General features: G+C 53.3%; 4 protein-coding genes across 5 annotated transcripts; all 4 read right to left on the bottom strand.

Annotated features, from left to right (window-relative positions):
• Nucleotides 1–40217: 40217 nt before the first annotated feature.
• On the bottom strand, nucleotides 40218–62275 carry LOC139829546 (dynein axonemal heavy chain 9-like). 2 transcript variants are annotated; one of them, XM_071817661.1, is made up of 11 exons: nucleotides 62039–62159; nucleotides 61161–61284; nucleotides 59641–59768; nucleotides 59058–59166; nucleotides 58229–58376; nucleotides 56786–56960; nucleotides 53655–53828; nucleotides 52064–52271; nucleotides 47274–47439; nucleotides 43163–43265; nucleotides 40218–41919 (listed from the first exon to the last, which is right to left on the bottom strand). In XM_071817661.1, exons 3-11 carry the CDS (start codon nucleotides 59707–59709, stop codon nucleotides 41464–41466), a joined length of 1608 nt encoding a protein of 535 aa, XP_071673762.1. In that variant the 5' UTR covers nucleotides 59710–59768; nucleotides 61161–61284; nucleotides 62039–62159; the 3' UTR covers nucleotides 40218–41463. The 2 variants fall into 2 exon arrangements, with proteins under 2 accessions (XP_071673762.1, XP_071673761.1); XM_071817660.1 differs by lacking the exon at nucleotides 61161–61284 and having other exon boundaries at nucleotides 62039–62275.
• A 155-nt stretch (nucleotides 62276–62430) lies between these two features.
• LOC139829547 (dynein axonemal heavy chain 9-like) lies at nucleotides 62431–64925 on the bottom strand. The gene is made up of 3 exons (XM_071817662.1): nucleotides 64660–64925; nucleotides 64217–64355; nucleotides 62431–63012 (listed from the first exon to the last, which is right to left on the bottom strand). Exons 1-3 carry the CDS (start codon nucleotides 64716–64718, stop codon nucleotides 62497–62499), a joined length of 714 nt encoding a protein of 237 aa, XP_071673763.1. The 5' UTR covers nucleotides 64719–64925; the 3' UTR covers nucleotides 62431–62496.
• Nucleotides 64926–67360: 2435 nt separating this feature from the next.
• LOC136110808 (dynein axonemal heavy chain 9-like) lies at nucleotides 67361–92298 on the bottom strand. Its single transcript, XM_071817746.1, has 13 exons — nucleotides 92077–92298; nucleotides 89189–89324; nucleotides 87966–88162; nucleotides 87447–87871; nucleotides 85230–85452; nucleotides 82796–82962; nucleotides 81559–82429; nucleotides 73621–73773; nucleotides 72284–72409; nucleotides 71413–71652; nucleotides 70162–70322; nucleotides 68973–69129; nucleotides 67361–67571 (listed from the first exon to the last, which is right to left on the bottom strand). Exons 1-13 carry the CDS (start codon nucleotides 92296–92298, stop codon nucleotides 67395–67397), a joined length of 3255 nt encoding a protein of 1084 aa, XP_071673847.1. The 3' UTR covers nucleotides 67361–67394.
• Nucleotides 92299–96281: 3983 nt separating this feature from the next.
• Nucleotides 96282–108258, bottom strand: LOC136110806 (dynein axonemal heavy chain 9-like). The gene is made up of 9 exons (XM_065854461.2): nucleotides 108183–108258; nucleotides 106339–106550; nucleotides 105912–106145; nucleotides 103236–103403; nucleotides 101239–101355; nucleotides 100364–100514; nucleotides 99271–99384; nucleotides 97375–97443; nucleotides 96282–96427 (listed from the first exon to the last, which is right to left on the bottom strand). The coding sequence occupies exons 1-8, from the start codon at nucleotides 108256–108258 to the stop codon at nucleotides 97412–97414; spliced, it is 1104 nt and encodes a 367-aa protein (XP_065710533.2). The 3' UTR covers nucleotides 96282–96427; nucleotides 97375–97411.
• Between the last annotated feature and the right edge of the window lie 33860 nt (nucleotides 108259–142118).

A 142118-nucleotide genomic window follows, 5' to 3' on the forward strand; every position in this document is an offset into this window, starting at 1 on the left:
GGGTCCATTGTGTCATCCTGGGCACCCCCCATTTTCCCCAGGACCCATTGTGACATCCTGGCCACCCCCTTGCTCCCAGGACCCGTTGTGGCACCATGGGGATACCCCCTTTGTCCCCAGGGCCCATTGTGACATCCCAGGACCCCCCTTTGTCCCCTGGGCCATTGTGAAATCCTGGGGACCCCTTTTGTCCCCAGGGCCCATTGTGGCACCATGGGGAACCCCTTTGTCACTGGGGGCCATTGTGACATTCCAGGATTCCACTTTGTCCCCAGGGCTCGTTCTGACACCTTGGGGACTCCCATTGTCCCCAGGGCCCATTGTGACATCCCAGGACCCCACTTTGTCCCCAGGGCTTATTGTGACATCTGGGGGACGCCCTTGTCCCCAGGACCCATCGTGGCACCGTGGGGACCCTCCTTGTCACTTGGGCCCATTGTGACGTCCCAGAACCCGCCATTGTCCCCAGGGCCCATTGTAACATCCTGCGGACCCCCCGTTGTCCCCAGGGCCCATTGTGACATTCAGGGGACCCACCATTGTCCTCAGGGCCCATTGTGACGTCCCAGGACCCATCATTGTCCCCAGGGCCCATTGTGACATCCTCAGCACCCCCTTGTCCCCAGGGCCCATTGTGACATCCTGGGGACCCCCCTTGTCCCCAGGGCCCATTGTGACGTCCCAGAACCCGCCATTGTCCCCAGGGCCCATTGTGACATCCTGGGGATCCCTGCTTGTCCCCAGGGCCCATTGGGACGTCCCAGGACCCGCTATTGTCCCCAGGGCCCATTGTGACATCCTGGGGATCCCTCCTAGTCCCCAGGGCCCATTGGGACGTCCCAGGACCCCCATTGTCCCCAGGGCCCATTGTGACATTCAGGGGCCCCCGTTTGTCACTGGGGCCCATTGTGACATCCCAGGACCCCACTTGTCCCCAGGACCCATTGTGACACTATAGGGACCCCCCTTTGTGCCCAGTGACCATTGTGACACCGTGGGTACCACCCTTGTCCGCACGGCCCATTGTGACATCCTAGGGACACCCCCTTGTCTCCAGGGCCCATTGTGACATCCTGGGAATCCCTCCTTGTCCCCAGGGCCCATTGTGACATTCAGGGGACCCCTCTTTGTCCCCAGGGCCCATTGTGACATCCTGGGGATCCCTCGTTGTCCCCAGGGCCCATTGTGACGTCCCAGGACCCCCCATTGTCCCCAGGACCTATTGTGACATTCAGGGGAGCCCCTTTGTCACTGGGGCCCATTGTGACACCATGGAGACCCCCGCTTGTCCTCAGGGTCCATTGTGACATCCTGGGCACCCCCCATTTTCCGCAGGACCCATTGTGACATCCTGGCCACCCCCTTGCTCCCAGGGCCCGTTGTGGCACCATGGGGACACCCCCTTTGTCCCCAGGACCCATTGTGACATCCCAGGACCCCCCTTTGTCCCCAGGGCCATTGTAGCACCATGGGGACCCCCTTTGACCCCAGGGCCCATTGTGGCACCATGGCAACCCCTTTTGTCCCCAGGGCCCATTGTGACATTCTTGGACCCCACTTTGTCCCCAGGGCCTATTGTGACACCATGGGGACCCCTCCTTGTCACTGGGGACCCATTGTGACACCATGGGGACCCCCCCTTGTCCTCAGGACTCATTTTCACATCCTGGACACCCCCCATTGTCCCCAGGGCCCATTGTGACATCCACTGCACCCCCTCGTCCCCAGGGCCCATTGTGACATTCAGGGGACCCCTCTTTGTCCCCAGGGCCCATTGTGACATCCTGGGGACCCCCCGTTGTCCCCAGGGCCCATTGAGACGTCCCAGGACCCCCCACTGTCCCCAGGGCCCATTGTGACATTCAGGGGACCCCCTTTGTCCCCAGGGCCCATTCTGATACCGTGGGGACCCCCTTTGTCCCCTGGGCCCATTGTGACATTCAGGGGACGCTCTTTGTCCACAGGGCCCATTGTGACATCCTGGGGACCCTCCTTGTCCCCAGAGCCCATTGTAACATCCAGGGGACCCCCTTTGTCCCCAGGGCCCATTGTGGCACCATGAGGACCCTCTTTGTCACTGGGGCCCATTGTGACATCCCAGGACCCCCCTTTGTCCCCAGGGCCCATTGTGACATCCTGGGGACCCTCCTTGTCCCCAGAGCCCATTGTGACATCCCAGGACCCCACTTTGTCCCCAGGGCTTATTGTGACACCATGGGGATCTCCCTTGTCCCCAGGGCCCATTGTGACATCCCATGACCCCCCTTTGTCCCCAGTGCTATTGTGAAATCCTGGGGACCCCTTTTGTCCCCAGGGCCCATTGTGACACCGTGGGGAACCCCTTTGTCACTGGGGGCCATTGTGACATTCCAGGATTTCACTTTGTCCCCAGGGCTCGTTCTGACACCTTGGGGACTCCCATTGTCCCCAGGGCCCATTGTGACATCCTGGGCAACCCCATTGTCCCCAGGGCCCATTGTGACATCCTGGGGACCCCCATTGTCCCCAAGGCCCATTGTGACATTCCAGGACCCCCCATTGTCCCCAGGGCCCATTGTGACATCCACTGCACCCCCTTGTCCCCAGGGCCCATTGTGACATTCAGGGGACCCCTCTTTGTCCCCAGGGCCCATTGTGACATCCTGGGGACCCCCGTTGTCACTGGGGCCCATTGTGACGTCCCAGGACCCCCCATTGTCCCCAGGGCCCATTGTGACATCCTGGGGATCCCTCCTTGTCCCCAGGGCCCATTGTGACGTCTTAGGACCCCCCATTGTCCCCAGGGCCCATTGCGACATTCAGGGGACGCCTCTTTGTACCCAGGACACATTGTGACATCCTGGGGACCCCCCCTTGTCCCCAGGGCCCATTGTGACATCCTGGGGATCCCTCCTTGTCCCCAGGGCCTATTGTGATGTCCCAGGACCCCCCATTGTCCTCCGGACCCATTGTAACATTCAGGGAACCCCTTTGTCACTGGGGCCCATTGTGACATGCCAGGACCGCCCATTGTCCCCAGGGCCCATTGTGACATCCTGGGGACCCCATTTTCCCCAGGACCCATTGTGACCCTATGGGGACCCCCCCTTGTTCCCAGGGCCCATTGTGACACCGTGGGTACCACCCTTGACCGCAGGGCTCATTGTGACATCGCAGGACCCCCCTTTGTCCCCAGAGCCCATTGTGACATACAGGGGACCCCCTTTGTCCCCAGGGCCCATTGTGACATCGCAGGACCCACCCTGGTCCCCAGGGCCCATTGTGACATCCTGGGCACCCCTTTTGTCCCCACGGCCCATTGTGGCACCATGGGGACCCCCTTTGTCACTGGGGCCCATTGTGACATCCCAGGACCCCACTTTGTCCCCAGGGCTGATTGTGACGTCCCAGGGCCCCTCTGTGTCCCCAGGGCCCATTGTGACACTTTAGGGACCCCTCTTTGTCCCCAGGGCCCATTGTGACATCCTGGAGACCCCCCCTTGTCCCCAGGGCCCATTGTGACGTCCCAGGACCCCCCTCTGTTCCCAGGGCTCATTGTGACTTCCAGGGGATCCCCCCTTGTCCCCAGGGCTGATTGTGACGTCCTAGGGCCCCTCTGTGTCCCCAAGGCCCATTGTGACGTCCCAGGACCCCCATTGTCCCCAGGGCCCATTGTGACATCCTCGGCACCCCCTTGTCCCCAGGGCCCATTGTGACATTCAGGGGACCCCTCTTTGTCCCCAGGGCCCATTGTGACATCCTGGGGACCCCCTCTTGTCCCCAGGGCCCATTGTGACGTCCCAGGAACCCCCATTGTCCCCAGGGCCCATTGTGACATCCTGGGGATCCCCCCTTGTCACCAGGGCCCATTGTGACATTCAGGGGACCCCCCTTTGTCTCCAGGACATATTGTGAGACCGTGGGGACCTCATTAGTCCCCAGGGCCCATTGTGACATCCTAGGGATCCCCTCTTGTCCCCAGGGCCCATTGTGACTTCCCAGGACCCCCCATTGTCCCCAGGGCCCATTGTGACCTCCTCGGCACCCCCTTGTCCCTAGGGCCCATTGTGACATTCACGGGACCCCCCATTGTCCCCAGGGCCCATTCTGATATGGTGGGGACCGCCTTTGTCTCCAGGGCCCATTGTGACATCCTGGGGACCCTCCTTGTCCCCAGAGCCCATTGTGACATCCAGGGGAACCCCCTTGTCCCCAGGGCCCATTGTGGCACCATGGGGACCCCCTTTGTCACTGGGGCCCATTGTGACATCCCAGGACCCCCCTTTGTCCCCAGGGCCCATTGTGACATCCTGGGGACCCCCATTGTCCCTAGGGCCCATTGTGACATTCCAGGACCCCCCATTGTCCCCAGGACCCATTGTGACACTATGGGGACATCCACTTGTGCCCAGGGCCCATTGTGGCACTGTGGGTACCACCCTTGTCCGCAGGGCTCATTGTGACATCCCAGGACCCCCCATTGTCCCCAGGGCCCATTGTGACATTCAGGGGACCCCCCTTTGTCGCCAGGGCCCATTCTGATACCGTGGGGACCCCGTTTGTCCCCAGGGCCCATTGTGACATCCTGGGGATCCTCCGTGTCTCCAGAGCCCATTGTGACATCCAGGGGACCCCCTTTGTCCCCAGGGCCCATTGTGGCACCATAGGGACCCACTTTGTCACTGGGGCCCATTGTGACATCCCAGGACCCCCCCTGGTCCCCAGGGCCCATTGTGACATCCGGCGGACCCCCCTTTGTCCCTAGGGCCCATTGTGACATCCTGGGGACCCGTTTCTCCCCACGGCGTATTGTGGCACCATGGGGACTCCCCCTTGTCACTGGGGGCCCATTGTGACACCATGGAGACCCCTGCTTGTCCTCAGGGTCCATTGTGACATCCTGGGCACCCCCTTGCTCCCAGGGCCCATTGTGGCACCATGGGGATACCCCCTTGTCCCCAGGGCCCATTGTGACATTCTAGGACCCCACTTTGTCCCCAGGGCCTATTGTGACACCATGGGGACCCCTCCTTGTCCTCAGGACTCATTCTCACATCCTGGGTACCCCCCATTGTCCCCAGGGCCCATTGTGACATCGTGGGGACCCCACTTGTCCCCAGGGTCCATTGTGACACTATGGGGACCCCCCCTTGTGCCCAGGGCCCATAGTGACACCGTGGGTACCACCCTTGTCTGCAGGGCTCATTGTGACATCCCAGGACCCCCCATTGTCCCCAGGGCCCATTGTGACATTCAGGGGACCCCCTTTGTCCCCAGAGCCCATTGTGACATGCTGGGGACGCTCTTTGTCCCCAGGGCCCATTGTGACATCCTGGGGACCCCCTTTGTCCCCAGGGCCCATTGTGGCACCATAGGGACCCCCTTTGTCACTGGGGCCCATTGTGACATCCCAGGACCCCCCCTGGTCCCCAGGCCCCATTGTGACATCCTGGGGACCCCCTTTGTCCCAGGACTTCATTGTGACATCCTGGGGACCCCCCTTGTCCTCAGGGTCCATTGTGACAGCCCAGGACCTTACATTGTCCCCAGGGCCCATTGTGTTATCTGGGGGAACCCCTTGTTCCCAAGGCCCATTGTGACATCCTGGGGACCCACCCTTGTCCCCAGGGCCCATTGTGACATCCTCGGCACCCCCTTGTCCCCAGGGCCCATTGTGACATTCAGGGGACCCCTCTTTGTCCCCAGGGCCCATTGTGACATCCTGGGGATCCCTCCTTGACCCCAGGGCCCATTGTTACGTCCCAGGACCCCCCATTGTCCCCAGGACCTATTGTGACATCCTGGCCACCCCCTTGCTCCCAGGGCCCATTGTGGCACCATGGGGACACCCCCTTGTCCCCGGTGCCCATTGTGACATCCCAGGACCCCCCTTTGTCCCCAGGAGCCATTGTAGCACCATGGGGACCACTTTTGTCCCCAGGGCCCATTGTGACATTCTAGGACCCCACTTTGTCCCCAGGGCCTATTGTGACACCATGGGGACCCCTCCTTGTCCTCAGGACTCATTCTCACATCCTGGGCACCCGCCATTGTCCCCAGGGCCCATTGTGACATCCTGGGGACCCTCATTGTCCTCAGGGTCCATTGTGACATCCTGGGCACCCCCCATTTTCCCCAGGACCCATTGTGACATCCTGGCCACCCCCTTGCTCCCAGGGCCCGTTGTGGCACCATGGGGACACCCCCTTTGACCCCAGGGCCCATTGTGGCACCATGGCAAGCCCTTTTGTCCCCAGGGCCCATTGTGACATTCTTGGACCCCACTTTGTCCCCAGGGCCTATTGTGACACCATGGGGACCGCCTTGTCCCTCTGGCCCGTTGTGGCACCGTGGGGACCTCCTTTGTCCCCAGGGCCCATTGTGACACCATGGGGACCCCCCTTGTCACTGGGGACCCATTGTATACACCATGGGGACCCCCATTGTCCCCAGGGCCCATTGTGACATCCTGGGGACCCCCCTTGTCACTGGTGACCCATTGTGACACCATGGGGACCCCCGTTTGTCCCCAGGGCTCATTGTGACATCCCAGGACCTCCCATTGTCCCCAGGGCCCATTGTGACATCATGGGGACCGCCTTGTCCCTCTGGCCCGTTGTGGCACCGTGGGGACCTCCTTTGTCCCCAGGGCCCATTGTGACACCATGGGGACCCCTTTTGTCACTGTGGTCCAATGTGACATCCCAGGACCCCACTTTGTACCCAAGGCCCATTGTGACACCGTGGGGACACCCCTTGTCTCCAGGACCCACCGTGGCACCGTGGGGACCACCCTTGTCACTGGGACCCATTGTAACACTATGGGGATGCCCCCTTGTCCCCAGAGCCCATTGTGACATCCTGGGGACGCCCTTTTTCCCCAGGACCCATTGTGGCACCATTGGGACCCCCTTTGTCACTGGGGCCCATTGTGACTTCCCAGGACCTCACTTTGTCCCCAGGGCCCATTGTGACTTCCGGGGGACCCCCTTTGTCACCAGGGCCCATTGTGACGTCCCAGGACCCCCCTTTGTCCCCAGGGCCCATTGTGACGTCCCCGGACCCCCCATTGTCCCCAGACCCATTGTGACATCTTGGGGACCCCCTTTGTCCCCAGGGCCCATTGTGACATTCAGGGGACAGCCTTTGTCCCAAGGGCCCATTGTGACACCGTTGGAATCCCCGTTGTCCTCAGAGCCCATTGTGACATCCTGGGAACCCCCTTTGTGCCCAGGGCCCATTGTGACATTTCAGGACCCCACTTTGTCCCCAGGGCCCATTGTGACATCCTGGAGACGCCCTTTGTCCCCAGAGCCCGTTGTGACATCTAAGGACCCCCCAATTGTGCCCAGGGCTCATTGTGACATCCCAGGACCCCCCATTGTCCCCACGGCCCATTGTGATGTCCCAGGCCCCCCCTTTGTCCCCAGGGCCTATTTTGACATCCTGGGGACCCCCCTTTGTCCCTAGGGCCCGTTGTGACATCCTGGGGACCTCGTTTGTCACTAGGGTCCATTGTGGCACCATGGGGATGCCCTTTGTCCCCAGGACCCATTGTGACATCCTGGGCACCCCCTTTGTCCCCAGGGCCTATTGTGACAGGGTGGGGACTCCCTTTGTCCCTAGGGCCCATTGTGACATCCTGGGGACCTCGTTTGTCCCCAGGGTCCATTGTGGCACCATGGGGACCCCCTTTGTCCCCAAGGCCCATTGTGAAATCCTGGGGACCCCCTTTGTCCCCAGGACCCATTGTGACATCCTGGGCACACCCTTTGTCCCCAGGGCCTATTGTGACAGTGTGGGGACTCCCTTTGTCCCCAGGGTCCATTGTGAAATTCTGGGGACCCCCTTTGTCCCCAGGGCCCATTGTGACATCCTGGGGACCCCACTTTGTTCCCAGGACCCATTGTGATGTCCACAATGGCCCCGTTGTCCCAAGGGGTCATTGTGACATACTGGGGACCTCCTTTGTCCCCAGGACCCATTGTGACGTCCCAGGACCCCATTTGTCCCCAGGGCCCATTGTGACATCCCAGGGCCCCACTTTGTCCCCAGGGCCCATTGTTACAGGGTGGGACCCCCCTTGTCCCCAGGGCCCATTGTGACATCCTGGTGACTCCCTTTGTCCCCAGGGCCCATTGTGGCACCATGGGGACCCTCTTTGTCACTGGGGCCCATTGTGACATCCCAGGACCCCACTTTGTCTTAGAAGGTCACTGATCGGACTACTGGTACATCCTGACTCTGCTTTCTCAATAAACATTGAAGAACACCTGGGGTTTGTTTGCTCCAAGGGAAAACTTCCCTCCCACGGTTCCTGGTTCCCGGTCCTGTTTCCCGGTCCGGTTTGGCTTCGCTATCAGAACAGCTGCTGCCTCCACAGCCGCGCTCAAAGTCCCCGTTGTGACACCGGGATGGCGGGAGAAGGGGGGTGGCGGGGGCGGCAGCGGCGGCGATTGGGGGGGGGCAGTCGGGGCTGGGCGGACAAGCGGCGGCTGCTGCGGCTCCTCAGGCAGCGACAGCAGCAGCGATCGGGGGGACGTGGGGGGCGGACAAGCGGCGGCTGCTGCGGCTCCTCAGGCAGCGACAGCAGCAGCGATCGGGGGGACGTGGGGGGCGGACAAGCGGCGGCTCCTGCGGCTCCTCAGGCAGCGACAGCAGCAGCGATCGGGGGGACGTGGGGGGGCGGACAAGCGGCGGCTCCTGCGGCTCCTCAGGCAGCGACAGCAGCAGCGATCGGGGGGACGTGGGGGGGCGGACAAGCGGCGGCTGCTGCGGCTCCTCAGGCAGCGACAGCAGCAGCGATCGGGGGGACGTGGGGGGCGGACAAGCGGCGGCTGCTGCGGCTCCTCGGGCAGCGACAGCAGCAGCGATCGGGGGGACGTGGAGGGGCGGACAAGCGGCGGCTGCTGCGGCTCCTCGGGCAGCGACAGCAGCAGCGATCGGGGGGACGTGGGGGGCGGAAAAGCGGCGGCTGCTGCGGCTTCTCAGGCAGCGACAGCAGCAGCGATCGGGGGGACGTGGGGGGCGGACAAGCGGCGGCTGCTGCGGCTCCTCAGGCAGCGACAGCAGCAGCGATCGGGGGGACGTGGGGGGCGGACAAGCGGCGGCTGCTGCGGCTCCTCAGGCAGCGACAGCAGCAGCGATCGGGGGGACGTGGGGGGCGGACAAGCGGCGGCTCCTCCGGCCGCGGCCAGGACATGGCTTCGCCGGCACCGGGGCCCGAGACCGCGCGCTGTGGGGCTGCGGGGCGGGTGTGGGGCCGGGGGTCTCCGGGGGTCCCGCAGCGGCCGCTGTGGGGCGGGATGGGGCGGCTGTGGAATTACCTGTGGGGCACTCATGGGGCTGCTGTAGGGGTCTTAAGAGGCATGTCTGGAGCACTTATGGGGCGACTATGGGGCAGGTGCTGGGCTGCTACAGCGGGACCTGTGGGGCACCCAGGTATGTGCACCCAGCACCGCGTGCACGCACACGCAGCTACACACTGATGTGTAAGCAAACACGTGGCCACACACACGCACACTTCCACAAGCGTGCCCAGTCCCATCTATTGACAGAAAGACGTACGTGAAATGTACTGACATGCTTGAGGGTAAACACGTGCGTGGATGTTTGGCACACTGCACACACGCACACGTCTGAACGATAATGCTCCAGCTTTAGCATAAATGGAGCTGACATCAAGGCTCTCACATGTGGACAGACCAACGTTTATAGGCACTAAGGCTTTCGCGCACAGGTTCGTCCAAGAACAGGCACATACCTGCAGGCACCCTCCGAATGTGTGTTCTGTGCATTCTCTTAAGGGACGCTAGATGGCAGCAAAGACCATGAAATTATTAACCTCAGTCTAACCCTAGGTTTATGACATTTTTTCTTACTATAGATGCGTTTGATGCTAAAAATTCCCCCAAATTGTAATGAATATGCGATAATTGTGTGAATACAAGCATCGCAAGAGCATCCAGTTTTTGGAGCACTTATGGAACATGATAAAGCCAGGCAGAGCCTGACAAAGCGCGACAGAGCCCAACAGGGCTTGACAGAGCCTGATAGAACTCAACAGGGGCCGACAAATCCCGACAGCGCCTGACAGCGAACAGTGGAGTCTGGCAGGGCCTGACAGAGGCTGTCACAGCACGACAGAGCCAGAGGAGCCTGACAGAGCCCAGCAAACCCGACAGGAATAGACAAGGCCTGGGTGCACAGACCTGGGTGCGTGTGGAAAGGTTTCTGCCTGTTTTCCAGTGAGGAATGGTGTGTGTGCACGTGGACAAACAGAAGGCGAAGCAACTCGGTTCCAACACTGAAGAAGGCTGTACAGTCACGTAGACACGGGGGCTGCTCCACTCCTGCTCTCCTGCTCTCTTGCAGGACACAGAGGCCTCAGAGCCCTGTTCAGTTCAGTTCAGTTCCATACAATGTTCACTGACTGCAAGAAAATCCCTCAAATCCCCCACAATGTGGGGCTCAAAAGGGAGTCCCCCTGAAAAGAGGGGGTCACAGTCCAAAAATGCCTGAAAATTCCTGGGGGAGGATAAAACTTATTAAACCCTGTAAATATGAGCGTGAGAATTTCAAACAGAGAGAAGTCTGTCGTTTGTATTTATATATTGCAGAATGGTATTCATGTAGATATAAAATGATTTTAAAATAAAACCCCTTTTCTACTCTGTTATATAAAGGATTTTAGAATGTAAAAAATTTCTGTTGATGGTTTTAAGAATACAAACATCTTATCTATTTGTAGATTAAAAAGTGAAGGACTTGAAAAAGAAAAAAATATCTAGATAGGAACTTAAAATAGAAAAAAGTGTGAGTAGGCAGAGCTCTGTATAATTACTACGTGTTACATAGTCTAAATAGGTAATAAATATCATCTATATATATCCACTCACACCCGTATACATACCTCTAATTTATTAATAAATGTAAATCGATATCCCAGTCTAAATATATGTAATTGTAAATATGTCAAAATCTGTAAATTTGAAAAGATACCTGAGTGTTAAAATGGAAGTTTAAATGTATTTAAGTGTAAATAGACACTGGATCAGAGCGCAGCGCGGGACAAACGGGGACGGGTGATGATAGGCGGAGAGAATGGAAATTGACGTGCTTAGCTGGCCAATCAGATTGCGGAGAGGGAAGAGAAGGGGCGGGCCGCGGGGGAAGGGTTGTCTCGAGGCCTTCCCAATGCGCATGCGCAGAAATGGGCGCTGCGAGGTGCACGGGGCGCTCTCGGCGGCCACGTGCGCGCACCGTTGGAGCCCGGAGCGGACTCGCTGCGCCGCTGTTTCTGCGAGGCCCCGGGGAGTGCCCGGCCCGGCCCCGCCCGGCCCGCTCCGCTCCGTCTCAGAGCCGCCTGGAGAGCCGGGTCGGGCAGCCCCTTCTCGGCTCCACCTCTTCCCGAGCTAAGCCACGCCCCTTGGGGCCGTGCCATGTTGACCGCACCCTCTCCCTACCCCAAGAGGCTCCTCCCATGGGGGCGTGCCCCAGAGAATGCCCACCCCCAGACCACCTCCCATGGGGCGTGACACAGAGGCTCCGCCCCCCCGAGGGGCTCCCCGTGGGCGTGCCCTCTCAGTACGCGCCCCTCGGCACTGACCCCACCCCATGTAGGCGGGGCCACACCCAGCTGCCCCCTCCCATCTGTGACCCATAACCAACCCCATAGCAGCCCTATGGCTGCCCCACAGGTCCCGCTGTAGCAGCCCAGCACCTGCCCCATAGTCGCCCCATAAGTGCTCCAGACATGCCTCTTAAGACCCCTACAGCAGCCCCATGAGTGCCCCACAGGTAATTCCACAGCCGCCCCATCCCGCCCCACAGCGGCCGCTGCGGGACCCCCGGAGCCCCCCGGCCCCACACCCGCCCCGCAGCCCCACAGCGCGCGGTCTCGGGCCCCGGTGCCGGCGAAGCCACGTCCTGGCCGCGGCCGGAGGAGCCGCCGCTTGTCCGCCCCCCACGTCCCCCCGATCGCTGCTGCTGTCGCTGCCTGAGGAGCCGCAGCAGCCGCCGCTTGTCCGCCCCCCACGTCCCCCCGATCGCTGCTGCTGTCGCTGCCTGAGGAGCCGCAGCAGCCGCCGCTTGTCCGCCCCCCACGTCCCCCCGATCGCTGCTGCTGTCGCTGCCTGAGGAGCCGCAGCAGCCGCCGCTTGTCCGCCCCCCCACGTCCCCGCGATCGCTGCTGCTGTCGCTGCCTGAGGAGCCGCAGCAGCCGCCGCTTGTCCGCCCCCCACGTTCCCCCGATCGCTGCTGCTGTCGCTGCCTGAGGAGCCACAGCAGCCGCCGCTTGTCCGCCCCCCACGTCCCCCCGATCGCTGCTGCTGTCGCTGCCTGAGGAGCCGCAGCAGCCGCCGCTTGTCCGCCCCCCACGTCCCCCCGATCGCTGCTGCTGTCGCTGCCTGAGGAGCCGCAGCAGCCGCCGCTTGTCCGCCCCCCACGTTCCCCCGATCGCTGCTGCTGTCGCTGCCTGAGGAGCCGCAGCAGCCGCCGCTTGTCCGCCCCCCACGTCCCCCCGATCGCTGCTGCTGTCGCTGCCTGAGGAGCCGCAGCAGCCGCCGCTTGTCCACCCCCCCACGTCCCCCCGATCGCTGCTGCTGTCGCTGCCTGAGGAGCCGCAGCAGCCGCCGCTTGTCCGCCCAGCCCCGACTGCCCCCCCCCAATCGCCGCCGCTGCCGCCCCCGCCACCCCCCTTCTCCCGCCATCCCGGTGTCACAACGGGGACTTTGAGCGCGGCTGTGGAGGCAGCAGCTGTTCTGATAGCGAAGCCAAACCGGACCGGGAAACAGGACCGGGAACCAGGAACCGTGGCAGGGAAGTTTTCCCTTGGAGCAAACAAACCCCAGGTGTTCTTCAATGTTTATTGAGAAAGCAGAGTCAGGATGTACCAGTAGTCCGATCAGTGACCTTCTAAGACAAAGTGGGGTCCTGGGATGTCACAATGGGCCCCAGTGACAAAGAGGGACCCCATGGTGCCACAATGGGCCCTGGGGACAAAGGGAGTCACCAGGATGTCACAATGGGCCCTGGGGACAAGGGGGGTCCCACCCTGTAACAATGGGCCCTGGGGACAAATGGGGTCCTGGGACGTCACAATGGGCCCTGGGGATAAAGGGGGTCCCCAGGATGTCACAATGGGCACCTGAGACAAAGGTGGGGTCCCCATTGTGTCACAATGCATCCGCAGTGACAAGAGGGTTCCCCATGGTGTCACAATGGGCCCTGGGGACAATTGGGGGTCCTGGGATGTCACAATGGGCCCTGAGGACAACAGGGGGTCCCCACGGTGTCAAAATGGGCCCTGGTGACATACGGAGCTCCCCAGGATGTCACAATGGGCCCTGGGGACAAAGAGGGGTCCCCAGGATGTTCACAATGGGCCCTGGAGACAGTGGGGGGTCCAGAAGTGTCACAATGGGCCCTGGGGACAAAGGGGGCTCCCCAGGATGTCACAATGGGCTCTGGGGACAGAGGGGGTCCCCACGGTGTCACAATGCACCCTGGGGACAATGGGGGGTCCTGGGACGTCACAATGGACCCTGGGGACACAGGGGTCCCCAGGATGTGATAATGGGCTCTGGGGACAAGTGGGGTCCCCAGGATGTCACAATGGACACTGGGGAGAAAGGGGTGGTCCCCATGGTGTCACAATGGGCCCTAGTGACAAGGAGGGTCCCCACGGTTCCACGATGGGCCCTGGGGACAAGGGGGTCCACCAGATGTCACAATGGGTCCTGGGGAAAACAGGGGGTCCCCACGGTGTCACAATGGGCCCTGGGGACAAAGGGATGTCCTAGGACGTCACAGTGGGCCCTGGAGACAAAGTGGGGTCCCCTGAATGTCACAATGGGACCTGCAGACAAAGGGGGGTCCTGGGATGTCACAATGGGCCCCAGTGACAAAGGGGGTCCCCAGGATGTCACAACAGGCCCTGGGGACAAAGAGGGCTCTCCTGAATGTCAAAATGGGCCCTGGGGACAAGGGGGGACCCCAGGATGCAACAACGGGCCCTGGGGACAAAGAGGGGTCCCCTGAATGTCACAAAGGGCCCTGGGGACAAGGGGGTGTCCTGGGATGTCACAATGGACCCTGGGGACAAATAGCAGTTCCCTGAATATCACAATGGGCCCTGGAGACAAGGGGTGTCCTGGGATGTCACAATGGGCCCCAGTGACAAAGGGCGTCCCTATGGTGCCAAAATGGGCCTGGGGACAAAGGGGGTCCCCAGGAAGTCACAATGGGCCCTGGGGACAAAGGGGGGTCCTGGGATGTCACAATGGGACCTGGGACAACGGGGGGTCCCCAGGATGCCACAATGAGCCCTGGGGACAAGCAGGGTACCCACGGTGTCACAATGGGCCCTGGGGACAAAGGGGGGTCCCGAGGATGTCTCAATGGGCCCTGGGGACAATTGGGGGATCCTGGGATGTCACAATGGGCCCTGGGGACAAAGAGGAGTCCCCTAAATGTCACAATGGGCCCTGGAGACAGAGGGGCTCCCCATGGTGCCACAATGGGCCCTGAGGAAAAAGCGGGGTCGCCAGGATGTCACAATGGGCTCTTGGAAAAATGGAGGGTCCTGGGACGTCACAATGGGCCCTGGGGACAAAGGAGGTCCCCAGGATGTCACAATGACCCCTTGGGACAACGGGGCCATTGTGGACATCACAATGGGTCCTGGGAACAAAGTGGGGTCCCCAGGATGGCACAATGGGCCCTGGAGACAAAGGGGTTCCCCACCCTATCACAATGGGCCTTGGGGACAAAGGGGGGTCCCCAGGATGTCACAATAGGCCCTGTGGACAAAGAGGGGTCCCCTGAATGTCACAATGGGCCCTGGGGACAAAGGGGGGTCCCCAGGATGTCACAATAAGCCCTGGAAACAATTGGGGGGTCCTGAGATGTCACAATGGGCCCTGGGGACAAAGGGGGTCCCCAGGATTTCACAATGGGCCCTGGGGACAAAGGGGTGCAGTGGATGTCACAATGGGTCCTGGGGACAAAGGGGGTCCTGTGATGTCACAATGGGCCCTGGGGACAAAGGGGGTCCCCATGGTGCCACAATGGACCCTGGGGACAAACGAGGTCCCCAGGATGTCACAATGGCCCCTAGGGACAAAGGGAGTCCCCACCCTGTCACAATAGGCCCTGGGGACAAAGGGGGTGCCCAGGATGTCACAATGGGTCCTGGGGACAAAGGGCATCCCCATGGTGCCACAATGGACCCTAGTGACAAACGGGGTCCCCAGGATGTCACAATGGGCCCTGGGGACAAAGTGGGGGCCTGGGACGTCACAATTGGCCCTGGGGACAATGGGGGGTCCTGGGATGTCACAATGAGCCCTGGGCACAATTGGGTGGTACTTAGATGTCACAACGGGCTCTGGGGACAAAGGGCGTCTCCAGGATGTCACAATGGGCCCTGGGGACAAAGTGGGGTCCTGAAATGTCACAATGGGCCCTGGGCACAAAGGGGGTTCCCAGGATGTCACAATGGGCTCTGGGGACAACGGGGATTCCAACGGTGTCACAATGGGCCCTTGGGACAAAGCCTGTCCCCTGAATGTCACAATGGGCCCTGGGGACAATGGGAGGTCCGGGGACGTCACAATGGGCCCTGGGGACAAAGGGGGGTCCTGGGACGTCACAATGGGCCCTGGTGACAAAGGGGGTCCCCCGGAAGTCACAATGGGCCCTGGGGACAAAGTGAGGTCCTGGGAAGTCACAATGGGCCCCAGTGACAAAGGGGGTCCCCATGGTGCCACAATGGTTCCTGGGGAAAAAGGGCGTCCCCAGGATGTCACAATGGGCTCTGGGGACAAGGGGGGGTCCTGGGACATCACAGTGGGCCCTGGGGAACAAGGGGATCCCCAGGATGTCACAATGGGCTCTGGGGACAAGGGGGGGTCCCCATAGTGTTACAATAGGGCCCAGTGACAAGGGTGGTCCCCACGGTGCCACGGTGGGCCCTGCAGACAAGGGGGGTCCCCAGGATGTCACAATGGGCTCTGGGGACAAGGGGGGTCCCCACGGTGTCACAATGGGCCTTGGGTACAAAGTGGGGTCCTGGGATGTCACATTGGGCCACAGTGACAAAAGGGGTCCCCATGGTGTCACAACGGGCCCTGGGGACAAAGGAGGTCCCCACGGTGCCACAACGGGCCAGAGGGACAAGGCGGTCCCCATGATGTCACAATGGGCCCTGGGGACAATGGGAGGTCCTGGGATGTCACAATGAGCCCTGGGGACAAACGGGGGTCCCTATGGTGTCACAATGGGTCCCCAGTGACAAGTGGGGTCCTGAGATGTCACAATGGGTGTTTGGGACAATGGGAGGTCCTGGGATGTCACAATGAGCCCTGGGGACAAACGGGGGTCCCCATGGTGTCACAATGGGTCACCAGTGACAAGGGGGGTCCCCAGGATGTCACAATGGGCCCTGGGGACAAAATCTGCACCCCCAATTCTGCCTCCAGAAGACCTTCACCCCCAGTCCCTGCTCCACTAAATCCTACACCCCAAACCCTGCACCCCCAACCTCCTGTACCCCAAATCCTGCCCCCACAAGTTGCACCCTAAAATCCTGCACCCCAAATCCTGTCCTACCCACCCTTCACCCCAAACCCCTTCACCCCAAGATCCTGCTGCCCTAAACCCTGCACCCCCAAATCATCCCTCCCTATCCTGCCCCCCAAACCCTGTCCCCCTAAAGCCTGACCCCGAAACCCTGCTCCCCAAAACCCTGCTACCCCAAACCTTGTACCCCCAGATCCTTCCCCCAACACCCTGCAATCCCACACCCTGCACCCCCAATTCTGGCACTAAACCCTGCACCCCCAGAACCCTGCACCACTGAACCTTGCACCCCAAAACCGTGCTCCCCCAATCCTCCCCCCCCAAAACTCTGCACCCCAAAACCCTATACCCAAAACCCTGCACCCCACAAGTTGCACCCCATATCCCTGCACCCCCAAATCCTCCAGCCATCAGGTCCTGCAACCCCAGGTGCTGAACACCTGAACCCCTCACCCCAGACCCCTCACCCCAAAGCCCTGCACCCCCAAATCCTGCCTCTAAACGCTGAACTACAAGGTTCTGTACCCCAACAGCCTGCTCACCCAGATCTGCACCCCAGAACCCTGCACCCCCATATTCTGATCCCTACAGCCTGCACCCCCAGCTCCTGCACCCCCAAAACCTGTACCCCTAAATCCTGCACCCTTCAACCCTGCAGCCCACAACGCTGCACCCCCAACCTCTGCAGCCCCAGTTCCTTAACGCGTGAAACCTGCGCCCCCAAGTCCTGCACCTCAAAACCTTACACCCGGAATCCTGCCCCCCAAACCGTGCACCCCAAAATCAAGGCCCCTCAAACTTGCACTCAAAAGTCCGCACCAAGAAACCCTCCCCCCCCAGTTCCTAAAGACAGGGAACCTGCACCCCCAAATCCCGCACCCCAAAACCCTGCAGCCCAGTACCCCAGACCACCAAATCTTGCACCTCCAAATCCTGCCCCCTTTAGCCCTGCACTTCAAACCCTGCACCCCAAATCCTGCAACCAAACCCTGTACCCCAAATCCTGCAACCAGCCCTTGTTCCCCTAAATCCTTGACCTCCACATCCCGAATCTCCAAACGCAGCAACCCCAAAACCCTACACCCCCAGTCCCTGCACCCCCAAATCATTGTCCTTCAAATCCCACACACAAAGCTCGTACACCCCAAGATCTTGCACCCCCACACACTGCACCCCAAATCCTGCACCCCCAAATCCTCCAGCCCCATGCCCCAAACCCCCAAACCCTGCACCCTCAAGTCTTGCACCCCAATTCTGCCTCCCCAAGACCTGCACCCCCAAACCCTGCACCACTAAACCCTGCACCCCCAAACCCTGTACCCCAAATCCTGACCCCCACAAGTTGCACCCTAAAAACCTGCACCCCAAATCCTGTCCTACCCAACCCTTCACCCCAAACCCCTTCACCCCAAGATCCTGCTGCCCTAAACCCTGCACCCCAAAATCATCCCTCCCAACCCTGCCCCCAAACCCTGTCCCCCTAAAGCCTGACCCCTAAACCCTGCTCCCCAAAACCCTGCTACCCCCAATCTTGCACACCCAGATCCTGCTGCTCCAAACCCTGCACCCCCAAATCCTCCAGCCCCACGTACCGATCTCCCAAACCCTGCACCCCAGAACCCTGCACCCCACAACCCCTTCACCCCCAAATCCTGCACCCCCAGCCCTACCCAATAAACTTTCCACCCCCAAATCCTGCCCTACCAAGCCCTCCACCCCAAACCCCTGCACCCCAAGATCCTGCACCCTAAACCCTGCACCCCCATATCCTCCTTCCCCAAACCCTGCACCCAAAAACACTTCACTCCAAACCACTGCACCCCTAAATCCTGCAACCCCAAATCCTGGCCCCCAAACCCGGCACCCCAAACTGCTGCACCCAAAGATCCTACTGCCCTAACCCTGAACCCCCAAATCCTGCACCCCTGGAACCTGCAACCCCAGACCCTGTAGCCCCAAATCAGGCCCCGCAAAATCCTGCTCCCCCAGCCTTGCACCCCCAAATCCTGCACCACCTAATCCTCCAACCCCCTAACACAACCCCCTAACCCCTTGTCCCCAGGGCCCATTGTGACATCCCAGGACCCCCCTTTGTTCCCAGGGCCAATTGTGAAGTTCCAGGACCCCCTTTGTCCCCAGGGCCCATTGTTGCATCCTGGGGTCCCCCGTCATCCCCAGGGCCCATTGTGACATCCTGGGGACGCCCTTGTCCCCAGTGTCTATTGTGACATCCTGGGGACCCCCTTTGTCCCCAGTGCCCATTGTGACGTCCCAGGAACCCCCTTTGTCCCCAGGGCCCATCGTGACACCATGTGGACCCCCCTTGTCACTGGTAAGCCATTTTGACTGCATGAGGACCCCCCCTTGTCCTCAGGGCCCATTGTGACATCCTGGGCACACCTCATTGTCCCCAGGGCCCATTGTGACATCTTGGGGACCGCCTTGGACCTCTGGCCCATTGTGGCACTGTGGGGACCCCCCTTATCACTCGGGACCCATTGTGACACCATGGGGACCCCCTTTTTCTCCCCAGGGCCCATTGTGACATCCTGGGGACCCCCTTTGTCCCCAGGGCCCATTGTGGCACCATGGGGACCCCCTTTGTCACTGTGGCCCAATGTGACATCCCAGCACCCCACTTTGTACCCAAGACCCATTGTGACACCATGGGGACCCCCTATGTCACTGGGGCGCATTGTGACTTCCCAGGACCTCACTTTGTCCCCAGGGCCCATTGTGACATCCTGGGCACCCCCCATAGTCCCCAGGGCCCATTGTGACTTCCGGGGGACCCCCTTTGTCACCAGGGCCCATTGTGACGTCCCAGGACCCCCCACTGTTCCCAGGGCCCATTGTGACATTCAGGGGACAGCCTTTGTCCCAAGGGCCCATTGTGACACCATCGGGACCCCCGTTGTCCCCAGGGCCCACTGTGACATCCTGGGAACCCCCTTTGTCCCCAGTGCCCATTGTGACATCCTGGGGACCCTCTTTGTCCCCAGGGTCCATTGTGACATCCCAGGACCTCCCCTTGTCCCCAGGGCCCATTGTGACATTCAGGGGACCCCTCTTTGTCCCCAGGGCCTGTTGTGACATCCTGGGGACCCCCTTTGTCCCCAGCGCCCATTGTGACACCATGGGGACCCCCTTTGTCCCCAGGGCCCATTGTGACATCCCAGGACCCCCCCTTGTCTCCAGGGCGCATTGTGACATTCAGGGGACCCCTCTTTGTCCCCAGAGTCCATTGTGACATCCTGGGGAGCTCCCTTTGTCTCCAGGGCCCATTGTGACATCCCAGGACCCCCATTTTTCCCCAGGGCCCATTGTGACATCCTGGCGACCTCCCTTTGTCCCCAGGGCCCATTGTGACATCCCAGGACCCCCAATTGTCCCCAGGGCCCATTGTGACACCATGGGGAACGCCCTTGTTACTGGGGACGCATTGTGACACAATGGGGACCCCCCCTTTGTCTCAGGTGCCCATTGTGACATCCTGGGGACCCCCCTTGTCCCCAGGGCCCATTGTGACATCCTGGTGACTCCCTTTGTCCCCAGGGCCCATTGTGGCACCATGGGGACCCTCTTTGTCACTGGGGCCCATTGTGACATCCCAGGACCCCACTTTGTCTTAGAAGGTCACTGATCGGACTACTGGTACATCCTGACTCTGCTTTCTCAATAAACATTGAAGAACACCTGGGGTTTGTTTGCTCCAAGGGAAAACTTCCCTCCCACGGTTCCTGGTTCCCGGTCCTGTTTCCCGGTCCGGTTTGGCTTCGCTATCAGAACAGCTGCTGCCTCCACAGCCGCGCTCAAAGTCCCCGTTGTGACACCGGGATGGCGGGAGAAGGGGGGTGGTGGGGGCGGCAGCGGCGGCGATTGGGGGGGGGCAGTCGGGGCTGGGCGGACAAGCGGCGGCTGCTGCGGCTCCTCAGGCAGCGACAGCAGCAGCGATCGGGGGGACGTGGGGGGCGGACAAGCGGCGGCTGCTGCGGCTCCTCAGGCAGCGACAGCAGCAGCGATCGGGGGGACGTGGGGGGCGGACAAGCGGCGGCTGCTGCGGCTCCTCAGGCAGCGACAGCAGCAGCGATCGGGGGGACGTGGGGGGGCGGACAAGCGGCGGCTGCTGCGGCTCCTCAGGCAGCGACAGCAGCAGCGGTCGGGGGGACGTGGGGGGCGGACAAGCGGCGGCTGCTGCGGCTCCTCAGGCAGCGACAGCAGCAGCGATCGGGGGGACGTGGGGGGCGGACAAGCGGCGGCTCCTCCGGCCGTGGCCAGGACGTGGCTTCGCCGGCACCGGGGCCCGAGACCGCGCGCTGTGGGGCTGCGGGGCGGGTGTGGGGCCGGGGGTCTCCGGGGGTCCCGCAGCGGCCGCTGTGGGGCGGGATGGGGCGGCTGTGGAATTACCTGTGGGGCACTCATGGGGCTGCTGTAGGGGTCTTAAGAGGCATGTCTGGAGCACTTATGGGGCGACTATGGGGCAGGTGCTGGGCTGCTACAGCGGGACCTGTGGGGCACCCAGGTATGTGCACCCAGCACCGCGTGCACGCACACGCAGCTACACACTGATGTGTAAGCAAACACGTGGCCACACACACGCACACTTCCACAAGCGTGCCCAGTCCCATCTATTGACAGAAAGACGTACGTGAAATGTACTGACATGCTTGAGGGTAAACACGTGCGTGGATGTTTGGCACACTGCACACACGCACACGTCTGAACGATGATGCTCCAGCTTTAGCATAAATGGAGCTGACATCAAGGCACTCACATGTGGACAGACCAACGTTTATAGGCACTAAGGCTTTCGCGCACAGGTTCGTCCAAGAACAGGCACATACCTGCAGGCACCTCCGAATGTGTGTTCTGTGCATTCTCTTAAGGGACGCTAGATGGCAGCAAAGACCATGAAATTATTAACCTCAGTCTAACCCTAGGTTTATGACATTTTTTCTTACTATAGATGCGTTTGATGCTAAAAATTCCCCCAAATTGTAATGAATATGCGATAATTGTGTGAATACAAGCATCGCAAGAGCATCCAGTTTTTGGAGCACTTATGGAACATGATAAAGCCAGGCAGAGCCTGACAAAGCGCGACAGAGCCCAACAGGGCTTGACAGAGCCTGATAGAACTCAACAGGGGCCGACAAATCCCGACAGCGCCTGACAGCGAACAGTGGAGTCTGGCAGGGCCTGACAGAGGCTGTCACAGCACGACAGAGCCAGAGGAGCCTGACAGAGCCCAGCAAACCCGACAGGAATAGACAAGGCCTGGGTGCACAGACCTGGGTGCGTGTGGAAAGGTTTCTGCCTGTTTTCCAGTGAGGAATGGTGTGTGTGCACGTGGACAAACAGAAGGCGAAGCAACTCGGTTCCGACACTGAAGAAGGCTGTACAGTCACGTAGACACGGGGGCTGCTCCGCTCCTGCTCTCTTGCTCTCTTGCAGGACACAGAGGCCTCAGAGCCCTGTTCAGTTCAGTTCAGTTCCATACAATGTTCACTGACTGCAAGAAAATCCCTCAAATCCCCCACAATGTGGGGCTCAAAAGGGAGTCCCCCTGAAAAGAGGGGGTCACAGTCCAAAAATGCCTGAAAATTCCTGGGGGAGGATAAAACTTATTAAACCCTGTAAATATGAGCGTGAGAATTTCAAACAGAGAGAAGTCTGTCGTTTGTATTTATATATTGCAGAATGGTATTCATGTAGATATAAAATGATTTTAAAATAAAACCCCTTTTCTACTCTGTTATATAAAGGATTTTAGAATGTAAAAAATTTCTGTTGATGGTTTTAAGAATACAAACATCTTATCTATTTGTAGATTAAAAAGTGAAGGACTTGAAAAAGAAAAAAATATCTAGATAGGAACTTAAAATAGAAAAAAGTGTGAGTAGGCAGAGCTATGTATAATTACTACGTGTTACATAGTCTAAATAGGTAATAAATATCATCTATATATATCCACTCACACCCGTATACATACCTTTAATTTATTAATAAATGTAAATCGATATCCCAGTCTAAATATATATAATTGTAAATATGTCAAAATCTGTAAATTTGAAAAGATACCTGAGTGTTAAAATGGAAGTTTAAATGTATTTAAGTGTAAATAGACACTGGATCAGAGCGCAGCGCGGGAGAAACGGGGACGGGTGATGATAGGCGGAGAGAATGGAAATTGACGTGCTTAGCTGGCCAATCAGATTGCGGAGAGGGAAGAGAAGGGGCGGGCCGCGGGGGAAGGGTTGTCTCGAGGGCTTCCCAATGCGCATGCGCAGAAATGGGCGCTGCGAGGTGCACGGGGCGCTCTCGGCGGCCACGTGCGCGCACCGTTGGAGCCCAGAGCGGACTCGCTGCGCCGCTGTTTCTGCGAGGCCCCGGGGAGTGCCCGGCCCGGCCCCGCCCGGCCCGCTCCGCTCCGTCTCAGAGCCGCCTGGAGAGCCGGGTCGGGCAGCCCCTTCTCGGCTCCACCTCTTCCCGAGCTAAGCCACGCCCCCTTGGGGCCGTGCCATGTTGACCGCACCCTCTCCCTACCCCAAGAGGCTCCTCCCATGGGGGCGTGCCCCAGAGAATGCCCGCCCCCAGACCACCTCCCATGGGGCGTGACACAGAGGCTCCGCCCCCCCGAGGGGCTCCCCGTGGGCGTGCCCTCTCAGTACCCGCCCCTCGGCACTGACCCCACCCCATGTAGGCGGGGCCACACCCAGGTGCCCCCTTCCATCTGTGACCCATAACCAACCCCATAGCAGCCCTATGGCTGCCCCACAGGTCCCGCTGTAGCAGCCCAGCACCTGCCCCATAGTCGCCCCATAAGTGCTCCAGACATGCCTCTTAAGAGCCCCTACAGCAGCCCCATGAGTGCCCCACAGGTAATTCCACAGCCGCCCCATCCCGCCCCACAGCGGCCGCTGCGGGACCCCCGGAGACCCCCGGCCCCACAGCCGCCCCGCAGCCCCACAGCGCGCGGTCTCGGGCCCCGGTGCCGGCGAAGCCACGTCCTGGCCGCGGCCGGAGGAGCCGCCGCTTGTCCGCCCCCCACGTCCCCCCGATCGCTGCTGCTGTCGCTGCCTGAGGAGCCGCAGGAGCCGCCGCTTGTCCGCCCCCCCACGTCCCCCCGATCGCTGCTGCTGTCGCTGCCTGAGGAGCCGCAGCAGCCGCCGCTTGTCCGCCCCCCCACGTCCCCCCGATCGCTGCTGCTGTCGCTGCCTGAGGAGCCGCAGCAGCCGCCGCTTGTCCGCCCCCCCACGTCCCCCCGATCGCTGCTGCTGTCGCTGCCTGAGGAGCCGCAGCAGCCGCCGCTTGTCCGCCCCCCACGTCCCCCCGATCGCTGCTGCTGTCGCTGCCTGAGGAGCCGCAGCAGCCGCCGCTTGTCCGCCCCCCACGTCCCCCCGATCGCTGCTGCTGTCGCTGCCTGAGGAGCCGCAGCAGCCGCCGCTTGTCCGCCCAGCCCCGACTGCCCCCCCCCAATCGCCGCCGCTGCCGCCCCCGCCACCCCCCTTCTCCCGCCATCCCGGTGTCACAACGGGGACTTTGAGCGCGGCTGTGGAGGCAGCAGCTGTTCTGATAGCGAAGCCAAACCGGACCGGGAAACAGGACCGGGAACCAGGAACCGTGGCAGGGAAGTTTTCCCTTGGAGCAAACAAACCCCAGGTGTTCTTCAATGTTTATTGAGAAAGCAGAGTCAGGATGTACCAGTAGTCCGATCAGTGACCTTCTAAGACAAAGTGGGGTCCTGGGATGTCACAATGGGCCCCAGTGACAAAGAGGGTCCCCATGGTGCCACAATGGGCCCTGGGGACAAAGGGAGTCACCAGGATGTCACAATGGGCCCTGGGGACAAGGGGGGTCCCACCCTGTAACAATGGGCCCTGGGGACAAAGTGGGGCCCTGGGATGTCACAATGGGCCCTGGGGACAAATGGGGTCCTGGGACGTCACAATGGGTCCTGGGGATAAAGGGGGTCCCCAGGATGTCACAATGGGCACTTGAGACAAAGGTGGGGTCCCCATTGTGTCACAATGCGTCCCCAGTGACAAGAGGGTTCCCCATGGTGTCACAATGGGCCCTGGGGACAATTGGGGGTCCTGGGATGTCACAATGGGCCCTGAGGACAACAGGGGGTCCCCACGGTGTCAAAATGGGCCCTGGTGACATACGGGGCAGCCCAGGATGTCACAATGGGCCCTGGGGACAAAGAGGGGTCCCCAGGATGTTCACAATGGGCCCTGGAGACAGTGGGGGGTCCAGAAATGTCACAATGGGCCCTGGGGACAAAGGGGGCTCCCCAGGATGTCACAATGGGCTCTGGGGACACAGGGGGTCCCCACGGTGTCACAATGCACCCTGGGGACAATGGGGGGTCCTGGGACGTCACAATGGGCCCTGGGGACAAAGTGAGGTCCTGGGAAGTCACAATGGGCTCTGGTGACAAAGGGGGTCCCAATGGTGCCACAATGGGTCCTGGGGAAAAAGGGCGTCCCCAGGATGTCACAATGGGCCCTGGGGACAAGGGGGGGTCCTGGGACATCACAGTGGGCCCTGGGGAACAAGGGGGTCCCCAGGATGTCACAATGGGCTCTGGGGACAAGGGGGGATCCCCATAGTGTTACAATGGGTCCCAGTGACAACGGTGGTCCCCACGGTGCCACGGTGGGCCCTGGAGACAAGGGGGGTCCCCACGGTGTCACAATGGGCCTTGGGTACAAAGTGGGGTCCTGGGATGTCACATTGGACCACAGTGACAAAAGGGGTCCCCATGGTGTCACAATGGGCCCTGGGGACAAAGGAGGTCCCCACGGTGCCACAACGGGCCAGAGGGACAAGGCGGTCCCCATGATGTCACAATGGGCCCTGGGGACAATGGGAGGTCCTGGGATGTCACAATGAGCACTGGGGACAAACGGGGGTCCCTATGGTGTCACAATGAGTCCCCAGTGACAAGTGGGGTCCTGAGATGTCACAATGGGTCCTTGGGACAATGGGGGGTCCTGGGATGTCACAATGAGCCCTGGGGACAAACGGGGGTCCCCATGGTGTCACAATGGGTCACCAGTGACAAGGAGGGGTCCCGAGGATGTCACAATGGGCCCTGGGGACAATGGGGGTCCCCATGGTGTATACAATGGGTACCCAGTGACAAGGGGGATCCCCAGGATGTCACAATGGGCCCTGGGGACAAAGGGGGTCCTGGGACTTCACAATGGGCCCTGCGGACAAGGGCGGGTCCCCAGGATGTCACAATGGGCCCTGGGGACAATTGGGAGGTCCTGGGATGTGACAATGGGCCCTGGAGTCAAAGGGGTGTCCCCATGGTGTCACAATGGGCCCTGGGGACATAGGGGGGTCCTGGGATGTCACAATGGGCACTGGGAATAAAGAGGGGGTCCCCAGGGTGCAACTATGGGCCCTGGGGACAAGAGGGTCCCCAGGATGTCACAATGGGCCCTGGGGACAAGGGCAGGTCCCCAGGATGTCACAATTGGCCCTGAGGACAAGGGCAGGTCCCCATGGTGTCACAATGGGTCCGCAGTGACGAGGAGGGTCCCCATGGTGTCACAATTGGCCCTGGGGACAACGGGGGTCCCGATGGTGTCACAATGGGCCCTTGGGAAAAAGGCTGTCCCCTGAATGTCACAATGGGCCCTGGGGACAATGGGGGTCCCAAGGATGTCACAATGGGCTCTGGGGACAATGGGGGGTCCTGGGACGTCACAATGGGCCCTGGTGACAAAGGGGGGTCCTGGGATGTCACAATGGGCCCTGGGGACAAAGGGGGCTCACCAGGATGTCACAATGGGCTCTGGGGACAAAGGGGTCCCCAGGATGTCACAATGGGCACTGGGGAGAAAGGGGTGGTCCCCATGGTGTCACAATGGGTCCCCAGTGACAAGGGGAGTCCCCAGGATGTCACAATGGGCCCCGAGGATAAAAGGGGTACCCAGGATGCCACAATGGGCCCTGGGGACAACTGGGCGGTCCCCAGGATGTCACAATGGGCCCTGGAAACAATTGGGGTGTCCTGAGATGTCGCAATGGGCCCTGGGGACAAAGGGGGATCCTGGGACATCACAATGGCCCCTGGGGACAAAGGGAGTCCCCACCCTGTCACAATGGGCCCTGGGGACAAAGAGGGTCCCCACCCTGTCACAATGGGCCCTGGGGACAAAGGGGGGTCCTGGGACGTCACAATGGGCCCTGGGGACAAAGGAGGTCCCCAGGATTTCACAATGGGCCATGGGGACAAGGGGTGTCCTGGAATGTCACAATGGGCACTGGGGACAAGGGGGTCCCCAGGATGTCACAATGGGCCCTGGGGATGACGGGGGGTCCTGGGACATCACAATGGGCCCTGGGGACAATGGGGGGTCTTGGGATGTCACAATGAGCCCTGGGCACAACTGGGAGGTCCCTAAATGTCACAATGGGCCCTGGGGACAAAGGGGGTCCCCACGGTGTCACAATGGGCCCAGGGGACAGAGGGGAGTCCCCAGGATGTCACAACGGGCTCTGGGGACCAGGGGCGTCCCGAGGATGTCACAATGGGCCCTGGGGACAAAGTGGGGTCCTGGGAGGTCACAATGTGCCCTGGGCACAAAGGGGGTTTCCAGGATGTCACAATGGGCTCTGGGGACAACAGGGGTCCCGACGGTGTCACAATGGGCCCTTGGGACAAAGGCTGTCCCCTGAATGTCACAATGGGCCCTGGGGACAATGGGGGTCCCCAGGATGTCACAATGGACCCTGGGGACAATGGGGGGTCCGGGGACGTCACAATGGGCCCTGGGGACAAAGGGGGTCCCCAGGATGTCACAATGGGCCTTCAGTATAAAGTGGGGTCCTGGGATGTCACAATGGGCCCTGGGGACAAAGGGGGGTCCTGGGACGTCACAATGGGCCCTGCGGATCAAGGATGGTGCCCTGGATATCACAATGGGCTCTGGGGACAATTGGGGGTCCTGGAATGTCACAATGGTCCCTAGGGACAAAGGGGGGTCCCTTGGATGTCACAATGGGGCTGGGGACAAAGGGGGTCCTCAGGATGTCACAATGGGCCCTGGGGACAAAGGGGGTCCCCAGGTTGTCACAATGGGCCCTGGGGACAAAGGGGGTCCCCACGGTGTCACAATGGGCCCTGAGGACAAAGGGGGTCCCCAGGTTGTCACAATGGGCCCTGGGGACAAGGGGGTCCTCAGGATGTCACATTGGGCCGTGGGGACAAAGAGGGGTCCCCAGGATTTCACAATGGACCCTGGGGACAAAGGGGGGTCCTGGGACGTCACAATGGGCCCTGGGGACAAAGGGTTCCCCAGGATGTCACAATGGGCTCTGGGGACAAAGGAGGTCCCCAGGATGACACAATGGGCCCTGGGGATGACGGGGGGTCCTGGGACGTCACAATGGGCCCTGGGGACAATGGGACGTCCTGATATGTTACAATGAACCCTGGGCACAATTGGGGGGTCCTTAGATACCACAATGGGCCCTGTGGACAAAGGGGGTCCCCACGGTGTCACAATGGGCTCTGGGGACAAAGGGGAGTCCCCAGTATGTCACAATGGGCCCTGGAGACAATGAGGGGTCCTGGGATGTCACAATGGGCCCTGGGGACAACGGGGGTCCCGACGGTGTCACAATGGGCCCTAGGGACAAAGGCTGTCCCCTGAATGTCACAATGGGCCCTGTGGACAATGGGGGTCCCCAGGATGTCACAATGGGCTCTGGGGACAATGGGGGATCCGGGGACGTCACAATGGGCCCTGGGGACAAAGGGGGTCCCCAGGACGTCACAATGGGCCCCAGTGACAAAGGGGGTCCCAATGGTGCCACAATGGGTCCTGGGGAAAAAGGGGGTCCCCAGGATGTCACAATGGGCTCTGGGGACAAGGGGGGGTCCCCAGGATGTCACAATGGGCTCTGGGGACAAGGGGGGGTCCCCATAGTGTTACAATGGGTCCCCAGTGACAAGGGTGGTCCCCAGGATGTCACAATGGGCCCTGGGGACAAAGGGGGTCCTGGGACTTCACTATGGGCCCTGGGGACAAGGGGGTCCCCAGGATGTCACAATGGGCCCTTAGGACAAGGGGGGTCCCCAAGGTGTCACAATGGGCCCTGGGGACAATGGGGAGTCCTGGGACATCACAACAGGCCTGGGGACAAGGGGGATCTCCACCCTGTCACAATGGGCCCTGGGGACAAAGGGGGGTCCTGGGATGTCACAATTGGCCCTGGGGACAAAGGGGGTCCCCATGGTGCCACAATGGGCCCTGGGGACAAAGGGGAGTCCCCAGGATGTCACAATGGGCCCTGAGGACAAGGGGGATCTCCACCCTGTCACAATGGGCCCTGGGGACAAAGGGGGGTCCTGGGATGTCACAATGGGCCCTGCGGACAAGGGCGGGTCCCCAGGATGTCACAATGGGCCCTGGGGACAATTGGGAGGTCCTGGGATGTGACAATGGGCCCTGGAGTCAAAGGGGTGTCCCCATGGTGTCACAATGGGCCCTGGGGACATAGGGGGGTCCTGGGATGTCACAATGGGCACTGGGAATAAAGAGGGGGTCCCCAGGGTGCAACTATGGGCCCTGGGGACAAGAGGGTCCCCAGGATGTCACAATGGGCCCTGGGGACAAGGGCAGGTCCCCAGGATGTCACAATTGGCCCTGAGGACAAGGGCAGGTCCCCATGGTGTCACAATGGGTCCGCAGTGACGAGGAGGGTCCCCATGGTGTCACAATTGGCCCTGGGGACAACGGGGGTCCCGATGGTGTCACAATGGGCCCTTGGGAAAAAGGCTGTCCCCTGAATGTCACAATGGGCCCTGGGGACAATGGGGGTCCCAAGGATGTCACAATGGGCTCTGGGGACAATGGGGGGTCCTGGGACGTCACAATGGGCCCTGGTGACAAAGGGGGGTCCTGGGATGTCACAATGGGCCCTGGGGACAAAGGGGGCTCACCAGGATGTCACAATGGGCTCTGGGGACAAAGGGGTCCCCAGGATGTCACAATGGGCACTGGGGAGAAAGGGGTGGTCCCCATGGTGTCACAATGGGTCCCCAGTGACAAGGGGAGTCCCCAGGATGTCACAATGGGCCCCGAGGATAAAAGGGGTACCCAGGATGCCACAATGGGCCCTGGGGACAACTGGGCGGTCCCCAGGATGTCACAATGGGCCCTGGAAACAATTGGGGTGTCCTGAGATGTCGCAATGGGCCCTGGGGACAAAGGGGGATCCTGGGACATCACAATGGCCCCTGGGGACAAAGGGAGTCCCCACCCTGTCACAATGGGCCCTGGGGACAAAGAGGGTCCCCACCCTGTCACAATGGGCCCTGGGGACAAAGGGGGGTCCTGGGACGTCACAATGGGCCCTGGGGACAAAGGAGGTCCCCAGGATTTCACAATGGGCCATGGGGACAAGGGGTGTCCTGGAATGTCACAATGGGCACTGGGGACAAGGGGGTCCCCAGGATGTCACAATGGGCCCTGGGGATGACGGGGGGTCCTGGGACATCACAATGGGCCCTGGGGACAATGGGGGGTCTTGGGATGTCACAATGAGCCCTGGGCACAACTGGGAGGTCCCTAAATGTCACAATGGGCCCTGGGGACAAAGGGGGTCCCCACGGTGTCACAATGGGCCCAGGGGACAGAGGGGAGTCCCCAGGATGTCACAACGGGCTCTGGGGACCAGGGGCGTCCCGAGGATGTCACAATGGGCCCTGGGGACAAAGTGGGGTCCTGGGAGGTCACAATGTGCCCTGGGCACAAAGGGGGTTTCCAGGATGTCACAATGGGCTCTGGGGACAACAGGGGTCCCGACGGTGTCACAATGGGCCCTTGGGACAAAGGCTGTCCCCTGAATGTCACAATGGGCCCTGGGGACAATGGGGGTCCCCAGGATGTCACAATGGACCCTGGGGACAATGGGGGGTCCGGGGACGTCACAATGGGCCCTGGGGACAAAGGGGGTCCCCAGGATGTCACAATGGGCCTTCAGTATAAAGTGGGGTCCTGGGATGTCACAATGGGCCCTGGGGACAAAGGGGGGTCCTGGGACGTCACAATGGGCCCTGCGGATCAAGGATGGTGCCCTGGATATCACAATGGGCTCTGGGGACAATTGGGGGTCCTGGAATGTCACAATGGTCCCTAGGGACAAAGGGGGGTCCCTTGGATGTCACAATGGGGCTGGGGACAAAGGGGGTCCTCAGGATGTCACAATGGGCCCTGGGGACAAAGGGGGTCCCCAGGTTGTCACAATGGGCCCTGGGGACAAAGGGGGTCCCCACGGTGTCACAATGGGCCCTGAGGACAAAGGGGGTCCCCAGGTTGTCACAATGGGCCCTGGGGACAAGGGGGTCCTCAGGATGTCACATTGGGCCGTGGGGACAAAGAGGGGTCCCCAGGATTTCACAATGGACCCTGGGGACAAAGGGGGGTCCTGGGACGTCACAATGGGCCCTGGGGACAAAGGGTTCCCCAGGATGTCACAATGGGCTCTGGGGACAAAGGAGGTCCCCAGGATGACACAATGGGCCCTGGGGATGACGGGGGGTCCTGGGACGTCACAATGGGCCCTGGGGACAATGGGACGTCCTGATATGTTACAATGAACCCTGGGCACAATTGGGGGGTCCTTAGATACCACAATGGGCCCTGTGGACAAAGGGGGTCCCCACGGTGTCACAATGGGCTCTGGGGACAAAGGGGAGTCCCCAGTATGTCACAATGGGCCCTGGAGACAATGAGGGGTCCTGGGATGTCACAATGGGCCCTGGGGACAACGGGGGTCCCGACGGTGTCACAATGGGCCCTAGGGACAAAGGCTGTCCCCTGAATGTCACAATGGGCCCTGTGGACAATGGGGGTCCCCAGGATGTCACAATGGGCTCTGGGGACAATGGGGGATCCGGGGACGTCACAATGGGCCCTGGGGACAAAGGGGGTCCCCAGGACGTCACAATGGGCCCCAGTGACAAAGGGGGTCCCAATGGTGCCACAATGGGTCCTGGGGAAAAAGGGGGTCCCCAGGATGTCACAATGGGCTCTGGGGACAAGGGGGGGTCCCCAGGATGTCACAATGGGCTCTGGGGACAAGGGGGGGTCCCCATAGTGTTACAATGGGTCCCCAGTGACAAGGGTGGTCCCCAGGATGTCACAATGGGCCCTGGGGACAAAGGGGGTCCTGGGACTTCACTATGGGCCCTGGGGACAAGGGGGTCCCCAGGATGTCACAATGGGCCCTTAGGACAAGGGGGGTCCCCAAGGTGTCACAATGGGCCCTGGGGACAATGGGGAGTCCTGGGACATCACAACAGGCCTGGGGACAAGGGGGATCTCCACCCTGTCACAATGGGCCCTGGGGACAAAGGGGGGTCCTGGGATGTCACAATTGGCCCTGGGGACAAAGGGGGTCCCCATGGTGCCACAATGGGCCCTGGGGACAAAGGGGAGTCCCCAGGATGTCACAATGGGCCCTGAGGACAAGGGGAGGTCCCCATGGTGTCACAATGGGTCCTCAGTGAGAAGGGGGTCCGCCATGGTGTCACAATGGACCCTGGGGAGAAGGGTTTAGGGGGTTGTGTTAGGGGGTTGGAGGATTAGGTGGTGCAGGATTTGGGGGTGCAAGGATTTTGCGGGGCCTGATTTGTGGCTGCAGAGTCTGGGGTTGCAGGTTCCAGGGGTGCAGGATTTGGGGGTTCAGGGTTTAGGGCAGTAGGATCTTTGGGTGCAGGAGTTTGGGGTGCCGGGTTTGGGGGCCAGGATTTGGGGTTGCAGGATTTAGGGGTGCAGTGGTTTGGAGTGCAGTGTTTTGGGGTGCAGGGTTTGGGGAAGGAGGATATGGGGGTGCAGGGTATAGGAGAGCAGGATCTTGGGGTGCAGGGGTTTGGGGTGGGGGGCTTGGTAGGGCAGGGTTTGGGGGTGGAAATTTTATTGGGTAGGGCTGGGGGTGCAGGATTTGGGGGTGAAGGGGTTGTGGGGTGCAGGGTTTGGGAGATCGGTACGTGGGGCTGGAGGATTTGGGGGTGCAGGGTTTGGAGCAGCAGAATCTGGGGGTGCAGAGTTGGGGGGTGCAAGATTGGGGGTAGCAGGGTTTTGGGGAGCAGGGTTTCGGGGTCAGGCTTTAGGGGGACAGGGTTTGGGGGGCAGGGTTGGGAGGGATGATTTTGGGGTGCAGGGTTTAGGGCAGCAGGATCTTGGGGTGAAGGGGTTTGGGGTGAAGGGTTTGGTAGGACAGGATTTGGGGTGCAGGTTTTTAGGGTGCAACTTGTGGGGGTCAGGATTTGGGGTACAGGGTTTGGGGGTGCAGGGTTTAGTGGTGCAGGGTTTGGGGGTGCAGGGTTTAGTGGTGCAGGGTTTGGGGGTGCAGGTCTTGGGGAGGCAGAATTAGGGTGCAAGACTTGAGGGTGCAGGGTTTGGGGGTTTGGGACATGGGGCTGGAGGATTTGGGGGTGCAGGATTTGGGGTGCAGTGTGTGGGGGTGTGTCCTGGTTTTGTTAAAAACAAGTTTCTCTTTTAGTGAATTTGCCTGTCAGCCAAAGCCCTCATGTCAGCTGCATTTTCCTGGAGAACCCAACACATGTTTTGGTTAAACCCAGCAAGGGAATGCAAACTTATTGATAAGCACGGATGGACATCTCGCGAGAGGGGCAACGAGAAAACTGATGACTGAGAGACTGACCAACGGTGAATAACATTCCATTCACGTGAATACTTCATATAAAAGCGGGAGATCACGAGGATCTCGTCCCTTTTCCTTCCCTTTTGCCTTTTTCCTTCCCTTCTGCTCATGGCCGACATCAGGAGAGGACCTTGCTGGTCGTCCCTGCGAACTGAGGCCAGTGACAGACTGAATCCAGCTCCGGTTGGCTGCAGAGTCTGATCCAGGACTTTGGGTGCTGGCTCTGCAGTTGCTCAGACTTACAAGATGGGTTTTGTATATTTGTATTATTTTCTCTGTTCTTATCAGTAGCATCAGTAAAACATCTTTAACTTTTCCAACTCTCTCCCCTCTGTGCTTCTTCCCCTCCCGATCGCCTGTGCTGAGTGGGAAGGGGGGAGAGGGAGGGGCAAAAGGGGGAAGTGGGGGGGAGAGGAGGTTGACAACACATCTGCCAGGGTTTGATTGTCACCCCGCAATCCTAACCCTCGACAGATAATTGGCGCCCAACGTGGGGCCAGAGAACGGGGTAAATTTGGAGATTTTTGGCTTTTCTACTGCTCTGACGTACCTTTCAATTTTCTTGGCACGGTGCTAGCTCATAGAGTTGTGATACTCGCGCGTCTGTTTGATTCGGATATTATTTAGTCGTGATGATGATCCTGTGTGGTTTGGCACTGGTTTATTTCATTATACTGCAGCCGCTAATGTATTTTTACTCGTTTTTGCTTTACCTTGAAAAACCTCCAGGAGAGATTAAAGAGCAGAATGGCTCTATATTTGCTAATTGGTCAAGCGAATCTTTAGAAAGGCTGACTAACAATACTTTTGTGATTTCGCTGGGACAGTTTGCAAATGTGTTAGAGAACTTTGAATACCCTTGGAGGTTTGATAGAACTGTGATGGTGTTATCTGGTTTGCTGAATGTGTGTCAGTTTGTGTTACTGTTAAGAGAAATGAGGTTCAATAGGAGGTTTGCGTCTCTTCTTAGTCCTGAGATTTGCGGTGCGCCTTCGGAAGCTTTAGCAAAAAGCACTCCTGGCCGCTCGAGAAAAGGCAAAACAGCCAAAGCTGCTGCTGCAGCCACTGCCCCCCAACCGCGGCTTCGCAGGCTGAAGCTCCAGCTCCTCCGCATTGCTCCTCTGCCAAGGGCGCTGCAGATAACGTTACTTCTCCAGCCTCAAAGGCTGACAAGGCAGCCCCCCCGCCTTCACACACTGGGCACTGTTGCTGCTGTAACCACAGCAATCACTGTGACAGTCATTCAGACTCTGGAAATGAATCAGATGATGGTGAACCCATATCAGCATCAGTTGCTGGTTGTAAGAAAGTCACTAGAAAGACCACCCGTGCAGCAGGTGATGGCACAGGGCCAACATCAACCCAAGGGGCATCATCATCAGGACAGGGAGGAGATGAAGTGACCACCACTCGGTCCTTTTCTCCAGGTGAGCTGAGAGACCTGCGAAAAGACTTCAGTCGTCGTGAAGGCGAGAATATTTTAACCTGGCTGCTGCGATGCTGGGACAACGGGGCAGAAACAATTGAATTAGAAGGTGGTGAAGCCAGGCAGCTGGGATCTCTGTCAAAAGATTCCACCATTGATAGGGCAATTTCAAGAGAGTCTAATGCCGCTACTCTCTGGACCCGACTCCTGCAGCTATGAAAGTCAGATTTCCCTACAAGGAAGATTGTATATCCAAGTTGGGGAAATGGAATACTATGGAGAGAGGTATCCAGTTCCTGAGAGAATGAGCTGTGCGAGAGATCATCTATCTAGGACCAAACAGCCAAGAGGGGACAGACCCAGATAGAATCAATTGTACACGATCTATGTGGCGCAGATTTGTACAAAGTGCACCACCTGCATATGCTAAGTCATTGGCAGGAATGGTCTGGTCGGCTAGAGGTGCACAAGAAATTAATGAAGTGATTGAGCAGCTCCGGAACTTTGAGGACAGCCTTGCTGGTTCTCTACGGGCTTGTGTCTCCGCTGTGGAGAAACTGTGTGAAAAATCTGATGACCGGTTTGAAAAGCTGTTGCAAGAAATCCAAGAGCTCAGAGCAGACTCGTACCGTTCACGACCTGCACAAACCTATGTTTCAGCTGTTAGGAGAAGGCGTTTCCAATCTCGAGAGAGAGGGCAGAGGCAGCCCACAAAAAGAGGTTCACTGTGGTTCTTCCTACATGAGCAGGGAGAAAACATGAATAAGTGGCATGGAAGGCCGACCTCAGAACTTCAGGAACGAGTACGTGAGATAAAAGGAAAAACTCCTAGGAAGGTGGCTGCTCCAGTTTACAAAAGGAGCAGAAGAGATTGTGATGCTCTTGAAGGAACCTCTAATTCACACCCAGAGACTGTGCAAAACAGGAATTAGAGGTGCCCTGCCTCCAACCAGGTGGAGGAAAGGGATAACAGAGTTTATTGGACTGTACAAATACAATGGCCTGGTACAACACACCCCCAGGAGTACAAAGCTTTAGTGGACACTGGTGCTCAGTGCACAATAATTCCTTCTGATTATAAAGGAACGCAATCCATCAATATTGTTGGAGTGACTGGGGGATCCCAGGAGCTGACTGTTGTAGAGGCTGAAATGAGCCTAACTGGAAAGAACTGGCAAAAGCATCCCATTGTGACTGGTCCAGATGCTCCGTGCATCCTTGGCATAGACCACCTCAGGAGAGGGTATTTTAAGGACCCAAAAGGGTATAGGTGGGCATTTGGTATAGCAGCTGTGGACACTGAGAAAATTGAACAGCTGTCTGATTTGCCTGGTCTTTCAGATGACCCTTCTGTTGTAGGACTGCTGAGGGTTGACGATCAGCAGGTGCCAATTGCTACCACGACGGTGCATCGCCGGCAATATCGCACCAATCGAGACTCTATGATTCCTATCCAGAAGCTGATCCGTCAATTGGAAAGCCAGGGTGTGATCAGTAAGACTCGCTCACCTTTTAACAGCCCAATCTGGCCAGTGCGTAAGTCTGGTGATGAGTGGAGACCAACTGTAGGCTATCGTGGCCTGAATGAAGTTACAGCACACTGAATGCTGCTGTGCCTGACATGCTAGAACTGCAATTTGAACTGGAGTCAAAGGCAGTGAAGTGCGATGCTACAATTGACATTGCTCATGCATTTTCTCTATTCCTGCAGCAGCAGAGTGCAGGCCGCAGTTTGCTTTCACCTGGAGGGGCATCCAGTATACATGGAATCGCTTGCCCCAGGGGTGGAAACACAGTGCTACCATCTGCCATGGGCTGATCCAGACCACGCTGGAGCAAGGTGAAGCTCCAGAACACTTGCAATATATTGATGACATCATCGTATGGGGCGACACAGCGAAAGAAGTCTTCGAGAAAGGTGAGAGAATAATTCATATTCTTTTGGATGCTGGTTTTGCCATAAAACGAAGCAAGGTCAAGGGACCTGCACGAGAGATCCAGTTTTTAGGAGTAAAATGGCAAGATGGCCGTCGTCAGATCCCGATGGATGTGATCAACAAAATTGCAGCAATGTCTCCACCTACTAATAAAAAGGAGACACAGACTTTCTTGGTCATTGTAGGTTTTTGGAGAATGCACATTCCTGACTACAGGCACATTGTGAGCCTCTCTATCGAGTGACTCGTAAAAAAGAACCAATTTGAGTGGGGCCCTGAACAACGCCAAGCCTTTGAACAAATGAAGCGTGAGATAACTCATGCGGTGGCCCTTGGACCAGTCCGAACTGGACCAGATGTTAAAAATGTGCTCTACACCGCAGCCGGAGATAATGGACTTACCTGGAGCCTCTGGCACAAAGCACCAGGAGAAACCCGAGGTCGACCCTTAGGTTTTTGGAGTCGAGGATACAAAGGATATGAGGCCAACTGTACTCCAACTGAAAAGGAGATACTAGCAGCATATGAAGGAGTTGGAGCTGCTTCAGAAGTGATCGGCACTGAAGCACAGCTCCTCCTGCACCTCGACTGCCGGTGCTGAGCTGGGTGTTCAAAGGGACGGTTCCCTCTCCACATCATGCAGCCGAAGTTACATGGAGTAAATGGATTGCACTGATCACGCAATGAGCTCGGATTGGAAGTCCCAACCGTCCAGGGATCTTGGAAGTGATTACAGACTGGCCAGAAAGCAAAGACTTTGGGATGTCTGCAGATGAGGAGGAAGTAAAACGTGCTGAAGAAGCACCACCATATAATCCGCTTTCAGAGACTGATAAGCAGTGTGCACTGTTCACAGATGGATCCTGTCGTCTGTAGGAAAACATCGAAGGTGAAAGCTGCTGTGTGGAGTCCCACACAACAAGTTACAGAAGCCACTGAAGGACAAGGTGAATCCAGTCAGTTTGCAGCAGTGAAAGCCATCCAGCTGGCTTTGGACATTGCTGAACGAGAGAAGTGGCCAATGCTTTGTCTCTATACTGACTCATGGATGGGAGCAAATGCCTTGTGGGGGTGGCTACGGCAATGGAAGAAAAGCAACTGGCAGCGCAGAGGTGAAACCATTGGGAACCACGCTGTGGGAAGACATTGCTGCTCGGCTGGAGAGCCTGCCTGGGGAAGTTGGTCATGTAGATGCTCATGTGCCTAAAAGTCGAGCCACCGAGGAACATCGAAACAACCAACAAGCAGATCAAGCTGCTAAGATTAAAGTAGCTGAGGTGGACTTGGACTGGCAACATAAAGGTGAACTTTTCCTAGCTCGGTGGGCCCATGGTGCTTCAGGGCATCAAGGTAGAGATGCAACATACAAATGGGCTCGTGATCGAGGGGTGCATTTAACTATGGACACTGTTTCACAGGTTATTCATGAATGTGAAACTTGCGCCGAAATCAAACAAGCAAAACGGTTAAAACCTGTATGGTATGGGGGTCGATGGTTAAAGTATAAGTATGGAGAAGCTTGGCAGATTGATTATATTACACTTCCACAAACACGCCAAGGTAAGCGTTATGTACTTACAATGGTGGAAGCAACCACTGGATGGTTGGAAACATCTGCCGTACCTCATGCTACAGCCCGAAATACTGTCTTGGGCCTTGAGAAGCAAGTCCTCTGGCGGCACGGTACGCCAGAAAGAATTGAATCAGACAATGGTACTCATTTCAAAAACAGTATTACAGACAATTGGGCCAAAGAACATGGTATTGAGTGGGTGTATCATATTCCATATCATGCACCAGCCTCTGGGAAAACTGAAAGGTACAATGGTTTGTTAAAAACTACACTAAAGGCACTTGGTGGTGGAACCTTTAAAAACTGGGATTCACATTTAGCAAAAGCCACTTGGTTGGTCAACACCAGGGGATCAACCAATCGAGCCGGGCCTGCCCAATCAGAAATTCTACGGACTGTAGAAGGAGATAAAGTCCCTGTAGTACACATGGAAAATATGTTAGGAAAGGCAGTCTGGGTTCCTCCTGCCTCAGGCACAGGCAAACCTATTCGTGGGATTGTTTTTGCCCAGGGACCTGGCAGCACCTGGTGGGTGATGCTTAAGGATGGAGAAGTTCGGTGTGCACCTCAAGGGGATTTGATTTTAGGTGAAAATATGCAATGCTGAACTGTACGATGTGAATTGCCGCACTAACAATGTTTAATAAGTGTCTTTCAGATCAAGACAATGGTGATGAAACCAGCGCTGGCTTCTTCGAGTGGCGCCCGACACCTTCTTGGAAGTTGGTGTCCTTAACCCACCAACAGGGGTCATGAGATGCACTTGGACCATTTTCCCTGCCCTGGGAGACTGTGGTGACAAAATGAACTTAATGAACTTTTCAAAGGATGGTCCACTGATTAATTACTCCTGTGTATATATGTACATATATATAGTAGTAGTGATTAATTAGATTGTATTGATAGATTGTATTGATAAGGTTTAAGTATTCAGTGAATGTCATATGATAAGGGGTGGAATGTCCTGGTTTTGTTAAAAACAAGTTTCTCTTTTAGTGAATTTGCCTGTCAGCTAAAGCCTTCATGTCAGCTGCATTTTCCTGGAGAACCCAACACATGTTTTGGTTAAACCCAGCAAGGGAATGCAAACTTATTGATAAGCACGGATGGACATCTCGCGAGAGGGGCAACGAGAAACTGGTGATCGAGAGACTGACCAACGGTGAATAACATTCCATTCACGTGAATACTTCATATAAAAGTGGGAGATCACGAGGATCTCGCCCCTTTTCCCCTTTTTTCCTCATGGCCGACATTAGGAGAGGACCTTGCTGGTTGTCCCTGCGAACTGAGGCCTAGTGAGAGACTGAATCCAGCTCCGGTTGGCTACAGAGTCTAATCCAGGACTTTGGGTGCTGGCTCTGCAGTTGCTGAGACTTAGAAGATTGGTTTTGTATATTTTGTATTATTTTCTCTGTTCTCATCAGTAGCATCAGTAAAACATCTTTAACTTTTCCAACTCCCTTCTCTCTGTCCTTCTTTCCCTCCTGATCGCCTGTGCTGAGTGGGAAGGGGGGAGAGGGAGGGGCAAAAGGGGGAAGTGGGGTGGAGAGGAGGTTAACAATACATCTGCCAGGGTTTGATTGTCACCCCGCAATCCTAACCCTCGACACTCTGTCTACAACTACCTAATAGGGAGTTATAGAGAAGACTGAGCCAATTTTTTTTGGAGGTGTATAGCAAAAGGACAAGAGGTAACAAACTGCAGGAAGGGAAATTCCAACTGAAATAAAAATATATCAGCTTCACCGTGGAGTGGGTTTAGTGGTGTGACAAGGGTCGGAGAGGTTATGGGAACTCCAGTCATGGAAACATTCAAAACTTGGCTGATCAGCCTGACCTGACTTTGAAGCCAGCACTGCACAAGAAGGGTTTGGACAAGAGAGTGTGAGCTAAATTATGAGTTTATGAAGATTGAATGAAAGTAACACATGGAAATGCATTCCCGGAGTCCAGAGCTTCTTTCACACTCAATTTCAGGAAGAAAATTGTGTTCCCGTAGGGACAAACAGGATATCAGGAGATCTCAAAAACTCAAGAATATTTAATGTGAAGGAATAATCAAGAATGAATCCAAAAGGTAAGGAAGGATTTCAAGAAAAATTGGACCACTATTTCAATAAACATTATGAAGCCCAGGAGCCAGACTCCCCCACTCCTGAAGCCACGTGATAAACAAAACAACACCTGAGCTCAGTCGCTGCTCCTGCCCCAGCATCCAGACCTGGCAGGACATTTCCTAATATCCCACAACCTGAGCACCTTTCAAGCAGGTTACAGTTAAAATTAAAGCTTCCCATGGAAATGCTGCTTTTCTCTCTCTGCCTTTCAAAGCACAGATTAACTAGAAGTCAGGAGTTAACACGACCCACATCTAACATCAAAAGCTGCTGATGTTTAGCTGAGCATAAGTGACAGGTCTGATTCTTTCTTGGCACAAAAGAGTTATTAACTTTTTCAAGGCCCTGTTTTTGCATTTCCCACTACGTCATTACTTCAGTTCTTGTGTGATGGACCAGACCACAAGGCACCAAACTTTCAGTACGTACTTAGGAGAACAGGTGTTAAGAAGGACAGCAACAAGTTACAAACCGGGGTTCTACAAGAGTTTATGGTGTTCCAAACCTCTCGATTCGGCTGCTGAGAACCTTCTCAAATTTTACTAATCAGCCTTAAACTCTGAAAGGCTCTTTGAGCAGTAATATCTACTGCTTCAAAGTATGAGATTTCAGGGGAAAAAAAAGTCTCTCCGTTGTTGGAAGAAAATATTTCTAAATCTGAACAACTTCCCCTTGGTACAGAACTGGCTCTGGTGGAAATTCAGGTTTAGCAATTAAGTCAAAGCTGGGTTTGATTCAATTATCACCTTTTTAAATGCCACCCTTCATGCACATACTGAGCATCTGACCATCAGAAGCTAAGAGGACATGCCAGTACAGGCCAACAAGCTAAGCTGGATCTAACTTCAGGGCCAGTAACCCACTAACTATCCACCACCTGCTTCAGTACAATAAAATAATTTGCCTGTGTGGTGGAACAGTGCCATTAATCCCCACATTTACACGTGTGGAACTGAGGCTCCCAAAGATGAGCGCAGCTCCATCGCACTCACCATCAGTCATTTAAGTGCTGAAGTCGGAAGCCCAAAGCTCCCTTCAGCTGGTCCCTTCTACAGCCAGAGGGCGTTTCAACCCACCCCAAACCTGCACATCCATCTGGAACTACTCATCCCTCCCCGCTGACCACAAGAGGCTGGAAAGTAACTAAGCTTCTCAAAGCCATGGGCAATGGTTCTGGAATCCATCCAAAACTAACAAGGAATTAAGGAATGGCCTAAGGTCACCCACTTTACTCAGGGCACACATGTGCTGTGTCATTTTTAGGTAGGAGACTGCATTCTGCCCACCAGAGCTAGAGGAACACAGCTCCGCAGCCTCTTGTAGCATCGGGACAAGCTTCAAGTCCCACAGGACAGCAACTGCACTTACTTGGAAGATATTGGAGAAGTCTCTCAAGTTGAAAATGTAGTGGAACTTGATGGCTGTTGGAAGGAATGTAGCGGCTACTTTCTGGTGCAGTCCCAGGGCAAGGGCAATCAGCTGCTGAGCTGATTTTTGCACAGCCCCCGAGAAATTTCCACTTGTCAGGTGCTGCGTTAAAATGGTGCTATAGATCCTGGACAAGGCATCCTGCCCAGGGATGGACAGCGCGAAGACACAGAAGTGACGCTGAGGGAGAGAAAGGAAGGCATGGAAAGGTCAGAGAGGTAGAAAAACACCTTTCAAGCAAAATGCCCTTGGGGATTTGCTGTGATAATCTCATCTAGGCTCCCTTTCCCATGAAATGCTGGACCAGATGATCTTTTGAGGTCCCTTCCAACCTGGGTTGTTCTAGGATTCTCTGATTTGCAGTCCACCTGAACAAGGTTATTTCCCTCTCCCAGTTTGCCAGCAGAGCTCAGGTGGGAAGTGACATCACTCTGCTCACTAAACCAGGGATTTTCAACTGCATCTCACCAATGCTACACTGGAAGTGCAGTCCATTGAAGAGCCAAAGGGCTCTGAAGGTCCCACCGACCTCTGACAAAGCCCAGTCACTGTCTCTATTAAGAGCAGCCCCTGGAAGGTGCCATCTCCCAGAGGACCTCTTTACTAATTTGGAACTTGCAAAGTTGCCCATGGGACACTTCATTTTAACTCCACACCTTGCTGAAGAGGAGCCAGGGTCCAAGCTGACTCTGGTCATTAGGTTTCTCCATGATGAAATGAATTTTGCTCACTGCTACCCAGTCCCTCCATCGGTTGGCAGCTCCCAAAAATCAAAGTCTAATGTTTAAGATCTCTTCCCAAATCTTCTGTTATCAGCAGCGCTTGAACTGCTTTTTGTTTGGCTTGGGGTTTTTTTGTTCGGTTAGGTTTTTGGGGGGATTTGGTTGGTTGGTTGGTTTTGGTGTTCTTTGTTTTGTTGGTTTTGTTTGGTTGCTTGGTTTGGGGTTTGTTGGGGTTTTTGTTGTTGTTGTGTTTTGGTGTGGCTTGGGTTTTTTTTTAGTTTTGTCTGTTTTCTTCGTTTGGGTTTCTCCCCCACACCTCTTTTTACTGACAGCTGCAGCAGACAATTCTGGAAAGCAGGCGGCGTTAATGCACCATGCTTCAGAGCTAAATACGAGCTAAATGAAGGCAAAATCTGCCTGTATGGACCAGAAGGTTGTCCTGAAAGTAGGTGTTAAGCTGGCTGGCAACTTTTGACTTCCTCCTCTGACGGAGCTGCAGAATGCGAGGAAAAACAAACAAGGGAATAAGGGACCCAGTTCGGTGCTTCACTATTAGGAATCACAGTCACTCGACAGATTCGTGCCATTTGTACTGATAAAACAACAGCAGGATCTGCCAGTGGTTGTCCTCTAACCTCACGTTTAAATGATCCACCCCAAAATAAACCCAGCGATGCACCTGCCGTTGTGCAGGGCTTTACCTGCAGCCGAGGGTTGATGGTGAAGCTCCCCGCCGTCGGGTTCATGCACGACACATACTGCACGTTCGTGATCTCCTTCAGCGACAGCTTGGTCCGGTCGTACCTTCGGGCAAAACACAAGCAGCAGCACAGTGACCACGGCCACTGCCTCTCTCAGTACGTGTCCCTGGGCTGCCAGAGGCCGCTTGTCTTCAGGGGGTCAAATTCTGCGTCTTGCCAAGATGAGGCCCAGGCCCAGGTTGCCGGCCTATCTGTACACGGCCTGGCACACGCGAGTCCTGCTCCTGGTGGAAATCCTTCAGCTTCAACAACCTGTAGCTAATATTTCTATCAGTAATAAGCACTGAGCAAAGCCCCTGGGCCATACTCTTCACTTGCATGGAAATGGCAGAAAACAGCAGGAGTGTCTCTGGTTTGATCCCAACCCGGGACAGGGTGTGAGAGACTACAAGGGTGACTCTCAAACACTGTGGCAAACCCAGCCCTGCAACACCCAGTCATGGGAGACGGGCCATCGTGAGCAGGTGAATGGTGATTTACATGTCAAGGCCGAGGTGACAGCCACAGACAAAGGCTGGGTGACACAGGCAGTGCTGTGTTGAAGGACACGCAGCCTGTGCGCTGACAGGCCCGACACGGTGTCAAGGCCCAGGCTGAGAGACCCTTCGGGCCTCCCCCATCTTCCACAATCACCCCCAGTGACGCCTGCACAAAAGCCCAGGTGATCCCGAGGGCTATAAACCCTATAAAACCTGTGCCAGCACGGGCAGGGTGCCACCCTGGGGACCCTTCCACCCACCGGGCTGACCACGGGAACCGAACCACACACCACAGGGTGCTGAACCCTGACTACAGACCCAAGCATTCCTGCACAGGAACTGGACCTGAGACTACAAACCCCTCAAACACACCACGGAGCCCTAAGGGTGGTGAGACCTTTCCTTTCCCTTTCCTTTTCCTTCCCTTCCCATTTCCTTCCCCCTTCCTTTCCCCTTCTTTTCTTCCTCTCTCTTTCCTTCCTATATTCCTATTTCTTTGCCTTCCTTTTTGTGAGTAATACAGTAACATAAGGTTTAGAGCCCCACTTGTGCCACAAAACTCTTTCATGTGAATCTTTTCGCTGCTAAACTGTTTATCGATTGAGCTTAAGTAACATAAATCCTTCTGCCACTGAGTCATTTGCCAATTGGACCAAGCTACAAAAAATAAAGGTCTTTTGTTTGTGGACCTTCAGGATTGTATGTACTTTTTTCCAACCCAGGGGACTGACAAATCTCAGTCACACCTCCCCCAACCATAGCGCCAGGTGGGACATGACAAGGGTCAGCAGGCTGCTGCTGCCGGGGGAGGACAGGGAGTCCTGGGCTCCCTGGTTTAAGAAGGACAAGGAATTACTGGAGAGAGTCCAGCGGTGGCTACAAAGATGCTAAGGGATCTGGAGCACCTTTCTTGTGACAAGAAACTGAGAGAGCTGGGGCTGTTGAGCTGGAGAAGAGAAGCTGAGAGGGATCTGATCAATGGGATCAATATCTCAAGGTGGGTGTCAGAGGATGGACCAGACTCTGTTCAGTGGTGCCCAACGCCAGGGTGAGGGGCAGCGGGCACAGACAAACACAGGAGGCTCCATCTGAACATGAGCAGAAACTTGTTTGCTGGGAGGTGCCAGAGCCTGGCCCAGGCTGCCCAGAGCGGGTGTGGAGGAATTGAAAACCATTCCAGTGGTTAAAATTCAGACAGTCAAGAACACACACCTTCAATGAAAATAAAGAAATAATGGGAAGGGTTATTAGAATGGAGTCGTGAGACAGGTAAACTGAGCCTGGGCAGCTAGGAAGTGTCAGGTAGTCTGTAAACCCTGCCGTACCCAACCAACGGGGAACTGGGGAGGGAATTTGCAGTTGGGATTAGGGGTGGATATAAGCAGTGGCTTTTTGCCCTGTTTTGTGTGCCTACCTTTAGGTGGAACACCCGACCTTGCAAAATCGTTAATAAAATATGCTTTGCTGAGAGATCCTACCTGAGCCTATTATATTGGTGAGATGATAACTTCCTGCATGCAATACAGTGCCCAGTGGGCACTGCTGAGCACATGGGCAGAAGGCCTCGATGTGTCTGGGAGGGGACCCATGGCATGCTGCATCCGCCCGCACCTCGCTGCATCCCCTGTACGTTGCTGCATCCGCCCGCACCTCGCTGCATCCCCTGTACGTTGCTGCATCTGCCCGCACCTCGCTGCATCCCCTGTACGTTGCTGCATCCGCCCGCACCTCGCTGCATCCCCTGTACGTTGCTGCATCCCCCCGCACCTCGCTGCATCCCCTGTACGTTGCTGCATCCCACCGCACCTCGCTGCATCCCCTGTACGTTGCTGCATCCGCCCGCACCTCGCTGCATCCCCTGTACGTTGCTGCATCTGCCCGCACCTCGCTGCATCCCCTGTACGTTGCTGCATCCGCCCGCACCTCGCTGCATCCCCTGTACGTTGCTGCATCCGCCCGCACCTCGCTGCATCCCCTGTACGTTGCTGCATCCGCCCGCACCTCGCTGCATCCCCTGTACGTTGCTGCATCCCCCCGCAACTCGCTGCATCCCCTGTACGTTGCTGCATCCGCCCGCACCTCGCTGCATCCCCTGTACGTTGCTGCATCCGCCCGCACCTCGCTGCATCCCCTGTACGTTGCTGCATCCCCCCGCAACTCGCTGCATCCCCTGTACGTTGCTGCATCCCCTGTACGTTGCTGCATCCCCCCGCACCTCGCTGCATCCCCTGTACGTTGCTGCATCGCCCCGCACCTCGCTGCATCCCCTGTACGTTGCTGCATCCCACCGCACCTCGCTGCATCCCACCGCACCTCGCTGCATCCCCTGTACGTTGCTGCATCCCCCCGCACCTCGCTGCATCCCCTGTACGTTGCTGCATCCCCCCGCACCTCGCTGCATCCCCTGTACGTTGCTGCATCCCACCGCACCTCGCTGCATCCCCTGTACGTTGCTGCATCCCCCCGCACCTCGCTGCATCCCCTGTACGTTGCTGCATCCGCCCGCACCTCGCTGCATCCCCTGTACGTTGCTGCATCCCCCCGCACCTCGCTGCATCCCCTGTACGTTGCTGCATCCGCCCGCACCTCGCTGCATCCCCTGTACGTTGCTGCATCCCACCGCACCTCGCTGCATCCTCCATGCCTCACTCCATCCCCCACACCTCGTTGCATCCCTCTGCGCCTCACTGCATCCCCCTACTCCTCGCTGCAGCCCCTTGTGCCTCCAACGCTCCCTCGCAGCTCCCTCACCCTCTATCTGCCTGACTTCCCTGACACCCACAGCCCAAGATTTCTGCCTCCGCTCCACTGTCTCTGTTCCTCGGAAGCTTTTGGCAGAGCTCAGGCATGCACACAGCTGAGGAGAGTGGAAATTGCAATGCGTCCCTGCCCTGTATTCCCTGTGGAGAGATGCAAATATTCATGTCCCACACAGAGCTGCTGGCTAAAGTGTAAAACACACCAATCTCCTTCCAAAACAGTCACTGCTTTTCCTTCAAATCACCTCTGCCTAGATAATGGTTGTTTGCTGCTGCCTGACAGAAGACAATGTTAGGTGCTCACAGCAGGGGGGTTCACCCCAGCTGAGGCCAAATCCACAGCCGCCTCTGCTCTCAGCGTCGCGGGGCAGCAAGGCCGAGCATCGCGCTCCCCTCGCAGGCTTTGCACTGGGACCACAGTCACAAGCCACAGCAAGAGCAGAGCAAAGCTCCTCTCAACCCAGCTATGAGTAAGCAATCAAGCGGTATTAAAGAAGCGATGGACAACGTCCTCGGACACACGGTGTGAACTGTGGGGTTGTCCTGTGCAGGGACAGGAGCTGGACTCGATGATCCTTGCGGGTCCCTTCCAGCTCAGGACGTTTTGTGATTCTAAGTGAATTTGTTTGCTGGGGACAGGGGAAGCCCTGAGGGTGCTCAACTCTCAGTTCACCCAGAGCCTCCCAACCAGCTCTAGCCCAGCAGTATGCAATGGGAAGAGGGACCCACGCTTTGAGATTCTCTCAAACCCACTCCCCAGCACTGGAGCTGAACAAAAAGGTCTCCGACAACCAAGCCCAAGCAGGCTCCTACCAGTGGCCGTAGTCCAGGTGCTGCCGGATCAGCGTATGGGGCTGCACTGTCCCGTAAGCGTCCACCTCGGGCATGTTGAGATCATCAATGAAGCACACGAGCTTCTTGGTACCTGGAGGGCCATAATTCCTACCAGCCTTTTTCTCCAGAGGTTTCTCAAGCATACCTGTAGGGAGGCAGAGGTGCAAAGCTCATCTACTGGGAGAGCAACTGCTGCAAAATAAAAATGATTTCTCAGCCCAGCTCAGTGCTGTGCTGTGTGTAGCTACAGCGGCCCCTCAAGGAGCTGAGATGTCCCCCAGCTGCAGCTGTATGAGGAGCAGCTGAGGGGCCTGGGGGTTCAGCTGGAGAACAGGAGCTGAGGGGAGACCTTCTGATCTCTGCACTGCCTGAAAGGAGCTTGGAGCCAGGGGGGTCGGGCTCTGCTCCCCAGGAACAAGCGCCAGGAGCAGAGGAAATGGTCTCAAGTTGCACCAGGGGAGGCTGAGGCTGGATCTGGGGAACAATTTCTTCCCCAAAGGGCTGTGGGGCATTGGAACAGGCTGCCCAGGGCAGTGCTGGAGTCACCAGCCCTGGAGGGTTGGACAGACGTGGAGATGAGGTTCTCAGGGACTAGAGTGCTAGAGCTGGGTTACGGTTGGACTCGATGATCCTGAAGGTCTCTTCCAACCAAACTGATTCTATGATTCTACAGTGCAGCTGGGAGCCCTGCAGGGACCCTTGGTCAGCACTTTGGTTTGACTTAAATCAGAAAGCTCTCAACTCTTCCTTCCAAACAAAAATACAACAAACTTCGTCTGCTACAAAACATGTCTACCTCAGAGCAAACAAGAGCTTTTCATGCAAGATAAAGCCTTTTGAATCTCTTCTGCATAATTTTTTAAACGAAATCTTGCTTGCAGAGGTGGCTGTGCCAGAGCAGTGAGCATCCCCTGCTGCCTGCCCCGGCGATGCGGCAACTGCAGCGTGGCCAGGGCAGCAGGCACTGGGCGCTGCGATGGAGAAAGGGAGATGGATGCTGTGGGCACAGAAGCCCACGAGCAAAGCTGCTGGTTTTGTGAATATATGCATCTTTTACCCTGTTAGACAAAAATAGGCGATCTCAGGGCCAAATTCCTGGACATCTTCAGAACAACCAACATGACACTTTTATTTAAATGCATCAAATAATCATAAGTTCCCTGATCTTCTCACCAGCGTTACCCAACCCTCCAGATAATGTGACAAGACTTAATTCCAACACGAGCTGTCAAATTACCACCTAGTTTCAAGTAGGGACACGCACACGCAAAGGAAAGCACGGAGAGAACAGTTTCGCATTTCAAAGCCTTGGAAGACTTTAATTTGTTTTAGCAGAAGGCTGGGGTCATATGTTGCTCTAGCTCATAAAACGTGGGGAATATCTATAATCCTGGGCTGATATTTAATAAAAATCACCCCACGTCGCTGCACATCATGTTCTATAGGTTATTGATTCCTCTGATTGCAGCCCAGGCAACCTTTACTGTCTCAGTAAGTGGAAAAGCAAACGGAAGCAACGCTCCTCTGCCCAGACCCCGGGTGGGTTTTCTGCCCTGTGCTTACTCGAAGAATTTGTTTCATTAGCAGTTTTGGGTTGGCAACAGACCTGTAAGGTGCTATAAAGCAGCACACGGTAAGTAGCAATTCTTTGTAATTAGGGAAGACTGGCAAATGTAAACGGGACTGGGAGTTTTTTTAAGCCATTTATTATCACGTGCAAAAGTTGTTAAGGAAGATTTACATTCCGTTGGTTTGTTTCAGATCACAGACCTTTCAAAACGCTGGGTTTTCCTGCTTGGGTGCACTGCAGACAGCTCGCCTTGCTCACCACTCAAAACGCAGCTGATTTCTTGTCACAGACAGTTGCTGCACAAAGGAATGGATTGTGCTACGAAAAATGATGAATCTTTCCTCAGCGGAGCCTCTCTCCCCGTTCAATAAAACCACAATATTTGAAATTTCTGGTAGCAAGTTAAATTAAGTGTTTCAAATAAGCATTTAATTTAAATTTAATTAGTCCCTAATTAACATATAAAATCAGCCCTTTTTGAGGTTAAACAAGTACGCAAGAGATTCATCACACTGAAATGCAATCACTGGGGATCAAGTGACATGTTCGTGGAAGTGGTATTTTAATTCAAAGCCGTATCTCACAATAATAATAAGGGGCGGTGTGTCTGTGTGAGATCCTGACACATACTCAAACCAGCACCTCAAAGAAACAGTCTGGACACCTCGTACCTTCTGGTTGGTGAGCAAGGGAGAGGGAAAAAAAGAACCCAAACAAAAAAAACCACAAGATTTATTGCAATTTCTCTGAATGACAGAAGTCAGGGCTACATCTGATGGAGGGGCAGAGGCCCAAGAGGGCACGAAGCAGAGCGAGGCCCAGGGCAAATGCCACAGAATGTGGTATTTAGTCACAATAAACTACAGAAAATCCCCAAACTGGCCCCAGGTTCAGGCAGAGAGAGTGTTGGGCTCCTTTTAACCCCTGTGCACACGGCGCTTCTGGAAGCCACAGGATGCAGGGATGGGTTGAACAACAACTCTGCTTCCCCTAAGGGCTGCATCTTATACATCTCTGCAGCAACAGGCACCTTGTCTAAGGAACTACTGGAACTCAGGTTAGGATCTTTTTTAAGTAAGAAAAAATCCAAAATTACTTTGTGCCCATGTTTTACAAATTTAAAGATGTGCCTGCTGGGGAAAAGAATAAAGCAGCCAAGTGACAAACTACACAAAAAGGGACAAATTAACTCTAAAAAATGAGCAGCAGGGATCCAGGCCAAGCAGTATAAATCATGCTTCTCAATGCAAATCTCACCACCACATCTTCATCCACACACAAGACAACTTGCTCCTCTGTGCAGGGGAAGAAAATCACTGACTCAGCCCACAGCTCATGACCAGGGACACGGTGCCAGGTCTGCCTGTACAAATAACACCTGCACACACTCGCCCATCCAGCTGGAGACAAACGGCTGCACATTCACAGAATCACAGGATCCCAGGCTGGTTGGGCTGAATGGACCTCTGCAGATCCCCAGTCCAAGCCCTGCTCACGCAGGGTCACAGAGCAGATCACACAGGTGGGTCCAGGCGGGTTTCAATGTCTCAGAGAAGGAGACTCCACACCCGCTCTGGGCAGCCTGGGCCAGGCTCTGGCACCTCCCAGCAAACAAGTTTCTGCTCATGTTCAGATGGAGCCTCCTGTGTTTCAGTCTGTGCCCGCTGCCCCTCACCCTGGCGCTGGGCACCACTGAACAGACTCTGGTCCATCCTCTGACAGCCACCCTGAGATATTGATCCCATTGATCAGATCCCTCTCAGCTTCTCTTCTCCAGCTCAACAGCCCCAGAGCTCTCAGTCTCTCCCCATAAGAAAGAATCTCTAGGTCCCTCAGCATCTTTGTCCCCCACCCAGGCAGCTGGACAGAGAGACAGACAGACAGACAGACAGACAGACAGCCAGACAGCTCAGCCCATTTAGCAGCTCAAGGGCATTTTGCAGAGACCCCAACACAGGGAAAAAAGCAAAGGGGCACCTGGGAGGGAGGAGGGAGACTGCAGCCATCACACACTAGCAAGACCCAAAACCCTTCAGACCTGCCCCAGAAAGCTGCCGTGACTCCACGACACAGCCCCAGGTGACACAGCGTGGGCTGAGCCTGTGCTGTCACCTCTGCGAGTGGATCAGTCCCACAGGGCAACTTTAAACTCTGACACCTTCCTTAAAACATCTGCAGTGTCGGGAGCCCAGCAGAGCACAGACAGGGGCTGTGATGCTCATGGCCGTGAGCGTGTTCGCCCCAGGGCCACCTGGCCAGGAAAAACCCACATGGTGAAGGTTAAAACCTTGGTCTCACTGGTGCTGGTCCTGTAGAGGGAGTAAAGGGATTTCAGGACACTTGGGTCAGACCAAACTCCATAAAGGAAGTTATTTTGGTTTACAGTGACCCACAGCTGTTGTTCAACTCAAAACAAGCAAGGTTGTTTCATTCCTGATTAATAAATACATGTAGAAAATTATCCTCTCTCTTTAGGTCAACTGAAAGTGAAAATACCATTCCAAAATGAGTCACTTTTCAACAATTCCCTCTTTCTCTTCATCTGTGAAAAGACTACACAGCAGAACTGACCTTATCCTGGTCTCAAACTTCATCTTTCACTGATGTGCCAAAATCCTCATCAAAGATATTCTCATGGGCTTCCCCAGGTCAGAGCCTCCCAGGGTCAGCAGCCGTGTCCCCTGGGGCGGTGGGATGTGGCACCCGCTCCGTGGGAGCACACGGGGCTGCATCAGGATGCGGGGGACAGCCCAGGAACCAGCAGCACCTGCACATCCCCATTAGCACTGTCCTCCCTGACAACTGGGATGCAATTCCCATCATTGCACTCTGAGGACAGCTTAGATCCCAGCCAAGCAACCCATTCTATTCAGCACGGGCTTAAATTCAAGCGTATTAAAGACACACCTCAAGTCAAGTACGAGCTGTGTGCTGTAGAGAACAGCAGCAGATTTAAGTGTGTGCTTTGCACAGCCCTGAACCAGAGTCGTGGTGTTCAGAATTCAATCCCTCATGTTGGGAAATGCCATTTTCCATAAAACCAGGAGTCTGTGGACCAGTGAGTTTCCCAGTGGGATTTAAGAGTCAGTGGGTGCCAGTGCAGTGCCCACAGTGCACACCCAGCTCCAAACCCCGACGGACACCCCAGGAATTTGGTGACCTGCCAGGCAGAAGCCCCACATCTCAGCCATTGTCTTACCTTGCAGCATGGCAGAGGTGGTGTAGTAGTTAAACGGGACCTTCTTCACCACATAGGCGTCTGTATCCAGTGAGCAGAGCTTGTCCCCCACCAGCACAGACTTCCCCGTGCCGGCGTTGCCCACCAGCACCACGGGGCGCCGGCGCTCCAGGAGCCTGTCCATGAAGTACCGCACACGGACCGTCTCGGTGGTGGGCACCAGGCAAGCCTGAGAGGGGCAAAACGAGCAGGTAAGTGTACCCATCTGTGGCACCACCCCACTGCCATGTTCTGAGGAGACATCAAACTGGGAGAGCCAGGAATGAGTGCGGTGACCTGAGTTTCTAGATGGCGCTAGGAAGGGAACAATACACTGCTACCAACCATTCAAGTCAAACTATCTGTACAGACGAAACAATGACAGCGGGATGCTGAGAGCAACATCTGGATCTCCCCGCAAACACACATTTTGCTAAAATGGTAACAATTTTTACAAGTCATCTGCTCACTGTGGCACCTCTAAAAGGAAAGAAAGGCATAGCTGGCAAACGCAATTCACTACCTGCAGCAACTCTCATTTTTCGTCCAAATCATATAAACAACCCTATTTTCAGCCACGCAGAATGACGAGATGGTGTCTCAGGGACTTTGTCACTACGTTGTCCCACATCCTGCTTCTCTCTGCAGGCCAAACGCACCTCCATCCCGCACCCTGGGCACACCAGCCCTGGCTCATAGGTGTCTCTGAGCCTGCGCCTCATGTACATCACTCAGCTCTGGAAGATGGATGGAGGATGAGTCTTCACAGTCAAAGTACAGTAAAGAAAGATGGGTAATTGAGTTGTACTTCATAAAGAATGTGTCAAGGGTTTTGATTGTGGGGTGACAATACAACCATGGCAGATGTGGTGTTAGCCCCCTCTCCCCCACCTTCAGCCCCTCTCTCTCCCCCATTCCCACTCAGCACAGGCGATCAGGAGGGAAAGAAGGATAGATAGAAGAGAATTGGAAAAATTAAAGATGTTTTACTAATGCTACTAATAAGAATAGAGAAAATAATACAAAATATACAAAACCAATCTTGAAAGCCCCAGCAACTGCAGAGCTGGCACCTGAAGTCCTGGACTGGACTGTGCAGCCAACCGGAGCTGGATTCAGTCTGTCATGAGGCCTCAGTTCGCAGGGACGACCAGCAAGGTCCTCTCCTAATCTCGGCCATAAGCAAAATGGACGAGATCCTCGTGATCTCCCACTTTTATATGAAGTGTTCACGTGAATGGGATGTTATACTCTGTTTGTCAGTTTCTTGGTCACCTGTTTCTCATTGCCCCTCTCGCGAGATGCGAATCTGTCCTTATCAATAACCTCACATTCCATTGCTGTGTTTACCAAAACATGGATCTGGTTCTCCAGGAAAACGCAGCTGATATGAAGGTTTTACCTGACAGGCAAATTCACTAAAAGAGAAACTTGTTTTTAACAAAACCAGGACGGAACGCCATTCTTATTATGAAGTGCTTGACCTCGAAGGAGACTTCAATTGAAATGCCTGCATACAGTCACTAAAATGCATGTGCTCTTCCCAGACAAAACACGTGCAAGGTTCACATACCTGTAAGGGCATTTCTGGATCAAATTCAAACTGAGGAATAAGCTTAGACCAAGGTTCAAACTTCTTCGTTTCTGGATCAATGTAGAAGTCAAAGACTGTGCCCTGAGAGGGAAACTTGATAGTCTTGAATTCTGCCACCCACCACTTGCTGAACTCCACTCTGTAGTCCACAAGCTATAAGACAAAAAGTGGAGAAAACACACTAATCTGGATCAATTAATTAGTAATGGAGAATGTTATCTATCCCAGTCCACCAGAGCGGGATTAGTCCTTAAAATATATTCCACAGCATAAAGTTCTTACCATTTTTCCTGCTATTAAGCCTAATTTTTCATTTTCTTCATTTCTGCTCATCAGTCCTATTTATTCATCTAAATAATTCATCCTCTGTGTTGATCACTCTTGGTATGTCTGAGACTAGATAGATGGATCAATTTGAAAAAGAGAAATACGTGCCTATGACTAAACAGACCACTTGATTGATTCTTGGTGCCTACTTCTTCCAACAGACAAGGACACAACATCCGTCTACATCTGTGCTCATGGTCAGTCACAGCATGCATACCAAAGCCTTTCCTCATCAATCACACCACTCTATTCAGAGTGAGTTGTTGTCTTCTGGCTTCTTTTCAAGCCACAACGTTTCAGACAAGCAGGACTGCAGACACCAGCGTACCAAAGCAGCAGCGAGGGTCTGCCCCTTTGACCCCGCCGTGATTCTGCGCTGCCACATTCCCCTCAAAGCACCCGTTTCCTTGCTTTTCCCCATTGTATCTTTCTACACATGGAGATTTTGGAGCATCTGAATTTTTTCAACTGGGGTGACAGTTTTGCTTTAGATGCTGGGTCAGGACTCACCAAATGTGCTTAGTCCCCTCCTCTGCCCTAGGTCTCCTGTATGACATTGGGCCAGCCATTCTGCCCAAACACCTTCCCATGTGGACAATGGGAACTGGAGAGAGGTGGAGGGGAGGAGGAGAGGAAAATTGCTGTGAGAAAGATGTTTGTGAAATACCGGACGCATCATTTAGCCCGTTTTAACAGCACAGTTTGTTCCTGGGGTGTCTGCGGGTCTCTCCTCCCCATAGCCATACAATGTGGGGTCACCAACACATTGTCCATAGGCTGCTCGGCCTCCATAAGGAAACCTGGGTTTGTTGCTGAACTGAACCAAGTGTCCTCCATAAAGCCTCCTGAGCCACAGTCCCTCAAAAGACCAGTGGATTTGAAAAACACATTAATAGTATCCACGATTTTGCAGACTCATGCTATTCAGAGAGGCAGAATCCCTGTAATTCTCCGTTCTCCTGTTGTTATAACTCCTCAGCAGCGGCAGCAGAGTCGCCCGCAGTGGAGCGGGACGTGCGTGGCTGCTAAAAGCTTTCCCACAAGGGTGCCCTTACCCCGCACAGCCAGACCGCCTGCAAGCGCGCTGTGCCGCGCTGCCCGCCCTCCCTGACCCCGCGGTTAAATGGAGCCACTCCAGCCCCAGCTCTATTGCCAGAACGGTGTGGAATTCAAACCACTTCCTTAATAAAAACCCCATATGGATTACCGCTAATTTCAGAGCCAGGAAATGGCAAATCTATCATCTGTTTTTATACAGGGGCCCCGCTACCCACCAACAAGCACCGAGTAGTGGGAAGCCTCCCAGACTGTTTCTCCTGACATTTCGGCCGCGAAAGGTCAGCGCGAAGGGCACCTTCGGTGGAAAGCAATAAACAGATTTTATATTGGATCATTTTTCATCAGGCTCCCCATTGCTCGGACTGCTGTATCCTCGCACTCTCAGCTCTGACATTTACAGAGCATCGCGGGCAGTAACGCACAGCCAGGCTCCCGGCGGAGCCTCCCGGAGGGTCGCTGTGCCTGCAGCTGCTCCTGCAGCCCACCCAGAGCCACTACCGCAGGCAGGAGCCCGGCCTGATGCACCCCAGACTGACTGTGCGGCATGGGGAACACAGCGGCCAGCTGCCACAGCACCGCACACCAGCATACTTGCGCTTGTACTGCTGAAGCAAAGACAAGTAGTGCTTCCCAGGCTTTACTGTGTTTTGTTTTGTTTCTTTAAGTCATCCTAGACTGGCAACACTAAGGCTGAGTATTTCCCAGCTGGCACATGGGAAATGGAGGCTCCACAAGGACCAAGGAAGCTGGTCTCGCACAGGTCATTCAATGGTCACAAGGTGTGATGGCACCAAGTGAGCACCCAGCTGAGCTTGAGCTGTGTTGTTCAGCACTTCCTGAAGCATCTGATCCTTGGCATGGAGCAAATCTGAAGAGACCAGCAGACACTCTAGGTCTGGCGTTAAGGTACATGAAAACACACAAAGAGACCCCTGGGAGCACTTGAGCAGCCATCAAGAACGGCAGTGCCTCCACCCGAGCTGGGGAGGGGTGTCTGGTGTTACATTCGTGGAGAGACCTCCCGCATAGTCCAGACAACACAGAGTTTGACACAAGCCCAGCGGAGATCAGACGTGGATCTCCAAGCCCTTGACAGCAGTGCAGTGTGGGCAGACCCAGACATCAGGACTACACACTTTAGATCTGAGGATAAGGCGTCCTCTGACTAGGGGATGCAACCACCCAAGAGTAGGTGTGCCCCTGTGGCCACGAAAGTCAATGGCACCTGGGGTGCCTTAGGAAAAGTATGACCAGCAGGTCAAGGGAGGTTGTTCCTCCGGCTCTGCTCTGCCCTGGTGACAAAACACCGGCTGGTTTGTGTTATGTAGCACGTCTACCTGTGCAGTCAGAAGGCTGAAAGACTGCTCCACTGATACATCCATCTGATAAATCAGTCTTAATTTGATCACATTATGCACATCCACAGGCTTCTATAAGTTAACCTTATGTTTCTCCCCAGTGAAATGCATCTGCATAAGCAAACATCCCTCCACCTTTACCACTGACCCCTCAGCTGTTCTCCGGTGGTGTTACACCCTGGATAACGAGGCCTTTCGTAAAAGGAATTGTTGTGTTTCTAGTTTATTATCACCTATGTGAGAGCCCCAGGAAAACAGCATTACTGGCATAGCACTATGTTTCAGAAAGTATGAAGAAATCAAAACAACACAAAACCACACAAACAAACTGTGTGAAAGATGCTGAAGAGGCATCTTCCGTCTTACCTGATCTCGAAACATTGATCCACCAAAGGCCCAGACGGCAGCAAAGACAAAGTAAAGTTCATAAAGCTCCTTGGGACAGTCAGGAGGTGTGTTCTCCTCTGCCAGGAGACATTCAAGGAGGTAGCACAACATCTGAACCATACTCTGTTCAGGGATGGGAATAATCTTCTTAAATCTAAGGGATGGAAATTAGAAAGCAATACGTCCATCACAACCCAGGAAGACTAGAAATGCTCTTTCAGAATACTGGCATTCTGCTTGTCAGCGGTACGTGTCCTATTCCCAGGTACAATAAAGAGAACACCCATTCTCACACTCAGACCCGCTGGCACCGGCACATATACAAGTAATAACAATAATCAGAAGTTTCAAGCATTTTAAAACTTTGATCTTCTTGAAAGAAGCAGAATGGAAGACTTGCTAAAGGCAATGATTTCCTGCGAGCACGATGAGTTCAAAAGCGGTCAAATAGAGGAGTAATAAAATAAACCCTTTCATCTTGCCATTTTACATTCATTTAAGCTACACTTACAGAATTCCAAACTAATATTGTAGCTGCACTGAAGTCCTCCATAAAGTAATTATAGCTATTTGAAAGGTTGGTTCTACGATTTCTGAATTAAGCAAGCTACCAAAACACTCAGCTCGGGGTTGCCTGCAGCTAATCCCGTGGATTTCACGCTCTGAGACAATGTTCAGCAAACAGAATGGGAAACGTCCGATTGACTTTGCTACCAACAGTCAAAACCAACTTGGTCCCACAGAGAGAAGTTCCCTAGCACAATGTTTAAGTCCTGATTCCAGACCCTTCTGACACATCCCCCTTTTGGCTGACATCTCCCATGCTCACTGATTTTTCTTTTGTTTTTAAAGGAAAGTGCAACTATAGGAAGCAAGTAGAGGATGGGAGATGCTCCCTTAAGTTTTCTGGGACTCTACTTTGGCCAGTCCTCACCACAGTATGAGAAAGAGAATGGTTTCACATGATGATAAGCAAGAACCACATGACTTCCCTGTGGACACTGCTTTAAAGCCAAATCAAGCCAAGAAGCACTAGGACCCTTCCAAATACCCAAGTTCTTAATGAAAAATAACTTGTGGAGTGGGCTCAGGTCTAGCCTGACACATCAGGAGGCTGAAAAGCTTTCTCTTTGGGATCTGCCGGCATTATTTTCCAAGAGATAGAGAGTTGATACAGGAAATACAATAAAAATCAAATCAAAATCAGATGAAAACCAGATCTGACCAACACGATACAGGCAGGAGCGTCACTCTGCCCACCTCGCCCTGCTGGTTCTCTGAGCTTAAGCCAATGATGCTCAGGGCTTCCAGGGGCAAGGAGGATCATGTGCAGCACAACCCAGCGCAGCACAGCTGGGCTGGACAGTGGCAGGTGTCCCCATGCCCTCACCACGGGTGACACAATCACTCATCAGATGGTACCTTGTTCTGAGGGTGTCCAGGCAAATGGGCAGGTACTTATCAAACAAAACGGCCAGGTTGGCTCTTTCGGACTGGATCTCTCGCCTGTCGATCCAGCTGCTCACTGGAGGATTCCAGCCCAGATCCGACGGGTTGATGTACAGGATCCCTTTAGGCCCAGGGTAAGAGAGAACATATAGTAAAGACATAGCAGAAACTGTTCCTTTCTTCCAGCAGAGTTTACCAGGTACTTTCACACAACTAAAACCCTATCAAATATGACGGGACGTCCCATTACCTGCCCCCTTTTCCTGCCCCACTGCAGAGTAGAAACATGAACAGTGAAGAAACTTCACCCTTGAAACCACGGCGCTTTTCATGACCTTGCCCTAAATTCAGAACATTGTCTTGTCTGAGCAGTTTCATTGCTCTGGGCCCCATTTCCCCATGTGTAATACTAGGGGACACCTCCATTCCTTTCTCCCATACTTCATGCACTTCTTCAGAAGATCAAGAACTCTTTGGGACAGATACTGTCCTTCTCCTCATAAAGTCCATCCAAAGGGCTTTGCACAACAGGAGCACTCAGCAACGCTGAAGCCATGATCACCCACCAACAGTCAGAGTGCTCTGGGTAAATCTCCAGGATGATGACAGCTCCACATGTGCATTTGGGGTCAGGATCCTCAGTTTGTCTGTCAGAAACCTGCCCTGTCCACCCACGGCCGCTGTGATCTCAGGTTGGGTACTTGCAACAGGAGTCAAGTTGGCCAACAGAAGACTGGTTAATGGCACTAGATCCTCCTGGGTTCACGGCAAATCCCAGTGCGGAGCTCAGGCCAGGACTCACCCGCTCGGGACACGGTTGCTGGGGTGGCTGTGCGCAGGTGGCTGATCTCAAACACCAACCGCATCGTTGGGTTCAGAGGGATTCTCTCATTGCTCGCCAGGGTCAGCACCTGCATTGGGCAGACAGACAGACAGAATGACATCTTCCCCAGGAACAGGAATGAAAAGCATTCAGCACTTTGCACTAAAAAGCTTGGTTGCTGCCAGCACAGTTCCTTGAGGGAATGCAGCTGATTTCCAGCAGGTAGTAGAACTGTCTTCCATGACTCAAAGGAACAGCACTCCCTTCGAGCGGCGGAAAAAGGTGTGGAATTATGACCCCACCCTATTTTTGAAGGGCCTGGAGTTACAATCAGGACATCTGTGATTATCCATGAGCCCAGTTCCAGGAAGGGAAATTACAATGAAACCATGATTTGAGCTATTTCCCCTCATGCACCATTTTCTATATGTGATATTGTTTGGTGTATCTGAAGAAACACAACCGCATTATTCTAGGAGGTGTTATTTCAGCATCTGCATTTTTAGGCTGAACCATGCCATGCAGTCAAAGAATATCTCCTTCTTTAACTTATATTCATTACCTTATTATCATCCATCACAGTATTAAGAGACTCAATCCACATTGGATCAATATCTCCATCTAGTACCATCCACTTGGGACCGTCATGCGTGATGTTGGCCAGCTCTCGCGTGATTGATGAAAACAGGCCTGGGAGGGTGACAGGAAGATGGTGATGAACACTGAACTTGACACCTGCTCTAACGGTTTTCTCCAGCAACACAGTAAAAATTACTCTAATTAATGCTTTCCTCTCAAACATGCAAAACTCTATGTGCCTATACGTAAATATTACTATATCACAATACGGTTCTAGTTTGCTTTAAAGTGAAAAAAGGGTTATCAGTTATCACTACTGAAAATGATTGCAGACCTACGCACGAGCTTCATTCCCACCGAGAATCATAAGGGATAAGAAAAATGTAGAGTAGCTACTCAAAGGCAAAAGGCGGCATGAGTTATACAATGCAGAGAAAACCACCTGAATATGCCTAGGAAATCCTTATAAATATTTTTTTGTGGCTCAAAGTATATCAGGGCAATCAAGATGCATTAAACGCTGGGTCATGGCTTTAGTGAGACTGAGGGGAGAACAAGCACAGAATGACATTGAATGACAGAACAAAATGTTGGTAAAATCAAGGAGAGAGAGGATACAGAGTCTCAAGGGGAGTAAATAATGAATGTTAAGAAGACCACGAAGGCTGGGAATAGAGCAGCAGCACTGCAGAGCAAATGAAAACTCCACAAAACTATTGCTCTCCTCTACATGTGAAAATACCTCGGGAGATGCTGGTCTTCATGAAAAAACATCAGGCAAACATTAAAAAAAAGCCTCTCTTCCAGTGAATTGTGACAAGGACTCTTTTTTTTTTCTTTTTTTCTCCAGGACAAGCTATTTCTTTGTGATCCAGATCAGGAACAGCTAGTGGCACCATCTGACTGAAGACAAAGCTTGTGCTCAGCAAATGCAGAACGGCTCACCTGGAACAGGTGTGTGATCCCGAGACTGGGTCAACAAAAATAACGCTTCAGCGCCTCTGCCTCCAGCCAGTTCCTTACGTGTTGGACACGCGCCTCGGGAACCACTCCGACATTATTAGCATCAGAAACAGTTGCTGTCTCAGGGCATCAGGGCTTCCCTCGGATACACCGCGGCAGCGGGGAGAGGAAAGCGCCTCTGTCCCGACCTTGTGCATCCACAGCACACGGCTCTCTTGGGGTTTAAAAGACGAGTTTTGTTCTGCAAAGAACACTTTTGGGATTCCCATATGGGACCTTTTACCACCTAACATGTAGGACCTTTTCAACTTCTGATAATGTGACAGGATAAAACTGGGGAGCGGAAAAGCAGGGGCTGATCTGTAAGGGAACAGGTCACCTCTTGTTAGGCTGTGGTGAAGATTGCCTTGCTGGTCTTTGACAACATGAAACAACATTTTCAGGAATGGTTACTGCAGAAAATATCTGCCTTGAAAGCTCAGGGAGGAGTGCCACTATTTCATTTAAACCATTGCAGGCCAGAAACCACTGGACAGTCACCTGTAAAATGTCCCTCCTGCTGTTCGGTGTCACCGCTGCCCTCGATCTGCAGCCACTGCTGCAGCCGGTCTGCACAGTTCAGGCTGTACCCTGCACGTCCCTCTGCCACTTTGATTTAGGCTCCCTAATTACAATTAGAAAGAAATTAACCTGGCATTGGAGCAAAGCAGGGGGTCGGGAAGGGTCCATGGCGGGGCCAGGGGAGGTGGGTGGCAGCTCATCTGCTGCTGTGGATGATTCATGGTAATGTCTTCCCTCACCTCCCCCACACCTCCCAAACCCGCCGCACACGTGAATCGAAGCTGCCTTTATGTATCAGTCACAACCCAACATTTCCACTCCAGATTTTCTGTAATCTTCCAGCAAGTTTGAAATGTTCCTCAGGAGTAAGCAGGATCAACAGCTTGGCAAACGCTGGTGTGCTACAGAGATCGGGCAGCCATACTGAGTGGAAAAACTGACGTTAAGGCTGCTGTGCGTGCTATCAGCAATGAAAACCTGGGGATGGGACATTTTTTGGGGTCCCAGTGCACACCACAGTGCAGGAGGGACATCTCTTCCATCACTGGTCCAGCCAACTCCCAAAAACTGCCTGCCCCACTTAGGAACTGGTAAGCGTTGGTATTAATGGGCATTAAAATTATTCTTAGGGCAATAGGATCAAGTAGGCTTATGCTATATTTCCCATTTGAAGATCAAAGAGCTAAAACATCCTGTGTATCCTTTCAACAACAAACTGTCATGTGGCTGTAGGCAGCAGACAAGCACCTGGGCTCTCAGACCTGCACATGAAGAACCAGTCACCCTGCTGCTGCTCGGGAAATTCATTAAAAATACCCGTCTTTATCTACATATTTCAGACATGAAATGACATTTACCGTCTTTCCATTCTCTTGTTGCTGGGTTAATGATGCCAAAGAGCTCATCATTGGTGACTGCCTTGGGGTTGAGGTCTGTCCAGACAGGACGTCGCTTCATTATCTGGTAAGTCCTGTTCAGGGATCTCATCACCTGAGACTTGCCCGTGCCCGCGTTACCCACCACGCAGACAGAGTGCCGGACCGTCAGCAACTCCTCCAGCTGCACCACCTGAGAAAAACACTCCCAAATTTTAGACAAAGATGCCAAACTGAAGTTCAGGTCTATCAAATAGGTCCCACTGGGCCACCTCTTTAGAAAGACGTGACCCTGAGACACAAGCAGATTTGACAATTGAGTTTGGTCCAGCCACTCTAATCACAATGGGTGAAATCCTCAGCCTGCAGATAAACTTTCAGCGCTGTTTATACTTGACAACCACCACCTGATGAGGCCCTGCTCTCCAGGGGCTACACTTTCATGAGCCTACAAAAGTTGGCCCCTTTGGAAGCCCAGAGACTGATCCAGTGCTGACTTCAGGAGCAGGTGCAACTGCCTCAGACCCAGCACAGCTGACTGCCCTCCAGCGAGATCTGCCTGCAAGGACAATGCTGTGCAGAGCTCTCTTTGTAGAAGCAAAGCTGTTTGAGAAAACCCAAATGATTTGATGGCGATGTGGGTGTAGCAGAAGATCTCTTGGTCTTACTTTGAGCACAAAGTTGTCCTCAGCCTGCAGCCGGAGGTCCAGCACAGCCTGCCTCACAAACGACTCAAAATTCAGGTCACGCTTCCGAGGCACATCCAGTGCAGGGAATAGATCCCCAATCAGCCCCATAAACACCGGCACATCATCCGTCACAATCTTGGGGATGTTGAAGTCACGAAGAGAGCGCATCAGAACCCGGTCTTCGGGTCGCTCTGGGTCATCTCGCCTGAGGGAGCCAGCAACAACCAGCACTGACTTAATGGCACGCAAGCCCCAGTCGTAGTGATCCTACACCAGAGGAAGAAAAAAAAAGAGGCATGAGTTTATGCTTAGACAGTACCATGTAGGGTGAAGAACCACCATTCCCAAACTGCCAGACTAGTAAGCAATGAAAATACATCTAAATCTGTTATTTGCATTGTGGCCAGAGACCTTCTCCAGCCTGAGTGACCTGGTTTCCATCTCAGTAGGTGAGATTCCCATCAGGGACAGTATTAAAGAGTCAAATAATTCAGCTGTTCAGACCATCACATGGGCTCACAGTTGGCAGTAAGACAGCAGCAGGATTTGCACTCCAGAGACCAAAGCAATTTGTTTCACCTAAATCGTAAAGCACCTATAGCAAGGCCAGCCAGCCCCCTGCATCTGCAGGAGCCACCAAGGTGAAAGGCTTGTGAGTCCATTATGAGGCCCCAAAGACCCAAGTTTCTCCACCCTGCCCATCACAAGATGACAAGCCTGTTTGGTCTCAGAGGAGGTCCAGGAATAAGGGGTCAGTAAAGACATTGCTGAAAAAGTACCACAAAACGGCATGAGAAGAACTCTCAAGCCAACAAACAACTGTTCATATTTCTGTCCTGTTAACACCCTCCAGAGCACAGCTCGACAGCTGACTGCTCTGTGTGGGAGGCCATGGCTTCCACCAGGCCCCTCAAGGCACAGCACCAAGTTTCTGCGACAGAGCATATCCCACCCAGCCTCATGCTGGCACAGCCAAGATCAGGTTTGTATCATCAGGAATCCTGATTCAGGTCTCCTCTGGACCCAGCTTCGATCTACACAAATAATGACAAGGAAAAATCTGATTTGCTTTGCACTGACAGTAACTCTAACAAGACCTGGAACCAGCCTAAGGCTGAACTCAGAGAGGGACACCATAAACCCTTTGCAGGCAGGAGAATCAATAGGAAGAGACTGGAAAGCAAAAGGTCACTGAATACTACCCCAAACATGGTGTCATTTAAACTCACTGAAAGGTCTCCCATTAATGCAGCTGGTCAAATGCTTTTGTCCCTGCAGATGCTCCAGTAAAGCAGTCTGAAAATTTTATTGCTCCGATGATCACCAACCCTCTCCTCCCCCAGCAGCCAGTGCAAATGCAGCCATTAAATAAAAGCTGTGAAACGTTAGCCATGGAGCTGAGCAGCACAGTGCCATGTTTCTGCTGATTTTGGAGATTCATCATACCACTCAGCCACAGAACCAGGCTCACCTGCTTGGACAGGAGCTCTTTGCAGAGTTGGTAGAGAGTAATGAACTTCCTGGCTAACACCCGGGCCTCGATGAATCCCTCAGCCACCAACATAATTTCACAGATCAGCTCAAAGTCTGGCACAACCATCGCACACGGCCTAAAATGACAGGTGAGGAGGCATTGCAGAACAAGTATTTCTTGACTACAGGTCTTACAGGCAGCGCATTTGCAGCTTCATCTTCTAGGCCTTCTTTTACGAGCCAGGTCACCCTCTGCCTTCCCCACGACAAGGGACAGAGCTCCTTTGCCCTGCCTGTGCGTGCCCAGACCCAGGCCTGTTGTGCAAGGCTTAAACTACCTGCGAATGCCCTGTGCAAGTGAATTCCCCAAGGACATGAGGTCGAGCCTGGATGTTCCAAAAGACAGTTTCTGCCAGGTCACAAACCCTGACCTGGACTCACCTGAAGAGAGCTTTTAAATTCTCAGGTAGCTCTGTTCGCCCTGCGTAACCAGGGTTCATGGTGATGAAAACGCCTACTGATGGTACTAAGTTGATGTCTTCTCCAAGAAAATGGAAGGATTTCTTCTTCTCCCGTATTGCATCCTGCACGCTCTTCACCTAGAAATCAAGACAGTACTATAGTATCAGCGTTCACTTATGAAAAACACATCAGACAACGGTGCTTCCTTCGTTACTCTTGGCCTCGTGACAAATGGGGCTAATCACTGTTTTATTTTTTACCGGCAGCATAAAGCTTTATACACTGTTTGGAGTACATCAGCATGGCAATATCAATTTCCCATCTCAGTCAAACTCTGGCAAAGCAGAAAAAAGAGCTGAAGAGAGTGGAAAGTCAAAATGCAAAGGAGTTGCAAGACTTCACACCTTTGCTCCATGAGACAATGATGAACGTGGGTCAGGAAGAGCAACTCAGGAGCGGGAAATGTCCCCAGCACTGCCTGCATTCACCTTGGCTTTTGACATCACCTGTGGGACACTGCTCAGCACATCTCACAGCAAAAACACCACCAAAGGCTCCACCATCTCTGAACCAGCCAGCCCAGCAGAGGTCTGATGTGTGAGAGAGACACAGGGCAGTACAGGTATCCACAACACAGCCAACACCCAAACGCACTCCCCAAAGTCTATCACAATATGGGCCCATTATTCCCTTTACCCATCTCACCTCTCCCCACACAGCGTTGCTCTTCAGGACATCCCAAAACCCTCCTGTGCCTGCTCCGTTCCCTGACCAGGCCCAGAGAAGGGGTAGCACCTCCCAATAAGCTTGGCCTCAGCTCAGTTGTAAACTGACCACTTGATATCACTTTTAAAGATTTTGGGACATCAGATGTTTGATTTAAAACCAAAACCAGAAGGCAGAAGCTGTAAAACCTCTCCTAACACCTTCACTCACTAATATTCTATTGTTTTTTATATTTGCCTGATTGCAGCTTTGTTCTGCTCATTTCTCTCCTTCCGAGGAGTTCACCTCTCTGCAAACAGCACCTCAGCGAGGGGCAAATCTCTCTCTATTCACCGCTCTAACCTCACTACTGTTTGCCATCTCAAAGTAAAGCAATTAATCGAATTTTTCCCTGTAAGGAACCATATCGACATCAGCTGCATGAGTAAGACAGCCAATTAAACATCGCCATGGTAACACTCCTAATAGCAGCCAGGAGACACCATGATGGAATGACGGCCGTGCCGCTTTCTTCAACTGCCACGCTCCAGCCAGGAGCGAGGGAACCATCAGCAGTTGAGTCATTCCTGGGCTTCTTTTGTTCAGCTTCCCTTTTTATTTCAAGATCCTCAAAGACTTTTTTTCAATGACAACTTTAAACTAGGACCTGACGGAAGAGAAATTGAGAGGGAATGATACATAAACTCTTGTACCTGCCTGGGGCTTCTCTGGGATGCCACATAAGGTACCAATTATGAGTGAAACAGATGAGAAGAATGAGGAGTTCATGGAGGGGTTAAGAACAATGTCTTTGACCGAAACATTTACAGAAGTGTAGAAACTTCTGAGCTTTATATCTTTCTATAACACTGAGCCCAAAAGGGAGTCCAGGAACAATTCAGCACCTCAATCAGATATTAGGATCCTAAAACACGCACTCAGCTGACAGTTGGATCCTGAAGAACTTGGGCACTTTGGCACCTCAGTTTTCTGCACTGAAGCCCCCCAAGGCTTCCCCTGTATAAAATAATGCCAGGTTTCCTCATGGGCTGGTAAGAGGAGGGGAAGGAGGACGCGAAGTGACAGATTATATATATAAGCACGAGAGCACAGGACTTTCTGGCACGATGGGGAGGCCAGTCTCCCTTCCAGCCCTTCTCCAGGGATGCTGCTGCGCTTCACACGAGACTCACCAACACAATGCACTGAGCAGCTGAACTACAGAGGAGATGAGAAACCATTCGCCAGGGGAAACACCCATGCCCAGCTGGGCACCGCTCCAATAGCTCTGTCCCAGGTTTAATCCCACGGTGTCAGGGTACCCTGGGCAAGCGCGTCAGCAAGGGCCGCAGATCTGCCCCAGATTCCAGCTCCCGAGTGTCACCAGCTGACACCGGCTTTTGGGAGCACCACGGGGCTGCACACATTCCTCCAAGGAATGGTGCCAGTTGGCCAGGAATACCTTCCAAAGCCACTTGGCAGAGCTGTCGTTACAGACACCAGAACTAAATCCACAGCCATATAGTTTTGGAGACAGGTTAAGAAAATTAATCCTGAATGTATTCCCATTTCCTGAGTATGACACACAACCTGTGCCTGACCAGGGGTGATAAGGAACCCCCAGAAGTCCAGCGGATCTGCCCCAAACACCCCTCTTCCCCTCTGTGAAAATTATTCCCTACATTGCAGACTGAGCAGCCGCAAGCCAAGGCAGCTTCTCTGTCTTGAAACGATGTGCTGCAATTATCTCACAGCAGATTAATGACACGAGTGCTTTCCTGAGGAGGAACAGGTACAGAGCCATGGTGCGTAGTGGTCTGGGAAAAGATGCTACAAAGAATTGTCTTGGCACAAATGCTGTAACTGGGGCAAGAAAAGCGACAAATATCTTTGCAGCACGTAACTGCGACATCTTGGCAGTGCTGTGATATTCATGTGATTAATCTTGAGATCTAATCCCACACCTGCCTATACACAGAACTGAAACCGGCAATATGCAATTGCCATTTTTACCCTTGCTCCAAAGACTGCAGAATGGCTCTGCTCTGTGTGTATTTATTTATGAGTGTTTCTCCACTCACCTGTACAGCAACCACAGAAAGGACCTCAACTGAGATCCTGTTAAATTCATCAAAACAGCCCCAGGCTCCCGTCTGGGAAAGGCCTTTGTAAATATTCCCACAAGACTGGAAAAACAGAACAAAAACAAAGATTACAGGAGTGAAATCATAAATGGAATCAACTCCAGCAAAAAATTGATTTTATTTCCCAGCCTGTTTATTTATAGCAATTTACAGTCTATTGTGGGTATTTAGAAAAGTGCATGGAAACAGCAGGCACAACTCAATTATAATATTTATAGCTCTGCGCAGCTTGCCACTTTATCTGCTAATTGCACTTTCTCGATATATCTGTGCACCAGTTTCATTTAAAGGTCACTTGTGCTGAATTACTGATGGTCCCGTTTCCTGGGAGAGCCCATAAGCTAAATGAAATATGATCCGAGGCTACCAAAATCACTGTACCGTGCCAGACTGGCAGAGAGCAAGACTCAGCCTAATGATTCAGTGCTCTGTAGCGGCTGAAGGTTCACTGTGTTTTGGGTTTATTCTGGGAGAGGATCCTGAGAAAACCAGGACAGGTCCCTCCCCGTGCCAGGGGCTGCCAGGTCGCGAGCACGCCGAGAAGAAACGACCAGGGTCCAACTATCAGCACAGCCTTGGTCTCAACTGAACAGACCAACATTTTTGAAGAATTACACATGAAATCTAACTCCAGAAAGGAAGGGAAATGCATAATGAGGCAGAGAAGATAGTTCGGGTCTCTGCCTCCTGAAGAACCTTGTGCAAATCTTAGAGAAGGAACGGGAGGAGAAGGAAAAGGCATTCAGCTTAAAGGAGTGTAGCAGGGATTTGGAGAGAGGTGATCACAGAATCCCAGCCTGGTGGGGCTGAAGGGACCTCTGCAGATCCCCCAGTCCAAGCCCTGCTCACGCAGGGTCACAGAGCAGATCACACAGGTGGGTCCAGGCGGGTTTCAATGTCTCAGAGAAGGAGACTCCACACCCGCTCTGGGCAGCCTGGGCCAGGCTCTGGCACCTCCCAGCAAACAAGTTTCTGCTCGTGTTCAGATGGAGCCTCCTGTGTTTCAGTCTGTGCCCGTTGCCCCTCACCCTGGCGTTGGGCACCACTGAACAGAGTCTGGTCCATCCTCTGACACCCACCCTGAGATATTGATCCATTGATCAGATCCCTCTCAGCTTCTCTTCTCCAGCTCAACAGCTCCAGCTCTCTCAGTCTCTCCTCACAAGAAAGAAGCTCCAGACCCCTCAGCATCTTTGTAGCCCACTGCTGGACTCTGTGCAGTTATTCCTTCTTAAACTGGGGAGCCCAGAACTGGACACAACTCCAGATGTGGCATCACCAGGGCAGAGCAGAGCGGAAGGAACAACCTCCCTTGACCTGCTGGTCATACCTCTCCTAATGCACCCCAGGTACCATTGGATTACTCTCATCCTTCAGGTTTGCTCGGGCCCTGAGCATCCCCAGCCCCATGTGACCGCACTGCAGCCGAGGTGGGAGCCATACCTTGTAGTCCATCTGCTCGGAGCAGTTAAACACGTACACCATGATGCCCAGGGCTCGCCCCAAATCTTTCGTAGTCTCCGTCTTGCCAGTGCCCGCAGGGCCTGCAGGTGCTCCGCTCATGGTCAGGTGCAGTGACTGGGTCAGGGTGATGTAACATCTTTCACAGTGAATGATGAATGAAAAAAGGAAATATGTCCAATAGGTCAACTGTGGGCTGCAGGGCAATAGCACTAGAGCATTGCACTCAGCAGAGCCTCTCCTCTGAAAAGCTGTACGTGAGCAGGGGTCATGTCTGAGCTGAAAGCCTTCTTGGCATTAATTACCACCTCTGCTCAGCTCTGTTTTCTCCAAGAGATACTCATCTTCCACCAAGGTCTGCCCAAACCTCTTCATGTCCAGCTTGTGTTCTCTCTGGATCCTCATACAACTCATGGATATTGGGCACATCTCAGGCAGTATGAGAAAAGGACAGCTTTTCTGGAAGACCTGTCACTGACAGAAACCTGCTCAGGTGGCCTATGAGTGAACCCAACTCAAAGCTGCAGCAAGTCCCAAAGTTTCTCCATCATGTTGATGATGGACACTGGGGTGGTGTCCACATGTGAGTATCTATACTACCTGTATAAGCCACAGAGGTGTAGTCAATATAGCCAACAAAACCTGATGATACCTGGGGGCTTGACGCAGCTGACTAACACAGGTGACTAGAGCCACCTGAGATGCTCTTGGTTGCTGAAATGTCACATAGGGTGGAGAGATATGACAAGGGGTCCATAGGAGACTTTTACACTTCTGGATTGGCAGCTGGAAGCCAGGTGGGACAACACAGAGTATCTCAAGAAACCCTAGGTGTCCCCACTGAGGCAACCAGGTAGATGTCTGCTTCAAGATGGGATGAAAGCTCTCTAGACTCACCAGCTTTATGGACTGCGGACATCTTGCGCACAGGAAGACACCCACAAGTGTTTTAATGTGTGAGCTGAATCCCACCCAGGGATCTGATGTACAAATTCCCCAGAGGGTACCACCAAAAACCAGATAAGAGTTAGAGCTCGACCACTGGAGTGCTGGGACATGGAGACAGAACAAGAGGGATACAGGTGTCTGAACTAAATCCATCTTTGGTTGGCATCTCTCTCTCTACCTGTGTGGCAAAGCCCAGCTATGACATTGTGTCCCAGGGACTTACCTGTCGGTCAGCGGAGCGATCACAAGCCGAGGGGTATTGCCAAGGTATTCATAGGAGTACAGGAACTGGGCGTCACAGATGCTGGCAAAGCAGCGCCGTTCCTCATCTGACCATCTGTGCCGGAGCTGTGACAGCCAAATGAAGGCCTGGGCATTGTCCACCTGCAACACACCCACAAACACCATCACAGGAAGGCCGGGGATGCCAGACACATGCAGCTCGGGGGCCAAAATAGCGACTGCTATAAAATTTTCATGGGGGATGACTGGTCCTCACTGCAAGGCAGGTGTGGTGAGGAAGGCCGCCTCCTTGCAATGCGGTGAGAAATGTCACCTCCCCATCTCCCATCAGTAAAGGGGAGGAACCAAATTAGTGACCACATTGGTGGGAGAGGAAAAAATTAATGGCCAAGAGAAAGAGCCTTACAAAAAGACTCCTGAATAGATTTAAGAAGCAGCAAGTCATGAAGAAGGTCTCATAATGCAACCAGAGTGAGAGAAGGAGCAGAGGCCATCTAGACAAGGAAGAGGTTGCAGACAGCACCAAGGAAACAGACTGGGGACAGGTGGACAAAGACAGGCATGGCCAGCGCTCTCTGCACAACCAGCAGGCAGGTCCAGATGCATCACTTCACCCCAGGCTGGACCGAGGCACCACTGAGCCCAGCTGAGCCTTGAAGACAGAAACCCTGTGAGCAGCCTGGCTGCCTCTGAGATGACACAGATGAGGGAAGAGCCACAACCCAATACATTCAGGGCATCTTCCCACCCACCTGCAAGGCTAAACACTTGGCATGGTGTCAGGGACAGGGGAGTAGTGTGGGAGAGGTGTTGCAGGAGAAGGGAGTCCCACATAAGTCCCTGTGGCCCCACACCAGACAAAGGACGCTACAAAGAACAAAGCTTGAATGCTTTTTCTTACTTTCTAAAGTCAAAACTGAGACTGAGTCCAGCAGCCTCCCAACACACCACCATCATCCACCAGCACATGTCTTGGCACCAGGACGCAGGGCCGCGCTCTCACTCCTGGTGTGAATCTGCAGCAACTACAAGTTGGTGTTGCAGGGCCATGACACAGCACAGCTCTGCAGGCTTACAGGGGCTTTCTGCACACTTACTACAAACATTGTAGAAATAAATTTAGTCATACGTCTCCCACTGAGACCGGCAGTGATCTGAATGGCCAGTGGTTGGGCCCCCTGAAGCCCCCTCTCCAGCACCCACAGAACTGTGCTGAACTGCCAACACCAACCTTCTGTGCTATCATCTTTGCCACCACATCCCGAGCATGCACGTCGATGGTGCAAATGGTCATGATTTTCTGTCTGTCGCCCTTGGAGAGCTGCCCGATCAGCATGGTAACGAGGGTGTTCAGCTGGGTCACTTGCTTCTTGTGATATTCCTTCATCGCATTCTCGTAGCCTTCCTCCACCCTGGCAAAGGCAATCCCAACCTCGGTTGTCCACCAGATCTGGGTGCAGCAAAGCGCCACCTAGGGAAATAGGCTGGTTCAGTATCAGGGAAAATACCAAAGCTTCCTTATGTTCAAGAGTGTCGGATCCACAGGGAGATCAAGGATGAAACATCCGTGACATGAAATTAAGTATTTTTTCATACAGTAGTCACAGCAGACAGTACAACAAGGATCTGCTCCATGACATTCATTTAAAACACCATATCAGTGATAGACACATTTAGCAGCTAGTTATAAGTAAATCAGCACCTTTCACATGCCTGACACAGCAGAGGAGGAAGAGTTGGAGACCACGAGGTTGTCAGAGGTGCATCTGAGGGGCTCTTCACTCTTATCAGGCCTCACCACTTTGCCTTCCTGCTGCACCTCTCACTGCTCTGGCTGTACAGACTGCACTGCCCAAGCCCCTGGGCTCTGTCACCCAACCAAGAGCCCCAACCAGAGCATGGAGCTCAGCCTGAAAACTCCATCAGGAGACCGCCAGGATAAAGGACAACTCATCCTCCCTCTCTCCTGGATAGCAAGGTGGAGGCCAGAAACATGCCTGTCCACAGCTGCTGAAAGAAGGGAAGGGCAGGACTGATGGGGAACCCAAGAGCTACCTTTCCACGAGCCAGCCTGAGTGGTGATAAGAAGCAGTGGCAGATACCTGGGCAGGATAGTCAAAGAGCCATTGTTCCCTTGGTTTTTCCTCATAAGCCATGACGGCTTCTGTCATCTCATCTCTCACAGTAGCCCTCATGCTGTCTAGTACATGACTGAGCCAGACTTCAACCTGGAAAAGAGATTAAATCCCAGTAGCACATTTGCTCTTCTTAAGTGCCTTTGGTAATTAGTGAAGATAGGAAATGAGGCAAGCATCTCAGTTCTCTTTAGACTGGACATGAGGGAAAGGTTCTTCACCCAGAGGTGCTGGACACTGAACAGGCTCCCAGGGAGGTGTCACAGCCCCAGCCTGACAGTGTTCAAGGAGAGACTGGACAACGTCCTCAGACACACGGGGTGACCTGTGGGGTTGTCACTGCAGGGACAGGACTTGGACTCCATGATCCTGGTGGGTCCCTTCCAGCTCAGGACATTCTATGAGTTAACCAAACCTCACAGCCTCCTTCAGACTGGGTAGATTTGGCTAATTCTGGTACTGTAGGATTAGCATCTACTTCCAGACACCAAGAACAGAAGACAGATTTTTTTCTTGAACTCTAGCTACAGGAGGAACCAAAATGAACTCCGTCAATGAATAATTTGGTCAGGTGTGTTCCACCTCCAGGCCATGACAGAATCCCTGGTGGGATGTGGGCAGTCTGCCAGCAGCAGAAGAAAGATGCTGCCAAACTTGGGAACACAATTCCTGCTGAATTTCATATTTCACAGGCAAAGCCCTCAACAAGAAGACAGACTGAACGCAGCAAGCTCCATTGCTGGGGAGCTCAGTAGCCGGTATTACGTACTTTAGCTTCCTGTAATAGACCGTGCAGAAAGGTGAAACTACCAGGATAGATAAGCTGAGCAGTAGCTTGATTCTTACATTTCATACTTTCACTCGTGGTATGAAATAATGAAGACTTGAGAAACAGGTAAAAGGCCTTCTCCTGCCAAACACACCCGTGCAGAGGTACTATGGAATAGCTTAGTCTCTTTTCAGTCTGCATCCCCTCCCTCACCGAGGATATTTGTAGCAAGCTTTAAGACTAACCTTCAAAAGGTCTTAGAAAAAATCAAATTAAAAACCTAGTCAGAAAAACGGCACAGCTCTTTCTCTCACAGTGGACTGCGACATCCACGTCCCCCCTTAGTGAGGACCTATCCAGAGTGACACGAAAGGTTGTGGTGTCAGGAGGTACTAAATCACCACCTCTTCCAGCTTTTCTCATGCACCAGGGGAGAGCAGTGAAGCTCTATGACGTCTTGGCAAGGGATCTCACACGAGGGGCAGGGGAGCAGACTCCACCGGACAGTTTTGATAGACAAGGACTTCCCTCTCACCTGCCCACTGCAGTCCCAGGGCTCGCTGAAGCTGACGTACTCCTCCTCTCTACTGTACATTCCCAGGCCAACCCTGGTTGGCTTTTGCTCAGAGTCCAGCTGGAATTTCATCCTGGCCAAGCTGTCAAAGAGTTTGGAAAGATGACGTTGCACCTGCAAAACGGGTTGTATAAATAAAGCAACCGAGATAGGACGAGCGGAATGGAGATCACTATACATGTCACAAGCAAAATCATGTTAACAAAATATCTTGGATATTTAGGTAGCACCACATCTTCTCAAATGTGGCCAAGATACTGCCAACAAAAGCCTCTTGCTATCTCTTGTAATACTTCCACCTATTTCTACGTAATTTAGAAAACAGACATGCCTTAATAAATCATGTTTCTCCATTGGGAAATCTTCCATACAGAGCAAAAGCATAGAAAACATTGAAACACCTCATGACTCCTACCCCAAATTTCCCTACATGTAGTGATGAGAAGTCTGTAGCCATTTCTCCACCTCATCCTATTCTCAGCACAACGTGGAGTTTTCTTCACTATGAACTTTCCTGTTTTTCCACTACTAGAAACTGATTTTGTGCTAGTGAAATATCCTAAATTCTCTTTCATGGAGAAGAAAGATCTTTATTTCTGCCTAAGACCTATGATAAACAGCCCAGACCTCCTATAGAACAACCATGTTCACCAAAAGCACTCTTCCAGAAGGAAAAGAATAATTCAGTTCTTTCCTGTTCACCTCCATCTGAGTCTGCAAAGCCAACAGGGAGATGCTGTGGGCTCTCAACATCAGCATCTGCCTGCTGGGAGCTGAGCAGGTCACCAGCACTTCTTCCAGACCACTGCGTAACACACAACTGCATCACTGCGCGCCCCACGCCAATGAAGGTGAGATTCTCCTAGGATTGACGTCCCCACAGAAAGGGGAAGCTCCCAAAGCAGTCCCAGACAGGAGCTGCCTCTCTCAATTACAGCAGAGAGGTAGAAAAACTCCCATAGGGGAGATGAGAAATGAGGGAAAGGGACCTGGGGGTCCTGGGGACAGCAGGGTGACCATGAGCCAGCACTGGGCCCTTGTGGCCAGGAAGGCCAATGGTACCTGGGGTGGGTTAGAAGGGGGTGGTCAGTAGGTCAGAGAGGTTCTCCTGCCCCTCTGCTCTGCCCTGGGGAGACCACACCTGGAATATTGTGACCAGTTGTGGCCCCTCAGCTCCAGAAGGACAGGGAACTGCTGGAGAGAGTCCAGCGCAGCCACCAAGATGCTGAAGGGAGTGGAGCATCTCCCATGTGAGGAAAGGCTGAGGGAGCTGGGGCTCTGGAGCTGGAGAAGAGGAGACTGAGGGGGGACTCATTCATGTTTACAGATATATAAAGGGGGAGTGTCAGGAGAATGGAGCCAGGCTCTCCTCGGTGACAACCAGTGATAGGACAAGGGGGAATGGGTTCAAACTGGAACACAGGAGGTTCCACTGAAATTTGAGAAGAAACTTCTTCTCAGTGAGGGTGTCAGAGCCTGGCCCAGGCTGCCCAGGGAGGTTGTGGAGTCTCCTTCTCTGCAGACATTCAAACCCCCTGGACCCCTTCCTGTGGAACCTCAGCTGGGTGTTCCTGCTCCATGGGGGGACTGGACTGGATGAGCTTTCCAGGTCCCTTCCAACCCTGACATTCTGGGATTCTGCGTGAGATGCCCAATGCTCTGATGCTTTCAGAGAAGGAAGGGTGGAGGTGGATTTGTCCATCTAATTCTGACTCACTGACTCACAAAGAACTACAACCCTCCCTCTCATGAGCTGTGCTGCAAGTGGACGCAGCTTCTCACACACATACAAGCAGGGCCAAACCCTGGGAGGTGCTAAGTGACTCTGAGAAGCACAGGGCACTCAGCATCCCCCCAGATCACAGAATCATTTTGGGTGGAAGAAACCCTCAGGATCAAGTCCAGCCATACCCTAGCTCTGGCACTAATCCATGTCCCTAAGAACCTCGTCTAAATGTCTTTTAAACCCCTCCAGGGATGGTGACTCCAGCACTGCCCTGGGTAGCCTGTTCCCATGCCCCACAGCCCTTTCTGGGAAGAATTTTTTTACAATATCCAATCTGAACCTCCCCTGGCACAACTTGAGGCCATTAAGCGTATCTTGAGGCCATAAGCTTATCTCTTTTCAAACCGTAAGTAAACCGTAGAAACTTTTTCTTACATGTAGAAGCTTCTGGTCACAAATCCCCAGCTGCCCCTTCCCAGACCCTGTCCAGTCTGGAGGGTTCGGACACAACCCCAGCACTTGCTGCGATCCTGCTGCCAGAGCCCGAGCGCACCTGAGTCTGCACAAGTTCAGCACCCAGTTCACGAGGATAATGTCATTGTGTATTTAATCCTCCTTTAGGAATCATCAGACTTTGAAACTACATTGGGAAGGCTGAGAGTGTATCTATGTATGATACTGCTTGACATTTACTTTGATTTTACTGCAAATACTTTTGAATAACAGAAAACACCAGGAATTTCTTCTTACTCAATAGAGCATTTCAACACAGTATCTTTGCTTCCTGTGGTTTTTTTTTCCTCTTCATTTTAAATATCAATCAACTATGTATTTATGATACTCTGTGGGCTGAAATCACCCAGCAGCAGACACAGATAGAAGCAGCGTTAAAGGTTAGAGGTAAACAACAGCATTTCCAAATACACATGCAAACCTGCTCCATTCCTGTGCTCACATCAATACTGAAAATGGTGGAAAGCCTGAAGAAAGTGAAAATACTCGCTACCAAAAGACAGAATTAGGACTTTGTTCATCATCCAACACTCGCCTTTTGCTGTGAACGTTTTGACTGGTTTTACGCACCAACCTCTGAATAAAAGATGCGTCCCAAACAAGGCCAAGCAGAGCTGTGCAGGGGTGGGTGGCAACCCAAGGAAGTCCTGCCTTGGCCACAGCCACTGTCTGACCACCAGCTGTCTTACCTCTTCCAGGCTGTGTTCTGCTCTTCCCCTGTGAACAGGCCATCCCAAAGACCTTTGCATGGGGGAAGGAAGAAGTGGCTGACTAGCAGATGTCTCCTCTGCCTAAAAACAGAGACGTCTCCAAGCCCTCGGTTGTCAACACTGTCACATTTGAATGATCGGTCTGTGGCTCTTTCAACAACAGATGCTGTTTGCTGGCATCCCAGCTTGGGGAACCAAGCTCAGCAACAAGTTTTGGCTGAGATCCTCAAGAAATGGTTTCCCCCGACCTCACTGTATCCCAGCAGAAACAAACCCACTGTTTTTATGGTATCAAGAACATAGCTCTGCTCTGTGCAGTGCTTTCAGAACCATCTGCAAGCATCACCAGGGACAGATGGGACAACATACGGTGTGCGCATTGCCTTTCAGAGACGACAGATGAAGGCCAGCAGTGAAAGAGTTATTGTTAATCCAAGTGAGGGTGGGAGAAAAGGCACTCAAGAAAGGATAAGCTACAGCTGAGTCCCTAGACAGCATCTTCCACCCTGACATTACTGACAGCTGGAAAATGTGAAGGTGACATAGTGCAAGGCTTACCAGCTGTGGGTTGGTGCCATTGGAAAGAATATCCAATAAATCTGCTGAAGAAACAAAGTAAAATCTGGGAAAGGCCAATCTTTTCATGTCCAAATATTCAGCCAAAGCCTTCTCACACAGGGACAACCTGGGGAGAAGAGCAGAAAAATAGAGCCCAGGACAGGCGGGTGAATATCCTTTAATGTGTCGTGCTACAGTTTGGGTTATCGAGCAGATTCTCCCCTCCCATGGGGAAATGCCAGACATGAGCTGAGCCTGCAGGCTGGTCCTTTACAGCATTTTCCAAATAGATAACAAAGCACATAGTAACTCATAGATCTCTCTCCACTCCCAAGGGTCAAACAGACAAAGAGTCAGAGAATCCTCACCAAAAAGCAGAAACACAGGTGGAAGAAGAGGCTAGAAAGGCTTTGCAGTCTGACTTACTGTTTTAGACAAGCTCTCAACTGCCACAGGTGATTTCACACTAGGATGAAAGCTTCCAAAACTGCTTTTATTCTAATGAGCACATTTTAAAGTCTGATTCAAACCTACTCAGCTTTTTGTGCTTGTGAAGCCTGAAAAGAAACTTGTTTGCTCCGTTCTAAAATGAATCTCTCAGTGTTTACATGTTAAACTGCTGCTGAGCTTTCAAAGTTCATAAATAACACGCAGTTAGTCCTCTGTGGGGAACACGGGCCTTATCTGTTTAGGAAGTAAAATTAGATCTCTATTTTAAATGGATAGTTATTACTGACACAACAGCTATCACGTTAACTTGTTAGGTGTGTTCCAGGTAGAGTAGCTCATATGTTAGGTGAGAACTGTATCCATCTCTGGACATTAAGGTCTTTCTCAGGGAGTTTAGTTATACCATCTGTGAAGGGTACACACACCAAGATAATTTTGTTAATTAAAGCACATGGGATCAGCTCTGCTGCAGATATCCCTGCTTGGACTGCTAAATAGATATTTAAGACACCAAATTTGGGGTGGCAGTGAGGCCACATGTTATTAAAACCAACTGAGTGCCTAGCTTTGTATGTGTGCAAATCAATATTCAAGATAAGAGTTTGCACATACGCAAAGCCAGAATCCACCTTGGGGGCTTCAGGGTGATGGATCATGAATAAAAAGACTCAATGTGTGAATGCAAAGAACGCACAGTCCAGAAGGAAAGCCTTGGAGCACAGGTTAAACCAACTTATTAGAGCTGATCCCAGTCTCTGACAAAATCCTGGGACTGAAGTTGTACCTACCTACTCTGAATGTCCTCCAGTTGTTGGGACAGACCTGGTTTATTGGTGGCCTCAACCACATTTGGGGTTTTCTGAGTTTCATAGGCCAGTTCTTTAAAGTCCGCATCAATCCCTTCAAAGCGTTTGGAGTCCTAAAAAGCAACACAAACATGTTCATGGTAAAACATGGATTTTGTGCTAAAGGTCTCCATCCTCTGGGTGCTGTCTCTGGGTTGAGGGGAAAACCTTCTGTCCAGTGCAGACAGGGACCCCTCCACCATTCCAGAATGGCTCTTCCACTGACTTGCCTGAAACTGGTCTTCAAACAGGCACTTGCCTTCTTGTCACTGTATCCCAAAGGGGTTGTGGATAAAGTGCTCCATGCAGGAGGCAATGTCTAGGACCAACCATTTTCATGGGATTTAATTCCCCTTGGAAAACCTCATAAATCTCTCTCTCCCATGTCCAGGTGAAGTACCAAGTTTCCCTGGCTGCAGCAGCAGGAGATGCTCCCACACCGTGGAAAGGCTCCCAGCCCCATGCGAGTGCACTCCTCCCCTCCTGCTACAGCACAGGAATCCCAACACCCATCCACAAAACGGGTATGATGACTCTTGTAGAGGAGAGCCCTTCCTTGCCTTCAATGAGGGTATGGAAACCCCACCTCAGCACCGGAGGCCCACATCAACAATTATGCTCCATATCTAACAGGGACTCTGAATTTCTGGAGCTAAACACTGAAGAATAAAGCAAGCTATGTTCAAAACATCTCTGCTCCTCCCTTCTTCCCAGGTCAGGCCTCCTAAGTGAGGCGGGACACTGAACAAGTGTTCCAAGCAGTCCAGGTAACACTTCCACGCTACCCTGTGTTCAGCCCCAGGAGCAAGGCTCCATCTGGAAGGTTGAGCCCTCCCTACACTCACGCCACAGATCCAGCTCCAGGTGAGCATCCCACAGCCTGTCAGCACATCCCCCCAGCCCTGGATGCATCCTGAGGGTGCTCAGCTACAGAGACTTTGAGCTTCAGTCTTTCTTTTACGGAAGAGAAGCTGCTGACTGAGCCACCTGTGTCCCTGGAGCCAAGAGGGCCCCGTGTCCTGGTGCATCCAGCACAGCACGGCCAGCCGGGCAGGGAGGGGATTGTCCCGCTCTGCTCTGTGCTGGGGCGGCCTCACCTGGAGCATTCACTGTGTGCAGGGCTGGGGACACAGGAGAAAAGGAGATAAAGCTACTGGAGGGTGTCCAGAGGAGGGACATGAACTTGGTGAAGGGTTCGGAGGGGAAACCGTATGAGGAGCGGCTGAAGTCCCTGGGTTTGCTCAGCTGGAGCAGAGGAGACTGAGGGCAGAGCTCATGGGGCTGCAGGTTCCTCAGCAGGAGCAGGAGGGGCAGGGCTGAGCTCTTCTCTGTGACAGTGACAGAACCCAGGGAACGGCAGAAGATGTGCCAGGGAGGGTCAGTGGGACATGAGGAAAAGGTTCTTCACCCAGAGGTGCTGGACACTGAACAGGCTCCCAGGGAGGGGTCACAGCCCCAACCTGACAGTGTTCAAGGAGAGACTGGGCAACGTCCTCAGACACATGGGGTGAATTGTGGGGTGTCCTGTGCAGGGACAGGAGTTGGACTTGACAATCCTGATGGGTCCTTCCAAGTCAGGACATCCTATGGTTCTATGGTTCATACCACTGCCAGACAGCTACTGAGATGCAGACAGCTGCCCAGCAGGATGCAAATGTAAATCATGATGCAATTTCATACATGACATTAGATAGCTCCTGGATATTAAGAGCTTGCTGGCACATGGTACAGCCTCAGGGCACTGGTTATCAGCACCTGTATATATTGCCCAGTGAGCGAGGTGTGCCCAGAATCATAGAATCATTTAGCTGGAGGAGACCATTGAGATCACTGAGTCCAACCATAACCTAAATCTAGTACTAAACCATGTTCCTCATCTATACATCTTCCAGGGATGGTGACTCCATTGGGCAGCCTGTTCCAATGCCCCACAGCCCTTTGGGGAAGAAATTGTTCCCCAGATCCAGCCTCAGCCTCCCCTGGCGCAACTTGAGGCCGTTTCCTCTGCTCCTGGCGCTTGTTCCTGGGGAGCAGAGCCCGACCCCCCCTGGCTCCAAGCTCCTTTCAGGCAGTTCAGAGATCAGAAGGTCTCCCCTCACCTCCTGTTCTCCAGCTGAACCCCCCAGGTCCCTCAGCCGCTCCCATCACACTTGTGCTCCAGCCCCTCACCAGCTCCATTCCCTTCTCTCAACTTGCTCCAGCACCACAAGGGCTTTCTTGGTGTGAGGGGCCAAAAACTGCCCCCAGGACACTCAGCACAGCGTGCTCTCTGAAGCAGATGGAGGAACAGTCCAAGCAGAGCAGAGTGCAGGGTTGGAGACAGAACAGTGTGTTGTCCAGGGGTCAATGGGCTGCGCACATCCCCTCGTGGGTGTTCGTCCCACAGTGGTGCTGTCAGCGATGCTGCTCGTGAACAGGGACGGGGGTCACACAGCCAACTGTGGGTCACTCGTGAGTGAAAGGCAGGTTCCTCCACAGGGCTGCGAGTGGTCCAGCGGGGCCAGGAACAAGCTTGGAAGATTTTCTAAATAATCAAGAGAATAGGGAATAAGACTGGAAGCTGGACTCAAAGACAGCCCTGAGGAGGTCACAACCCTGAGGAGGGCATCAGTGACAACTCTGCTCAATTTTCTGAAGCTGAAGTGGGAGAAGAGCTGCTCTCCTGCTGCACCAGCACTGGAGGCAGGGAAGCGGATACTGCAAAGCTGCCTGGTCCAGCTCTGATTTGACAATTTGCACCATCTGAGTAATTATCTCCGTCTTCTCCCCTCCAAGGAAAGAGGGAACATGCCTGTACCACTGAAGGAAGCCAGCAGCCTCCTGCTCAGCCTCCAGGAACTCTGCATCTGCTGTGCAATGGTGGAGGGGAGGAAAAACAGTTTCTCAGCAGGGTTCAGGCACAACCAACAGTACAAAAACAGCCTGGGGCAACACTGGGGAAACTGCTGTAGCATTAAGGGAGCCTCCAAGAAAGCAATGCAGCAAGAGAACAGTCCTGCTTGGGGGAACACGGCAATATAGACAACCTTCTTCTGTGTAATGGAGGCTCTTCTTCAACGCTTTCCACACAGGAAAAATAGGATTTGGGATTTCATACCTTAGGAAGCTGTGCCCGTATATCTTCTGAGCCTATGAATATGCTCTCCAAGTGAGACCACGTACGCTGCACTTCGAACCAGAGAGAAATGACGGAATCTGTTGTGGACAGCTTCCTCTGCCATATGGACACTTCCTCCAAGAAGAAAGCAATACATTTGGATGTCATTAAATTCTGCAGCTGCACCTGGTTGTCTTCTAAAGTTTCTATGAGTTCCTCGTCTGACTTCAGCAACGGGATGTTCGTCCGGGGGTGAGGCTCATACTGAAACTCCATGGTGCTCCAACTCATTTTTAGCTCCTTCAGGACTTTCTCCATACTCATTTCTCGTACCGCTTTGTCCACAATGCCACGAACCTCATCCTCAAAGTTATGGAGGTTGAGCTTCAGGAGGTCAGCCAGCGTGGTGTCCGAGTCCATCACAAACCTCACACCCGTCACCTGCATCAGCTGATTCCAGTGCCTTTCCCTAATGGCGGGATTTTGAAGTTCTGCCACAGCTTTCAGGGCCGTCAGCATGTTCTTCACCTTGCTGTCCAGCCCAGTGAAAGCATCCCACGCCCTCACCTCCTTATCCAAATTCCGAATCTCTCTTGCAAACTTTTTACACTCCAGATCCATGTTTTCCACGTTAATATCCGCCCATTTGGTGGTCTGCCAGTCATCAAGGCAAGTGCCCACAAGGGAGATCATACCCCAGAGCTCTTTGAGAAGACACAGCTCCTTTCGGCACTGCTTCAGTTGTTTATAGTCTGGCACTATGACTTCAAACAGACCAGCTGATTCATAAATCGAGGTCATGGCTGACTCCATTTGTTTAATCTCAATGTGCTTTGTATCCAGCAGTTGATAAGGCTTTTTGGTGTCAAACCTAGAAAGAAACGTTTATTCTTCATAAGTGATATTGTAACAACTTCTAAAGAAAACATAAAACAAATGGTGCCTCTGAGACACAAAGCAGACATGATACATCTATAGTACCCATTGATGGTGCAGCCACATGGCACTGCTGACAACCCCTTTAAGCAATATTGTGCACTCAGCATCCAGATTGAATCTCTTGCTAACACCTTACAGTGTTTGCAGGGACAAAACACCCAGGGCATAACAGATACAACACCGTGAGCAGGTAGGAAATGTATGCAAGGGTTCAAGAACACATCCTCAGGACACTCCGAGATGATCCCATGAAGCTTTTCTTCCTCAGGGCTTCTCTGATGTTATAATTTCACTGTACCTGAATGGTGCTTCTTTCCGAAATCGCTCTCTGAACCTGTGTTGCTCAACATCAAACGCCGCACAGCTCTTGCGCACAACTGTCATTTCGTTCGCCTGCAGAGGAGCCACATGCTGCTTCACAGCTATCGCCAGCTTCTTTATATTGTTCCATTTTTCTGGCAGCTCCTGCAAGCAAAATTTAAATGACGGTAGGCAGTATTTGCTATTTGATATAAGATGTGACTGATCTGTTTATGGACAATCACAGAACAGGAAAAGCAACAGATTCCATGCCTAAAACTGCAAGGAAGTTTTGTTGTGATGCAAAAGCTAAACACAATTTGGGATAAAACTTATCAGTTATCCACAATTTTGAAGACGAATGAAGACTGAGACTTTAAAACTGACTGCTCTGATTGCAAAAACATGTTAAATAACTTCAGAAGAAGGGTCCCAGACCAGATCCTGGGCTCCCAGGATGGCTCGGTGGTTGAGAGAGCACAGTTCTCCTGACACCGAGCCCAGCGGGACCCAGAGCTGGCTGGGGGCAGGAGGGTGGGCTGAGGATGCAAGTTCATCAGATCGTCCGGCTTCCCAGAGCTAATTCAGAAACAGAGCCTGGGACATTTCCAGCCAGCTCTTGGAGCAGAAGATATTATGCCAGAAGGACTTCTACAGAGCTTTCTGGGGCAAATCCCTCCAGCCTGCCTGTATAATATTAGTACTAAATAAGACAGTTTCTTTCTCAGGACTGCATCCAAGCTGCTGGTGCACAGCACTGCTAACAATCCACCCTTTGCACCTGGGATTTTATTTAGAAAGAGATTTGATTTCTTCTCTTCTCACTAGACTTCTCGAGCCAAATCCTCACCCCAGACAGTGACACCAGCCAGGGCTCTGCTGTCCTCAAGTCCCACAGCTTTGCTCTCCCACTTCCCCAGGTACTGTGCCAGCCTACAGGAAAGACTTTGGGCTTCTTTTCATCCCAGTGCACATAGTTGAGAAGACTAATGGAGATGCACCAACACTATGCAAAGAAGCGAAATAACCTGGAGGCAGCAGAGGCGGCCAGAGCAGGGCCAGTCCCTCCTGAGGGGTCTCTTTCTGGCACTTCATGTTCCAGTCTCTGTAGAAATCACTATCCATGACCATAGCAGGGCACACATGGAGCTGCTTCCTTGTCCTTCTCATACAAACTATCAGCTCCAGCCCATCCATCTTCATGGCCATGGAGGGAGCGGTACCTGGAGGAACTTACTTTGGTTTTCCTACTGTGTACAGCAGTGAATGAATTATTCAACTATGTGTTGCTGTCACTTGCCAGAAAGAACGAAACTGTTTTGTTATCTCCTACATCTGAATGGCTGCCCTGCATACCTCATTTCTTCTGTCAGAAAAATAGATCAGTTGTTCAAATCTACACGCACAAACAGGCACCAAGCAAGCAGCTCTTGGGCAGAGGAATCAGCAGAGCTGGGTTCCCCATAGCACCATTTTTTATGCTGAACTGAAGCTGCTGTAGCAGCCAAAACATTCATTTAATGCAGCTCTTCTGTTTTTCAGGGTGTCTGTAGGAATCCAGTTATCTTTAGGACCCTTACCCGTGTCAGATTTGGTGATACAACCATCCGTGGATCACGGCTGCACCAGCAGAAAACTGGGGGATTGCTAAACCCCGCTCAGGTCCCATCCAAGCCTGCAGCAGAGGGAGGAACTTCTCCCCAAAAAGCTCTGCCTTAAACCTGGTGTCCTACACAGAGCCCTCTGCACACAACGCCCCGTGACTAAGGGGTATCCATCAGTATGTAGCCACACGCTCCTCCACCGTAACATGGTGACTGCTGCCAGTTCCCCAAGGCTGGCTGGGCATCCCACAGGCTTTTCCAACCTTCACCTCATGGTCCCCTGTCCAGAAATGAGAAGAATTCCCCAAAGAAAAATTGATTCATCAGGGCCAGATGTGGAAAGGTGCTGAAATACTTTCATAACGTGCTCCCAGTGATGTCCTTTGGGTCAAGCAGATTGGGTGTTATAGACCTAGTGGAGGACTGAAGTCCTATGAGAAGGCGACTCCTCTGCCAACATTATCCTTCCCATCTCCACAGTTGCCAAGAACTGGCTTATTTAAAAATAATTATAATTCAAACTAATTAACAGATGTATTTGAAAATGCATTAATTTTTTTCAAGAGTAATCGCTGAGAGTTGGAGCAGGCAATTCTATGTTTTTCATACATAACAAAAGGCTTAATCTCTGCTTTAAAAGAAAAACCTCAATATAACTCCAAAATTTAGAGCTATTAAGGCACATCCCACAATAGTAAAATACTATCCACTGAGGCCCTCTAATGACAGGGAGTGGGGCTTTAAATATTCCTGCAATGCTCTTAAGCTCATACTCTTTGACGCTGGCTACTTGGCAAACCGCCGTGTCCACCGCAGCTTTTCACCCACCTCCAGTTGCTTATAGACTTCCTCCGGCAGCTCTTGCTCGTACGTCTTCAGCAGTTCGACGGTTTGCTTCAGGGGCTCGAACGTGGCATCGGTGACACTGTGCCTTTCCTTAACGGCCAGGAGATGCCCCATGATCTCCACCAAACCATCATAATCGCCTTTTTCAACCTTTTTGCTCAACCATTTGTCAGCAGTTTTTATGAACTCGTCCAGGTCAGACAAGCTGTAGAACACAAAACAGGAAAGCACCAAATGAGAGCAGTTCCTACCGGAATCATCCAGGCAGCTGGACTGGCACGGAGAGGGAAAGGCCTGGCTAACTCTGCCCATCACATGGCAACATGCTGAGGGCATCAGAACCACAGTTCATGCTCACAGGGATCCATAGATGTGGTACAGCTTCCTGTGAGGAACGGATAAATGGGTTGGGACTTCACAGGTTGGAGAAAAGGCATTTGAGGAGCACAAGTCCTACGAGGAGCAGCTGAGGGAGCTGGGGCTGTTCAGCCTGGAGAACAGGAGATGAGGGGAGACCTGATCTCTGCAACTGTCTGAAAGGAGGTTGGAGCATGGAGGGGGTTGGTCTCTTCTCTCAGGTAGCAAGTGATAAGATAAAATGGCCTCAAATTTCTCCAGGGGAGGTTCAGATTGGGTATTAGGAAAAAAATTATTCACAGAAATGGCTGTCGGGCCTTGGAACAGGCTGCCCTGGGCAGTGGTGGAGTCACCATCCCTGGAGGGGTTGGATAGACATATAGATGAGGTTCTCAGGGACATGGGGTAGTGCCAGAGTTAGGTTATGGTTGGACTCTGTGATCTTGATGGTCTCTTCCAACCAAACAGATTCTATGACTCTATCCTATGATTCTATAAGGGAGACCTGTGAGCTCGGGTCTGTGGTCTGAAGAGAGTGAATTTGAAAGGACAGTTTTCATGTCATCTCTTCCAATACAAGAATTCAACAAATGAACCTGGTAGGTTGTAAAGCTACAACAAACAGGGATTCTTCTTCGCACGCTGCCTTATTTCAGAGGGTAAGTCTCTGCTGCAGAAGGATGCAGATGTTAAAAATTCACAGCGGTTCAGAAAAGCAACCGAACATTTGTGGGAGAAAAAAAAATCCATCCAGGTCTTTAGATACAAAGGTACAACCCATGACTCTCAAAGTCCTCAGGTATGAATGGTTAGAGACAAGGAGACTATTTGGGGGAAGTTTCCCTACCTGCTTCTTGATCTCACCAGCTGCTGGACACTGTTAGCAGAGCTTGATGGGCTCCTGGATCTTTGGTCCTTTCCATTCTTCCCTTCTCAAAACGCTTACTTTTGAAGTGCCCGCTTAAATTCTGTGGATGCTGCTGGACCAAAACATAGCCCTAAACACTTCACCTATTAAAGACTAAACTGCTGAGTCAGGAGCTCTTAATAAGAACTCCTAAATGCCTGTTCTAACCTATGCAAAAACCTCTTTGCACAGGAATTATCGTGCTGAAAAGAACACAAGAGATCACAGCAGCCACCACACGCAGCAGCCTTCACTAGTACATATGTCTGTAAATATTTCTTCGTAAGCATCCAAGCCCTGTGGCATCCTTCAGCTGCTACTACTCAAATAAATCACCTAACACATCATCCTGCAGAGACCAGGCGGCTGAGCAGCTATTCAGAGCAGGGAACACATGTTAATTCAAAACTTACATCCAAAGCTCCTCCTTTTTGTAACCTTGAAACTGCCTCCCCATGACTGCTCATGCCAGGCAACCCAAATTACTTTTTTTACAAAGAGTGCACTCAAAAGAGCACTGCCATTTAGAAACGGAGCAAGTATCTCATGGCATTAATGCAGCTTTACTGATGGCAAATTCAACAAAATAAGCATAGAGCCCTAGAAGAGATTAGATTAGTTGGACCAGGATGAACAGACAAACAGACATCCTGTCCAACACCACACAGTAGGTCGTAGGAGCATCAGCTCGCAGGATGTCGATGGTACCGAGTTCGTGGAACTGTTTGCACTTTACACACTCAGCTGGACCAGCTGCTCCCAGCAGAGACGAGGGGATGAAAGTTAGCAGAGATGCGATGGAGCTGGCAGGGGTGTGTGCCCCCTCCTCTTGCTCCTGTATTAGCCTTTTGCTTATCAGTGTGAAATGATAAAGCCCAGCCAACACAAGAGAAACCCACTTTGGTTCTGGGAAGAAGAGGTAGAACGGTTCCTACCTGTGCATGACGTGGTCCATGAGATGCTGCTTGAACACCAAGCTCCACCGTTTAATCACATTCAGCAGAGACGCTTTGAAAGGCCGAGCATCAACTTTCATCCAACTCTGGAAAATGCTGATGGGCTCGATGCGATTCACCTCCTCATAGATCTTCTCGTAGGAGTCAATCTGCTCTCGGAACTGCTGCAGCGTGGGAGGTGACTCAGGGACCCCGTTCTCTGCATGGGCCTCGATTTCTGCCGCAGTGAGAATGTGCCCGTAGAGGAGGAACTGGCGGAAGAACTCCTTTCTGTCCTCCCCGTACAGGTAGGAGTAGTGGTCGAAGGCACTGCGGTAATCACAGCAGGCCGCCATCACGGCCTGCACACGCCCCATCAGCTCATGGCGCATGTCGGCCAGGTCAGCCGTGTCCTCCATGTCAGCCTGGAGAGAAGAGGAGAGGAGCTCGCAGTGATGCGGGGGCAGCGTGGCACCTCCTCACTGCCACACAGCGTGAGGGAGCTCCACAGCCACGGACCTGGTAGTGGAGGAAGCCGCTGTGCTCAGCCAGCCTGGGCACCAGCGATGAGATCCGGTAGATGTCGTTGAGAAGACCTTCCACCACGTCGTAGAAGCCATCGTTTGTGCCAGGGTCCAAGGAGGGTTGAAATATCAAATCTGGGATCACCAAATCCAGCTGCACCTCAAACAGGGGAGGAAGCCCTGCCTTGGGATCTGGTAGGGAAGAACAGAGGTGCCAGGTTATTTTTGAAGGGGAGAAAAGTGATCTAGAGCCACCACTAACATCCCACCACAAGACACACACATGCCCCACAGGGACACCAGGCAGGTGGGACACCCACTCGCTGGGTCCAGTGACATTGTGTCTGCATACAACGCAGAGGGGAGGCTGCCAAACCAGCTGGTGTTCTGGTACCCACAGGAGATACTGGAGAACAGATGAGACACAAGTGATTTAAGGACCGGAAAAATGCTGTGGAGGGAAGCCTTAAAGAGACCAGGCTCTTCAGCTAATCAAAAGGGAGTCTGAGAGCTGAACAATTACAGCGCATAAGTACTTAAAGAGGAGAAAAACAACAGGAACCAAGAGGCTCTTTAATTTAGTGGAGAAAGGCATGAAAAAATAAAACACCAACTGGTTTCACAAATGTGAAATTATGTGCTTGTTTTTAACAAGATGGTGAGGAACTGGATGCAATTCTCCAGCTCAGTGTGCCTCCACATCCAGGAGGGAAGCGTTCTGAAGATGTGCTTTAGCTGGACACAGCTGCTCTCAGCAGAGTGACCCTCCGTGGCAGCCTTAGGCAGGAGCTCTGCTTTGGTGACCCCTCTCCTCACTCCTCAGTGATGGAGGTTTTTCTTTCATGTCTTTCATCCACAGAACCAACTCTTGAGACTCTCCACAAACGAAAGGTTGTGTCACCTTGATGCTTTGTGCATGGGAGGTCAGGAGATGGCTGATGCCCAAGAACAGACTTGGAATGATGCCTCAATTTTGTCTGTTCACAAATCCCAGCAAATGGTGCACAGTCATCTCTGTCCCTTCCCTTGAGCAAGGCTTTGCTCCAGTGACCAGGGGACAGAGTTACCCTCTGAGTCTGGAGGCTCCTCCAGCACTTGCTGTAGACAATGCAAGAGGCAGAGTAGAAAGACCACCACAAGTCAAAGCACAAAACAGAAACTTCCTTTTGGTGAGACTGAAGATGGTATCACGGCCAGAGCTGAGGAACCAGCAGTTACCTGTGCTTTCGAGGAGGTACTTGAGTGAGCACTCAATGGCAGTGAAGAATCCACCCAGAACTATCTCATCCACGTAATCCACATAGGCCTTCCAGATGTCAGATGCTGGGTCTGCAAGTAAGAGGCTCTGGTTTTCCTGGAAGAAAAAGACGACACTTTGAAATACAGCGGGGCTGAGTCTGTCCTACAAGAGCTGCCCACAGCTGAGGACTCATGGCAATGAGCACACAGGTACCAGCCCTGCGGGGGGAGAGAAACCAGACAGACGGATGTTGCTGCTGGTAGCATGGCCACAATTTTCTCCTTCTGTCAAGGGCTGCTTTGTCATCTGAAGCAACTCAAAATAATCACAAGGTAAAAATGGAGTGCGTGAGAGACTTAGCAGCCCTGCAACCTTCTCCTCCCTCTTCTCTGAGGCCAAAGGGCTCAAGGGTGCTTTGCAGACCTGGGCCAAAGGCTCATCCCAATGCATGAAGCCTCAGTCCTTGTGGCCTGTATAATGTTAGCTTGGGTGGATGAGTCCTTCCAAGTGGACTGCTTACACCTCTGCCCTACAAATGGTCATCTCAAAACAAGAGAACTTTAAAATTCAGAAAAGGGTTTTTAAATAAACCAAGTGAAAATAGTTAAAGATTGGGATCAGAAGACAAAGGGTTGGCTTACAGCCTCCCTTCTCAGCTTATTGCGTTCCTTACCTCCAGGCAAGTTCACAGTCAGGAAATTCACGGTTTTCTAGGCCACAGAATGGCCCCATCCTTCTTGCGTCTCCTCTTCCACACCCACAAGACCAGCCTGGGTATCCATCCCCTGCACCTCCCAGGCTCTGCCGTGATCCTGTTCCGGCCTTGCTATGCCCTCTGAGGGCTCTTTCTCCTAAGCCTGCCAGGGGCTCTCAACACAGGCACGGGCTCAAAAAAAACGTAAGGTCCAGCTTGCAGTCTGCTGCCAGGGGTTCAAAGCTGGCTGTATTTCATCTCTGGGGACACAGGAGAGGGTGCCATTCCCAGTGGCATGGCAGCTTGGCACACATGAGATCATAGAATCATTCTGGTTGGAAGAGACCCTCAAGATCATCGAATCCAACCATAACCTAACTCCACCACTAACCCATGTCCCTAAGAACCCCATCTGTACATTTGTTAACACCTCCAGGGATGTGACTCCACCACTGCTCTGGGCAGCCTATTCCAAAGCTTCACAATCCTCTCTGTGAATTATTTTTTCCTAATATCCAATCTGAACTTTCCTTGGTGCAACTTGAGGCCACTTCCTCTCATCCTATCTCTTACTACTTGGGAGAAGAGACCAACCCCCTCCATGCTCCAGCCTCCTTTCAGACAGTTGCAGAGAGCAAGAAGGTCTGGCCTCAGCCTCCTCAAGATAGAGTGGCATTGCCAATTGGGCTTGAGTCAACCCAGAGTTGCTGCTCCCCAACTTTACACATCAACGCTGAGTGATTAAACTGTTAACAGAGCAAGCCAGGGCTCTGGTGCCTTGCAGACTCACCTCCACATTTTGCTGACACAAGAGAAAGGGGAACTTCACAGGACTGAACACTATGGGAATGCCCATTTGAAAGCACCACCCCCTCTTCACCGTCCCATGCCCTTGTATTTGACAATGCCCCCTTGTCACTGGTGTTCTACTGAACCTTTACTCCAGAGGCCTCATCCTGGTGCAAAAGGGCAATGCAAGCCAGCATCTCACTGTCCTGCCTGTGCTTGTGGGTGCACGTACCCAAACTCTCTGTGCTCTTCTCTCAGCAGCCTCAAGACTCACCTGCTCAAAAGAAGACCTGAACACCCAAGGGAAACACAGCAGACCAGCTCTTGGCCCCTTTGCTGCTGTTCCTCCAGGTTTGACCAGCACAGCAGGACAGAGGCATGGGGACATCCTATTTTGGGCCACGGTGCCTTTCCCTCCCCAGGACCTTCATGCTGCTTTGCAGTTGGTCCTGCCCTGTGAGCCACCAGAGCAGCGGTGCCAGCCCTTCTGCCTTGGCCACAGCCCCATGTTCTCTCCGGTCAATTTAGGAAGTGTTCCCATCTTTTGGGTGTAGCTGGAGGTGGTTGAGCCTGTCACAGCTGTAGCAGCAGGACAACGTGGGCATAGTAAAATCCTCGCCGTGGGTTCAGAGGGTACAGAAGTGGGTCAGAAGCCCAAGGCTGAGTGCAGACAGTGAAGTAAGGTGAGCAACAAGGGCTCAGTGTCCCAGAGAGGGTCAGCCCAGTCTCTCCAGAGTCCAAGGCCAGATGGTGACCCTCAGGAGTGGGCTGGACCTAAAATCCATCTGCCTTCCAGCCAAGGTGCTGTCCCTGACACGCTAAAACCTCTGGGCAGGTGAGGCGCAGAGATTTGGGCTTTCTCCTGCTCTGCAAAGAGGACTCTCAGCTCTGGCAAAGCCACTGGAAAAAACCCAGGGTTCAGACAGCAGCTTTTTTCTTGTTACTCAGCTTCTCCCTGGACTGACAGCGTCACCTCCTGCTCCCACAGAGGAACAACAAGCCTAAAGCAGAAAGGTCAGCCACAGCCAGCTGCCTCTCCATTTTAAGGTGAATATTTCGGAGGAGTTTTTCCTCTGAGCAGGATCCCAAAGCCTGATGCACGACTCCCCTCTAGTGGCTTCACAAGAACCAGGACTGGGAGCCAGACTGGGCTGCATCGGCTCCCACTCCTGCTCCAAACTCGGTGCCTGGTCAGCAGCCCCGCACACTCAGCTGTACCAGCTCACCCATCAAAGTATTCCTTCATCAACAACAGGTAAGTTTTTCAAATGAGTTAAGGGAGTTAATTTTAAGGTGAAGCAGCTCTGGACATTTTCACCAGAGCGGAGAGACACCCAGAGCCTATGAAGAGTCAACAAACCCCTGGAGAAGGTCCCCCCTCACCTTCACCAGCAGATGAATCCTCTGCCCTGACTCTCGGACAAGGCTGTAACGCCGTTCCAGGCGGTCCTGACAGTCCTCCAGGCTCAGCAGCGATTCTCTTTTACAATCTCTTCTCACAAATATGGGCGACGCCCACGATCCCACGATGGTCTGGATCTCCTCAACATTGTTTTTGGCTTTCTGTATCCTCTGCTCGAGGTCATGGACATCATCCATCACCATGGAGATGTGATCCCAGACACCTGGTAAAAAATGAGATGATTGACTACTTTTTTTCAGAGCTGCATGGCCAAGCTCTTGTGCACTCTCCATAAGACTTTTCCCCCACGGTTTCATGTATTTCTCACCCATCATTAACACAAGAGACTTACCACCTCAACCAAAAGAGTCACTTCTAGCTCCCTCCTACCCCAACAATCCATGGTACAGCTGCAGCCTCTGTTTTCTGCCAGGAGCACCAGCACCGTGGGGACGTCTGACACTTCCCCCTTTCCCGTACCCAGATTTAATCTGCTACCAGAGAGAGAACAAGGACAACAGGCTGAGTGTTCCTGCCACTGTCACTAGAGCAGGGACCCACAGCCCCACAAACACAGGCTGTGACAGCCCAAGGTACCAGCGAGGGCTGCATTTAGATTCAGGGAACTTCATCTGCAGGAAAGTCCCTTCATCTTTGTTGTGCAATGGAGAAAGAGTTTTTCAGCATGAGGAATTCTGCTTTGCAAGTTCCCAAGGGAGGACACTTGTTCCTGTTCATACCACAAGCCTGATGACAGAAATATATATTCCAACAGCGAGCAGTTTGCTTTCACCAAGAGGAAACAAATTGTCTTCCTCCATTCTGCTTTGCAGTTAAAACTGATCAAGCAAGAACACTGGTTAAACCATCCCAAAGTCACGGTGCACAAACCTCACCACTAACCACAGTATTTCATCTGGCTGGAAAGGATAACGAGGTGGCCCTGGCCCCCACCGGGAGAAGTCTGTCCCAAGCCAGATGGCTGGGCCAAGGGGTCCCAGTCCCTGCACAACTCAGGGAGAAAGCAGTGCCTTGGGGACACAGGGACATGACCACACAGTGGGTCACTTGGGCTGGCACGGGCAGGGAGCAGACTCTTCAACCCCAGCCTTGCCAGCTCTCACAAACCCCAATCTTGCCGTTTCCTCAGCATCACTGCTTACAGGGCAGCCTCTCTTCCCCAAAAGCCCAGAGGGAAGCTGAAGGGATCAGGATCCTGTCCCCAGCCCAAGCAGATCAAGGTAAGATGGGAAGGAGCAGGCAGGCTGGGGGCTGCCCTTTGTCTCCCCAGTGCTGGCTCTGCTGGAGAGTCCCCTGCCCTGCTGTGAACTGTCACTGGGAACCAGGTGATGGAGGCTGGGGACATGGGAGGAATCTGATGAGACCCAAGTGAGCAGGTTAACCATGAGCAATGTGCCCTGTGGCCAAGAAGGTTGATGGTACCTGGGCTGCGTGAGTAGGAGTGTGGCCAGCAGGTCGAGGGAGGTGAATCCTCCCCCTCTGCTCTGCACTCGTGAGGCCCCATCTGAGTGGTGTGTCCAGTTCTGGGCACCCCAGTTTAAGAAGGACAAGGAATTACTGGGGAGAGCCCAGCGGTGGCTACCAAGATGCTGAGGGGTCTAGAGCATTTTTCTTCTGAGGAAAGGCTGAGAGAGCTGGGGCTGTTGAGCTGGAGAAGAGAAGCTGATCAATGAGATCAATGGGATCAATATCTCAGGGTGGCTGTCAGAGGATGGACCAGACTCTGTTCAGTGGTGCCCAGCACCAGGGTGAGGGACAACGGGCACAGACTGAAACACAGGAGGCTCCATCTGAACATGAGCAGAAACTTGTTTGCTGGGAGGTGCCAGAGCCTGGCCCAGGCTGCCCAGAGCGGGTGTGGAGTCTCCTTCTCTGAGACATTGAAACCCGCCTGGACCCACCTGTGTGATCTGCTCTGTGACCCTGCGTGAGCAGGGGGGTTGGACTGGGAGATCTCCAGAGGTCTCTTCAGCCCTCACCAGTCTGGGATTCTGTGAAATCCTGTACGGCCTCTTTTGCCCTAACACAGAGCTAGCTCACCCTCCATCTTCCAGTTGAGTGTTTCTTCTGCCTTCTTCAGCTTCAAGTTAATATCCCACAGCTGCTCCTGTATGAGAGGGTATTCGACCTCCAGGACTGTCTTCAGGACCTTGTTGTATCTGTTCACCATCAGCTCCAAGTTGGCCGCCAGCTGCCGGTATGACTCCTTGGAGGAATAGATTTCTGCTGCCGTGGGTGGGATGGCTCCCAGCCGGCTGCCAGACAGGTAGCTCAGCTCCCTCAGCACCGACACCAGCTGCAGAAACAAGGCAGAGAGCTGAATGTGAGACAATCCTCCCCATTCACCTGGTAGACACCCTCCCGTCAATTCTGGGGATCTTAGGGGGTTCCTGCTGTTTTATTCACAAAGCAGTACGCTCTGAGAAGGGCCTGGACACCTCCTAGTCCAGACCATCTCCCTCCCATTGATCTTTGCCTCTGATTTGCTTCCCAATCAAAGACATCTAGCTCTGTTAACTACCCAGCCAGCAAACCCTGTGCAGCCTCTAAAAGCCATGATGATCTCTGGTCTTCTCAGCTATCCTCATCAATACAGTCTTTCAGCAATACTGTGCCTGCAGGAGGAGGCACAACCAAAAGCATCTTTGAGTTGTGATGGAACGGGATTGAGTGGGTTATTAAACTATAAACCCAAGTAGAAGTGAGTCCCTGCAACAAACGGAGCAGCAAGGTCTTCCAACGCAATATATCACTTCTAAGACAAAACAAAAAAATCTTTGCTCAGTTTAGTGGCTTGTGAGAGGGAAAATGCTCCTGAAACTGCACATTTTGGCTGGGTGACAGAAATTCAGTATATTGTATGGGCAATGGCAGGGGTGAGGAGTATCTACAATACTAAAGTGACTATGTCCACAATGACAAGAAGAGGAAAGAAAGACGGAGCGCAGAAGGGTGAAGGGAGCAGTTTGAGGAGGTGGATGGAAGAGGATGGGATGGGAGGAAGGGAAAAGCAGGGGATTGAGGGAGCAGGAGGCCAAGTGAGATAGAACCAAACTCCCCTCCCTTTTATGCACTGGAATGTCTGAGACATCCCCACCATGGTGTCAAGGATGTCTTACCCTCTTTCCCTCTCCTCCATGGAAGGTGAGCTCTGGAAGATTCTTTAATGTTGAAGGGTTGCAAATACATCCTCCCTTTAGGCAAAATGAGGTGCTCCTATCTGCTCTGAAGGGCATGAAGGGGCTGCTAAGCAGGCACCTGAGGACATGAGGCAGTCCTCAGTACGGAAAGCTGAGAGCAGCGCAGAAGCACTCAGAGACTGAAGCTGAGAACATGCTCAGCACGTCACAGGCTCCAGACCCTGGCACCAGGGTGAAGGGTGGAAAACATCCCCTGGGGCCATTTGCTTCCCACCTTAGCAAGGAGATTCCAAGGAGCTGGACAAATCCTTTGTCTGAGAGCCAAGCTGGAATGAGCTCTGGAACCTCAACACTTTTCTCTAACAGCAGCAAGTCCCAGGGAAAGGGGGAAGTGTTTGATGTTTTCCCAGGCCCCTGAGATTCAGCACCTCCGCAGCAAATGGCATTTCACATTTGAGAGGCCCCAGCTCTCATCAGGCCCCAGCACCTTTGAATCCACCTCTGCACTCTGCTGGCTTGGACCCTGCCTCTGCTTTGGGCAGGGGGATGGTCAGGCCTCCCTGTGCTGGAGAGGGCAGCCCTAGGGAACAGAGACCTACTGGAAGCCTCCTGCACCACAATTAAGGAAATCCAACAGCCACAACACTGAAGTAACAAAACAAACCTTTCCTGGGATTTTTATACCCTTTCAGGAAGCTCAGATTTCAGGTAAACATAACACGAACCCACGTCTGTAGGATGATGCTCCTACGCTCCCCACACCAGCGTCAAACCAACCTGCTCTGGAGATGTTGACACCAGTTAACATCTGGCTACTCACAGACTTTCTGGCTTTAATTACAATCTGCGCTGCTTAAACTGTAATCCTGATATTTTACCAGGAGACAGAGCCCACAAAGGGGATGCTTAATTCATGTCACCCATCACAGATGCTCCAGGGACCTCAGCAGAACAGATCTAGTAGCGATCCCACCAGACTTGCCATGCACGGTGGGGCACAGCTTGGAGACGTGCCCTCCAGCAGACAGGAAAGCTAGTTCTTACCTGGGGATCAAAATTAACTGTGATCAGTTTGGTTTCTGGATCTCGCCGGATAAGCGGTTGAGTAAGGTTGTACTGTGATTTTTCAGAGACTGTCTGGGACCAGTCTGCATAGAGCTTCTCCTGATACCTGCCGAAAAACAAACAAACCAATTAAAACATCCACCACGTAGCTGCCAAGCCCGCACACCAAGACATAGAACCAAATAAAAGCCAAGTCCACTTCTGAGGGCTGAAGAACATCAAGGAATATTTAAAACCCACCCACACCACCTCCATAAAGATCTTGGCTTCAAAGACAAACACCTGAAAACCAGTGACAGCATCAAGTCAGGAAAACAAAGATCCCCCAAGTACCATTCTTAGCAGAGGATTCAAATTTGGGGACAAACATTCAAAAGCTCAGAGCAATCAGTTCAGTTTTAGCATCAAACATTAAGATATTAAGTGAGGTGCAACGAATCCCACTCCCACTTGTGGAATACACACATTACAGCCACGGTAAGTACACTGTGAATGGGCACAAGTGGATCGAGACTTCTGGTCAGCTCAGGTTTTCTACCACAGCATCTCCTACATCCAAAAGAATCTCGTTCCAACATTTCTGCTGGGCTGCACAGCCCCTGTCCCTCCCATGCAAACTTCTCATTTCAAGATATCACAGAAAGACTGTGGTGTGTAGCAAAGGATTCCTCCTCCTCTCTCATCACAAAATTCCTTCTGGCTTAGAAAGAGACATTCTCAGGCCCTGGGCTTGCAAATGTGCTGAAAGGTGGTTTAGAGAAGGAGAAGGAAATGGCCTCAAGTTGCACCAGGGGAGGTTCAGACTGGATATTAGGAAACATTTCTTCCCCAAAGGGCTGTCGGGCATTGGAACAGGCTGCGAGGGCAGTGGTGGAGTCATCATCCCTGGAGGGGTGGACAGACGTGGAGACGAGGTTCTCAGGGACACGGGGCAGTGCCAGGGTTGTGTTAATGGATGGACATGAGGGTCTCTTCCAACCAAAACAATTCTATGATTCTATAAGGTTTGGCTTTTTTTCATATAGTTACAGTCATGCCTGAGCCACCACTTACCTGTCGAGCAGCTGGATCATTTCTTCATACTTCTCTATCACCCTTCTTCCTTCAGCAGAGTCCAAGCAGCTGGTGGCACAACAGACAAGCTCAGCGTTACATTTAGCCCTGTGAGGCTGCAGTCTCTATTTACCCCTTCCCAAAACCACCCACCACCTTGCAGGCAGAGCCTGGCTGGGGATCTTACATTCCAACCCCACCATATCGCCCAAAACCATTTCACTGCACAAAAGCTCTCCAAGCCCCAGTGCGCCCTTTTGCGGGTGTTTGCATGGCAACTGGCAAATGAGAACCACGTCCTGGGGGAAGAACAAGGGCCCAGAGCTGCTGGAGGAACACTGGTCTCCGTAACATACTCAATGCTCCGGTGTTTGCACAGAGCAGGGCAACCTCTGCTCACCAGCCACCGCTTTCTGAGGTCAAAGAGGCACAGAACGAAGCAGAGTGTGGCTCCCGGCAGATGAAGCTCTTGGCGGTGCCCAATTCATGCCCCTCAAACCGAAGAGCAAAGGTGTCCCAGAGTGCGGGAGGCAGAGCCCTGGCCACGCTGCCAGGGCTGTACAGCCCAGGGAACAGCAGGCCAGAGGAATTCTTATCATGCTGTCTTTTCCCCACTGTTTCATCTACAATATCCAAGTTTTCCTCAAGATGGTTGTTGATTTTGGAGGACATATTGACAAAACTTGAATTAACTTAACCAAAAGCTGGAAAAAAGGAGCGCCTGAGCAGTCACCGCTGGGCAAGTGCTGAGAAACCTGCTGGAAGTAAACAAGTCCTCTGAGCAAATCCAAGTAAATCCCAGCAAAACCACTTTTGTTTCTCCTTTTTAATCCTTTTTCCCTTTCAACAGCATCATGTCACCACCGCTGCAGAGCATGTTATTAACTACTCTAAACAGAGGACAGAAAATCAGTGTGAAATGCAGATCTGGGTCCTTCATGGTGGACAAAAATTTGCCATTTAGGTTCAAATCAGACATGATAACTTGGGCTCTGTGCTGGGAACAGCCCAAGAGTTTGTTTCATTGCACCAATGTCTTTGCTGCTGCAGAATAACTGTGCACTTAAAGACACTTAATGGCAAGATACAGTGAGAGAAGGTTACAAACATGGTACAGTGACGGTCAAGTTATTTTGGTCAAGTACATTAAAAAAGTGGATCCATTTACACAGAATCCTGACCAGCACACGTGAAGCCATTCCTGTGAGCTACCAGGTGCAGTCCCTAGAACACCCTCAGTTGTCATAAGTCCAACACTGCCTTGCTTACAGAGCTCTTAAATGTTGTCTCATGTGGTGCCAGCTGTGAGTATGAGGCCATACTTCCCTGACACCATCCGTTATAACAAGCATTTGGGTGATAAATATACCAGCATTGGTTTCTTTCCTTGATCTTGGGAGATGGCTCCTTTGTTTAACGCTGAGAAAGTTTTCTTCTGCCCAACAAAATGCTCGTCTGCTCCCCAACATGCAAACCCAGCTCCATCGACCCATCTCAGCTGAGTCCAGCCCAGCACTTCTCTGCTATTCACAGTTTGGATGATGCCAGAACCAGGACTTGCAGCTGAGGAGGTCCTGGAGAACATGCTGAGTGGGATTGCAGCAGGAAAGGTTCTGATACCTCTTTCAATTGCAACCCGGGAACTATGTCTGAAAGCTGAATAGCCCACTGTGCCTCTTAATCGCTTCAAAACAAATCCAGTTAATGAGTTTCTTAAAAAAAATAATGATCACAAGGAAGCTGAAAAGCACCAGTGCAACCACTTCACACCTCTTTGACTAAGAATTATTTCAGCTATAACCATGGGATAATGTTCACCACAGAAAGAAAATCAGATTGATTACAGAGAAGATAGCAAGGTGGTCATAAAGCAACTTAGCTGGAACAGACACGCACAGATGTGGGATGTGCCTGAAGTGATCAAACGGCACCTGGATTCGCGCTCGCAGCTCCTGCGCCCAGCGCAGCGCTCCAGCCACCGGCGGCATGTTCTTGTGCACAGGGGGGATCCTGGGGAGGGCACATTGGAACAGCATTTGACTGAACGCTGCACTTGTAACCCCAAAGATGCAACAACAGAACCTCATTTGCAGAAAACTGCTCTGATTTCCCAGCTTCCTTCCTTAAATCCAACATCTGCCACACTGATGTAGGTCTGTGACCAAGGCGAGTGCCTCTGGATCTTGAATAAGGAGCTGAGATCGAACGAGAAGCCCAGACTATGTCCAAACCTGAGCTGATGTGAGGTGTCCCTTGCCTGGGACACATTCCCCGCCCCTCACAAACACTGACATAGGGATTTCTGACCAGGAGTTACTTCTGTCCGCCTTATCTAACAGCCACAGAACAATAACCACAAATTCACAGCAAATGATTCTCTCCATGATTCTCTCCAGTCCAGGACTTGTCTCGTTCCAGTATGAGCTTTCTGAGGCAAGTAAATAGGTTATTGTTCAAAATGACATACTTGAATCCTCATAATCTGATAGAAATCCACCCATTCCCCCCTGTGCCAACAGTCACGGGGAATAATAAACTTGGAAAAGGCTGATTAAACCCTTGGTTACAAAGTCCCACTCGCATACTTTGCATTTTAAGCATTGTAAGGGAAACAAAATAAATTCATTCTGAGGAGCACATGAGTGGGTTTGCAGGTCCCATGGGGTGTTGGAGGCAGCACACAAATGTGGAGAGAAACCTCCTGTCACAGCCTCGCTGGGAGAAAAGCTCAGCATGTGTCTCCATTCCCAGTCACATATCATGCATACACATTGGAAAAAGGGTATTTTTACTCCTAACCAATTATTTGCTTTAATACTAAGAACAGAGCTTTCCCAGGCATTTCCATTGCCACTAGGAGCTACAGAGGCTGAAAACATCTGCAATTTGTAAAGTTTTGGGTTCCTTAGAAAAATAAATCATTTCCCCCCCAAATTAATCTCAATCAAACTCCCTGTAAAACCCATTTTACTCAGCACGTTCTACCTACCGAGCTTCAGCTCTGCCTGGATGTGCCGGGAGTAGATCAGCCTGGCGTGGTCCAGGGCCCTGCTGAACATGCTGATGAGGACGGAGTATTTGCCAGCAGCATCTGCAGCGACTGCCGGTCGCTCCAAAAGGCTCCCGAACATGTCCAGCAGCTGTTGGGGTGAACACGCAGGAAAAGAAGAGGGGAAAAATTTACAACCCCGACTCCTGCAGAGAGATCAGCTGGGACCTTCCTCCCCAGCCCAGATGCTTCAATACTGTCCGCACCGATGGGCACTTTGGAAAAAGGAAATTTGCTCCCTTTGTTACGGGGCCTCTCCGACTTTCTCTGGGGTTGGACCACATTCCAACTGTTGTTCTTCAAATGCTTCAAGATTTTCTATTCTTTTCAAAAAACCTACAAAGATAAACACTGTCACTTGCTAAAGGCTTTTCTACAAATGCTTATATTGATTTTTTAAAAAAAATACCATTTATTATTTCTGCAAGATAGATTAATTGATAAATAAACCAGCTTTGTTTCTAGAAAACCTGTTTCCAAAACTGAAACAGATCCATGTATTAATAATATTAACAAATTGATACTAACAATATCAATTCTCACCAGGAAATCCTAGAAAAAGCATGATTTCCCCCAACTTGCAGAGAGAGACACAAATATATCTCCTGGCATCCAAAAGCTTTGTGAGGGACCCACCAGCCTGAGCATCCCAAACCAAGAGCAGCCCAAAAGCTACAAGTCCCACTGTCCCACCAGCAAACACCAGCCCCATGTGCCTGTGGCTCCAGCACTGCCTGGTCTCCTCAGCGTGATTCTCACCGAGCCGGGTGCCCTGATTTCCCTTTTAGGGAAGAGCAAGGGAGCGATAAACAAACCTTGAAGGCGTGGTCCAAGTTGGAGGCGTCATCAAAAGCCTGGATGAAAATGGTGCCCAGCCGACGGTCCATGTCTTCTACTTTCTGCTGGAAACCAAAGGCATCCTGCTCAAAGTCCTGCACAAAGGCAAAACACAAGCTGTGAGGCTGCAAGATGGCACTAGGAAGGTACCTGTAACTCCTCGATCCAGAGATGCCCTCTCTTATTCACCGTGAACTAAGCCACTCCTCTGGCCAATCTTCAGCCATCGCAACGTGGCAAAGTCCTCACGAAGCTTGAGAACATTTCTGTGCTGTCCCATGGCTGAGATGTTGGCCCTTTCTCTGGGAGGGACCCTTTGGTCCTGAGGGCTTTCCACAGCCCACATGGCACTATCTTCAGCCTACAGGCAAGATGGACTATTTCCACACCCTCTCCCCCACCACTTGGCCTGAAGACCACACCATCATCCAGAAAACCCACGGATGCACCTGCTGAGTCCCAAATCCAACCTACTTTCAAGTCAAAACAAGCCTGTGGTTCCATGGTGAGCTGGTTGTGAGTGAGGCAGTTTCAAAACACTCGCACAGGTTGCCCAGAGAGGCTGTGGAGTCTCCACACTTGGACATAGGTAATCTTGGAGATATTTCACCTGACCAGTCACAGTCCTGCTCTAGCTGAGCCTGCTTTGAGCAGGGAAGGTGGACTGGGTGATCTCCAGAGGTCCTTTTCAAACTCAACAGTACTGGGTTTCTGTAATTTCCGTCATCTTCTTGCACTGCTTTTCTTGCTTCAATTGTAATAAATCCTTTGAACTTCAAGAGTAACATCTATATTTGTTTTCCTACACGTAAAAGAGTCCAAATCAAAGACTGAACTTGACAGTCCGTGACAGTCCTTCTGTTCTAGCTTGGACAAAACCACTAAAAATGAGGTCATGTGTCTCTTTTCCAAAGGACAAAGTGCAAGGAAATAGCTTTTACTATTGCTACTGCTGAGCTCCAGCAGATCCAGATGCCATGTTTTAGCTAAAAAAAACGGCTCCAGCAGTGGCAGAGGGTGCAAAACTAGAGCACTGAAAGAACAAACATGACTCAGAGTCACACAAATGGCCATGGGGTCACCAAACCCAAGCCACCTCCTGCAGAGCCACTGTCACCTCTCCTCTGTGCCTGCCCTGCTGAAGGAGGGGTGCTATGGAGCAAGCAGCTTTCCAGCAAGAAACACTGGGGACGTGCCACCCCCTGCAGAGATGTACTGGGAGCTGCAGGAAGCAAAGCACGAGCCACCCATCCCCACACCAGGCAGGTCCCAGAGGGCTGGGAATATTCCTTTAATTAAAGCACTACTGATAATAAAATAGAGCATCCTTGAATTCTGAGAGCCCCAGATGCCATGTGTTCATCTAGGCAGGAGCGAACACATCCCAGAGATGATCTGAGTTGGCCCTCATCAGGCAAACTACCTTGTTTTTCCAAAACTAAGACAGAGTCTTATATTAATTTTTGCTGCAAAAGATGCTTACTTTTTTACATGTATAGCTGCCTGGACCCTATTTAAATTGACTTTTTTATGAACTGTAACTAGGGCTAATTTTTTGAATAGGGTTCATATTTCAAGCATCCTGAAAAATCATGCTATAGCTTGTTTTTGGGGTAGGTCTTATTTTTGGGGAAACATGGTAAATACCAAGAGCAGGAAAGCAAAGAGATGTGGGTGTTGGTATAGCTCTTATACCTCAGCAAGCACCATGTACAGCAAAAGCTTGTGCATAACTCATGGAAATCCCAGTTTCCCAGCTGCACTGATCTAAGGTGCTGATCTAGCAAGATATGTTAGATATAGACGTGCAAGAAGTCCCAAATCTCTGCAGGAAAGGCCAGCGGCTCCCTGTTCCCTCCAGTACCAGATCAGATCATAATGAGAGGAGGAAAGAGCTGGGAAGAAGATAGCAGGAAACTGCTGCTTTGGAAACATGCACATGTTCCTGATGTTCCCGCAAACTGGTCCCACCTACCGTGTTGGTCAGGTCAAGACAGTCATAGGTTCGCTCTGAAAACACCTTGTATGCCTCCTGGAATTCCTCATACATGTCCAGGACCTGCTGGCCCAGGGTCTTCCCTTTAATCCCACTGAATTCAATTTTCTCCAGCTTCATCAAGTCCAAGGAAGTTGCCAGGAGATCCTTCAAAGTCAACGGAGGGAGACACAGGTCATGATGTTGACAAAAGAAGATGACAACAGTTGTCACGACAGAGTTGCACTTGCTGAGGGACCTTCCCAAGCACAGCGCTGGTGCTCAGGCTGGGTGGCAGGGATGGGAAGGGGGGAGCCTGATCTGCCTGTCCTGAGCATCAGTGGCTGCTCATAACACGTCCCTGCCCAGTGAGACCTGCTGCAGCCACTAGAAATACCATGACAACTGTAAAATCGCTTTTAAGTGTATTTAAAGGACAGATCCAAAGCAGGATATGAGACTCTTATATGTCATCCAGCATAGCTAAGAATCCCAATTTTATAGGTATTAACCAAGGACAGATTTCTAATATTTACAGGTACCCAAACTGTCCAAAGCTCCTGCGCAGTCAAACCTCCACGTGTCCAAGTGGGTGTTGCAGCACCTGCCCCGCTGGCCCTCTCTGCTGAGGTGGCACACGGGTCCTTCCCTTCCCTTCCCATCCTCTGCAGCCTGGCAGTGTCACCTCTTGGGAAAATGTCCCGCTCCCCCAGTGGTGGTGGCAGCACTGGGCAGCTCTGCTGCCATCCCACCTCATCTGTCTCCCTAGGTAGGGCCAAGTAAGGGCTGGTTGAACATCCATTGTCTCAGAGGACCAGGAGAAATGTGCACAGGAATGTACTGGTGGCCACTCTCTGCTTGCACTTGTCCTGGGGCCACCCGAGCAGGGCAGCAGGTTTTACCACAGACACGTAATATGAAACAGTGCAACGAACCAAAGGAAAGGGATCCTTCCCTCTTCACGTGCTCATGGGCTACCCATGCACCAGTGTAACTGCAGCTTTTATGAAAATTCGAAAACAAATGCACATATGCATTCATATTCACTTCGACACACCAGCACATCCGCTTGAACAAATACCTAGTAAGGCAAAAAAATCATGTGGAAATACCAGTTGTCCCTTGCTTTGTCTTGCAAGGTTGCTTGAAATGAAGTGATGAGGGGAAATTGAGATGGAGAGAGATGCAGCAGTTTTCCTCATTAACAGGCTGGTGTGCACTATGCTTTTAATTATTGTTTTACAGCTCACTCCGCAGGCTCTCCCTCTGACTCCAGATACTGCAGCTTCTACTGTCCCTGGAGTGTGGGACAGCCACGGAAGGAGGAAACAGACACTGGTCAAAACGCACAGTGCCCCAGCTCAAAACCTCCCCACTGGCTTTTGTCTGCAGCCCATATCCACAGTGTGCCCATGGCATCCATGGAATCCCAGCAGTCAGTGCCCCAGAGCCTTTACAGGGTCCCAGTAAACCTGTCACCAACACTGTCCTCATGATAACCTGCAGTTATTCCTGTGTCTATTTATATTCCTCTCTACACTGACCAGCATAATTTGGTTTATTTCACATCAAACCCTACTGGAAACCATCATTATGAATACTTTTAAAATAGGCACCAGTCATGACAGTTTTCAACATAGTTAATTAAGGAACACATAAAAGTATATGGCACATTTAAAGCAGTAAAACTGCAAACACCAGCAACCTGTACACTGGCCATCCAACCCTACACACTGAGAACGCAGCAACAATCAACAAAGAAATTCATTTGGGATGTGTGTGGAGAGCAGATGAATGTGTGTGGTTAGCCACGTGAGAGATAACAGGTACATGCAAGGTCTGTACAAGAGGTACATACAGTATCTGTATAAGAGGTATATACAGTGTCTGTATAACAGGTACATATGGTGTCTGTATGTCTGTGGTCTCCAGACACAGCCATGTGGTAAGGAGAGCATAGGGAGCTCCCACATTCACACTCAGACCTGCTCTCTGCAGAACATCTCCTGTGGCTCAAGGAGCCCTTGGCCACACTGGGAGCTCAGGGATGACACCCCAATGTCCCTGCCTCAGGTGACAGATCTGGCAAACAGGGACACCCCTGAGCCACAGCACCCCAGTTTGATGGACTATGAGGATGCGAAGGGACAACCTGGTGAGGAACGTGTCCCTGCTCCTCCCCAGGCCCACGTGGCACAGCCAAGGGGATCCTGCCATCTGGCCTCTCCAAGACAGGCAGGACCCAGCTCTAGGGTGTCATAGAATCATAGAACCATTTCAGTTGCAAGAGACCCTTAAGATCATTGAGTCCAACCATAACCTAAATCTGTCTCTGATGGCACCAGGAGACCTGGGAGATTACATTGCTTTATTTACAGCTGTGCAAACCACACCTCCAGTAATCCTCCTTTTCTTGCCCCAACAGGAGCAAGGAGTCCAACGGGACTCCTGAGAGCAAAAAACACACCTATCAACCTGACCAGCTTACATATGCACTGAGCAGGACATAGTAAAACACAGTCTTAGACTCGCTGTAACAGGAGACCTAACAGCAAAAGAGTGGCCCCGTTCCCTGGTATCAGGTGAAGCTATAGAAAGGAAAGATGCCAGCAAGTGATCTCCTGGCTACAGAGTTCTCCTGACGGTTTGCAATGTTTTTCAAGACCAGAGTCTCACCTCCACCATCTCCAGTCTCTTCAGGAAGGTGTCCAGCCTCGCAAACACCATTGTGGAGCTGAAGTCCCACTCCCTCACTTCTTGGCCTGGTTCATAATACATGTGCAGTTTTTCCCTTCTCTCCTCAAATGCCTCTTTGAACATGTTCAGGATACCGAGCACCATTCGCACCTTGCCCAGGCTCTCCTCCATGTCCCCTTTCAGAAGGTCTTCTGGAGACAGGTACACCAGGGCCTGGAAGAGCAAAATCACACCTGAGAGGTCACTTCTGCCATCATGGAAAACAAGGACTTCTTGTGTTGAACACATTTGAACCTGTTTATTAAGTTAAATGTTGCCTAAAGAATCACTTTTCCAGGGAAGGACAATAGGAAGAAGGGGAGAGGGGACACAGGGGACTGCAAACACAGGCATCACAGCCACAGACCTGCTCAATGAGAAGGTTGCAGATCTCCTGGAGCAGCACCACTATCCGCACGGGCATGTTGTAGTGCTTGGAGGTGACCCAGATCAAACACACCAGGTGGAGCAGGGGGAGCAGGAAAGGCTTCACCTCGCTGAACTCAACCCTCTCTACGTCTTCCAAGCGGCGCTTGAGGGGTGTCAGGTGCAGGTGAACGTCCTGAGCTTCAGTCAAAGCTGTGTTGAGAGACGTGAGAAGCGGTAAGAACCACCCAGCTGCGGTGTGCTGGGTTCCCAGCTAGGTGCTGGCCTCACCACATGGAAAAGTGCCTGGGAAAAGAAACTGTCCTGACAAGCACTGAGCACCCTCAGCCACCTGTGTGCTGCAGGTCACTCACTCGTGAACATCACTCACCTGCGGCAGTAACCAGAACAGAAATAAGCTGATGTGATGGCAGGGGACAGGGAGCTGGGACAGGGCTTCGTGGAGAGCCTGAGTCCACAACTGCTAAAAAGTCACACGGAATTTGCCCAACAGCACCAAAAATACAGTGCTGCCATGGCTGTGAGCCATGGCCTTGCTGTACAGCACAACAGGCTGTACAGCCTTGGCCTGAGCCCTTTTTAGCTCAGTTTTGGCTCAAGCAACTCCTTGTCCAGTGGGCAGATGACGACGGCCCCACTAGTCCTGACTGTAATAGAAAACCTGTCAACAGTAAAGCAACTGATGTCTGACTTGTCGAAAGCTTTAGCTTAGCTCTGTACAGCTGTGTGGTTTTACCCTGAAGAATTACCCCAGAGCGCAAGCATTAATAAAACCAGATCGTTGTGCAATTAAACCTGTGGACCAACAAGAAGTGACAGAAGTGCTTGAATGCATGCAAAAATAACCCCTAAGGCCCAAGACCAAGGAAGAAGAGACTCCCACTATCAGCATCACCCTCCCAGCAAATCCACCAACAGCAGCCACACCAGTACAATGCCAGGGAAAGGGGCAGAGACTTAAAAGCAGGTGCACACAAATCTGAACTGCGCTGTAATGGAAATTAACAATTATAGTCCAAATTATCCAATTAGGGTTAGTATCGCTGTAGCCGGATTAAAACCAAATATTTGTTGTATTTTGATTAAACCCTTAAAGTATTAATTAGTTTAACAATGAACCCTTGGCTCCTTATATAAGGGGTGTTTCTCCAGCCCATTTAAACTGCACAATGCAGAGTGTGACACAGATCCTTAAGAGATTCAATGTTTGCACGTGAAGTGGTGAAGAACAGTGTTTTCTGCCAGCACGTGCACAGCTAACACAGTCTAGATGGTTTCATTGTGCCAGAGAGCAGCTGGGTTGGACATGGATGTCCAGCTGTGTTGGTCTGCAGGGACAGACCAGCAGGACTACACTGTTTTTCACTACAGACAGGGATTTGCAATATTTCCTTGGGCTGCGCTCAACTCCCCTAAGCAAAGCAAAGCAAGGAAATTCGGGCTGCAGTGGCCAAAGCCTGAGAAGCAGCGCTCTAACAAAGCAGTCTTAGGTACAAGATCTGTCCTCTTAGTCTGAACTCCCGTTCCTGCATAATAACACCAGAGGAGCTGGTGGAAGTTGAGGTGAGTCCTGTTAGAGTAATGCAAACACTTTATTACAGCAGAATAAATTCCCAAACCCATTCACCCTGAACTTTGGCAAGAGTCTGGCTCAACAGACCAGCGATGGAGCTTGTCCCAGCCTGGAAACAAAAGCCTAGACTCAAGCACAAGCAGCCCAGTCTCAATTCACAAACTAGAAAGATTTGGCTTGAAATCAGTCACACCAGGCCATGAAGAAAGGCCAGAAGCCAGCACTGTGGTAAAGTTGCCCCAGCATCTCACCTGCCTCAACATCCATTAGCATGGTTTTGAAGGCTGGGATGTAGCTGCTCTCAACTCTCTCCAGCAGCTCCATCATGTTCCTGACCTTCCTCGTTGTCAGCTGGTTGTAAATGCATTCCAGGTCATCACACCTACAGCAACCGAGACACAGAATCACAGAATCAGTTGGTTGGAAGAGACCCTCAAGATCATCGAGTCCAACCATAACCTAACCCCTGGCACTGCCCCGTGTCCCTGAGAATGTCATCTCTGTGACTGTTCAACCCCTCCAGGAATGGTGACTCCACCACTGCCCTGGGCAGCCTGTTCCAATGCTTCACAACCCCTTCTGGGAAGAAATGTTTCCTAATATCCAACCTCAGCCTCCCCTGGCGCAACTTGAGGCCGTTTCCTCTCATCCTGGCGCTTGTTCCTGGGGAGCAGAGCCCGACCCCCCCTGGCTCCAAGCTCCTTTCAGGCAGTGCAGAGATCAGAAGGTCTCCCCTCAGCTCCTGTTCTCCAGCTGAACCCCCCAGGTCCCTCAGCCACTCCCATCACACTTGTGCTCCAGCCCCTCACCAGCTCTATTCCCTTCTCTCAACTCACTCCACTACCTCAAGGTCTTTCTTGGCCTGAGGGGCCCAAAACTGATTTGAGGTTTGGCTTCCCCAGCGCTGAGTACAGTGGGACAGTCATTGCCCTGGGCCTGCTGGCCACACTGTTCTTGATGCACACCAGGATGCTGGTGGCCACGTTACCCACCTACACTGGGCCATCAGCTGTCCCCCAACATCATCTGTTTCCCCTGGGCCTGATTCAGGGCTTCCTCCAGCTACACATGGACTGTGGAAATGGGAGAAAGCTGCATGAGGCACAGACAAACCCTACAGGACAGAAAGTGCTGAGTTCAGCATGACAGCAGCTCTGCTACTGACAGAACATCGCTGAAAAAAAGCCATCGTGTTTCTGCAGGCATTAGCAACAGCTCTCCAGCCAGCAGGGCTTTGCCCCGAGTCAGCCTGAACCAGTACAGCACAAAGGTTTTCAAAGGGCAGGAGGAAATACCACTCCCAGGCTCCTGAGCATCTAAAGCCCCTCTGGCCCTGACAGATGAACAGCAGCCAGCTGAGATGCACCATTTCCAGACAGCCCCCAGCAGGTGTCCATCAGCAATTACTCCTGTGGATGGCTCCTAGTGAACAGTGACGAAAGAGTGCCCAGAGCGGGTGTGGAGTCTCCTTCTCTGAGACATTCGAACCCGCCTGGACCCACCTGTGTGATCTGCTCTGTGACCCTGCGTGAGCAGGGCTTGGACTGGGGGATCTGCAGAGGTCCCTTCAGCCCAACCAGCCTGGGATCCTGTAAAGGGCATTTCTGAAAAAAGTCCCTTGAGGTGTAGCCCCTGTGGTGGGGCTAAGTTAAAACACAGCCAGCTGCCCAGTGACCTCCCAGGCACTTTGCAGATCATGATGATTTTCTGTGCGGGAGCAATTTTCCTTAGTTGAAGCCTACATGAACCCCAAGTGGCCTGTTCTTCTCAACTCATGGAATTAGCAGCTCCACCACCAGCACTCTCCCTCTACACAAAACCAGCACCACAGGGCACCATGCACTGGCCAGGCTGCTCTGGGTACCTGTTCTTCCAGAACTCCAGCTCCACCTTCGGGTTCGGATTGCTGCCTTGCAGGAGAGGCTCTGAAGACTCTTTCTTCAGTGCCTCCTGGATCTGGTGGCTCCAGTCTATGATGGCCGACTCCATGGCATACACCAGAGATTTATCTATCCGTTCCATGCTGTAGTAAACAGAGTACGTGATTAACTTTGTTGATGTGCATTGCTCAGTTGGATCTACTTCCAATGGCCGTGTGGGCAGCTGGATTTTACAGGGTTTCACATTTCAAAACCACAAAACAATCAAACCCCATAAGATTTTGTCACTGGTTTAATATAGGAATTACACTCTGGAGAAAATGGCTGAATGTCTGCAGCAGTGTGGGCAACAACACTGTTCATAAAGTGAATGGTGGAAATGAAGAGCCAGTCGCCACCTCTCTGCACAGCCAGTCATTGTCACATCAGATCCATTCAGGTTCAGGATCTGACCTGGAGACTCACACATCCAGCAAGATTCTCTCTCCCCATACCATTCTCCCTCAAAATATTCTACATCCCTGCAGTCATTAACTCACTTAATTCAGCAAGAAACACCACCAAGTGGGCTGGGAAGCTGAGGACAGGTCAGCCCACTGCCTTGGAAGCAGTAACTTCTCACAAAATCCCACCCGCACCACGTCCTGTCTGAGGAGTGATTCATTCCACTGCACCCACACATCTCCTGGGGTTCCACAGGGGCACGCACGCAGCCCAGACACGATGACAACTTGATGTACAAACGCATCTGCTTCTCTGGACCTTCCAGAACCTGTTATTTTGGGGTGGTACTCACGATTTCTCATTTTCCAGATCAATGTCCTCAATTCCCTCTGAGCCAGCTGGGAGAGGCAGCAAGGTCTTGCCGTCTACTTGGCCAACAACTGTGAAAATGGTACTTTTGAGGTTGTGGACATGACGCACGATGTCTTGTGACACCACTTGTGGCCAGCCCTGATGGTTCTTCTTGTTCGTTAGGATGGGCACGATCACCTACAGCGGGAGTCACGGAAGACCAATGGAGAAAAAAGTGCAGCAGGAGACGGACGGGCCACCAGGCTCTGAGGTCTGTGCTTGGCCAAGCCTGGAGACCCATATTCATTGCTGTCTCAAGCAGTTCCCATGTGAAATAGAGGCAGCTGATGATGAATGGGCATCTCTACAGGCCCACTTTATACAGCAGAACACCCTTTTCCCCAAATCCAAGCAGCCAAGGAGGGTGGAAGCCAGTAGGCAAAGTGAGCAGCCCCATCCCCAGGCTCTCCCAGCCTTTCAAGCCCGCAACTGGAGATGGCCCCATGGGCTGCTGTCCCTTGCCCTCACAACTGTCCCCGGTGCTTGGTCCCCATGTCCCTGCCCATGGGCACAGCCGTCAGGCTGCCCTTTGAGCCTGCCAGGGCTGGGCTGAGCTCAGTGTGCTGCAAGGGAAGGTCTGCTGGTACCCCCTGGGATACACTGGTGGTGAGGGTCCCCCAGGTCCCAGCTGCAGCCCACCAAACAGGAGCTTTGCCTTTATCAGCACTTTTACTGACCCGGCAGCATGGGGTTGTGGGGCTGGTCGGGGTTTGCCCAGATTTGAGCTGCTTTTGGCTTGTTTGAGCTGTGACAGCAACACCGTGTCTGTCACCTATCCTGGCTGGCTCTGCACTGGGACCAGCCTGTGGCAACAGCCTAACAAAGCCAGGTTGTCCCTAGTGACAAACAACAGCCCTTTGTGTTACTGGACTCAGGGTGGGGGTAGGGGAGGGGGGGGAGGTGACTAAAGGCATAAAAATAGCTGCAAATGGACATAAAATTGAAACGGAATAAAGCAGCTCAGCACCTCCATGGTGCTGTCCCAGGATGCTGAAGACTCTTTGGAACTGCGGCTGGCTCTGTAGACCCGAAGAAGACCCGACCAGCCACCTTCGTGCCCAGGGAGCCGTGGGAAGGGGGAGCACAACCCCAGGGAACACACGGGCAGGTGCTGACGAGTTCACCTTCAGCAGTTTTAGCTGCATTATTAGCAAGATGTGTCTCTATTACTTAAAGCATGTGGACTGCTAATGCCAGTGATGTTGTACCCAGGCAAATGATAGCCGTTCATTTTCTTTCTGACTGTTAAAATGATAACTGGACTCAGGATGAAGCCCCAGCCCACAGAGCAGGTGTGTTCCCTTCGGCACCGCAGGAGTGAAGCAACAAGTGGACAAGGTCACCAGCTGTGACCCCTCACTGAATAAAGACAAAGTGTGGGCAGAGGAACACACGACCCCAACCCCAGGAAATTCAAGACCTTTTTCACCTTCACGCAGACCCACCCCATCTGCCTGACCCAGCACCACCGCTGCTTTTGCCTTCAAGTGAAGCTTGAGAGGAAAATAGGATGAAAACCAGGCACAATCTGCTCCCTGCAGAAATACTGCATGTCTGCACAGGGGAGAGCAAAGCCTGCAAACACGCAGCTGGGACGCACAATCCCGGCTCCCAAAGGCATTCAGAAAACGGGATTTAACAGGATCTGCCAAAGTGTTCCTACCCCACCATCTACCCATAGCAGACGGTGCTTGCAATGCTATTGGCCAGCCGTGATGCAAAACCACTGTTTGTGCAGACTTCGCAAGACCACGGGGCTCATCAAAACAAAAGCTCCCCGTATAAATAATGTGTTTTCTCACAAAACCAGGATAACCAGTCTGGCAGCCTGCTCTTGGGAATCCAATCTATCAGTCACCATCTTAATATACCAAACATCATGATCAGAGCTTCTCAAATCCAGCAGCTCCTCTGCTTTCCCATTACAGCCTCATTCCTGAGACTTCTCCCGGTGAGGAGCCATCAGGAATAAACCGAAACAACATTGTCTAGTTCAGGCTAATAACACAGCAAAGCAAAAGCACTCGAACCTCTTGACGATCTCTTTAAGAAAACATCAGCCCACCTGAGATAACCCGACACTGAGCTACAGGAGGCTCCTGAACATCACAAAACACTTTTTCACTATGAGAGTAATCGAGCACTGGCCCAGGTTGCTCAAAGAGGTTGTGAAGTCTCCATCCTTAGAGATAATGAAGAGCTACCTGGACATGGCCCTGGGCAACTGGCTCTGGATGGCCCTGCTTGAGCAGGGGTTTGGAGTAGGTGACCTGCAGATGTCCCCTCCAGCACCTGTGGGTACATCAGTCCCACAAGGACCCCACTGATAGACAGAGCTGATGTGGATCAGCATTCAGGTGGTTTATATGAGTTCTAAAGCCGTCCATGGTACTGCAAAGGGCAGAGTTAAGGGTACAAGTGCATCAGCAGAGAAGGGAGGGAGGCCAAGGAGCCTGTCTGTAGGAGGGGACACCTTCCCCGCTGCCATGTGCGAGGGGCACCCGGTACTCATGGGTGCCAGGGCTCCCTCTGCACCTCCGGGGCTGCCCAGGCCTCACAGGATCCCAGCCTGGTTAGGTTGAAGGGATCTCTGCAGATCCCCCAGTCCAAGCCCTGCTCACGCAGGGTCACAGAGCAGATCACACAGGTGGGTCCAGGCGGGTTTCAATGTCTCAGAGAAGGAGACTCCACACCCGCCCTGGGCAGCCTGGGCCAGGCTCTGGCACCTCCCAGCAAACAAATTTCTCCTCATGTTGAGCCTGCCCCCGTGGCCCCTCATCCTCACCTCCTCCACGAGGGCGGCAAAGTGCCGCAGGGCATCGGCGGGCAGGTCCCCGCAGAGCAGCTCCCCGGGGCCGGCGCCGGGGGCCCGCAGGAAGAACAGCCCCTTGCGGCGGGCGGCGGGGGCGGCCCCAGCTCCAGCTCCCCGGCCGGGCCCCGCCAGAGCAGCAGCGCCGGCCCCGCCGGCCCCGCCAGGAAGCTCCGCAGCAGCGGCCCCGCCGCCTCCCCGCCTGCCCAGCGCTCCCAGCGCTCCGCCGGCACCCCCAGCCCCCGCGCCGCGCACCGGCACAGCCGCTCGGCGCCGGGCACCGGCTCCACCGCCTGCTCCATCCGGCCGGCACCGGCGGGTGTTTGCGGGGAAGAGCCGCGTTGCCCGGGGGAAGGGACACCGCGAGGAGCCGGGGGCGGGCCGGGGCGGGACCCAGCTCGCCTGGGAGACGCAGCTGCCCCGGGCAACCACGGCTATCAACACAAGCTGGGGATGGAGGGCCTGAGAGCAGCCCTGCGAAGGACTTGGGGGTGCTGGGGGATGCTCCCTCTGGGGGGGGTCTGGATACCACTGGATCCACCTGGGCACCCCCAAAGTGGCTTTTTAGCACTTATTTTTCTCCTGAAAAAGCAAACACAGTGGGGCTTTCTCCCACCTGGTTTGGCCTTTAGGAAGGGAAGAGCAGAAGAAGGGGCCTTGGGGACTAGAACCACTGCGCAAACATTTGATTAGGGAGACAGGAGCTAGAGATTTGTCTGTCACTGTGGAAGAGGTGACAGCGGTGTGATCTTTGCCTCCAGACTAATCCCAAAAATATGCCCAAGCTAGAAATGGGTCAAATGGGGAAAGGGAATGGGCCTGGACCACAATGGCAAACTGATTGTTCAGAACTCCCAGGAAAAGGGGGGTACCGATATTTGTTGGTATTAACTGATGTTTTTTCAGGTTGGCCAGAAGCGTTCCCTACCAGGACAGCAAAAGCTTAGGAGGTGACTACAACACTGATACACAAAATAATACCAAGGCTTGGAGGCCCAGCTGTTAGATCCTCTGATTGAGGGCCACATTTTACTGACGACTATGTGAAGTCTTTTGCAGAAAACTTTGAAACCATAACAGGAAGGTCCATTTCAAGACCCCCTGACTGCTACCAATATCAGAGAACAGAATGCCTGGATTCGCCATTCTAGAGTGAAGAAAGCCTGCGAAACACCACGGAGGGTAACCCGGGCGCAACCTGGAAAACTCTGTTTTTCACAGTCACCTTTTGGTCCTTCTGGGGGACCAGCCTGGGTGGTGCTGCCCGCATTGGGAAGAAGAAACCCAAAAGAACAAACACGTAGAATTTTTGGTAGATATGGGGGCAACACTAATGAAAACCTGGACAGAAGAAACTTCAACCCCATGACGGGAGGGGCCTTTTTCTTGTTTTGTTAACTACAGAACCAGCCGCTGCCCCCACCCTGAAGCACGCAGGCTGTTGTCCCACACTGCCAGCACCACCCCCCTTCTTTTAGCAGGATCATTTTATCTGAGCATGGCAGCGGCCCTAAAGGCACTTGCTTTGATAGAGCTGTCCAATAAGGTGTTGAACAAGTCCTTGCAGACACGGAATGATGTAGCACGCTATAGAAATCAGTGCTTCTGTTACTTCGATTAAAGAAGTAATTTCTCTCAATATTCCAAACCAAGATTCTAACAATCCCATGAGTGGACTATCTACACCTGAATTCTCAGCCAATTCTTCTGCTGAAGCTGTGGTTAGACATATATCACCTTTTTCTGCCAACATCCTATCTGGGACCATGTTATTTTCCCATGCCATTCTACTAGTAGCATCTAATTGCTTGGTGATTCATTTAACTGCTTGTCTAGTATAACTTATAAATAAATGTTATTTATCCCGTCTACACTCTTGTTTGTAGTTACCTACCAAAACAAAAAGGACTCAGAACCCGCAGCTAACTTGACTTCTTGCTTTGTGTTCCTTGGGGACTCCTCTGGGGACCCCAATCTAATTGAAATAAACCCTGTCATCAGAGGAAAGCCCTCAACTCCTTTTTCTGTTGCCCTGATGGATCACAGTGTTCAAATGCCAGGGTAAAAGGAATTTCCAATTGTACGACGTCACAGGTACCTTCCCAGTGGGGGATAAAATGGAATGAAGTGTCATCTTCCCACAGTACCACCAAAGATCCACTCAAGAAGCATTTGAGGACATATGAGGACCAACTTCCCGTGTCTCTGCACACCTACTCATGTTCCTAGGAACTTGGTATCATTCCTGCCGCGTCGTGAGAGACAGGCAGTATGATTTTCAATTATTCCTGAAAATGCCAGGGGAATTTTGATATTTTTCCCTGCAAAGCTGGAAACAGTAGGGAGAGAGTATGACACGACTTATTTCTCCATGCCGTAGAGTCTTGGCATAAGGCTAAGACGCACTCCATCCCCTGTCAATCTTCGCTCCACCCCAGAGGGAAGGGTACCACTTGGGCCACAGGCCTTCCTGCCGCACAGGCATAGCAATTGCTCGTTTAGGCTTTGCACCATATATTTGATCCATTCTACCCAGGCATTTGTACCTCCATATATGTTGAACCTTCCCAGGGCATCTTTTCTACTAATGTCTATTTGTGATCCATAAACCCCACTTACTGAATCATCTGCTCTCTGTCTTGCAATTAGCAAAGGGTTGCACTGCAGAGACTCACATCCTGGGAGAGACTGTCCTTTAGATAGGGTCATTTTTCTTTGCAACTCTATAACCGTTCATTGCTCACTGTCCATCCCCTAAACTCTGTGCTCCAAATAACACTGTACCAGGAGGGGCAATGAGAGCACAGGCGGCGGCCTTCCCCGGCCCCAACCACCGCCTGCCCGCCCCAGTCCGCCGCAGCGAGCCCGGCCGCCCATCCCCGCCCAGAGTTCCTCCCCACCCCCCGCCCCGGCCTTTCGCCAGCGAGTTCGCCTCCCCCCCGCGAAGCCGGGGCGTCCCTGCCGGCTCCGTGCCCGGGGTGGACGGCGGGGGGGGGGTGGACGGCGGGGGGGGGGTGGACGGCGCGGGGGGGGTGGACGGCGCGGGGGGGGTGGACGGCGCGGGGGGGGGGGGGCACGCGGGCGTCCCGCGGTTTCTCAGCCCCGCTGTCGGAGGCCTAACCCCCTCACCTGCCCGTGCTGCCGCCTCCCGCGCTTCTTCCTCGGTGGCTCGCTCGCTCGGTCCCTCGGCCCGCTGCCCGCCCCGGCCGCGGGCTGAAGAAGAAACCGACCCCGCCAGCGGCTTTGCCTCCCCCCGGGGAGGCATAGAGACACCGCGTCCCCGTCCCCGTCTCCCCGTCCCGGCCCGCCTGCCTCCCTGCCTACCCGCGCGCGGGGTTCCTCGGCCGATCGGCAAGACGCTCCCGCGCTGGCCTCCCCGCGACCGCCCGCCCGACGGGCTTGACTCCGAGCGACTGACCGTTGGGCACCTGGCGGGGGGCAGGGGGCCGGTTGCCGGGCGGCGGGGAGAGCGCGCATGCGCGGCGCGCGCAGTTGCCGACCCCCTCCGGCCCTTCCCGCGGGTGGGCCGGAGGGGGCGGGGGGCAAGGCGAGGGCGGGAGAGACCGCGCTCTGGGGTGCGGGCGGGGGGGGGGGGGTGTTTGTGCTCGCCGTGCGGTCTGAGCCGGAACACGAAGTGAAATTATACGGCGGCGGCGGCGGCAGGTGCGGGTGGGGGGCACGACGACACCACCACGACCCCGCCGCCCCTGCCGAAATAAACCCCCACCAAAAAAAAAAAAAAAAACACCGCCACGAAACCCGCATCCCCACGCCACGCGCGAGCCCCGAAACTCCAGACACGGACTCGCCGAGCGTGTGCACGGATCGCGAGGGTCGAAAAGCTCGACTCGTAGAGTCGCGTACACTGTCCCGCAGCGGTCCGGTCCGGTTCGGTTCGGTTCGGTTCAGTTCAGGCCTTTCCCGCCGGTCCGGTGCGGTCCGGTCCGGTTCAGTCCTTGCCCGCCGGTCCCGCTTACTTAGACTAAGCCTAAAATGCACAGATCTCTCCATAAGGATGGGTTTTATACTCTACTTCCACAATCTGCTGGCAGTACAAAAGAATAAGCGGCAGATCTCCTTAGGCTGAGTCACGGTGCTTTGCTCCTAAGACCATGCATACCATGGGAATATTTCAGCTGCATGTCCCACCCCAACCCCAGAGAGCAAGAGCTCCAGGAACAGGTGGAGAAACAGGGAAGAACACTGCAGTGCTTCTGAGAAATAAAACAAGGACAGAAAGGCAGACGGGCATGCTGTGGAACCTTCTCCTTACCCGGCTGTGCTGCTGCCACTCATGAAATGACACTGTAGAGCAAGTGCTTTTAGCACCTTTTTTGTGTTTCACGTTCCAGGAACCCTTCCCCTGGAGGTCCAGCTGCTGAGGTGGAGACTCAGGACCTGGACCCCATTGCTTCGGGGCAGAGGCTCTGATGGAGAGGAGAGGAGACCAGGGGTTGCACTGGGAAATGTGTCTGCACTGCAGGGGATGTGAGAGAGGTTCCTAAATCCTGTCCCCAGCATTTCTGGTAGCAGTTAACTCTTCCTGCCCATGTCTGTGCTCCTGCAGCTGTGTCTCTGTCCCTGGGTCTGCTCCCTGTCCGTGTCACAGACCCCGTCCCACCCGCTGTGTGCTCAGCTCTGCCCTGCTCACACCTCCTGGCACTGCCCAGGGGCAGCTCTGTGTGTGCAGGGGCTCAGGAGCAGCTCAGACAACTCCTAACGAGAACTGGGGTCTCAGTGTCTTCTCCAAAGAGAGAAATAAATCCCCATCTCCCACTGCACACCCAGACAACCAAGAGTGGAAAACTGAAAGCACAGACTCCTTCCCTTGCAGCTGTTGCTGTCTTGATGTCCTTGTTCAGAAGGACCCTCTGCCATGTCTGTGGGGTGATCTGGAGCTCTGAGCAGCCCTGACCCACACAGCACCCTCCAACCCCACAAGGTCCCTGCCTGCCCTGCTGGGGGTCGCTCCTTCCCCCCACAGCTGCTGCCATGGGATCTCCCCGGCAGGCTGAGCGCTGACCCTGGCAGGCGGCAGAGTCCCTGCCCTGGCACAGACCTGGGGAGCAGGGACCCTGCTCTGCAGGACAGCCCTGGGCACCCCTGGGTGCTCACCCGGCTTCACAGCTGTTCAACATTGAGGTGCAAGATCCCCCACCTTACAGATCCCACCAGCTGTGCCTGTACCAGGTTTAGGAGATGCCTCCAGGAGCTACAGCTGCATTGCCCTGCACCCAGAGACTTACCATGGCAAGGGCTGCAAAGGTTTCTCCTCCAGTGAGCTCTCAGTCATCCTCCCAATCCTGACCACCTTTAATCTCTCTCTGCCTTGCTCATCTCCCTGAGATCCCCAGGCAGAGCCCTCAGCCCTGCTGCGTGTGCAGAGGAGCTGCTCCTGGGCAGAGCTGTCTCTCTGCAGCGCTGCCGCTTGCCAGGAGCTCCCTCTGAACCAGGAGCCCAGCCCAGATCAGCAGCACAGGAGCAGCCCAAGGCACTTTAATGACCCCTCTGGTGGCTTTGGTGTAGAGTCCATGAACATCAGACCTTGAGGGGAAGAAGAAGAAACTTCTCAAGAAATCAAAGTCAGATTCAAACTCCATAGTTTCTGGTATTGTTAATGGGTCTCACTGAGGGACACTACTGAGCAACGGTCTCCAGGATCTGGTTAGAGTAGAAAACCGGAGGCAGTGATGACAGTTCAGGAAAAGCAAAGTAAAGGTCTCTCTGATGCTGAGTAAACCTGGATGTGTTTCATTAACCAAAGGTCAAGCCCTGACCCCCAGCCCTGGGAAGGCAGATCCTGTCCCTCCCACGTTGCCCAGGGCCCTTCCTGGACAGTGTGATGTGGGGCTGTGCAAGGCCAAGGGCAGGACTATGGTCCCACACCTCCCAGGCTCCTGGCTGGGGACAAGGAGGGTTTTGGAGCTCATTGACAACGTCTTCCTGACATGGGTGACTCAGGAGTCAGCGAGGTGAGGTGCCCAGCCACTCTCACTCCCAGTTCCAAGACTTAGCCGTGTACATCCAGTTGGATGTTACAAATTACTTGACCGTGGAGAAGAAATGGAAAACATCTTCTGTCAGCAACCTTAGGATGTCTCCAGTCAATGAGCAGGTTCCTATGGAGAACTGTAATGACCCTGACACTCACTGGCCAGGAGGTGATCTTGGGCCGACTTCTTAACATGTCTGCCTGGTGGGCCAATAGGGGTGATGTTCACCTGGATCTATTCCTGATCAAGAAGGAAGAGCTGGTGAGGGATGTGAACGTCAGTGTCCACCTTGGCTGTTGTGACCAGGAAACACTGGGGTCCCAGGCACCAGAGGGGAGGGAGGAAGGCCAGCAGCAGAGCACAGGCTGGTGGGCTCCAGAGAAGGCTTTGACGTACTGGGGGATGGCAGATGAGGTGGTTACGTGGAAGCAGGCCTGAAAGGTGAAGAAGCTCAGGAAACCAGAGCAGCCTTACAGGACAGGCTGCTCCAAGCACAAGAATGATTTCTTTGAGAACCCATGAAAAGAAGCATTTATCTTGTGAGGCTGCTCATCTGAACTGATGGAGCTCCAGGACAAAAAGGCAGCACACAGGAGGTGGAAGCAGGGGAAGCTGCAAAGGAGGAATTTAGAAATATTTTCCATGGATGTGGGGATGATGACAAAGCTGCCTCGGACTTGATCCCAAGAAGGGGAGGCTGAGGGCAGCAAGATGAGCTGACACTGCTTCATTTCCAGTAAAAGAACAGACAGGGTGAATGTGGAACTGCTGGTGAACTTCCTAAGAGTAGAATCAGACAGGACTGAGGTTCTTCATGGCTTCTTTGCCTCCATCTTCACCAGCAAGGTCTCCTGGGACTTTGTTCCTGAAGGCAGGAGTCTGGAGAACACCCAGCAGTGGATGGGGCTCAAGTCAGGGTGACCTGAGGCAACTCAGATACTCAGACACCATTACAGAAAATGAAAACTGAGCATGGAAGGAAATAGAAGAAATTTAGCTTTATTGCTATTTATTATGGAAATGCTCTCTGTTTTACTATTTCTGAAATCTCCCTAATCATCAACAACAGACTTGAAGCCTTTAGGAAAAAGATGCACAGAGCCTTGCCTTGTAAGAGCATTTCAGATGTTCATGAGCCCTCTGCTGCCATGATCCTGAACTGCAGCTGCTGAAACAACGAACAAACCTCTAATGAAGTGAAAGGCAGAAGCGAACCCCAAGTTTCTGAGGGTGTTTGGGACCCCACGAAGGGCCATCAGTGACACAGCTGTGAAGGAAACAACCAGTGCAGGGCCCTGTCCGTGAGGGCCGGTGAAGGAAAGACTTGGAGACACTGGTTACAGGTGGTGAGGGCCGTGTGGAGGTGGCTCTGATGCCATGTGAGCCCTTGATGCTTGTTCATCTCCAGAATGGCTGAGCCCTGACCCCTGGGACCTGGTAGATTTTTCTCCAATGTTTTTCAAGGATTTTCCTCTGGTCACTGTGAGTGTTTTGTGTTTTGGGGTGGGTTTTGTGTCAAGTGGTGTTGCTTTAACTGCAAGGCTCTGGTTTTCTGTGGAGCTGCAAATGCCTGTGAGTTCTTCACAACTCATCCAGCTTCTTTCATACACCTGGCAATGGTCACCAATCACCTCAATGGTCCAGTCGCACACTTGCTTGAATCCTCTATTTGGATCCATATCCATCACTCCAGGAGGTTCATGCATCCACCAGGCTCATGGATGATTCCTGAGGCCCATCCAAGTGTGGGCAGTGTAAGAGAGGAGCAGGGCAGGGCCAGCTCATGGGCCATGGCTGAGCACAAACACCCCAGCAGCAGCCATTCCCCATCTCCCAGGCACAGCCATGCCCACAGCATGCAAATGGCACTGCCATACATGAGTAGCCCAAGAGAGGCCTTTCTTCCTTCCACATTCCCAGGAAAATCTTCCTCCTGTTCCTCCTCCAGCTGCAGACATCAACTGCTTTCCATTTCTGGGCTCAGACATGGCTGGAAGGGTTCACTGAAGCCATCGGCCATCTCACTGCTTCTCCCTGACATGCCCTGACCCTCTCCCACACCTACACATGGACAATCACGGCTGCTCAGGCCTCCCACTCTTCAGAAGAGGCCTTGAGCTTCTTGGTTCTTCCTGGTGCTTATTATGAACTTCCTCGCTCTCTCCAGAGATCATGGTGAGCTTTCTTGTCCATAACAGCCCCTTTATGGCCATGTCTTACTAAATGGTTGTCTCTTTATGATCATTTGTGCAGAAAGGGCAGTCACAGGACAGCACCCAATGTGTCAAAACTGATGCCGAGTGAAATGCCGTAAAGCCCTGATGAGTTCCCCCTGTGTCTGTGTCTCTCCTGGAAGGAGTCTGTCCCGAGAAGGGGATCCAGCTCCTGCCACTCTCTGCAGAGGCACATGAGCAGTGTCCGTGCGCCTGGGGACACAAAGGTGACGTTTGCCAGACCACCCTGCATCTGAACCCCTTAGATGTCTGCTTGTGGATGAGGTACGAAGCCTTATAGTGCAAATACCTATTTAGGTATCATTGCCAGAGGGACTACCACTGATGCAGAGTGCTATTTTACAGATATTTAAATATTAGCCTGGTAAACTTTCATTTTTCTTTAAAAACTGACATTCCTAGACGTATTACACAAACACTTGAAGGATGCCTTTTAACATGATTGTCCACAGAAGGCCCACCAGCTTTGCATCTCAGGAAGTGGGATGCCAGAGTTCAAGGGCAGGATGGTTTGGGCTCTGTGCTGGGATCTGGAAACTGAAACGCGCTCCCATCTCCCACCCCCTGCCCTCCTCAGTGGGGCTGTGAGACATTCTGCCAGCAGGAAACACAGGTCAGCCAGGAGTGGTGGTGGAGCTGCTCTCTATGTGAGAGAGCAACTGCAATGTAGTAAATTCTGCCCAGGAGCGGACGAGGAACGAGTTGAGAGTGTATGGGTCAGGATCAAGGGACAGGCTGGCAGGGGTGATACTGTTGTAGGTGTCTATTACAGGCCACCAGATCAGACTGAGGAAGTTGATGAGGCCTTCTATGCGCAGCTGAGAGTGGCCTCACAGTCACAGGCCCTGGTTGTTGTGGGTGATTTTAACTCCCCTGATGTTTGCTGGAAGGACCATTCAGCCAGCCAGCCACAGTCCAGGAGGTTCCTCCAGCGCATTGATGATCACTTCCTCATGCAGATGGTGGAGGAGCCGACCAGGAGAGGTGCACTGCTGGATCTCATCCTCACTAACAAAGAGGGTCTGGTCGAAGCAGTAAAGGTCGAGGGCTGCCTGGGTTGCAGTGACCACGAGATGGTGGAGTTCAGCATCTCGTGTGGCAGGAACAGAATAGCAAGTAGAATTGCAACCCTGGACTTTGGCAGGGCTAATTTCGGCCTTTTCAAGCAATTGCTGGGGGAAATCCCATGGGCAAGACTGCTTGAAGGAAAAGGGGCCCAAGAGAGCTGGATTGCATTCAGAGATTGCTTCTTCCATGCTCAGGATCAGAGCATCCCCACACGCAGGAAGTCGAGGAAGGGAGCCAGGAGGCCTGCGTGGTTGAATAGGGATCTGTTGGGTATGCTCAAGCAGAAGAGGCGAGTTTACAGGTCATGGAAGCAGGGGCTGGCCACTTGGGAGGAATATAAGGCTGCTGTTAGAGGATGCAGGAGGGCAGCTAGGGTAGCCAAGGCCTCCTTAGAATTACAGCTGGCGAGAGGGGTCAAGGACAGCAAGAAGAACTTTTTCAAATACACAGCAGATAAAACTAATACCAGAGGCAATGTAGGCCCACTGATGAATGAGGTGGGTGCCCTGGTGGCAGAAGACACAGAGAAGGCAGAATTGCTGAATGCCGCCTTTGTCTCTGTCTACTCCGCTGGAGGCTGTCCTGGGGAACCCTGTACCCCTGAGACCCCGGATGAAGCCAGGTCAATGGAGGAGTTTGCTTTAGTCGATGAGGACTGGGTTAGGGAACAATTAAGTAGTCTGGACGTCCATAAATCCATGGGTCCAGATGGGATGCATCCGCGGGTGCTGAGGGAGCTGGCTGAAGTCATTGCTAGACCGCTCTCCATCATTTTTGCCAAGTCTTGGGAAATGGGAGAGGTGCCCGAGGATTGGAGGAAAGCAAATGTCACTGCAGGCTTCAAAAAGGGCAAGAAGGAGGACCCGGGTAATTATAGACCGGTCAGCCTCACCTCTGTCCCTGGGAAAGTAATGGAACAGCTTATCCTTGGTGCCATCTCAAGGCACATCAGGGATAAGAGGGTCATTAGGGGCAGTCAGCATGGCTTTACCAAGGGTAAGTCATGCTTGACCAACCTCATAGCCTTTTATGAGAATGTACCAAGGTGGATGGATGATGGCAGAGCGGTGGATGTGGTCTACCTTGACTTCAGTAAAGCCTTTGACACAGTCCCTCACAGCATCCTCACAGCTAAATTGAGGAGGTGTGGTCTGGACAATAGAGTAGTGAGGTGGGTTGCAAACTGGCTTAAAGAGAGAAGCCAGAGAGTGGTGGTCAATGGTGCGGAGTCCAGTTGGAGGCCAGTATCTAGTGGAGTGCCTCAGGGGTCAGTACTGGGGCCAATATTATTCAATATATTCATTAATGATTTAGACGAGGGAATTGAGTGTACCATCAGCAAGTTTGCTGATGACACTAAGCTGGGAGGAGTGGCTGACACGCCAGAAGGCTGTGCTGCCATCCAGCAGGACCTGGACAGGCTGGAGAGTTGGGCGGGGAATATCCTGATGGAATTTAACAAGGGAAAGTGTAGAGTCCTGCATCTGGGCAGGAACAACCCCAGGTTCCAGTATAGGTTGGGGAATGACCTATTAGAGAGCAGTGTAGGGGAAAGGGACCTGGGGGTCCTGGTGGACAACAGGATGACCATGAGCCAGCACTGTGCCCTTGCGGCCAGGAAGGCAATGGCATCCTCGGGTGTATTACAAGGGGGGTGGTCAGTAGATCGAGAGAGGTCCTCCTTCCCCTCTACTCCGCCCTGGTGAGACCCCATCTGGAATATTGTGTCCAGTTCTGGGCCCCTCAGTTCCAGAAGGACAGGGAACTGCTGGAGAGGGTCCAGCGTAGGGCAACAAAGATGATTAAGGGAGTGGAGCATCTCCCTTATGGAGAAAGGCTGAGGGAGCTGGGGCTCTTTAGTTTGGAGAAGAGGAGACTGAGGGGTGACCTTATTAATGTTTATAAATATATAAAGGGTGAGTGCCACGAGGACGGAGTCAGGCTCTTCTCAGTGGCAAACAATGATAGGACAAGGGGCAATGGGATCAAGCTGGAACACAAGAGGTTCCACTTAAATTTGAGAAAGAACTTCTTCTCAGTGAGGGTGACAGAGCACTGGAACAGGCTACCCAGGGGGGTTGTGGAGTCTCCTTCCCTGGAGACATTCAAACCCGCCTGGACACCTTCCTGTGCGACCTCACCCAGGCATTCCTGCTCCAGCAGGGGGATTGGACTGGATGAGCTTTTGAGGTCCCTTCCAATCCCAAACATACTGTGATACTGTGATACTGTGATACAACTTTTGCCATAACATCTTTAAATCAATGTAATTCACTTTGCCTTAATACCACTAAATAATATCCAAAGCAAACCCACGCGCGAGTATCACAACTCTATGAGTTGGCACCGTGCCAAGAAAATTGAAAGGTACGTCAGAGCAGTAGAAAAGCCAAAAATCTCCAAATTTACCCCCTTCTCTTGCCCCACGTTGGGCGCCAATTATCTGTCGAGGGTTAGGATTGCGGGGTGACAATCAAACCCTGGCAGATGTATTGTCAACCTCCTCTCCCCCCCACTTCCCCCTTTTGCCCCTCCCTCTCCCCCCTTCCCACTCAGGACAGGCGATCGGGAGGGAAAGAAGGACAGAGAGAAGAGAGTTGGAAAAGTTAAAGACGTTTTACTAATGCTACTGATAAGAATAGAGAAAATAATACAAATATACAAAACCCATCTTGTAAGGATCAGCAACTGCAGAGCCAGCACCCAAAGTCCTGGATCAGACTCTGCAGCCAACCGGAGCTGGATTCAGTCTCTCACTGGCCTCAGTTCGCAGGGACGACCAGCAAGGTCCTCTCCTAATGTCGGCTATGAGGAAAAAAGGGAAAAAGGGCAAAGGGACGAGATCCTCGTGATCTCCCACTTTTATATGAAGTATTCACGTGAACGGAATGTTATTCACCGTTGGTCAGTCTCTCGATCACCAGTTTCTCGTTGCCCCTCTCGCGAGATGTCCATCCGTGCTTATCAATAAGTTTGCATTCCCTTGCTGGGTTTAACCAAAACATGTGTTGGGTTCTCCAGGAAAATGCAGCTGACATGAAGGCTTTAGCTGACAGGCAAATTCACTAAAAGAGAAACTTGTTTTTAACAAAACCAGGACATTCCACCCCTTATCATATGACATTCACTGAATACTTAAACCTTATCAATACAATCTATCAATACAATCTAATTAATCACTACTACTATATATATATATATATATACATATGTACATATATACACAGGAGTAATTAATCAGTGGACCATCCTTTGAAAAGTTCATTAAGTTCATTTTGTCACCACAGTCTCCCAGGGCAGGGAAAATGGTCCAAGTGCATCTCATGACCCCTGTTGGTGGGTTAAGGACACCAACTTCGAAGAAGGTGTCGGGCGCCACTCGAAGAAGCCAGCGCTGGTTTCATCACCATTGTCTTGATCTGAAAGACACTTATTAAACATTGTTAGTGCGGCAATTCACATCATACAGTTCAGCATTGCATATTTTCACCTAAAATCAAATCCCCTTGAGGTGCACACCGAACTTCTCCATCCTTAAGCATCACCCACCAGGTGCTGCCAGGTCCGTGGGCAAAAACAATCCCACGAATAGGTTTGCCTGTGCCTGAGGCAGGAGGAACCCAGACTGCCTTTCCTAACATATTTTTCATGTGTACTACAGGGACTTTATCTCCTTCTACAGTCCATAGAATTTCTGATTGGGCAGGCCCGGCTCGATTGGTTGATCCCCTGGTGTTGACCAACCAAGTGGCTTTTGCTAAATGTGAATCCCAGTTTTTAAAGGCTCCACCACCAAGTGCCTTTAGTGTAGTTTTTAACAAACCATTGTACCTTTCAATTTTCCCAGAGGCTGGTGCATGATATGGAATATGATATACCCACTCAATACCATGTTCTTTGGCCCAATTGTCTATAATACTGGTTTTGAAATGAGTACCATTGTCTGATTCAATTCTTTCTGGCGTACCCGGCCACCAAAGGACTTGCTTCTCAAGGCCCAAGATGGTATTTCGGGCTGTAACATGAGGTATGGCAGATGTTTCCAACCATCCAGTGGTTGCTTCCACCATTGTAAGTACATAACGCTTACCTTGACGTGTTTGTGGAAGTGTAATATAATCAATCTGCCAAGCTTCTCCATACTTATACTTTAACCATCGCCCCCCATACCATACAGGTTTTAACTGTTTTGCTTGTTTGATTTCGGCGCAAGTTTCACATTCATGAATAACCTGTGAAACAGTGTCCATAGTTAAATGCACCCCTCGATCACGAGCCCATTTATATGTTGCATCTCTACCTTGATGCCCTGAAGCACCATGGGCCCACCGAGCTAGGAAAAGTTCACCTTTATGTTGCCAGTCCAAGTCCACCTCAGCTACTTTAATCTTAGCAGCTTGATCTGCTTGTTGGTTGTTTCGATGTTCCTCGGTGGCTCGACTTTTAGGCACATGAGCATCTACATGACCAACTTCCCCAGGCAGGCTCTCCAGCCGAGCAGCAATGTCTTGCCACAGCGTGGTTCCCAATGGTTTCACCTCTGCGCTGCCAGTTGCTTTTCTTCCATTGCCGTAGCCACCCCCACAAGGCATTTGCTCCCATCCATGAGTCAGTATAGAGACAAAGTATTGGCCACTTCTCTCGTTCGGCAATGTCCAAAGCCAGCTGGATGGCTTTCACTGCTGCAAACTGACTGGATTCACCTTGTCCTTCAGTGGCTTCTGTAACTTGTCGTGTGGGACTCCACACAGCAGCTTTCACCTTCGATGTTTTCCTACAGACGACAGGATCCATCTGTGAACAGTGCACACTGCTTATCAGTCTCTGAAAGCGGATTATATGGTGGTGCTTCTTCAGCACGTTTTACTTCCTCCTCATCTGCAGACATCCCAAAGTCTTTACTTTCTGGCCAGTGTGTAATCACTTCTAATATCCCTGGACGGTTGGGACTTCCAATTCGAGCTCGTTGCGTGATCAGTGCAATCCATTTACTCCATGTAACTTCGGTGCCATGATGTGGAGAGGGAACCGTCCCTTTAAACACCCAGCTCAGCACCGGCAGTCGAGGTGCAGGAGGAGCTGTGCTTCAGTGCCCATCACTTCTGAAGCAGCTTGAACTCCTTCATATGCTGCTAATATCTCCTTTTCAGTTGGAGTACAGTTGGCCTCAGATCCTTTGTATCCTCGACTCCAAAAACCTAAGGGTCGACCTCGGGTTTCTCCTGGTGCTTTCTGCCAGAGGCTCCAGGTAAGTCCATTATCTCCGGCTGCGGTGTAGAGCACATTTTTAACATCTAGTCCAGTTTGGACTGGTCCAAGGGCCACCGCATGAGTTATCTCACGCTTAATTTGTTCAAAGGCTTGTTGTTGTTCAGGGCCCCACTCAAATTGGTTCCTTTTACGAGTCACTCGATAGAGAGGGCTCACAATGTGGCTGTAGTCAGGAATGTGCATTCTCCAAAAACCTACAATGACCAAGAAAGTCTGTGTCTCCTTTTTATTAGTAGGTGGAGACATTGCTGCAATTTTGTTGATCACATCCATCGGGATCTGACGACGGCCATCTTGCCATTTTACTCCTAAAAACTGGATCTCCCGTGCAGGTCCCTTGACCTTGCTTCGTTTTATGGCAAAACCAGCATCCAAAAGAATAGGAATTATTCTCTCACCTTTCTCGAAGACTTCTTTCGCTGTGTCGCCCCATACGATGATGTCATCAATGTATTGCAAGTGTTCTGGAGCTTCACCTTGCTCCAGCGTGGTCTGGATCAGCCCATGGCAGATGGTAGGACTGTGTTTCCACCCCTGGGGCAAGCGATTCCATGTATACTGGATGCCCCTCCAGGTGAAAGCAAACTGCGGCCTGCACTCTGCTGCTACAGGAATAGAGAAAAATGCATGAGCAATGTCAATTGTAGCATCGCACTTCACTGCCTTTGACTCCAGTTCAAATTGCAGTTCTAGCATGTCAGGCACAGCAGCACTCAGTGTGCTGTAACTTCATTCAGGCCACGATAGCCTACAGTTAGTCTCCACTCGTCACTAGACTAACGCACTGGCCAGATTGGGCTGTTAAAAGGTGAGCGGGTCTTACTGATCACACCCTGGCTTTCCAATTGACGGATCGGCTTCTGGATAGGAATCCAAGAGTCTCGATTGGTGCGATATTGCTGGCGATGCACCGTCGTGGTAGCAATTGGCACCTGCTGATCGTCAACCATCAGCAGTCCTACAACAGAGGGGTCATCTGAAAGACCCGGTAAATGAGACAGTTGTTCAATTTTCTCAGTGTCCACAGCTGCTATACCAAATGCCCACCTATACCCTTTTTGGTCCTTAAAATACCCTCTCCTGAGGTGGTCTATGCCAAGGATGCATGGAGCATCTGGACCAGTCACAATGGGATGCTTTTGCCAGTTCTTTCCAGTTAGGCTCATTTCAGTCTCTACAACAGTCAGTTCCTGGGATCCCCCAGTCACTCCAACAATATTGATGGGTTGTGTTCCTTTATAATTAGAAGGAATTATTGTGCACTGAGCACCAGTGTCCACTAAAGCTTTGTACTCCTGGGGTTGTGTTGTACCAGGCCATTGTATTTGTACAGTCCAATAAACTCTGTTATCCCTTTCCTCCACCTGGTTGGAGGCAGGGCACCTCTAATTCCTGTTTTGCACAGTCTCTGGGTGTGAATTAGAGGTTCCTTCAAGAGCATCAGAATCTCTTCTGCTCCTTTTGTAAACTGGAGCAGCCACCTTCCTAGGAGTTTTTCCTTTTATCTCACGTACTCGTTCCTGAAGTTCTGAGGTCGGCCTTCCATGCCACTTATTCATGTTTTCTCCCTGCTCATGTAGGAAGAACCACAGTGAACCTCTTTTTGTGGGCTGTCTCTGCCCTCTCTCTCGAGATTGGAAACGCCTTCTCCTAACAGCTGAAACACAGGTTTGTGCAGGTCGTGAACGGTACGAGTCTGCTCTGAGCTCTTGGATTTCTTGCAACAGCTTTTCAAACTGGTCATCAGATTTTTCACACAGTTTCTCCACAGCGGAGACACAAGCCCGTAGAGAACCAGCAAGGCTGTCCTCAAAGTACCGGAGCTGCTCAATCACTTCATTAATTTCTTGTGCACCTCTAGCTGACCAGACCATTCCTGCCAATGACTTAGCGTATGCAGGTGGTGCACTTTGTACAAATCTGCGCCACATAGATTTTGTACAATTGATTCTGTCTGGGTCTGTCCCCTCTTCGCTGTTTGGTCCTAGATAGATGATCTTTCGCACAGCTCATTCTCTCAGGAACTGGATACCTCTCTCCATAGTATTCCATTTCCCTAACTTGGATATACAATCTTCCTTGTAGGGAAATCTGACTTTCATAGCTACCAGGAGTCGGGTCCAGAGAGTAGCGGCATTAGACTCTCTTGAAATTGCCCTATCAATGGTGGAATCTTTTGACAGAGATCCCAGCTGCCTGGCTTCACCACCTTCTAATTCAATTGTTTCTGCCCCATTGTCCCAGCATTGCAGCAGCCAGGTTAAAATATTCCCACCTTCACGACGACTGAAGTCTTTTCGCAGGTCTCTCAGCTCACCTGGAGAAAAGGACCGAGTGGTGGTCACTTCATCTCCACCCTGCCCTGATGATGATGCCTCTTGGGTTGATGTTGGCCCTGTGCCATCACCTGCTGCACGGGTGGTCTTTCTAGTGACTTTCTTACAACCAGCAACTGATGCTGATATGGGTTCACCATCATTTGATTCATTTCCAGAGTCTGAATGACTGTCACAGTGATTGCTGTGGTTACAGCAGCAACAGTGCCCAGTGTGTGAAGGCGGGGGGGCTGCCTTGTCAGCCTTTGAGGCTGGAGAAGTAACGTTATCTGCAGCGCCCTTGGCAGAGGAGCAATGCGGAGGAGCTGGAGCTTCAGCCTGCGAAGCCGCGGTTGGGGGGCAGTGGCTGCAGCAGCAGCTTTGGCTGTTTTGCCTTTTCTCGAGCGGCCAGGAGTGCTTTTTGCTAAAGCTTCCGAAGGCGCACCGCAAATCTCAGGACTAAAAAGAGACGCAAACCTCCTATTGAACCTCATTTCTCTTAACAGTAACGCAAACTGACACACATTCAGCAAACCAGATAACACCATCACAGTTCTATCAAAGCTCCAAGGATATTCAAAGTTCTCTAACACATTTGCAAACTGTCCTAGCGAAATCACAAAAGTATTGTTAGTCAGCCTTTCTAAAGATTCGCTTGACCAATTAGCAAATATAGAGCCATTCTGCTCTTTAATCTCTCCTGGAGGTTTTTCAAGGTAAAGCAGAAGCGAGTAGAAATTCATTAGCGGCTGCAGTATAATGAAATAAACCAGTGCCAAACCACACAGGATCATCATCACGACTAAATAATATCCGAATCAAACAGACGCGCGAGTATCACAACTCTATGAGCTAGCACCGTGCCAAGAAAATTGAAAGGTACGTCAGAGCAGCAGAAAAGCCAAAAATCTCCAAATTTACCCCGTTCTCTGGCCCCACGTTGGGCGCCAATTATCTGTCGAGGGTTAGGATTGCGGGGTGACAATCAAACCCTGGCAGATGTGTTGTCAACCTCCTCTCCCCCCCACTTCCCCCTTTTGCCCCTCCCTCTCCCCCCTTCCCACTCAGGGCAGGCGATCGGGAGGGGAAGAAGCACAGAGGGGAGAGAGTTGGAAAAGTTCAAGATGTTTTACTGATGCTACTGATGAGAACAGAGAAAATAATACAAAATATACAAAACCAATCTTGTAAGTCTCAGCAACTGCAGAGCCAGCACCCAAAGTCCTGGATCAGACTCTGTAGCCAACCGGAGCTGGATTCAGTCTCTCACTGGCCTCAGTTCGCAGGGACGACCAGCAAGGTCCTCTCCTAATGTCAGCCATGAGGAGAAAAGGGAAAAGGCAAAGGGGACGAGATCCTCGTGATCTCCCACTTTTATATGAAGTATTCACGTGAACGGAATGTTATTCACCGTTGGTCAGTCTCTCGGACATCAGTTTTCTCGTTGCCCCTCTCGCGAGATGTCCATCCGTGCTTATCAATAAGTTTTCATTCCATTGCTGGGTTTGCCAAAACATGTGTCTGGTTCTCCAGGAAAATGCAGCTGACATGAAGGCTTTGGCTGACAGGCAAATTCACTAAAAGAGAAACTTGTTTTTAACAAAACCAGGACACACCCCCACACACTGCACCCCAAATCCTGCACCCCCAAATCCTCCAGCCCCATGTCCCAAACCCCCAAACCCTGCACCCTCAAGTCTTGCACCCTAATTCTGCCTCCCCAAGACCTGCACCCCCAAACCCTGCACCACTAAACCCTGCACCCCCAAACCCTGTACCCCAAATCCTGACCCCCACAAGTTGCACCCTAAAAACCTGCACCCCAAATCCTGTCCTACCCAACCCTTCACCCCAAACCCCTTCACCCCAAGATCCTGCTGCCCTAAACCCTGCACCCCAAAATCATCCCTCCCAACCCTGCCCCCCAAACCCTGTCCCCCTAAAGCCTGACCCCGAAACCCTGCTCCCCAAAACCCTGCTACCCCCAATCTTGCACCCCCCAACTCTGCACCCCCAGATTCTGCTGCTCCAAACCCTGCACCCCCAAATCCTCCAGCCCCACGTACCGATCTCCCAAACCCTGCACCCCACAACCCTGCACCCCACAACCCCTTCACCCCCAAATCCTGCACCCCCAGCCCTACCCAATAAACTTTCCACCCCCAAATCCTGCCCTACCAAGCCCCCCACCCCAAACCCCTGCACCCCAAGATCCTGCTCTCCTATACCCTGCACCCCCATATCCTCCTTCCCCAAACCCTGCACCCCAAAACACTGCACTCCAAACCACTGCACCCCTAAATCCTGCAACCCCAAATCCTGGCCCCCAAACCCGGCACCCCAAACTCCTGCACCCAAATATCCTACTGCCCTAAACCCTTAACCCCCAAATCCTGCACCCCTGGAACCTGCAACCCCAGACTCTGCAGCCACAAATCAGGCCCCGCAAAATCCTTGCACCCGCAAATCCTGCACCACCTAATCCTCCAACCCCCTAACACAACCCCCTAAACCCTTCTCCCCAGGGTCCATTGTGACACCCTGGGGATCCCCCTTGTCCCCAGGGCCCATTGTGACACCATGGGGGACCCCCTTCTCACTGACGACCCATTGTGACACCTTGGGGACCTCCCCTTGTCCTCAGGGCCCATTGTGACATCCTGGGGACTCCCCTTTGTCCCCAGGGCCCATTGTGGCACCATGGGGACCCCCTTTGTCCCCAGGGCCAATTGTGACATCCCAGGACCCCCCTTTGTCCCCAGGGCCCATTGTGACAGGGTGGAGATCCCCCTTGTCCCCAGGCCTGTTGTGATGTCCCAGGACTCCCCATTGTCCCCAGGGCCCATTGTGACACCTTGGGGACCCCCCTTGTCCTAAGGGCCCATTGTGACATCCTGGGGACCCCCTTGTCCCCAGGGCCCATAGTGAAGTCCCAGGACCCCCTTTGTCCCCAGGGCCCATTGTGACATCCTGGGGACCACCCTTGTCACTGGGGACCCATTGTAACACTATGGGGACCCCCCCTTGTCCCCAGAGCCCATTGTGACATCCTGGGGACCCCTCCTTGTCCCCAGAGCCCATTGTGACATCCTGGGGACCCCCTTTTTCCCCAGGACCCATTGTGGCACCATTGGGACCCCCTTTGTCACTGGGGCCCATTGTGACGTCCTGGGGACCCCCTTTGTCCCCAGGGCCCATTGTGACGTCCCCGGATCCCCCATTGTCCCCAGAGCCCATTGTGACATCCTGGGGACCCCCATTGTCCACAGGGCCCATTGTGACATTCAGGGGACAGCCTTTGTCCCTAGGGCCCATTGTGACACCGTCGGGACCCCCGTTGTCCCCAGGGCCCATTGTGACATCCCAGGACCCCCCATTGTCTCCAGGGCCCATTGTGACATACTGGGGACTCCCCTTTGTCCCCAGAGCCCATTGTGACACCATGGGGACCCCCTTTGTCCACAGGGCCCATTGTGGTATCTAAGGACCCCCCAATTGTGCCCAGGGTTCATTGTAACATATCAGGACGTCCCATTGTCCCCAGGGCCCATTGTGACGTCCCAGGACCCCCCGTCATCCCCACGGCCCATTGTGTCATCCTGGGGACCTCCTTTGTCCCCAGAGCCCATTGTGACATCCTGGGGAACCCTTTGTCCCCAGGGCCCATTGTGACGTCCCAGGACCCCCCTTTGTCCCCAGGGTCCATTGTGAAATCCTGGGGACCCCTCTTTGTCCCCACGGCCCAATGTGACATCCTGAGGACCCCCTTGTCCCCAGGGCCCATTGTGACACCGTGGGGACCCCCTTTGTCCCCAGGGCCCATTGTGACAACCTGGGGACCCCCTTTGTCCTCAGGGCCCATTGTGACACCGTGGGGACCCCCTTTGTCCCCAGGGCCCATTGTGACAACCTGGGGACCCCCTTTGTCCCCAGGGCCCATTGTGACATCCCAGGACCCCCTTTGTCCCCAGCCCCATTGTGACATCCAAGGGACCCCCCTTTGTCCCTAGGGACCATTGTGACATTCCAGGACCCCCCATTGTCCCCAGAGCCCATTGTGATATCCAGGGCACCATCCTTGATCCGCAGGGCCCATTGTGACGTCCCAGGACCCCCCTTTGTCCCCAGGGCCCATTGTGACATCCCAGGACCCCACTTTATACTGAAGGCCCATTGTGACATCCTGGGGACCCCCTTTGTCCCCAGGGCCCATTGTGACGTCCCCGGACCCCGCATTGTCCCCAGGGTCCATTGTGACATCCTGGGGACCCCCATTGTCCCCAGGGCCCATTGTGACATTCAGGGGACAGCCTTTGTCCCAAGGGCCCATTGTGACACCGTCGGGACCCCTGTTGTCCCCAGAGCCCATTGTGACATCCTGGAAACCCCCTTTGTGCCCAGGGCACATTGTGACCTCCCAGGACCCCACTTTGTCCCCAGGGCCCATTGTGACATCCTCGGGACGCCCCTGGTCCCCAGAGCCCGTTGTGACATCCTGGGGACTCCCCTCTGTCCCCTGGGCCCATTGTGACACCGTGGGGACCCCCTTTGTCCCCAGGGCCCATTGTGACATTTAGGGACCTCCCAGTTGTGCCCAGGGCTCATTGTGACATCCCAAGACCCCCCATTGTCCCCAGGGCCCATTGTGACGTCCCAGGACCCCCCGTCATCCCCAGGGCCCATTGTGACATCCTGGGGACCCCCTTGTCCCCAGTGCCTATTGTGAAATCCTGGGCACCCCCTTTGTCCCCAGGGCCCATTGTGACATTCCAGGACACCCCTTGTCCCCATGGCCCATTGTGAAATCCTGGGGACCTCCTTTGTCCCCAGGGCCCATTGTGACGTCCCAGGACACCCCTTTGTCCCCAGGGCCCATTGTGACAGGGTGGGGACTCCCTTTGTCCCCAGGGGCCATTGTGATGTCCCAGGATCCCCCTTTGTCCCCAGGGCCCATTGTGACATCTCAGGACACCCCAATTGTTTCCAGGGCCCATTGTGGCATCCTGGGTACCCCTTTTATCCCCGGGGCCCATTGTGACATCCTGGGGACTCCCCTTGTCACTGGGGACCCATTGTGACACCATGGGGACCACCCCTTTCTCCCCAGTGCCCATTGTGACATCCTGGGGACCCCTTTGTCCCCAGAGCCCATTGTGACATCCTGGTGAGCCCCCTTTGTCCCCAGGGCCCATTGTGACATCCCAGGACCCCCCTTTGTCACCAGGGCCCATTGTGACGTCCCAGGACCCCTCTTTGTCCCCAGGGCCCATTGTGACATCCCCGGACCCCCCATTGTCCCCAGAGCCCATTGTGACATCCTTGGGACCCCCATTGTCCCCAGGGCCCATTCTGACATTCAGGGGACAGCCTTTTTCCCAAGGGCCCATTGTGACACCATCGGGACCCCCGTTGTCCCCAGGGCCAATTGTGACACCATGGGGACCCTCCTCGTCACTGCGGACCCATTGTGACACCATGGGGACCTGCCCTTGTCCTCAGGGCCAATTGTGACATCCTGGGGACCCTCTTGTCCCCAGGGCCCATAGTTGCACCCTGGGGACCCCCTCTTTATTCCCAGTGCCCATTGTGACATCCCAGGACCCCCCTATGTCCCCAGGGCCCATTGTGACACCATGGGGACACCCCTTTGACTCCAGGGCCCATTGTCACATCCCAGGACCTCCCAATTGTCCCCAGGGCCCATTGTGACATCCTGGGGACCCCCCCTTGTCACTGGTGACCCATTGTGACACCATGGGGACCCCCGTTTGTCCCCAGGGCTCATTGTGACATCCCAGGACCTCCCATTGTCCCCAGGGCCCATTGTGACATCATGGGGACCGCCTTGTCCCTCTGGCCCGTTGTGGCACCGCGGGGACCTCCTTTGTCCCCAGGGCCCATTGTGACACCATGGGGACCCCTTTTGTCACTGTGGTCCAATGTGACATCCCAGGACCCCACTTTGTACCCAAGGCCCATTGTGACACCCTGGGGACCCCCCTTGTCTCCAGGGCCCACCGTGGCACCGTGGGGACCACCCTTGTCACTGGGACCCATTGTAACACATTGTAACATTGTAAGGGGGGTGGCGGGGGCGGCAGCGGCGGCGATTGGGGGGGGGCAGTCGGGGCTGGGCGGACAAGCGGCGGCTGCTGCGGCTCCTCAGGCAGCGACAGCAGCAGCGATCGGGGGGACGTGGGGGGCGGACAAGCGGCGGCTGCTGCGGCTCCTCAGGCAGCGACAGCAGCAGCGATCGGGGGGACGTGGGGGGCGGACAAGCGGCGGCTGCTGCGACTCCTCAGGCAGCGACAGCAGCAGCGATCGGGGGGACGTGGGGGGCGGACAAGCGGCGGCTCCTGCGGCTCCTCAGGCAGCGACAGCAGCAGCGATCGGGGGGACGTGGGGGGCGGACAAGCGGCGGCTGCTGCGGCTCCTCAGGCAGCGACAGCAGCAGCGATCGGGGGGACGTGGGGGGGCGGACAAGCGGCGGCTGCTGCGGCTCCTCAGGCAGCGACAGCAGCAGCGATCGGGGGGACGTGGGGGGCGGACAAGCGGCGGCTGCTGCGGCTCCTCAGGCAGCGACAGCAGCAGCGATCGGGGGGACGTGGGGGGCGGACAAGCGGCGGCTCCTGCGGCTCCTCAGGCAGCGACAGCAGCAGCGATCGGGGGGACGTGGGGGGCGGACAAGCGGCGGCTGCTGCGGCTCCTCAGGCAGCGACAGCAGCAGCGATCGGGGGGACGTGGGGGGCGGACAAGCGGCGGCTCCTCCGGCCGCGGCCAGGACGTGGCTTCGCCGGCACCGGGGCCCGAGACCGCGCGCTGTGGGGCTGCGGGGCGGGTGTGGGGCCGGGGGGCTCCGGGGGTCCCGCAGCGGCCGCTGTGGGGCGGGGTGGGGCGGCTGTGGAATTACCTGTGGGGCACTCATGGGGCTGCTGTAGGGGTCTTAAGAGGCATGTCTGGAGCACTTATGGGGCGACTATGGGGCAGGTGCTGGGCTGCTACAGCGGGACCTGTGGGGCAGCCATAGGGCTGCTATGGGGTTGGTTATGGGTCCCAGATGGGAGGGGGCAGCTGGGTGTGGCCCCGCCTACATGGGGTGGGGTCAGTGCCGAGGGGCGGGTACTGAGAGGGCACGCCCACGGGGAGCCCCTCGGGGGGGCGGAGCGTCTGTGTCACGCCCCATGGGAGGTGGTCTGGGGGTGGGCATTCTCTGGGGCACGCCCCCATGGGAGGAGCCTCTTGGGGTAGGGAGAGGGTGCGGTCAACATGGCACGGCCCCAAGGGGGCGTGGCTTAGCTCGGGAAGAGGTGGAGCCGAGAAGGGGCTGCCCGACCCGGCTCTCCAGGCGGCTCTGAGACGGAGCGGAGCGGGCCGGGCGGGGCCGGGCCGGGCACTCCCCGGGGCCTCGCAGAAACAGCGGCGCAGCGAGTCCGCTCCGGGCTCCAACGGTGCGCGCACGTGGCCGCCGAGAGCGCCCCGTGCACCTCGCAGCGCCCATTTCTGCGCATGCGCATTGGGAAGCCCTCGAGACAACCCCTCCCCCGCGGCCCGCCCCTTCTCTTCCCTCTCCGCAATCTGATTGGCCAGCTAAGCACGTCAATTTCCATTCTCTCCGCCTATCATCACCCGTCCCCGTTTGTCCCGCGCTGCGCTCTGATCCAATGTCTATTTACACTTAAATACATTTAAACTTCCATTTTAACACTCAGGTATCTTTTCAAATTTACAGATTTTGACATATTTACAATTATATATATTTAGACTGGGATATCGATTTACATTTATTAATAAATTAAAGGTATGTATACGGGTGTGAGTGGATATATATAGATGATATTTATTACCTATTTAGACTATGTAACACGTAGTAATTATACAGAGCTCTGCCTACTCACACTTTTTTCTATTTTAAGTTCCTATCTAGATATTTTTTTCTTTTTCAAGTCCTTCACTTTTTAATCTACAAATAGATAAGATGTTTGTATTCTTAAAACCATCAACAGAAATTTTTTACATTCTAAAATCCTTTATATAACAGAGTAGAAAAGGGGTTTTATTTTAAAATCATTTTATATCTACATGAATACCATTCTGCAATATATAAATACAAACGACAGACTTCTCTCTGTTTGAAATTCTCACGCTCGTATTTACAGGGTTTAATAAGTTTTATCCTCCCCCAGGAATTTTCAGGCATTTTTGGACTGTGACCCCCTCTTTTCAGGGGGACTCCCTTTTGAGCCCCACATTGTGGGGGATTTGAGGGATTTTCTTGCAGTCAGTGAACATTGTATGGAACTGAACTGAACTGAACAGGGCTCTGAGGCCTCTGTGTCCTGCAAGAGAGCAAGAGAGCAGGAGCGGAGCAGCCCCCGTGTCTACGTGACTGTACAGCCTTCTTCAGTGTTGGAACCGAGTTGCTTCGCCTTCTGTTTGTCCACGTGCACACACACCATTCCTCACTGGAAAACAGGCAGAAACCTTTCCACACGCACCCAGGTCTGTGCACCCAGGCCTTGTCTATTCCTGTCGGGTTTGCTGGGCTCTGTCAGGCTCCTCTGGCTCTGTCGTGCTGTGACAGCCTCTGTCAGGCCCTGCCAGACTCCACTGTTCGCTGTCAGGCGCTGTCGGGATTTGTCGGCCCCTGTTGAGTTCTATCAGGCTCTGTCAAGCCCTGTTGGGCTCTGTCGCGCTTTGTCAGGCTCTGCCTGGCTTTATCATGTTCCATAAGTGCTCCAAAAACTGGATGCTCTTGCGATGCTTGTATTCACACAATTATCGCATATTCATTACAATTTGGGGGAATTTTTAGCATCAAACGCATCTATAGTAAGAAAAAATGTCATAAACCTAGGGTTAGACTGAGGTTAATAATTTCATGGTCTTTGCTGCCATCTAGCGTCCCTTAAGAGAATGCACAGAACACACATTCGGAGGGTGCCTGCAGGTATGTGCCTGTTCTTGGACGAACCTGTGCGCGAAAGCCTTAGTGCCCATAAACGTTGGTCTGTCCACATGTGAGTGCCTTGATGTCAGCTCCATTTATGCTAAAGCTGGAGCATCATCGTTCAGACGTGTGCGTGTGTGCAGTTTGCCAAACATCCACGCACGTGTTTACCCTCAAGCATGTCAGTACATTTCACGTACGTCTTTCTGTCAATAGATGGGACTGGGCACGCTTGTGGAAGTGTGCGTGTGTGTGGCCACGTGTTTGCTTACACATCAGTGTGTAGCTGCGTGTGCGTGCACGCGGTGCTGGGTGCACATACCTGGGTGCCCCACAGGTCCCGCTGTAGCAGCCCAGCACCTGCCCCATAGTCGCCCCATAAGTGCTCCAGACATGCCTCTTAAGACCCCTACAGCAGCCCCATGAGTGCCCCACAGGTAATTCCACAGCCGCCCCATCCCGCCCCACAGCGGCCGCTGCGGGACCCCCGGAGCCCCCCGGCCCCACAGCCGCCCCGCAGCCCCACAGCGCGCGGTCTCGGGCCCCGGTGCCGGCGAAGTCACGTCCTGGCCGCGGCCGGAGGAGCCGCCGCTTGTCCGCCCCCCACGTCCCCCCGATCGCTGCTGCTGTCGCTGCCTGAGGAGCCGCAGGAGCCGCCGCTTGTCCGCCCCCCACGTCCCCCCGATCGCTGCTGCTGTCGCTGCCTGAGGAGCCGCAGGAGCCGCCGCTTGTCCGCCCCCCACGTCCCCCCGATCGCTGCTGCTGTCGCTGCCTGAGGAGCCGCAGCAGCCGCCGCTTGTCCGCCCCCCACGTCCCCCCGATCGCTGCTTCTGTCGCTGCCTGAGGAGCCGCAGGAGCCGCCGCTTGTCCGCCCCCCACGTCCCCCCGATCGCTGCTGCTGTCGCTGCCTGAGGAGCCGCAGGAGCCGCCGCTTGTCCGCCCCCCACGTCCCCCCGATCGCTGCTGCTGTCGCTGCCTGAGGAGCCGCAGCAGCCGCCGCTTGTCCGCCTCCCACGTCCCCCCGATCGCTGCTGCTGTCGCTGCCTGAGGAGCCGCAGCAGCCGCCGCTTGTCCGCCCCCCACGTCCCCCCGATCGCTGCTGCTGTCGCTGCCTGAGGAGCCGCAGCAGCCGCCGCTTGTCCGCCCCCCCACGTCCCCCCGATCGCTGCTGCTGTCGCTGCCTGAGGAGCCGCAGCAGCCGCCGCTTGTCCGCCCCCCCACGTCCCCCCGATCGCTGCTGCTGTCGCTGCCTGAGGAGCCGCAGCAGCCGCCGCTTGTCCGGCCCCCCACGTCCCCCCGATCGCTGCTGCTGTCGCTGCCTGAGGAGCCGCAGCAGCCGCCGCTTGTCCGCCCCCCACGTCCCCCCGATCGCTGCTGCTGTCGCTGCCTGAGGAGCCGCAGCAGCCGCCGCTTGTCCGCCCCCCACGTCCCCCCGATCGCTGCTGCTGTCGCTGCCTGAGGAGCCGCAGCAGCCGCCGCTTGTCCGCCCCCCACGTCCCCCCGATCGCTGCTGCTGTCGCTGCCTGAGGAGCCGCAGCAGCCGCCGCTTGTCCGCCCCCCACGTCCCCCCGATCGCTGCTGCTGTCGCTGCCTGAGGAGCCGCAGCAGCCGCCGCTTGTCCGCCCCCCACGTCCCCCCGATCGCTGCTGCTGTCGCTGCCTGAGGAGCCGCAGCAGCCGCCGCTTGTCCGCCAAGCCCCGACTGCCCCCCCCCAATCGCCGCCGCTGCCGCCCCCGCCACCCCCCTTCTCCCGCCATCCCGGTGTCACAACGGGGACTTTGAGCGCGGCTGTGGAGGCAGCAGCTGTTCTGATAGCGAAGCCAAACCGGACCGGGAAACAGGACCGGGAACCAGGAACCGTGGCAGGGAAGTTTTCCCTTGGAGCAAACAAACCCCAGGTGTTCTTCAATGTTTATTGAGAAAGCAGAGTCAGGATGTACCAGTAGTCCGATTAGTGACCTTCTAAGACAAAGTGGGGTCCTGGGATGTCACAATGGGCCCCAGTGACAAAGAGGGTCCCCATGGTGCCACAATGGGCCCTGGGGACAAAGGGAGTCACCAGGATGTCACAATGGGCCCTGGGGACAAGGGGGGTCCCACCCTGTAACAATGGGCCCTGGGGACAAATGGGGTCCTGGGACGTCACAATGGGTCCTGGGGATAAAGGGGGTCCCCAGGATGTCACAATGGGCACTTGAGACAAAGGTGGGGTCCCCATTGTGTCACAATGCGTCCCCAGTGACAAGAGGGTTCCCCATGGTGTCACAATGGGCCCTGGGGACAATTGGGGGTCCTGGGATGTCACAATGGGCCCTGAGGACAACAGGGGGTGCCCACGGTGTCAAAATGGGCCCTGGTGACATACGGGGCAGCCCAGGATGTCACAATGGGCCCTGGGGACAAAGAGGGGTCCCCAGGATGTTCACAATGGGCCCTGGAGACAGTGGGGGGTCCAGAAATGTCACAATGGGCCCTGGGGACAAAGGGGGCTCCCCAGGATGTCACAATGGGCTCTGGGGACAAAGGGGGTCCCCACGGTGTCACAATGCACCCTGGGGACAATGGGGGGTCCTGGGACGTCACAATGGGCCCTGGGGACACAGGGGTCCCAAGGATGTGATAATGGGCTCTGGGGACAAGTGGGGTCCCCAGGATGTCACAATGGGTACTGGGGAGAAAGGGGTAGTCCCCATGGTGTCACAATGGGCCCTAGTGACAAAGAGGGTCCCCACGGTTCCACGATGGGCCCTGGGGACAAGGGGGTCCACCAGATGTCACAATGGGCCCTGGGGAAAACAGGGGGTCCCCACGGTGT

Source organism: Patagioenas fasciata, chromosome 21 (assembly GCF_037038585.1).
Source record: "Patagioenas fasciata isolate bPatFas1 chromosome 21, bPatFas1.hap1, whole genome shotgun sequence".
Taxonomy (NCBI): Eukaryota; Metazoa; Chordata; class Aves; order Columbiformes; family Columbidae; genus Patagioenas; species Patagioenas fasciata.

Bases quoted from the DNA above. Each gene is read 5' to 3' on its own strand.
- LOC139829546 (XM_071817660.1), bottom strand. From the start codon at position 62,168: ATGAGATCCCTGAACAGGACTTACCAGATAATGAAGCGACGTCCTGTC. The intron at 59,167-59,640 runs GTAATGAATATA...TGCCCAATGCAG, and splicing joins CTGTGATGGATGATAATAAG to GTGCTGACCCTGGCGAGCAA. The intron at 43,266-47,273 runs GTAGGAGCCTGC...TTTTGCCCGAAG, and splicing joins CACCTGGACTACGGCCACTG to GTACGACCGGACCAAGCTGT.
- LOC139829547 (XM_071817662.1), bottom strand. From the start codon at position 64,718: ATGAACCCTGGTTACGCAGGGCGAACAGAGCTACCTGAGAATTTAAAA. The intron at 64,356-64,659 runs GTGAGTCCAGGT...CTGTCATTTTAG, and splicing joins AATTTAAAAGCTCTCTTCAG to GCCGTGTGCGATGGTTGTGC. The intron at 63,013-64,216 runs GTGAGCCTGGTT...CCTCTGGTGTAG, and splicing joins AAGAGCTCCTGTCCAAGCAG to GATCACTACGACTGGGGCTT.
- LOC136110808 (XM_071817746.1), bottom strand. From the start codon at position 92,298: ATGGTGATGGATGATGTCCATGACCTCGAGCAGAGGATACAGAAAGCC. The intron at 88,163-89,188 runs GTAACTGCTGGT...CTTCCCTACCAG, and splicing joins GTACCTCCTCGAAAGCACAG to ATCCCAAGGCAGGGCTTCCT. The intron at 70,323-71,412 runs GTTGGTGTTGGC...GGTGTGTTGCAG, and splicing joins CAAAGATGATAGCACAGAAG to GTGGACAATGCCCAGGCCTT.
- LOC136110806 (XM_065854461.2), bottom strand. From the start codon at position 108,258: ATGATGGAGCTGCTGGAGAGAGTTGAGAGCAGCTACATCCCAGCCTTC. The intron at 106,146-106,338 runs GTCTGTGGCTGT...TTGCTCTTCCAG, and splicing joins GCAACCTTCTCATTGAGCAG to GCCCTGGTGTACCTGTCTCC. The intron at 103,404-105,911 runs GTGAGACTCTGG...TTGACTTTGAAG, and splicing joins AGAGACTGGAGATGGTGGAG to GATCTCCTGGCAACTTCCTT.